Here is a 144179-nt window from a genome sequence, read left to right as displayed (position 1 = left end):
ATGTCTGCTCTCAAAGTGCCTGGCCGTGTATCCTCCCACAAATGCATTATGGCCTGCCTCTGCTCGCACAGCCGCTCCACCATGTGCAGGGTGGAGTTCCACCTTGTTGCAATGTCGATAATGAGGCGGTGGTTGGGAAGGTGGAGCAATCGCTGCAGCTTCTGCATACGAACGGAGTGTGCAGGCGACCGGCGGATGTGCGCGCACAGTTTTCGCACCTTCTGGAGCAGGGCTGTTAACTCTGGATAATTTTTGAGGAAGCACTGCACCACCAGGTTCAAGGTGTGAGCCAAGCAAGGTATGTGGCTGAGTTTTGAAAGGGCTATGGCTGCCACAAAATTACGGCCGTTATCACTAACTACCTTGCCTGCCTCAAGATGTACACTGCCCAGCCATGACTCAGTTTGTCGCTTCAAGTACTCGGCCAGCACCTCGGCGGTGTGTCTGTCGCCCAAACACATCATCTGCAACACAGCCTGCTGACGCTTTCCACTAGCTGCTCGATAGGGGGACACCTCATGTGCAACAGTGGCAGCTGCAGATGGAGTGCTCGTACGACTGCGCTCTGTGGACGAGCTTTCGCTTCTGGAGGAGGAGGAGGAGGGTCGAACGCCTACAGCCAACTGTTTCCTATACCGTGGGCTAGGCAGCACTGTCCCACCACCGCTGTCCCCTGTAGACCCTGCATCCACCACATTAACCCAGTGCGCAGTGATGGACACGTAACGGCCCTGGCCATGCCGACTGGACCATGCATCAGTTGTGAGGTGCACCTTTCCGCTCACTGACTACATGAGTGCATGGGCAATGCGGTCTTTCACATGATGGTGGAGGGCTGGGATGGCTTTGCGAGAGAAGAAGTGGCGACTGGGTAGGTCATAGCGTGGTACTGCATAGGCCATGAGTTCGCGGAAAGCTGTGCTTTCCACCAACCGAAAGGGCATCATCTCAAACGAGATTAGTTTGGCAATGTGGGCGTTCAAACCCAGTGTACGCGGATGAGAGACTGAGTACTTTCTTGACCTACTCATAGTGTCTGGGAGGGTGAGCTGGACTTGAGAGCTGCATATGGCGGAAGTAGCGGTGGACAGGGCGGACTGAGAGAGATTTGATGATGGTGATGGAGTAGGTGTTCTTTCTGATGGCCTAGAAGCAGTCTTTCGTTGATATAACAGTGGGATTCCCTGACTGCTGTGGCCTTGCAACGACACCTCAACATTTGCTGCTGTGCTAACCGGTGGGCTTACAGTGGGGGAAACGATGTAGCATTGCTGACTACTTTTGTTGTGATCAGTTGCACATGTTGCACCTGAGGTTTGGTGTTGTGTCCACGCTTGCAAGTGCATGCTGGTTAAATGTCTAAGCATGCAACTGGTATTCAAATTTTTCAGATTTTTCCCTCGCCTAAAGGTCTTTGCGCACTTCTTACAGATAACCTTGGCCTGATCATGAGGATTTTGTTCAAAAAAGTGCCACACTGCACTCTTCCTACTTTGGCAGACATTTTGCGGCCTAGCACGCTGTAATCTTTTGACCCTCTGGACAAGCTGTCCAGCAACTATTTTGATGTTTGGAACCTGTCTTTGGAGTGCTCCGGGCCTGCCAGATAACAGCTGTTGCGATGTCGATGTCTGCTGTGGATGCTCCTCATCTGAGCTATTGGAAGCAGCACCCTCTTCCCCCAATGGATGCCAATCTGGGTCAACAACTGAGTCATCCATCACCTCCTCTTCTATGTCATGTGCACCTTCCTCTGTGTCACCATGTATGGTGGTATAGTGTGCGGGAAGGGGCACCTGAGTCTCATCAGGGTCAGAATCTGGCTCTGTACACTGCGAGGACAATGTAGTGCTCTGAGTGAATGTACCAGCAGAATCATCCATCAGCGGCTGTGCATCAGTGCACTCCATGTCAGATTCATCTTGGCCTGGGTAATTCACCATTTGACTTGATAATCCAGGCATGGTATGTGAAAACAGCTCCATGGAGTAATCAGTAGTATGGCCTGCGTCATCCTTCAATCTTGGTTGGGGTGAAGGACACAAGGAAAGGTGTGGTTCATGAACATGAGCCTCCAATGACGACTCAGTGCTTTTACTTTTTACAACTGAAGAAGAGGAGGCGATAGAGCTGGAGGCTGAGTCAGCAATGTAAGACAAAACTTTTTCCTGATGCTCTGGCTTTAAAAGCGGTTTGCCAACTCCTAGAAAACTAAGCGTTCGAGGCCTTATGTAGCCAGACGATGACGCAGGCTCAACACCTCCTGCATTCGGTCCTATTTTGCTCTTGCCACTACCATCAGATCCACCACCAACACCATCATTACCAGCTGCCAACCCCCGCCCAATTCCACGGCCTCTTCCATCAGACTTCCTCATTTTTGGTAGAAATGTAGACAAAATCCAACAAACTATATAGTAATGTAAAACAAGGTACAAGGTGTCTATAGGACAGGGGAGATTTTGAATTTCTGCAGACACTTGTGGACACTGGACACTTTTGGATTGTGTGAGGCCCACTGAATATCTGAGTGCTCTGTCACAGGCTCGATGGCAGAGCTGTGACCAAAGTGACTAGAGGATAAGGGAGATTTTTAATTTCTGCACACACTTGTGGACACTGGACACTTATGGATTGTGTGAGGCCCACTGAATATCTGAGCGCTCTGTCACAGGCTCGATGGCAGAGCTGTGACCAAAGTGACTAGAGGATAAGGGAGATTTTGAATTTCTGCACACACTTGTGGACACTGGACACTTATGGATTGTGTGAGGCCCACTGAATATCTGAGCGCTCTGTCACAGGCTCGATGGCAGAGCTGTGACCAAAGTGACTAGAGGATAAGGGAGATTTTTAATTTCTGCACACACTTGTGGACACTGGACACTTATGGATTGTGTGAGGCCCACTGAATATCTGAGCGCTCTGTCACAGGCTCGATGGCAGAGCTGTGACCAAAGTGACTAGAGGATAAGGGAGATTTTTAATTTCTGCACACACTTGTGGACACTGGACACTTATGGATTGTGTGAGGCCCACTGAATATCTGAGCGCTCTGTCACAGGCTCGATGGCAGGGCTGTGACCAAAGTGACTAGAGGATAAGGGAGATTTTTAATTTCTCCACACACTTGTGGACACTGGACACTTATGGATTGTGTGAGGCCCACTGAATATCTGAGCGCTCTGTCACAGGCTCGATGGCAGAGCTGTGACCAAGGTGACTAGAGGATAAGGGAGATTTTTAATTTCTGCACACACTTGTGGACACTGGACACTTATGGATTGTGTGAGGTCCACTGAATATCTGAACGCTCTGTCACAGGCTCGATGGCAGAGCTGTGACCAAAGTGACTAGAGGATAAGGGAGATTTTTAATTTCTGCACACACTTGTGGACACTGGACACTTATGGATTGTGTGAGGCCCACTGAATATCTGAGCGCTCTGTCACAGGCTCGATGGCAGAGCTGTGACCAAAGTGACTAGAGGATAAGGGAGATTTTTAATTTCTGCACACACTTGTGGACACTGGACACTTATGGATTGTGTGAGGCCCACTGAATATCTGAGCGCTCTGTCACAGGCTCGATGGCAGAGCTGTGACCAAAGTGACTAGAGGATAAGGGAGATTTTGAATTTCTGCAGACACTTGTGGACACTGGACACTTATGGATTGTGTGAGGCCCACTGAATATCTGAGCGCTCTGTCACAGGCTCGATGGCAGAGCTGTGACCAAAGTGACTAGAGGATAAGGGAGATTTTTAATTTCTGCACACACTTGTGGACACTGGACACTTATGGATTGTGTGAGGCCCACTGAATATCTGAGCGCTCTGTCACAGGCTCGATGGCAGAGCTGTGACCAAAGTGACTAGAGGATAAGGGAGATTTTGAATTTCTGCACACACTTGTGGACACTGGACACTTATGGATTGTGTGAGGCCCACTGAATATCTGAACTCTCTGTCACAGGCTCGATGGCAGAGCTGTGACCAAAGTGACTAGAGGATAAGGGAGATTTTTAATTTCTGCACACGCTTGTGGACACTGGACACTTATGGATTGTGTGAGGCCCACTGAATATCTGAGCGCTCTGTCACAGGCTCGATGGCAGAGCTGTGACCAAGGTGACTAGAGGATAAGGGAGATTTTTAATTTCTGCACACACTTGTGGACACTGGACACTTATGGATTGTGTGAGGTCCACTGAATATCTGAACGCTCTGTCACAGGCTCGATGGCAGAGCTGTGACCAAAGTGACTAGAGGATAAGGGAGATTTTTAATTTCTGCACACACTTGTGGACACTGGACACTTATGGATTGTGTGAGGCCCACTGAATATCTGAGCGCTCTGTCACAGGCTCGATGGCAGAGCTGTGACCAAAGTGACTAGAGGATAAGGGAGATTTTTAATTTCTGCACACACTTGTGGACACTGGACACTTATGGATTGTGTGAGGCCCACTGAATATCTGAGCGCTCTGTCACAGGCTCGATGGCAGAGCTGTGACCAAAGTGACTAGAGGATAAGGGAGATTTTGAATTTCTGCACACACTTGTGGACACTGGACACTTATGGATTGTGTGAGGCCCACTGAATATCTGAACTCTCTGTCACAGGCTCGATGGCAGAGCTGTGACCAAAGTGACTAGAGGATAAGGGAGATTTTTAATTTCTGCACACGCTTGTGGACACTGGACACTTATGGATTGTGTGAGGCCCACTGAATATCTGAGCGCTCTGTCACAGGCTCGATGGCAGAGCTGTGACCAAGGTGACTAGAGGATAAGGGAGATTTTTAATTTCTGCACACACTTGTGGACACTGGACACTTATGGATTGTGTGAGGTCCACTGAATATCTGAACGCTCTGTCACAGGCTCGATGGCAGAGCTGTGACCAAAGTGACTAGAGGATAAGGGAGATTTTTAATTTCTGCACACACTTGTGGACACTGGACACTTATGGATTGTGTGAGGCCCACTGAATATCTGAGCGCTCTGTCACAGGCTCGATGGCAGAGCTGTGACCAAAGTGACTAGAGGATAAGGGAGATTTTTAATTTCTGCACACACTTGTGGACACTGGACACTTATGGATTGTGTGAGGCCCACTGAATATCTGAGCGCTCTGTCACAGGCTCGATGGCAGAGCTGTGACCAAAGTGACTAGAGGATAAGGGAGATTTTGAATTTCTGCAGACACTTGTGGACACTGGACACTTATGGATTGTGTGAGGCCCACTGAATATCTTAGCGCTATGTCACAGGCTCGATGGCAGAGCTGTGACCAAAGTGACTAGAGGATAAGGGAGATTTTTAATTTCTGCACACACTTGTGGACACTGGACACTTATGGATTGTGTGAGGCCCACTGAATATCTGAGCGCTCTGTCACAGGCTCGATGGCAGAGCTGTGACCAAAGTGACTAGAGGATAAGGGAGATTTTGAATTTCTGCACACACTTGTGGACACTGGACACTTATGGATTGTGTGAGGCCCACTGAATATCTGAACTCTCTGTCACAGGCTCGATGGCAGAGCTGTGACCAAAGTGACTAGAGGATAAGGGAGATTTTTAATTTCTGCACACGCTTGTGGACACTGGACACTTATGGATTGTGTGAGGCCCACTGAATATCTGAGCGCTCTGTCACAGGCTCGATGGCAGAGCTGTGACCAAAGTGACTAGAGGATAAGGGAGATTTTTAATTTCTGCACACACTTGTGGACACTGGACACTTATGGATTGTGTGAGGCCCACTGAATATCTGAGCGCTCTGTCACAGGCTCGATGGCAGAGCTGTGACCAAAGTGACTAGAGGATAAGGGAGATTTTGAATTTCTGCACACACTTGTGGACACTGGACACTTATGGATTGTGTGAGGCCCACTGAATATCTGAGCGCTATGTCACAGGCTCGATGGCAGAGCTGTGACCAAAGTGACTAGAGGATAAGGGAGATTTTTAATTTCTGCACACACTTGTGGACACTGGACACTTATGGATTGTGTGAGGCCCACTGAATATCTGAGCGCTCTGTCACAGGCTCGATGGCAGAGCTGTGACCAAAGTGACTAGAGGATAAGGGAGATTTTGAATTTCTGCACACACTTGTGGACACTGGAAACTTATGGATTGTGTGAGGCCCACTGAATATCTGAACTCTCTGTCACAGGCTCGATGGCAGAGCTGTGACCAAAGTGACTAGAGGATAAGGGAGATTTTTAATTTCTGCAGACACTTGTGGACACTGGACACTTATGGATTGTGTGAGGCCCACTGAATATCTGAGCGCTCTGTCACAGGCTCGATGGCAGAGCTGTGACCAAAGTGACTAGAGGATAAGGGAGATTTTTAATTTCTGCACACACTTGTGGACACTGGACACTTATGGATTGTGTGAGGCCCACTGAATATCTGAGCGCTCTGTCACAGGCTCGATGGCAGAGCTGTGACCAAAGTGACTAGAGGATAAGGGAGATTTTTAATTTCTGCACACACTTGTGGACACTGGACACTTATGGATTGTGTGAGGCCCACTGAATATCTGAGCGCTCTGTCACAGGCTCGATGGCAGAGCTGTGACCAAAGTGACTAGAGGATAAGGGAGATTTTTAATTTCTGCACACACTTGTGGACACTGGACACTTATGGATTGTGTGAGGCCCACTGAATATCTGAACTCTCTGTCACAGGCTCGATGGCAGAGCTGTGACCAAAGTGACTAGAGGATAAAGGAGATTTTTAATTTCTGCACACGCTTGTGGACACTGGACACTTATGGATTGTGTGAGGCCCACTGAATATCTGAACGCTCTGTCACAGGCTCGATGGCAGAGCTGTGACCAAAGTGACAAGAGGATAAGGGAGATTTTTAATTTCTGCACACACTTGTGGACACTGGACACTTATGGATTGTGTGAGGCCCACTGAATATCTGAGCGCTCTGTCACAGGCTCGATGGCAGAGCTGTGACCAAAGTGACTAGAGGATAAGGGAGATTTTTAATTTCTGCACACACTTGTGGACACTGGACACTTATGGATTGTGTGAGGCCCACTGAATATCTGAGCGCTCTGTCACAGGCTCGATGGCAGAGCTGTGACCAAAGTGACTAGAGGATAAGGGAGATTTTGAATTTCTGCAGACACTTGTGGACACTGGACACTTATGGATTGTGTGAGGCCCACTGAATATCTGAGCGCTATGTCACAGGCTCGATGGCAGAGCTGTGACCAAAGTGACTAGAGGATAAGGGAGATTTTTAATTTCTGCACACACTTGTGGACACTGGACACTTATGGATTGTGTGAGGCCCACTGAATGTCTGAGCGCTCTGTCACAGGCTCGATGGCAGAGCTGTGACCAAAGTGACTAGAGGATAAGGGAGATTTTTAATTTCTGCACACACTTGTGGACACTGGACACTTATGGATTGTGTGAGGCCCACTGAATATCTGAGCGCTCTGTCACAGGCTCGATGGCAGAGCTGTGACCAAAGTGACTAGAGGATAAGGGAGATTTTGAATTTCTGCACACACTTGTGGACACTGGACACTTATGGATTGTGTGAGGCCCACTGAATATCTGAGCGCTCTGTCACAGGCTCGATGGCAGAGCTGTGACCAAAGTGACTAGAGGATAAGGGAGATTTTTAATTTCTGCACACACTTGTGGACACTGGACACTTATGGATTGTGTGAGGCCCACTGAATATCTGAGCGCTCTGTCACAGGCTCGATGGCAGAGCTGTGACCAAAGTGACTAGAGGATAAGGGAGATTTTTAATTTCTCCACACACTTGTGGACACTGGACACTTATGGATTGTGTGAGGCCCACTGAATATCTGAGCGCTCTGTCACAGGCTCGATGGCAGAGCTGTGACCAAAGTGACTAGAGGATAAGGGAGATTTTTAATTTCTGCACACATTTGTGGACACTGGACACTTATGGATTGTGTGTGGCCCACTGAATATCTGAGCGCTCTGTCACAGGCTCGATGGCAGAGCTGTGACCAAAGTGACTAGATGATAAGGGAGATTTTTAAGTTCTGCACACACTTGTGAATACTGGACACTTATGGATTGTGTGAGGCCCACTGAATATCTGAGCGCTCTGTCACAGGATCGATGGCAGAGCTGTGACCAAAGTGACTGGAGGATAAGGGAGATTTTTAATTTCTGCACACACTTGTGGACACTGGACACTTATGGATTGTGTGAGGCCCACTGAATATCTGAACTCTCTGTCACAGGCTCGATGGCAGAGCTGTGACCAAAGTGACTAGAGGATAAGGGAGATTTTTAATTTCTGCACACACTTGTGGACACTGGACACTTATGGATTATGTGAGGCCCACTGAATATCTGAGCGCTCTGTCACAGGCTCGATGGCAGAGCTGTGACCAAAGTGACTAGAGGATAAGGGAGATTTTTAATTTCTGCACACACTTGTGGACACTGGACACTTATGGATTGTGTGAGGCCCACTGAATATCTGAGCGCTCTGTCACAGGCTCGATGGCAGAGTTGTGACCAAAGTGACTAGAGGATAAGGGAGATTTTTAATTTCTGCACACACTTGTGGACACTGGACACTTATGGATTGTGTGAGGCCCACTGAATATCTGAGCGCTCTGTCACAGGCTCGATGGCAGAGCTGTGACCAAAGTGACTAGAGGATAAGGGAGATTTTGAATTTCTGCAGACACTTGTGGACACTGGACACTTATGGATTGTGTGAGGCCCACTGAATATCTGAGCGCTATGTCACAGGCTCGATGGCAGAGCTGTGACCAAAGTGACTAGAGGATAAGGGAGATTTTTAATTTCTGCACACACTTGTGGACACTGGACACTTTTGGATTGTGAGAGGCCCACTGAATATCTGAGCGCTCTGTCACAGGCTCGATGGCAGAGCTGTGACCAAAGTGACTAGAGGATAAGGGAGATTTTTAATTTCTGCACACATTTGTGGACACTGGACACTTATGGATTGTGTGAGGCCCACTGAATATCTGAGCGCTCTGTCACAGGCTCGATGGCAGAGCTGTGACCAAAGTGACTAGATGATAAGGGAGATTTTTAAGTTCTGCACACACTTGTGAATACTGGACACTTATGGATTGTGTGAGGCCCACTGAATATCTGAGCGCTCTGTCACAGGATCGATGGCAGAGCTGTGACCAAAGTGACTGGAGGATAAGGGAGATTTTTAATTTCTGCACACACTTGTGGACACTGGACACTTATGGATTGTGTGAGGCCCACTGAATATCTGAACTCTCTGTCACAGGCTCGATGGCAGAGCTGTGACCAAAGTGACTAGAGGATAAGGGAGATTTTTAATTTCTGCACACACTTGTGGACACTGGACACTTATGGATTATGTGAGGCCCACTGAATATCTGAGCGCTCTGTCACAGGCTCGATGGCAGAGCTGTGACCAAAGTGACTAGAGGATAAGGGAGATTTTTAATTTCTGCACACACTTGTGGACACTGGACACTTATGGATTGTGTGAGGCCCACTGAATATCTGAGCGCTCTGTCACAGGCTCGATGGCAGAGTTGTGACCAAAGTGACTAGAGGATAAGGGAGATTTTTAATTTCTGCACACACTTGTGGACACTGGACACTTATGGATTGTGTGAGGCCCACTGAATATCTGAGCGCTCTGTCACAGGCTCGATGGCAGAGCTGTGACCAAAGTGACTAGAGGATAAGGGAGATTTTGAATTTCTGCAGACACTTGTGGACACTGGACACTTATGGATTGTGTGAGGCCCACTGAATATCTGAGCGCTATGTCACAGGCTCGATGGCAGAGCTGTGACCAAAGTGACTAGAGGATAAGGGAGATTTTTAATTTCTGCACATACTTGTGGACACTGGACACTTTTGGATTGTGAGAGGCCCACTGAATATCTGAGCGCTCTGTCACAGGCTCGATGGCAGAGCTGTGACCAAAGTGACTAGAGGATAAGGGAGATTTTTAATTTCTGCACACACTTGTGGACACTGGACACTTATGGATTGTGTGAGGCCCACTGAATATCTGAGCGCTCTGTCACAGGCTCGATGGCAGAGCTGTGACCAAAGTGACTAGAGGATAAGGGAGATTTTTAATTTCTGCACACACTTGTGGACACTGGACACTTATGGATTGTGTGAGGCCCACTGAATATCTGAGCGCTCTGTCACAGGCTCGATGGCAGAGCTGTGACCAAAGTGACTAGAGGATAAGGGAGATTTTTAATTTCTGCACACACTTGTGGACACTGGACACTTATGGATTGTGTGAGGCCCACTGAATATCTGAGCGCTCTGTCACAGGCTCGATGGCAGAGCTGTGACCAAAGTGACTAGAGGATAAGGGAGATTTTTAATTTCTGCATACACTTGTGGACAATGGACACTTATGGATTGTGTGAGGCCCACTGAATATCTGAGCGCTCTGTCACAGGCTCGATGGCAGAGCTGTGACCAAGGTGACTAGAGGATAAGGGAGATTTTTACTTTCTGCACACACTTGTGGACACTGGACACTTATGGATTGTGTGAGGCCCACTGAATAGCTGAGTGCTATGTCACTGGCTCGATGGCAGAGCTGTGACCAAAGTGACTAGAGGATAAGGGAGATTTTTAATTTCTGCATACACTTGTGGACACTGGACACTTATGGATTGTGTGAGGCCCACTGAATATCTGAGCGCTCTGTCACAGGCTCGATGGCAGAGCTGTGACCAAGGTGACTAGAGGATAAGGGAGATTTTTACTTTCTGCACACACTTGTGGACACTGGACACTTATGGATTGTGTGAGGCCCACTGAATATCTGAGTGCTATGTCCAGGCTCGATGGCAGAGCTGTGACCAAAGTGACTAGAGGATAAGGGAGATTTTTAATTTCTGCACACACTTGTGGACACTGGACACTTATGGATTGTGTGAGGCCCACTGAATATCTGAGCGCTATGTCACAGGCAGAAATTGGCTAGTGTATCACAAGCTACAAGGTGTATGTAGAATTGGGCAGAATAGGAATCTCCCTAGAGTGCAGGTCTGTAAGAACGGAACATGTCCTCGACTTATTCTCACAGAGTGACACACTGATAGCTTCACTGTGGCTGTGATAACAGCCGTTACACGGTACTGTGTGAGGAGCGTACACCGCTGTATGGTGTGAAAAAATGCACGCTCAGTACCTCAGCAGGACAAAAAAAAAAATTTGGGATTGTTTTTAAAAAAGCAGTTTGCGGAGCAGTGGGTAAACAGCAATGCAGGAATGTCAGGAAGCCTTAGAAGGCAGCCCAACAACCAACACCACTGATACACCACTATATAGCCTCTCCTTGCACTGCACAGTGACTGGTGTGTTGTACAGGCAAAATCGCTAGCAGCAGAAGCAGTTTTTTTTTCTTCTTCTCAGCAGGACAAAAAAAAAAATTGGGATTGCTTTTAAAAAAGCAGTTCGCGGAGCAGTGGGTAAACAGCAATGCAGGAATGTCAGGAAGCCTTAGAAGGCAGCCCAACAACCAACACCACTGATACACCACTATATAGCCTCCCCTTGCACTGCACAGTGACTGGTGTGTTGTACAGGCAAAATCACTAGCAGCAGAAGCAGTTTTTTTTTCTTCTTCTCAGCAGGAAAAAAAATAAAAATTGGGATTGCTTTTAAAAAAGCAGTTTGCGGAGCAGTGGGTAAACAGCAATGTAGGAATGTCAGGAAGCCTTAGAAGGCAGCCCAACAACCAACACCACTGATACACCACTATATAGCCTCCCCTTGCACTGCACAGTGACTGGTGTGTTGTACAGGCAAAATCACTAGCAGCAGAAGCAGTTTTTTTTTCTTCTTCTCAGCAGGAAAAAAAATAAAAATTGGGATTGCTTTTAAAAAAGCAGTTTGCGGAGCAGTGGGTAAACAGCAATGCAGGAATGTCAGGAAGCCTTAGAAGGCAGCCCAACAACCAACACCACTGATACACCACTATATAGCCTCCCCTTGCACTGCACAATGACTGGTGTGTTGTACAGGCAAAATCGCTAGCAGCAGAAGCAGTTTTTTTTTCTTCTTCTCAGCAGGACAAAAAAAAAAATTGGGATTGCTTTTAAAAAAGCAGTTTGCGGAGCAGTGGGTAAACAGCAATGCAGGAATGTCAGGAAGCCTTAGAAGGCAGCCCAACAACCAACACCACTGATACACCACTATATAGCCTCCCCTTGCACTGCACACACAGTGACTGGTGTGTTGTACAGGCAAAATCGCTAGCAGCAGAAGCAGTTTTTGGTGTCTTCTTCCCTGCCTAACGCTCTCCCTACAAAATCAGCAGCAGCAGCAGCTCTCTCTATTCTGAGATCAGCATGAGTAACATGGCGGTCGGCGTGCACGCCCTTTTATACCCCCTGTGACGCCCACCAAAGCAAGCCAATCACTTGCATGCCCTTCTGAAAGATGGTGGTGACCCGTGCCTATGTCATCACGTTGCCCACAGTGTCCGTGGATCCTGATTGGCTGAAAAAGAGCGCAAAACAAACTTTTGAAACGCGACTTTGGCGAGTAAGTCGCCGACCTCGTGGCCGACCTCATCCTAGGGTCGGGTTTCGTTTCATGAAACCCGACTTTGCCAAAAGTCGGTGACTTTTGAAATTTTTCGACTCGTTTCGCTCAACTCTAGTGACTAGGCAACCTTTTGTACTTGCTACGTGGGGACGACTTTTCTATTAAACTGGCCCTGATGTTGTTGCTTACATTTAAAGAGTATTTTTGGAGCTTTAGAAAAGGAAAGTGAATTAAATATCCTGATCATAAAATTACAACCACATTGCATTTTTCCTGAGGAATCAATGCTAGCTACTGCGATTAGCTATGTGCTGCCCTAGGCAATCCCTTCCTTTACTTGCGGCTACAGTCCCTACTGCTTCTAGGTAATAAATAAATGAGACACATGAGCTGTGAAACTAACACAGCCAGCCAGAAGGGTAAAATATTTGTCTCCATCTCCAAATGACCGGCAGCTTGAAAAGCTTATAACATCACACGTTACAATCTCTCCTTCAATTTTACATTAGAGGACTGTGAGCTGTATATTGAATAGGAAAATGCAATAAAGTTTAACATTCCTCCTTGCTTGTTACTTTTCAGTAATAAACTACTTTACTTACTATATTTTTACTGATCTTTTTTTTTTCTTTTTTTCTTTCTAAGTTTTACCTCCTGCTGATGTCATCAAGCAAACCAATTAATTTTCTGTAAATAGAGATTTCAGGGCCGTAAGAAAAAGGGAATTCATTCACAATTTGCTTCTTGGGGAGAGGGCGAGCTCGGCACATGAGTTATATGCTTGTTTTGAATGAGTTATTGTTTCATATGGCACAGATTCAATCAGAAGGAAAATATTGGAAAATGAAATAGTCCGAATTTATGCGAGAGCCGACTTAAAAAAAACTTCCATGGCCCACGAGACATTTGGGAGACTGCTCAGCAATTTCTGGTTTGTTGGACGGAGCATGTGTTTCATTTCAGGCTGCTTTGCTGCTGTTGGGTAGCGGTGCTGATTACTGATACACATACCTGCCATGAGATTTCTAATGAACCTCTATGGTGGACTCTGTTGGTTCCTGTGTGATATTTGGAATATGTTGAAAGTTGCTGTTATTTGTTAATGAGGTTTTCTCCAAAGAAAGTTAAATGGAGTATATTTGTTTCTTCCTAGAATAATAATGCAAAATTATACTTTTTATTACTGGATGGTTTACCTGTTCAATACAGGGAACTTTTGGGTGGAATTTTTTTGCTTTTGCATCTTCACATTCAGGAGACCATCCCTTTCCATGCATTTGTATAGGGAATGGATTTTTTTGGCATTGTGTGTTGTATTTTTCCAATCGGTGGTGCATATAACTAATTAACTTCTATTAAAACTTCAGTTATTTTATTTACACTCAATGTGCTTAATTCATTAAAGGGAATCTGTCAAGAGCACTCGTCCTCCTAAGCCGTCAATATGGATATGTAGATCAGGGAAAGTTGAATAAAATGATATCTTGTTACCTGTGATCTAACATAATTAGCAAGGCCAAAAAAAGCCATTTGTCCATCCCGTTCAGCCTATATTCCGTCAGAATAAATCCCCAGATCTAGGTCCTTCTAAAGAAACTAATAACTGTAAGATATAAAATTGTTACACTCCAGGAAGGCATTCAGGGCTCTCTTGAACCCCTCGACTGATTTCGCCATCACCACCTCCTAAGGCAAGAAATTCCAGATTCTCACTGCCCTAACAGTAAAGAATCCTTTTTTATGTTGGTGGAGAAACCTTCTCTCCTCCAGATGCAGAGAATGCCCCCTTGTGACCGTCAGATTCCTTGGTATAAACAGATCCTCGGAAAGATATTTGTATTGTCCCCTTATCTGATGTCTTACTCACAAGAAATCCACGTTTTTCTTAATGCATCACTCCAGCATTTTTTTGTTATTGCACCACTGGAGTGGTTCAACTAATATAAGGTCCCTGCACTTAGGTTGATACCTACCAGTCGACATCTTCATCTTTTATCAGCACTACTCTGGTCAGTCTCTAGCAGGGTGTAACTTGCCATATCACTCCAGTGTTTTCTGGGCGAGCCGTAGATCACCTAATGTAAGTCTATGAGAGCCAGAACAAGACTTGCATTGAGAGCTTGTGACTGTTACCGCTTACCTCTGGTCAGTTAGATGTTGTGGTCACAAGATAGCTGTGTGGGACCAGAGCAGCTGTGTGAAATGCTGAAGACAGCAGAAAGTAAGTATAAGACATGCAAGTATGAAATCTGCATACACACATGAATATTCACATTATACAAATACTGTATTTAAAAATGCCACATGCAGTATACAGTGGAGAAAAAAAGTATTTAGTCAGCAACCAATTTTGCAAGTTTTCCCACTTAAAAAGATGAGAGAGACCTGTAATTGACATTATAGGTAGACCACAACTATGAGAGTCAAAATGAGAAAACAAATCCAGAAAATCACCTTATCTGATTTGGTAAGATTTATTTTGCAAATTATGATGTAAAATAAGTATTTGGTCACCTAAAAACATGCAAGATTTCTGGCTCTCACAGATCTGTAACTTCTTCTTAAAGAGGCTCCTCTGTCCTCTACTCATTACCTGTAGTAATGGCACCTGTTTGAACTTGTTATCAGTATAAGAGACACCTGTCCACAACCTCAGTCACACTCCAAACTCCACTATGGTGAAGACCAAAGAGCTGTCAAAGGACACCAGAAACCACAACCATAACCCTAACCACAAACCTAACCCTAACACACCCCTAACCCTAATCCCAAACCTAAACCTAACTTTAGTCCCAACCCTAACTCTAACTTTAGCCCTAACCCTAACCCTAACTTTAAGGGTGTGTTGGGGTTAGGGTTGGAGTTATAATTGGGGGGTTTCCACTGTTTAGGCACATCAGGGGCTGTCCAAACGCGACATGTGTCTGATCTCATTTCCACCCAATTCTGCGTTGAAAAAGTTGAAGGTGCTCCTTCCCTTCCCTGCTCTGCCATGCACCCAAACAGTGGTTTACCCCGACATATGGGGTATCAGCATTCTCAGGACAAATTGCACAACTACTTTTGTGGTCCAATTTCTCCTGTTACCCTTGGGAAAATAAAACATTTGGGGCAAAAAAATCATTTTTGTGAAAAAAATATGATTTTTTATTTTTACTGCTATACATTATAAACTTCTGTGAAGCACTTGGGGGTTGTAAATGCTCACCACACATCTAGCTAAGTTCCTTAGGTGATCTACTTTCCAAAATGGTGTCACTTGTGGGGGTTTCCACTGTTTAGGCACATCAGGGGCTCTCCAAACGTGACATGGTGTCCCTTCTCAATTCCAGCTAATTTTGCAATGAAAAGTCAAACGGCGCTCCTTCCCTTCCGAGCTCTGCCATGCACCCAAACAGTGGTTTACCTGCATATATGGGGTGTCAGAATAATCAGAACAAATAGTACAACAACATTTGGGGTCCAGTTTATCATGTAACCCTTGGTAAAATAAAACAAATTGGATCTGAATTAAATTTTTTGGGAAAAAAGTTAAATGTTCATTTTTTTTAAACATTCCAAAACTTCCTGTGAATCATCTGAAGGGTTAATATACTTTTTGAATGTGGTTTTGAGCACCTTGAGGGGTGCAGGTTTTAGAATGGTGTAACCTTTTGGTATTTTCTATCATATAGACCCCTCAAAGTGACTTCAAATGTGATGTGGTCCCTAAAAAAAAGGTGTTTTAAAAATGAGAAATCTCTGTATAACTTCTGTATAACTTCCTAACAAAAAAAATTGGTTCCAAAATTGTGCTGATGTAAAGTAGACATGTGGGAAATGTTATTTACTAACTATTTTGTGTGACATATTTCTCTGTTTTAAGGGCATGAAAATTCAAATTTGGAAAACTGCAAAATTTTCTAAATTTTTGCCAAATTTCCATTATTTTCACAAATTAAAGCAAGTCATATCAAAGATATTTTACCACTGTCATGAAGTACAATATGTCCCGAGAAAACAGTGCTAGAATCACGGGGATCCATGGAAGCGTTCCAGAGTTACTGCCTCATAAATGGACAGTGGTCAGAATTTTAAAAATTGGCCTGGTTATTAACATGCAAACCACCCTTGGGGGTAAATGAGTTAATAGATCAGGAATAAATCAATTGTGTGTCGCTATCTGTGCAGCATCTACAGCAGGCTGCTTCTCTCATACACAGATACAGGAAAAACAGGAAATACAGTCACATGCTGTCCCTGTGTGAGCCTCTGGGAGTTTTTTTTTAACTTTATAAACAGCATACAAATATAGCAATTGAACACTCATAGACAGGAATGGAGTTGTTGCACCAAACATATTCCAACAGGATTACATATTCTTATTATGCTAGGATTTTCAGCATCTAATGCAAATATATGGGGAAAATCTGTACATGAAACTCAGTGTACTAAAAAGAGAAATAGACATGTTTCAGATTTGAAGCACGCATCGCAGTTCAGTTCAGGCTGTTAAAAAAAAAAAAAGCACGGTGGTCATGAGATTTCTATAAATCCATCCACTTTTCTGGAACTGTAAAGTATTGCGTTTTTGATGCAGCAAAAATAAGCAACATCAAAAGTTCAACAAAAACTCATCATGGGCACACAGCCTTAGGCTTCATTCAGACATCTGATGTTCTTGTACGAGTGGTATATGTGGTTTTCATGGATAACACTCCAAATTGGCAATGCAAGTCTATGGATCCATAAAAACATTGGACCGATTTTCTTGGATTGTAAGAAAGGAGAAGGTGGAGAAGCTTTTGTTTTCCTCTACAGGCAAGAAAAACTGATGACTTTCCGAATCAATCTCTGATCAAAATAATCAGTGCTTTTTTATTGTACATGAGAAAAACAGACTTTGGAATGAGGTCTTTGAGTAGTGATTGGTAGAGTTAAGAATCCTTTAAGTAGAATTTGTATCTATCAGACATTTATGGTGCACACTTTCGATGTGCCATAAATGTGAAATGTGAAAAACTGTAATATTCCTTTAAAGAGAATCTGTCCGCACAATTTTATAATGTAAATAAAAAATATGGCTGTAATGGCGCTGTAATTCTAATTACATTGAAAACTTTGGTGATGAAATCCGCTTTGTTATACTTCTGGTTCTCTTTCATTATTAGTGCGGCCTCCAGATTGGTTCAATATGACAAAACAGGCTGTGCACCCCTACTCTAAAGAGACCTAAAGAGTATATTATAAAATGGATTTTACAAAAAAAAATCTGTAATGAGGCATCAGCAAACAAAATTTTCAAACAAACAATTGCCTGTGGACAAAAAAATATACAATTTTTTAATAGAAGCAGTCAAAATAGACATTATACATACACCAACATGATCTTGCAAATGTGCGAAATTGACAGTAGCAACCAAAATTATTCTATATTACAAGCAATCAATGGAAAAATGCAATGCATTGTGTTGCAAAAAGAATTACAGATTAATGCCAAGCGCATGTCATTAACTATAAAATGTACATTCAGATCATGTCAATTTAAAAGCCAACCACCCATCCACTCCTAAAAAACATGGAGAATGCCACATGAGAAACAATGCACATATGGGTGTGTGTGCAAAATAAATATGTGATTAATCTTTCACATATTAGCCAATATATATATTTGTATATGACAATGGCACTTGCCCCTGTTATGAGGGCCCAAACGCTTATATCCATCCTCCAGTATGAAGCTCTGGCTGTCACGCTGGTCCTAACTCCGTTAACCTTTAAAAAGGACCGTTTACCAAATTTTTCATGTTGAATGGGACACACAGTGTAATAGTGGCTGCAGAGTGGAATAAAACTTTTTTTTTTAAATTAGTAATTTCTCTGCAACTGAAATGCCAAATCAATGTATTTGGGACCTAATAAGTTAACTTTTTTCAAATCCAAGTGGTGAATATATGTATATATATATATATATATATATATATATATACACATACAGTATGTGGATGTATAAATACACATATACGTATATACTCGCATAAAAGCCAAGATTTTCAGCCCATTTTTTGGGGCTGAAAGTCCCCCTCTCGGCTTATACGCAAGTCATATACCGGGGGTCGGCCGGGGAGGGGGAGCGGGGGTGTCAGAGATCATACTGACCCCCCTGGTGCAGTCTCTGCTGCCTCCCTACTTATCCATGTTCTATGCACCCCTGCTCTTCTTGCGTTCAGTGGTCACATTGTAACGCTCATTAAAGTCATGAATATGCACAAATGCATGACTTTAATGAGCGATACCATGTGACCGCTGAACGCAGGAAGAGCAGCGACGCCGAGAACATTGAACAAGCACGGGGGTGGCTGCAGAGACCTGCGCCAGGATGGGTGAGTATGACGGGGGAAGCCATATTCACCTGTCCCTGTTCCACCGCTGCGCGTCGCTCTGCTGACTTGTGTCCTCTGGCAGTGACGTTCAGGTCAGAGGGCGCGATGACGTAGTTAGTACGCACCCTCTGCCTGAACAGTCATTGCAGAGCTGGCAACGCTGATGAGCAGCAGGCAGCGACGGAGGTGAGTATATAGGTTTTTTGTGCTTTTGTTTTTATATTTGCAGCAGCAGCGGCAGCATATGGGGCATAATCTGTGGAACATCTTATGGGGGGCATTTTATAGGGGCATAATCTATGGGACAGCATATGGGGGCATAATCTATGGAGCATCACATGGGGGCATAATCTATGGGGGCATTTTATGGGGGCATAATCTATGGGGCATCGTATGGGGGCATAATCTATGGGGCATTTTATGGGGCATTATATGGAGGTATAATCTATGGGGCAAAATCTATGGAGCATCATATGGGGCATAATCTATGGAGCATCATATGGAGCATAATCTATGGAGCATCTTATAATGGGTATAATCTATGGAGCATAATATGGGGGCATAATCTATGGAGCATCATATGGGGGCATAATCTATGGAGCATTTTATGGGGCATAATCTATGGAACATCTTATAGGGGCATAATCTATGGAGTATCTTATAGGGGCATAATCTATGGAGCATTTTATGGGGGCATAATCTATGAAGCATCTTATGGGGCATTTTATGGGGGCATAGTCTATGGAGCATCTTATGGTGGCATAATCTATGGAGCATCTTATGGGGGCATAATCTATGGAGCATTTTATGGGTTCATAATCTATTTAGCATCTTATGGGGCATTTTATGGGGGCATAATCTATGGAGCATCTTATGGGGCATAATCTATGGAGCATTTTAAGGGGCAGCATATGGGGCATATTCTATGGAAATCTTATGGGGCCATAACCTTTATGGAGCAGCATATTCGGCATATTTTTTGTATGGAGCATCCTATGGGGTCATTAAGAACTGTATGGAGCATTATATTGGGCTCCTGATTCAATATGGATATTCAAAAACATTTAACCTACTGAGGTCTCAATTAATTTTACTTTTATTGGTATCTATTTTTATTTTTGAAATTTACCAGTTGCTGCTGCACCACACATGTGAAGAAAGGAAGCATGAGTGGTGGCGCGTGATATAAAGAGAAACTGGAGAGCAGCCTGTCTGATGGCAGTTTTGGAATGTGAAGGCATCTATTCACATCATACTAACTCCCCTGATGATCTGGATAACAGTGAAATGTGTCGGGAGACAGGAGATGTTTTGAGATGGAGGAATTCATTACCATTTGAATGGGTGAGATCCTCCCTGTGTGTATGCCACAATGCAAACTCTAGTCACTTGGAGGCTGGGTAAATTTTGATGTATGCCCGAATGGAAAGATAACATCTACTATAGAATGTGCCTCAGTCTGCTAGAGATGTCATTTGCATTGAAGATATATATTGCTGCTAGATTGCCTATGTCTTGGATGCCCTCCTTATAGAGATATAGAGAGGGTGATGTACCATTTTTATGCTTAAGTTAAGCTTTTGATTTATCATAGACAATTCTTCTATCCCATTCACCAATATCAATGAGAAATGGGATTGTTGACTGCAATGATTTTTTAATAAGGGAAAGCCTGGTTTTAGAGGGATTGCTTGAATTGCCCCTAAAGATAATTAAAGGGTTTTCATAATAGCAGTATGCTAATTTGGTGATCAGTGTGGCCATTTCTTGACTATTTCTGTAGGATTCTGGGACAGTCTATATGTGTTTGTCTGTTTTTGTCACGTGCACGTTTACTAGGATATTTCCTTTTTAATGGGTTCTATTAAAGTAGATTAGTTTTAATTTGTTGGTAGTTTATCGGTCCTAGCGTGCTGTTAGTCTATTCTATTTCCAGCTAGTGGATCACATCCTATTTTCTTGTGTCCTCTGGCAGTGACGTTCAGGTCAGAGGGCGCGATTATGTAGTTAGTATGCACCCTCTGCCTAATCAGTCATTGCAGAGCTGGGAACACTAATGAGCAGCAGGCAGTGACGGAGGTGAGTATATAGGTTTTTTTTGTTTTTGTTTTGTTTTTTTGCAGCAGCAGTATATGGGGCTTAATCTGTGGAACATCTTATGGGGGCATTTTATGGGGGCATAATCTATGGGACAGCATATAGGGGCATAATCTATGGAGCATCGTATGGGGGCATAATTTATGGGGGCATTTTATGGCGGCATAATCTATGGGGCATCGTATGGGGGCATAATCTATGGGGCATTTTATGGGGGTATAATCTATGGGGCAAAATCTATGGAGCATCATATGGGGCATAATCTATGGAGCATCTTATGGGGTATAATCTATGGAGCATCATATGGGGCATAATCTATGGAGCATCTTATGGGGGCATAATCTATGGAGCATCTTATGGGGACATAATTTATGGAGCATTTTATGGGGCATAATCTATGGAACATCTTATAGGGGCATAATCTATGGAGCATTTTATGGGGGCATAATCTATGGAGCATCTTATGGGGCATTTTATGGGGCATAGTCTATGGAGCATCTTATGGGGGCATAATCTATGGAGCATCTTATAGGGGCATAATCTATGGAGCATCTTATGGGGGCATAATCTATGGAGCATTTTATTGGAGCATAATCTATGGAGCATTTTATGGGGCTTAATCTATGGAGCATCATATGGGACATAATCTATGGAGCATCTTATGGGGCATTTTATGGGGGCATAATCTATAGAGCATTTTATGGGGCAGCATATGGGGCATAATCTATGGAACATCTTATGGGGCCATAACCTTTATGGAGCAGCATATTGGGCATATTATTCTATGGAGCATTTTATTGGGGCATAATCTATGGAGCATCTTATGGGGCATAATCTATGGAGCATCATATGGGACATAATCTATGGAGCATCTTATGGGGCATTTTATGGGGGCATAATCTATGGAGCATTTTATGGGGCAGCATATGGGGCATAATCTATGGAGCATCTTATGGGGCCATAACCTTTATGGAGCAGCATATTGGGCATATTATTCGATGGAGCATCTTATGGGGCCATTATTAACCTTTGTGCAGCATTATATGGGATGTATTTTGTATGGAACATCTTATGGAGCCCATCATGAACTGCATCAAGCATTATATGGGGCATATTTTTTGTATGGAGCATCCCATGAGGCCATCATGAACTGTGTGGAGCATTATATTGGGCTCCTAATTCAATATGGATATTCAAAAACATTTAACCTACTGATGTCTCAATTAATTTTACTTTTATTGGTATCTATTTTTATTTTTGAAATTTACCAGTTGCTGCTGCATATTCCACCCTAGGCTTATACATGAGTCAATAAGTTTTCCAGGTTTTTGTGGCAAAATTAGAGTGTCAGCTTATACTCGGGTCGGCTTATACATGAGTATATATGGTATCTTTATGATATATTTTTTATATAGAATATTATTCTGGTATCTCTGTTGCTTTAATTGAAATCAAAGTGGGTGTTATCAGACAGTTTTCACTGGAGGTGTGTGCTTCACCTCATCTAAAGGAAAAAAATCCCAAGTGACATTTTATTCTGATCTGCAGCCACTATTGCATTGCGTGACCATTTCACCATTAAACAAAAGTCCTCTATTTATCTTGTTCCAACAGGTCCAGAAAGGTAATGATTTAGTGAAGACCACCCATTTATATTTGGGGTTGTAAACTTTTAGTTAACCAAAAAAATGTTTATTTTTATATGCAGAAATGATTGGTTCTTTTAACTTGATGCAGGTAAAAGAAGTGACAATGGACTGAACATGTGCACAGCAATGTCATTTTAATATTGCTGTACATTATGTTCATTTTTTGCAGCATTTTGCTGCAATTTTTCAGGTGGATCCCAGGTGGAATCCGACTGAAAAATACATTGTCTGCACATATCGATAGTGCAGTTGGAGTAAGATCCATATCATAAAGGAAAACAGCACTCTGTCCTATCTGTACCAAAAATTAACATTTAATGTCACCTAAAACAAGCATGTAAAAAAAGCAAAAACATGTTTTTTTACATGCTTCTGTGTCTTTTAATTGTTACATGAAGAAAGATGAATTATTGGTGGAGAGAAGATGGAGTGTAAGTTTTCCTTTATATACCGTATTTTTTTTATATTGCGGATAGTAATTTTTAACACATATAATTATTTATACATTTTACATATTTTTTTCAATTAACTATATTATGTTTTTCTTTTTGTCATGTTAGGGGACATTAAAGGCAATCTTCTGGACACACTTATATAATATAGTACTCTAGTATTTTTTGATGTCTTTCATTGGCAAAAGCTTGCAGCTATGACAGGCCTGTGGGCTTTTTTTTTTTTTTTATTAGGCCCACATCTAGCTGCTAGTGAAGAGTGAACGTGCTCGGATAACTTCTTATCCTGGCATGCTCGGATGTTATCTGAGTATCTTGGGTGAGCTCGAATATTATCTTCTTTGCTCAAGTTCCCACCCAAAGCGGCTGCATGACTTGCGTCTGTTTGACAGCCTCAACACGTGGGGATTCCCTAACAGGCAATCCCTGCATGTGTTGTGTCTGTCTAATAGCTCCAAATCATACGAGCATGCCCAAGACACATGGATAACATCCGAGCATGCTCAGATAAGACATTATAAAAGCCTCTTTGCTCATCACTAGTGTTGAGCGATACCGTCCGATACTTAAAAGTATCGGATCGGAATGGATCGGCCGATCTAAAAAAAATATCGGGTATCGCCGATTCCAATACCGGAAGTCCCATTCAAATCTTTGGGACTTCCGATATCGGAATAAGAAAAACCCTATTTTTGCCTTGTACAGCCTCTCTGGGGTCTGTACGGGCCTTTCGGGGGGCTGTGCCGGCATGCCGGGGGGTCTGTGCAGGCTCCGATGGTCTGTACCGGCCTGCCGGTGGTCTGTGCAGGCTCCGGGGGTGTGTGCCGGCCTGCCGGGGAGCTGTGCCGGCCTGCCGGTGGTCTGTGCAGGCTTCGGTGGTCTGTGCCGGCCTGCTGGGGGGCTGTGCCGGCCTGCCGGTGGTCTGTGCAGGCATCGTCCGATGGGACTACAAGTCCCATCGGGCGATGCCTGCTACCATGACAGTGATTGACACATTAGCCAATGATGGGACAGTAGTAGTCCCATCATCCGGCTAATGTGTTGAATGTAAAAAAAAAAAAAAATTACATGCTACATACATACAACATGCATACTACATATATACTACATGTAACATACATACTACATATATACTACATGCAACTTACATGCTACATACATGCTACATACTACATACATGCTACATACATACTACATACATAATACATATATACTACATGCATGCAACATACATACAACATATATACTACATGCATGCAACATGCATACTACATATATACTATATATACTACATGTAACATACATACTACATATATACTACATGCTACATACATGCAACATACTACATACATGCTACATACTACATACATAATACATATATACTACATGCATGCAACATACATACAACACATATACTACATGCATGCAACATGCATACTACATATATACTATATATACTACATGTAACATACATACTACATATATAATACATGCTACATACATGTAACATACATACATAATACATATATACTACATGCATGCAACATACATACAACATATATACTACATGCATGCAACATGCATACTACATATATACTATATATACTACATGTAACATACATACTACATATATACTACATGCTACATACATGTAACATACATACATTATACATATATACTACATGCATGCAACATACATACAACATATATACTACATGCATGCAACATGCATACTAGATATATACTATATATACTACATGTAACATACATACTACATATATACTACATGCTACATACATGCAACATACACACTACATGCTACATACATGCAACATACATACTACATACATGCTACATACTACATGCATACTACATACATGCTACATACATACTACATACATACACTACATGCATGCAACATATATATATATACTACATACAATACATACATATAGACATACAATACATATAACATAGAGTACATACTCACCGTCACTTGTCACTTTGATCCCCGAAGCCATTGTCGCCTGAGGAATAAATATCAAAATAAAAAAACACCAATATACTTACCCCGATCCGCAGAAGTCCACGAGGGTCCCACGTCCATCTTGCGTGGAGAACAGCAGCATCAGCTGATGCTACCGTTCTCTGCCAGCTCCAGGAATACAATGACGGAAGGTATTCCTCCACCACTTTAAAAAAAATAAAAAGTCTCTAGTCTCACTTTATGCCATTGCTGCGTGGGAAATTCCCACGCAGCAATGGCATAAAGTGAGACTAGGGACTTTTTTTTTACAGTGGTGGAGGAATACAGTGCGGAAGGATACCTACCTTCCGTCATTGTATTCCTGGAGCTGGTAGAGAACGGTAGCATCAGCTGATGCTGCTGTTCTCCACGCAAGATGGACGTGGGACCCTCGTGGACTTCTGCGGATCGGGGTAAGTATATTGGTGTCTTTTTATTTTGATATTTATTCCTCAGGCGACAATGGCTTCGGGGATCAAAGTGACAAGTGACGGTGAGTATGTACTCTATGTTATATGTACTGTATGTCTACATGTATGTATTGTATGTAGTATATATGTATGTTGCATGCATGTAGTATATATGCAGTATATATGTAGTATGCATGTTGCATGCATGTGGTATATATGTAGTATGTATGTAGTATATATGCAGTATATATGTAGTATGCATGTTGCATGCATGTGGTATATATGTAGTATGTATGTTGCATGCATGTAGTGTATGTATGTAGTATGTATGTAGCATGTATGTAGTATGTATGTTGCATGTATGTAGCATGTAGTGTGTATGTTGCATGTATGTAGCATGTAGTATATATGTAGTATGCATGTTGCATGCATGTAGTATATATGTTGTATGTATGTTGCATGCATGTAGTATATATGTATGTATGTTGCATGTATGTAGCATGTAGTATATATGTAGTATGTATGTTACATGTAGTATATATAGTATATATGTAGTATGCATGTTTCATGAATGTAGTATATATGTTTTATGTATGTTGCATGCATGTAGTATATATGTATTATGTATGTAGTATATATGTAGCATGTATGTAGTATGTAGCATGTATGTAGCATGTAGCATGTATGTAGTATGCATGTAGTATGTAGTATATATGTAGTATGTATGTTACATGTAGTATATGTGTAGTATGCATGTTGTATGTATGTAGCATGTATGTAGCATGTAATTTTTTTTTTTTTTTTACATTCATCACATTAGCCGGATGATGGGACTACTACTGTTCCATCATTGGCTAATGTGTCAATCACTGTCATGGTAGCAGGCATCGCCTGATGGGACTTGTAGTCCCATCGGACGATGCCTGCACAGACCCCCGGAGCCTGCACAGACCCCCGGCAGGCCGGCACAGACCACCGGAGCCTGCACAGACCACCGGCAGGCCGGCACAGACCCCCGGAGCCTCACAGCCCCCCGGCAGGCCGGCACAGACCACCGGAGCCTGCACAGACCACCGGCAGGCCGGCACAGCCCCCCGGCAGGCCGGCACAGACCACCGGAGCCTGCACAGACCACCGGCAGGCCGGCACAGACCACTGGAGCCTGCACAGACCACCAGCAGGCCGGCACAGCCCCCGGCAGGCCGGCACAGACCACCGGAGCTTGCACAGACCACCGGCAGGCCGGCACAGCCCCCCGGCAGGCCGGCACAGACCACCGGAGCCTGCACAGACCACTGGCAGGCCGGTACAGACCCCCAGACAGTCGGCACATGCCCCCCGAAGGCCCGAACTGACGGCGCATCATGATGCGCACAGACAGCGCATCATGATGACGTCATTTTGGCAGCCAATCAGAGCCACAAAAGTGGCTCATTGCATTTTGGACTTCCGATTCCGGTATCCGATACGAAAAAAGTATCGGTACTCGGTATCGGAATTCCGATACGGCAAATATCGGCCGATATCCGATACTTGCGGTATCGGAAAGCTCAACACTACTCATCACTTCTAGCTACCATTGCAAATTATTAACACCCATCCTTTTTGGCCCTTGGCGCAAATGACAAATGGAACAACCTTCTTCTCTACAAAGAAATATATAATTGTTACTAATATGGGAAAGGTCCTATGCAACCATACCACTACTTCCACATGTAAAAACATGAGCAAGGTTCCTTTTAATGACCTAGATGCCACAGTTGTTCTGGATCGTGGTATCATGGAGGGGTCTTCATTTTGACCCCTGTTATGTACTTACAGTTATGAATATTCTATTAAAAAAACTTTTGATACCTCTCAGAAATTTCTCTTTTTCTTTATGGATGACAAATCAGAATTTATTCAGTTTCCCCTTTTAGAATGCAATGCAACTGAAATGACATGGAGGTACTCTTAACAGCCATATTGTCATCAGGAGATTAAAAGCAGTGCCACAACATTATATTATATTCAATGAGTTCTGTGCCTCTACTCTGAAGTGTAACCACCAAGATTTGTGCCCACTCTTGTATAACCATTATTCTTGTACAATTCACTGAAAGACTGTTTATCCACAATTAGTGAAGAGCAGATATTTAGTCTAATTCACTGACTACAACAAATTTTCCCCCCAAATTTGATTCATGGAGAATAAATGTACGCAAGTATCAATACTTAGTAGCTTCTTATTGCTCAGATAACACATGAGGAAGAAAGGAGAGACAAGAGAGGACCCTGCTGAGCATAAGAACTTACATTCTACAGATGAAAGAGTGGATCCCATTTACCATTAGAGCTTCCACTCTACAGGAGAGAGAGAGAGGAACCCACCGACCATAAGAACTAATGCTCTGTAGGTGAGAGAGAGAGCACATTACTGAGCAATGTGAGGCAATTACAGGCAACAGAAAGGACCCCATTGACTGTAAGAGCTTGCACTCTACAGGCAAGAGAGAGCGGACCTCGCCGACTATAAAAGCGTACACTCTACAGAGGAGAAATACTCTGCCATACAATAAGGGAACCAATGATCTCAGATAAACCAAGTTCAGACCACCACCATTCCATGTAAAATAATCTGTAAGATGTAATAACTGCAGTGAATTATGGGGAGGCCTGGGCATCAACACGAGATGATGCTAGCCTGCTTTCAGATGCTACAGAAGTATGGGAAATGGTGGCAGGCAAGTTTTCTTTTTTGCCAACCACGAATTGAATCTCAAAGTGTTTGAATTCACGTGAAGCAGGGAATTTAAAGAAGCTTGACTCAAGCTCAATCTTAGGCAGCTCGATTCACTAATATCTAATCACAATATTTGGTGGCCGTGATTATTTGCATCGAGTAAACCAATATGAGGTCAACTCTGCCATGTCTTTGTCAAAAAAGACCACAGAAACCAGCCTTAAATGAAATTCATATGATGCTGTTTCTATCCAAAAAACAGTACATTTGCTGTAAAAGACACAATCATTCTCCATATTTTGCTTCATTAACCAGTAAACAAGACCTGGTTTAGTTTTCATCTGTGTTCATTGTTATACATTCTACGAGGAATAAAGATACAGAAAACATTTACAAAAAGATTTCTTGATAATCATTATTATGAAATTGCTGTGGTACTTTTAATTTTATTGCACAACAGTTCATAGTACATGCAAAAATGACAATCTTAGAATCTTAGAAAACATAAACTCCCCATTCCTAGCCACAGAGAGGGGGGAATATTTCATAAAAACAAATAGACTGGATGAGCTCAACTTTTACACTTGCTGTTGAATTTCGAAACATCCCACATTTCCGCCATTTTTCAAGGCGGCCTTTATCAAACAAAATTCTTTCATATAAGCTATTCGACCAACAAGGTGGGAGTATTCTGTGCCGACAACTTTTTAGCTATTAATAATTTATCAATAGAAATCAGCTTAGTAACAAATATAGCTACACTATTATTGCAGTTCAACTCACTGATACAGTTGAGAATCTGCGTCAACATGTTGCAAGAAAGATGGTACGGGACTTCTTCTACAATACCTTTTGTCCCATTCGGAAACTTGTGTCAGCTCCCAGGAGGAGAAAACACCCAGATCCTTAACATTGAACTTGCTATTAGTACATGCCAGAGGATTTCCCTCATTCCTTTGATCCGTTACAAAGAACAATGCTAAAAAAAAACCTGTTACTGGTAACCTGCGTGATCTTTACAAAGATGGGACGGTTCCCAGCAGAAAACCAAATACAGTATGTGGTTGTGAATAATTTTTGTAATGCTAGATATCAATGCTAAACTATTTAGATTTGCTGCATCTACTATACGTAAATTTACAAAAATATCTGTTAGTAAATAATAATAAAAATCAATTTTTCATTTTTGTGCTTTCATCCCCCTTCTTCATTTGAAGTTCCATGACTTTTTTAGCTTTCCATCAATATAGCTGTATGAGGGCTTATTTTTTATGGGAGGAGTTGTAGTTTTGAATGACAATATTCATTTAACCGTATCATGTACTGAAAAAGAGAAAAAAAATCAAAGTGGGCTGAAATTGTTAAAAAACTGCAATTCTGTTATATTTTTCAGTCTTTGTTTTTGCGGAGATCATTGTGCAGTTAAGATGATCTAGATATATGCATCTCCAAGAAGGTAGAATTATGATGATACCAAAATTGTATATAGATTTTTTTTTATTTTAGTAATGAAAAACATTCTGAAATTTGTAAAAAAAAAAAAAATTCTATGACTTGTAACTTTTTTTGTCTATGGAGCTGTTTGAGGGCTTGTTTTTTTCGAACTGAGCTCTAGTTTTCTTGATACCATTTTGGTGTACATGAGATATATTGACTTTTAACTTATTTTTTTATGGGAACAGTGAAGGCTATAAAAAATGCAAAAAAAAATCTGTTTTTTTTGGTGTTCAACTTATGTTTTATAAAATAATAATATTTTAATAGACTGGACTTTTATAGACATAGCAATACTAATTATGTTTACATTTTTTTTAAAACTTAGAAAAGGGTGATAAACTAAACCTGTATTTAAAAAAAATATTTTTTTTTTAACCATTTTTTTGTCCTTTTCAGGAACTCTAACCTGCAATAATTTGATCATTTATGTTATGTACTGCAATACAGAGTGTTACCAAGAAGGTGTTGAGAGGGATGTTCATCAAGCCCTCGTATGCCAAAGTAACTACAGATTTTCCGTGACCGTGTCACGGAGGCCGGTGGGCATGGCCACCATCAGGGCATTACTGCCCTGACTGGCATATGGGGCCCAGTGGACAAAGGGGGACCGAATCGGGCCCAGTCTCCTCTGGTCACCGGGCCCCTACCGGTAGGTAAACCGGGCCCTCGGCGCTGCCGCAGCTAAACGCTATTGACCATGAGGGCCCGCCGGCCCGCCCGTCAATAGTTAACAGGAGCCAGCCAATAGGAGGCTGGCAGCTGACGTCAGCGCAGCGCGCACCTCACCGGCGTCAGACGTCACAGTCAGTCACTGGCTGGGACGTGCTGCAGTGTGGAGGGAGCACAAGCGGCCAGGTAAGAAGAACTTTTTTTTTAAATTTTTAAGAGCAGCAATCCGGGGGCTCGCCCGGGGGAGACTGAGACATGAGGGCAGAATGCTGGACATGGGCAGAATGCTGGACATGGGCAGAATGCTGAACGCTGGGGCAGATTGCTGGACATGGGGCAGAATGATGAACACTGGGACAGATTGCTAGACATGGGGCAGAATGCTGGGCACGATGGGGCAGATTGCTGGACACAATGGGGGCAGAATGCTGGGCACGATGGGGCAGATTGCTTGACATGATGGGGCAGATTGCTGGTCATGATAGGGGCAGAATGCTGGGCACGATGGGGCAGATTGCTGGACACGATGGGGCAGATTGCTGGTCATTATGGGGGCAGAATGCTGGGCATGCTGGGGCAGAATGCTGGGCATGATGGAGCAGATTGCTGGTCATGATAGGGGCAGAATGCTGGGCACGATGGGGCCGATTGCTGGACACGATGGGGCAGATTGCTGGACACGATGGGGCAGATTGCTGGACAAGATGGGGGCAGAATGCTGGACACGATGGGGGCAGAATGCTGGGCACGATGGGGCAGATTGCCTGACATGATGGGGCAGATTGCTGGTCATGATAGGGGCAGAATGCTGGGCACGATGGGGCAGATTGCTGGACACGATGGGGCAGATAGTTGGACATGATGGGGCAGATTGCTGGTAATGATGGGGGCAGAATGCTGGGCATGATGGGGCAGAATGCTGGGTATGATGGGGCAGATTGCTGGACACGATGGGGCAGATTGCTGGTCATGATAGGGGCAGAATGCTGGGCACGATGGGGCAGTTTGCTGAACACGATGGGGCAGATTGCTGGACACGATGGGGGCAGAATACTGGACACGATGGGGCAGAATGCTGGGCATAATGGGGCAGATTGCTTGACACGATGGGGCAGATTGCTGGTCATGATAGAGGCAGAATGCTGGGCACGATGGGGCAGATTGCTGGACACGATGGGGCAGATTGCTGGTCATGATGGGGGCAGAATGCTGGGCACGATGGGGCGGAATGCTGGGCATGAAGGGGCAGATTGCTGGACATGATGGGGCAGATTGCTGGTCCTGATAGGGGCAGAATGCTGGGCACGATGGGGGCAGAATACTGGACACGATGGGGCAGAATGCTGGGCATGAAGGGGCAGATTGCTGGACATGATGGGGCAGATTGCTGGTCATGATAGGGGCAGAATGCTGGGCACGATGGGGCAGTTTGCTGAACACGATGGGGCAGATTGCTGGACACGATGGGGGCAGAATACTGGACACGATGGGGCAGAATGCTGGGCATGATGGGGCAGATTGCTTGACACGATGGGGAAGATTGCTGGTCATGATAGAGGCAGAATGCTGGGCACGATGGGGCAGATTGCTGGACACGATGGGGCAGATTGCTGGTCATGATGGGGGCAGAATGCTGGGCACGATGGGGCGGAATGCTGGGCATGAAGGGGCAGATTGCTGGACATGATGGGGCAGATTGCTGGTCCTGATAGGGGCAGAATGCTGGGCACGATGGGGCAGATTGCTGGACACGATGGGGCAGATTGCTGGACACGATAGGGGCAGAATGCTGGACACGATGGGGCAGAATGTTGGGCACGATGGGGCAGATTGCTGGTCATGATAGGGGCAGAATGCTGGGCACAATGGGGCAGATTGCTGGACATGATGGGGCAAATTGCTGGACACGATGGGGCAGATTGCTGGACACGATGGGGCAGAATGCTGGACACGATGGGGCAGAATGCTGGTCATGATAGGGGCAGAATGCTGGGCACGATGGGGCAGAATGCTGGACACGATGGGGAAGATTGCTGGGCACGATGGGGCAGATTGCTGGAGACGATGGGGGCAGAATGTTGGACACGATGGGGCAGAATGCTGGACACGATAGGGGCAGAATGTGACAGTGAGACACTGGGGGGTGCTGAATGGACACGGGGGCAGAATGTGACAGTGAGACACAGGAAGGGGCAGAATGAGATATGGGGCATGATTGGAGATATGGGGCATGATTGGAGACACAGGGGGCAGGATCAAAGACATGGGGGCATGACTGGAGACACTGGAGGCAGGATTGGAGACAAATGGGGCAGGATTGTAGACAGATCATGCAGGATCATGGGGCAGGATGGATACGGTGGAGACAGATGGAGCAGGATGGGGAGATCATATGGGGCAGAATGGATACTTATGAGGGCAGGATGGGAGAACGGATGGCTGAAGCCAGGAATGAGACACACGGGGGCTAGGATGGGGGATATTATTACCACAGGGTCTAATTAAGAGATATTATTACTGCAGTGACGTATTTTATTTTTTTGAGTATACTGTTTTAAATGGGGGAGGGCGGTCCTGTTACTGTGTAGAGTGACACTATGTTGCCTTTTTTACTTCATGTGATGTAATGTAGAAGTTGGGAAAATTAAGTAATATGTTCTGCAAGTGGAGCTCTAGGTAACTGTTTTATTTCCTGCTGAGACGAGCCCTGGCTGGAAGACGTGATGGCGGTCTGTGCTGGATGAAAGATGAAAAGCAAAGATGAAGAACTTCACCTAGAGACGCCACTGGTGAGTTAGTGTGTCACCTATACACCGACACTATACACTGTATAGAGGCCTTGTGTATAATGTCATTGATCACTGTATTACCTCTACACAGACACTGCATACAAAGTACAGATCTCCTGTGTATAATGGCACTTATGGTGATAGTATCGTGTTTTTTTTTATTACTGATCAGTATTGTAGTATTCAGTCACTGTAGTGGTAATATGTGGTCTGGTTATGGTCTGGCGGTATTTGTTTCTTGTGTGTGGTATTATAGGTCACTATGTGGTCTGGACATGGTGCGGTGGTATTTTTCCCTTGTATGTGATATTATTGGTCATTTTAAAAATTGAAAAATTGAAAAAAAACGTAAATTGTATCACATATTTTAACAAATATTTAATAGGTTACAGTAGAATAGAGCATGGCCAAAAGAGTCTACCCTGTTATGGTAGCGGCTTAAAAAATCTTTTGGCCAAAACAAAAGCTGCCGGCTATATGTGTGATCTGGTGATGGGAACTGTTAATGTGTGATTGGTGAGAAGTGGAGTTTTTCCAAGAGAGAGCGGTGGGACTTTGGACAGTTTGAGGGGTGGAGGTGGGGCTGGGGTGGAGCCTGGGTGGAGTCTCAAGGGGGCCCCGAAAATTTTACCAGTATGGGGCCCCAAAATTCCTAGTGGCAGCCCTGCCGGTGGGCACTGAGATTGTGATATCTAAATGCTGATGTCAGTGATTAGCAGTTGTATTTAAATATTTAAACAGCAGCGATCTACAGTATCAGCAATTGCCACTGATATTGGCAGATGTTCTACCATGTATGGTAGAACTAAATCTACCATGTATGGACTGAGCACAGCTCCTGTGCCCTCTCCATACACGCGCATGCTAGCTGTGATGTACATGTACAGCAGGGTGTTTTAAAAAAAATTTCCATTTATTTCAACATCTGCATATCACTAGAATGTCTATCATCACATAATTGTCTGTACAACAATATATTTTTATTGCACGACAATTAGATAATTTAGAACAGCGATCAACCCACTGCAAGATTAAAGTTCTTTGATCCCTGTCATACCGGATGATCTTCATATAGACAGTTTATTCGCTATCACTTCTTGTTCTTATGCAAAGCAGGAATTGCCTTAGGCCATCCAGGAGCCTGTACAGGAAATAACCCTGCAATCAACAACAAAAAATGAAGTGCAGAAAAACCCAGATTTAATACACATGTTTGACCACTGTATATGAGACAGCTAACGAATGCCAATTACAGTTCTCTGCCATTTCCAGAAATTATAGACTGTAAATGGAGCTGAGGCTGAACATGTGCTTATCAGCTCCATTCAAAACAGGGATCTTCAGAGCCTGGTCCTAAAGTTCCAGAACCCTACTCACAGGGAGTCCCAACTGTTGACCCTCAGCAATAAGTAAGTTATACATTATCCTATGGATAGGAAATATTTTCATATGTATCTCCATGGGTGGGAATACATTAGGCTAAGGGTCTCCTATGTGATATATTTACATCATCCCCAGAGTCTCCTATGCGAAGTATTTACATCAGGCTCAGTGTCTCCTATGAATTGTACATACAGGAGTCTCAGAGTGTTGTATGTGTTGTATATACAGCAGTCTCGGAGTCTCCTATGTGATGTACTTAATATACAGCTGTCTCACTGTCTACTATGTAATGTACTTAATATACAGCAGTCTCCCAGTCTCCTATTTGATGTATTTACCCCAGGCTCAGTGTCTCCTATGTGGCATATACAGCAATCTTGGTGCCTTCTATGTGATGTGTATACAGCAGTCTCAATGTCTCCTATGTGATATATACAGCAGAATCTCAGTGCCTGCTTTTTGATGGAATAGCAGATGTGTGTAGCAACATTATTAATACCACCTAACATCATATGCCTCACCAAAGAGAAGCAGTCACAACCATCACAGTCTATGTTCACATGACCAGTAATCATCCACTAGAATGGATCTAGCAGCAATTTTTTTTATCCTTTCTTAAAAAAAACTGATTTGAGCTAGATCTGTTTCTTTAACATTGAAGTTAATAAAAAACGGATTCTCTAATTTCCAACTGTTGTTCTCCTATTTTTTTGCTAACTGGAGGTGGAAAAATAAATCTTTAACATATTACAACTAGATGTCATGATTCCAACCCTCTGTATGCCTGGGATGTGATTACTGACAGCTCAGCCTTCCAATCCACTGAATACTGAAGCTCTCAGTATTTAAATTGAGAGCTCAGTGTCGAGTCTGGTGTAGGGGCATGCTGAGGTGTTGGTGTTTTGATTGACAACCTTGCAGTTGCAATTTGAGACTGGGAGGTGCTCACTGTCTACAGGCGTTCATTGTACCTGGTGATTGCTCTGCTTCTTAGCTGAGCTGTTAAGCCCAGACCTCTGACAGACATAGGTTTCAGCTAAATGTGGTTGGTTTTCTCTGTATCTAGTGTATTGCTTGATGATCTTTCATTTCCTGACCTTGAACCTCATTCTGATCATCCTTCTGTTTAACCCTTTTGTTCTGATCCGCTATCTTTTTGGTATTTTGACTTCAGACCATTGCCTGACTATGCCTTTGTCTCTTCCCTCTGTTTATGATGTAGTCTCCTGGCTTTTGACCTCAGACTCCATGACTATCCCGACTCACATCTTGCCCGTGAGAAATAACTCAGCCTCACATGTGAACTTTCAAGTAATCATCAATTTGAAACTGATCCATTAAGCAAAATATGGATCCATTTCAAATAAGAGAACAATGCATGGCTAATTCATTTTCCATAGACTTCAATGTTAAAAAACGGATCCAGCTGAAATCATTTTTTTTAAAACTGACACAAATGCTGTGTTTGCACAGCTTTTTTCCCAACAGATTGCTACTTTATCCAATTTAATTGATTACTGGACATGTGAACATATACTTACTTAAATGTTTGACCACATATAGCAAGATAATTTTTACATTTATAATTTTATATGTCACACAAATTATGTTATAAATATCCAATTTGCCACAAAAGTAGTGCCCCACCTTTCCTTTAATCCTCTAATAATGGCATTAACTGGTGACTTAACATGAATGTAGTTAGACAAAGACATAATGAACTCTTGTTTAGAGATGTCATTGGAATCTTTACTTTGTTCTTGTAGTAATGTCATTGAGTAGCTAAAAGCCAGAATCCTCAAAACCTCATGTCCACAAAATATATGCATTTTTAGATTTCCCCCTTGGGCAATGAATATGATCATACAGATATAGATCCACCAGGTTCTGAGCTTTAATAGTTCATGTTAGAAATCCCGGGTTATTTTTTAATGAGGCTCTTGTGTCTAGTTCTCACTTTTAAAAGTTATATTGCTCTAATGGGAGCAGTGATGTCACCAATTATTAAAGGACATTAGAGCTTTCTGCTTACGTAAGACTTGGAAACAAAATCACAAGTCAGATTTCATAATAACAGCATTCTGACCATTTGGGTAATGTCATCATTATAAAATGATGTACTATTTCCAATGGTCATATAACGCTAATAGAAACAAAGAAAAATTGGACCAAAATAATTATTGCTGAACTGGCAATTAGGGTACATGATTAAATGACATGAACTACTGATATAAAGTAACTAGAAGAATTCGGTGTGAGTTGTAAATTGATGTATACAAAGGAACTTCTACACATTCTTATAAATCTGATATATAATATAATCACTTTGTCAAACTATGAAAGATGCAACATTATTTTATTGCCACACAACTGTTAAAATTTAAAGGGCACATATCATCTTACAACAAAAGTTGTGACGTGATATTTCCGAGAAATTAATGGGTGTTGATGGGGGTACTAGGTATCAGCTGATAACAGCTGATGGGGCACAATGGTTTCCTGAGAAATCCAGTCTTAAAACATTTATAATATCCCTGTTGGCTATGCTAATGAGAGCTTTGACTAGTTGATGGGGCATTAGTTGCCAGATGTACGCGTCCAGGCTTCAGAGGCGCACACTGCGCATGACCAGAAGCTTTTGTTCTAAACTTCCCAAAGGAGTGTGATAACATGGAAAGAGGGCTGACTAGTCTGGGGCAGCTAACGCCCCATTGACTAAACAAAGCCCTCATAGGTATAGGAAATATAAATGCTTTTTTTATACTTTGTTTTCACTCAATAATGTTATACAGGGTTGGTTAGGCAGGGAATTTGCTCATACATGGGTGAATGCTACTGGATTGGAGGGCATTGGGGACCTGAAAGGTTCCCTTTAACACCTAAAGCTCATTCATCAAAATATTTGGTATGTCATTGTTAGTTTAGCAAAATAATATAATGCACATAATATTAATTCTTAAAAATCTGTAATGACCACAATACTTCATGAACCTCACCCACATGGCAGACTTGTGTGCACACACAAACATTTGCATCAATACAATAACCCACCAAAACATAAAACTGAAAAACTATATTATTGATTTTAATCTATTATACCTGACTTTTTAGTACAGTTAAGCTGATAATTGCAAGAAAGGTTTTTAATAAGAATGTAAACATTTCTAGAGCAGTAGGATTTCTTTATGTGACTAGATAATAAATAGAGATAAGTGAATTAATTCACAGAAAATTGAGTTTGAGTTCAATTTCCTGAAATTCATGGTTTCGAACATTTTGACTTTCGTAAAGAAAAAAAACTTGCCCAACACCATTTCCCACACGGCTGAAGGATCAGAGAGTCGGCAAACAACATTTTGCATTGCCATGTAGGGAATGTGTGGTAGAGGGGCCTACTGAAGCCAATTTCGGCTTGACCGTGATGGATGGCTGGCCCACCAACGTCAGCTCCCGACTTCTGCAATGACATGACTAAGGACATTATTACAGGAAGAGGCCAGGTTGGGGGGGGTATTATCACAATAAGGGGCTAGAAAGGGTGACATTATTACAGGAAGGGACCATGACAGAGAACATTATTACATGGGAGGCGAAAAAGTATGTCATTATAGGATGAAAAATTCTACACATGTCCATACATCTGACCAGCATGCCAAGGTTCAAATATTACACCATGGACCATCAGAATCTAGTTGTGCCACTGTGCGGGCTTTCACATAATGCTCTGCAACTTTGAAATATTATGTATTATGACACCTTGTGTAGTGGTGGTCAATACCCAGGCCATCACACATCAGCAGCTCCCAGTAGAGCATAGTTTGTACATTTTCCATCTCCAATGTCACTGGGTAAGGCTGGAGTCACACATAGCGACTCACCAGCGATCCTGACAACAATATCAATGTGTCAGGATCACTGGTGAATCGCTATGTGATTGCTGGTGAGCTGTCAAACAGCGTCGCTGTGCACGTTAGTAACAAGCGCGCTGATGCAGGAAGCTGGTAACTAACGTACACATCGTGTATCCAAGGGACGTGTGTCCTAGATACAGTGGGGCAAAAAAGTATTTAGTCAGTCAGCAATAGTGCAAGTTCCACCACTTAAAAAGATGAGGGGCGTCTGTAATTTACATCATAGGTAGACCTCAACTATGGGAGACAAACTGAGAAAAAAAATCCAGAAAATCACATTGTTTTTTTTTTCATTTTATTTGCATATTATGGTGGAAAATAAGTATTTGGTCAGAAACAAGCAATCAAGATTTCTGGCTCTCACAGACCTGTAACTTCTTCTTTAAGAGTCTCCTCTTTCCTCCACTCATTACCTGTAGTAATGGCACCTGTTTAAACTTGTTATCAGTATAAAAAGACACCTGTGCACACCCTCAAACAGTCTGACTCCAAACTCCACTATGGTGAAGACCAAAGAGCTGTCAAAGGACACCAGAAACAAAATTGTAGCCCTGCACCTGGCTGGGAAGACTGAATCTGCAATAGCCAACCAGCTTGGAGTGAAGAAATCAACTGTGGGAGCAATAATTAGAAAATGGAAGACATACAAGGCCACTGATAATCTCCCTCGATCTGGTGCTCCACGCAAAATCCCACCCCGTGGGGTCAGAATGATCACAAGAACGGTGAGCAAAAATCCCAGAACCACGCGGGGGGACCTAGTGAATGAACTGCAGAGAGCTGGGACCAATGTAACAAGGCCTACCATAAGTAACACACTACGCCACCATGGACTCAGAACCTGCAGTGCCAGACGTGTCCCACTGCTTAAGCCTGTACATGTCCGGGCCCGTCTGAAGTTTGCTAGAGAGCATTTGGATGATCCAGAGGAGTTTTGGGAGAATGTCCTATGGTCTGATGAAACCAAACTGGAACTGTTTGGTAGAAACACAACTTGTCGTGTTTGGAGGAAAAAGAATACTGAGTTGCATCCATCAAACACCATACCTACTGTAAAGCATGGTGGTGGAAACATCATGCTTTGGGGCTGTTTCTCTGCAAAGGGGCCAGGACGACTGATCCGGGTACATGAAAGAATGAATGGGGCCATGTATCGTGAGATTTTGAGTGCAAACCTCCTTCCATCAGCAAGGGCATTGAAGATGAAACGTGGCTGGGTCTTTCAACATGACAATGATCCAAAGCACACCGCCAGGGCAACGAAGGAGTGGCTTCGTAAGAAGCATTTCAAGGTCCTGGAGTGGCCTAGCCAGTCTCCAGATCTCAACCCTATAGAAAACCTTTGGAGGGAGTTGAAAGTCCATGTTGCCAAGCGAAAAGCCAAAAACATCACTGCTCTAGAGGAGATCTGCATGGAGGAATGGGCCAACATACCAACAACAGTGTGTGGCAACCTTGTGAAGACTTACAGAAAACGTTTGACCTCTGTCATTGCCAACAAAGGATATATCACAAAGTATTGAGATGAAATTTTGTTTCTGACCAAATACTTATTTTCCACCATAATATGCAAATAAAATGAAAAAAAAACAGACAATGTGATTTTCTGGATTTTTTTTTCTCAGTTTGTCTCCCATAGTTGAGGTCTACCTATGATGTAAATTACAGACGCCTCTCATCTTTTTAAGTGGTGGAACTTGCACTATTGCTGACTGACTAAATACTTTTTTGCCCCACTGTACCTGATGTGTGCATTAGTTACCAGCTCCCTGCATCAGTGCGCTGGTAACTAACGTACACATCGGGTATCTAAGGGACGCACGTCCCTTGGATACCCGATGTGTACATTAGTTACCAGCAGATCGCTGGTTTCCCACCTGTCACACGCAGCGATGCATGGTGGCCAGCGGGAGACCAGCGGCCAAAAAAAAGTCCTTGCCTTTCCTGCAGCGATCAGCGATACTGGCAGGGAGGGCGGTCGCTGATCGCAGTCACACACAGTGATCTCGCTGGTGAGATCGCTGTTGTGTCACAAAAATTGTGACTCAGCAGCGATCTCGCTAGCGAGATCGCTATGTGTGACGGGACCTTAAGACTTTCTCCTGTAAAATGTAATCTCTTAAGGTCAGCAGGGTCGTTTCTCTCCTGTGGAGTATAAGCTCTTATGGTCAGCTGGGTCGTCTCTCTCCTGTAGAGTATAAGCTCTTATGGTCAGCTGGGTCGTCTCTCTCCTGTAGAGTATAAGCTCTTATGGTCAGTGTGGTCTTCTCTCTTGCCTATGAAGTTTAAACCCTTATCTTGAGATGGGTCTTCTCTCTCTCCTGTAAAGTGTATGTTCTTATGGTCAGCAGAGTCCTGGCTCTCTTTCACTTGTAATAAAGTGTAAGCTGTTATGGTTAGCTGGGTTCCCTCTCTCATTTTCTCCTCTCTTCCAAATTAATTTTACGAACAATTACAAACTATCCACTATTGAAATCTGCAGAAATGTATTCGCTGTCAAAGTCAAATTTCTAAGGAAACTTGGCAAAGATGGCGCATTCAAATTTAAACAAATCCAATCATTTCTGAAAATAATCAATTTATCTTCTAAGTCTTTGTGCTAAATGAAAAAATAAAGGTAAATACGCATAAAATCTTATGCATTGTATTTTAGTATAAGAGAAGGAACATTATTTGTAGTCAAGGCCTTGAATGGTAGGTATATGCAATGGTATGGTTATGCAATATTTGTCCAGCATTGTACCCTTTTATCCCAAATAACACACAGCTCAATATATTCATCAATCAATGCTCAACATGTGCCTACATAAGTTCAAGTTTAGCTTTGGTTTGATTTATATAAGTTAGTTTACTTGTTATGTGCTAGAATTGTTTTATAACTGTGTGTTTAAAGGCAATCTGTCAGTAGCATAGTATAGGGCATGATACCAGGGATGTGTCACTTATTAGGTTGTGTGTTGTAGTTTCATTGAAAACAGTATTTTATCACCAGGAGCTTAACATTGCCAGGCTACGGTTCACAGGACCAGCAGTCAGGCTAATCTGTGTAACCTCACCTCCACCTCTCAGTAGCAACTTGCTCACAATGCACAATGTACACAGAAAGCTATCAATGAGTGGTGGGGGGTGGATTATACATGGTTTAAAGGGGTTCTTTGAAATAAAAAAAAATATTTTAATGGTCATGCCTTCATGAACTATAAAATAGCATGAATAGTGCTGTTTCTAATGCTGACGGTACCTGCCATTCAGTGTAATGGTGGTTCTGACATCATGTCACAGATCAGAAGGTCTGGCTTGGCTTACTTCTCGCAGCCAGCCCCCTAATAACATCTCAGTTCATGCAGTCTGATATCAGGGGATGTAGTAGGAGTGTGACCAGCCCCTGCTAAGCAGTAGTAAGCCTATCTGTGCTCTGCCTGGAACTGGAGCATCCCAGAAGGGAGGAGGAGCAATGATCCACTGTCACACTGAATTGAAGGTACTGTTAGCATCAGAACATTAGACACAGGCATTGGGCTATAACCTTCTTTATAACAGTAGCGTTGATACAACATTCATCCTTGACACCGTCCGTATGTATTGATCGCACATCTCTTCTCTTCTTGAAAATAATTAAATACTGATTGCTTAAATATATGTATTGGTAACCGTCAATGATATGGGCAACACGTAGCCTCATTTTGCAGCATTTTGGACAGCAGCTTTTTCTACAATTAAGAGCAGTTACGGTACTCTTCTGACTATATATTTTTTTTAAATATACTCTTAAACACATTCATAGAGTTTATTATGTAATGAATATGCACATTGTATATAGGAGGATATCAAGTTGCTTTTTATCATGTACATCTACAATTTCCACAAAAACATAATAAGAATGAACTTAAAAAATGCTCTAATAAGGATCCTTGTATTTTTTGTTAATTAAAAGTTGACAATATAGATTAGACTAAATTTGGTCAAATTTCAGCCAACCCACTAACTATCTAAGACTACTTCACACATCAGGTTTTTTCCAACAGGCAGGATCCGGTTATTTGTTAAAAATGTATATCTGTGTGGGTAGTAGCCTAACAGGAAAAGTGCAATGAGCACAGGCAACAATTTCTTAATGGACTAGAAACTCAGATTTTTTTTGACACTGAAGATCATAAACTCACAGACTTTTTTGGCGAGATATTTTGGTGCTAAAGTCGTTGATGATTTCTGAGAGGTCTAGACTCTTCAAAAGCTCTTGTTCAATGCTCATTAAAGAGAGATGATTGAGTCTGTCTTGTCCCATTTGACTCCTCAACTCATTTTTAATTCGTTTAAGTTTTGAAAAGGATCTCTCACCTGTGCAGTTTGAAATCATCATGCATAAATACAGCTAGCTGAGCGCTGCGGTCCCCGTGCGGGAATTGACAGCCGTACGGACCGCAGCACTTGGTTTGCTGCCGGTCCGTACAGAAAACCCGCCACCATTCCGCCACGTGTGGACATGGCCTAAAAAGACGTTGCACATAAGCTGTAGGCCTACGGCCAATACGCACAAAATCGCCCAACGTGAACCTGGCCATATGGGACGTGATGTGAGGACCTGAATGGGTTACGTTACATAATGCGTGCAGTGCACTGCTCACTGGTCCGAGGCTGTTCCTAAAGTCTGGGCACCCGGCACCCCTCTTGACCAAGGCCCCCTCCTGCCCACCCCCCCATGCCCCCCACATCCACATAAAGTTGGTGAGAGAAAGATGTGGTAGGCAATTAAGGGCTAAAACACGTGTGCCGGTGATCAAGGATGGAGGCCCAGATGTTATGCGGTGTACTCTTAGAGGGTAATCATCAATAGGCAGGAAATGTACATTCAGTTTATAATATTTAATGAGCAATCAACATAGGGCTAAAATACATGTATAACAAAGAGTGTTTTTCACCACAACCACATGAGTCAGTCATGACATACCTCCGCCCCACCCTGCTGCGACTTACCCCCAAGTTCGGAGAGGTGAGGAACAGGCAGTGCTGCTGCTGCTGCAACACTGTCCACCAGGCACCAGAGAGTTCTTCTTCCTCCTGTGATACATGGCGTCGGCTGGGCTGTCAGTTGCCGGGCCCCGCTGTATCTATGGACACAAATGAAGGGGAGGGAACAGAGGAGCCGCTGCCAGAGTGTGAGTGGCCAGGCCAGCGTCACTCTGATGCAGCCACGTGATGCCAGTTGCTGGCCGGAATGAGCGCAGATGCTGTGGAGAGAGGGGAGGAGGATCAGGTGACTGAGCCAGCCATTCAGTGCAGCGCAGCCGCTGACAATTGCCGCGACACGTGACTATTGGGGAAGCCAAAATTTCGCTGCGGCGGCGGCTCCGGATTGGCCCCTGGGCCCCCAAAAAACCTTGGGCCCGGGGCAACCACCCCATCCGTCCCTATTAAGATCCGCCACTGTGACCAGCCACAGTCATCACTTCTGCTTCACTTCTGCACGTTCTCACTCTCTCCATATAAATGTGGAGTATATATATATATATGTCATATTCCATATACAGTATATTTACAGCTCTGGTAAGTCTTCAAACAGAGGCTGGACAGACATCTGTCTGGGATGATCTAGCAAATCCTGCTTTGAGCAGGGGTTGGACCAGAAGGCCCAGGAGGTCCCTTCTAACTCTACTATTCTATGATTATATGAAAAATTTAGAGACCACTGCACAGTTTTATAAAAATCAGCTTCTCTACATGTCAAACAGCCGTTCTATTCCAGTGTCAGTTGAATTCAAACCAGAGTACACCTCATTCTACTTAATGTGCTTCTGATTAGGTGATCACCTGAACCAAATCTTGTTTAACAAAGGAAAGTATAAAAAAACCCTGCTGTGGTGTTCACAATCCTCTTGCAACAGGACAAGCTGGATGGCAAAACAAGTGCTAGTAATATCCCAAAAATAATAGGAATGAAAAAATAACTTTAACTATGCCAAAGGAGTTGAAAAGAAAAGTATTGAGTGAGGAAAAGAAGGGCTCAATTCTGGCTTTACTAGCAGAGGGATACAGTGAGCATCATGTTGCTTCCATCCTTAAAATTTCTAAGATGACAGTCCAATACAACAAGGTCAAGCAGTAGACATTGGACACAACAATGACTCTCCACTGACCGGGATTATCGTCATCTTTTACGAATGTCACTGAGCAACCGCAGGATGACATCAAGTGACTTAAAAAAGGAATGGCAAATGGCAGCTGAGGTGAAGTGCACGGCAAGAACAGTTCGTTACAGGCTCCTAGAGGCAGGGTTCAAGTCATGAAAAGGTAGAAAAAGGTAGCCTTTCATCAATGAGAAGAAAAGGAGAGCCAGACTGAAGTTTGCCAAAGAGCTTAAGGATAGGACCATAGAGGACTGGAGTAAGGTAATCTTCTCTGATAAGTCTAATTTTCAGCTTTGTCCAACACCTGCTCATTTAATGGTTAGACGGAGACCTGGAGAGGTGTACAAGGCACAGTGTCTTGCACCCACTGTGGAATTTGGTGGAGGATCGGTGATGATCAGGGGATAATTCAGCAAGGCTGGAATTTGGCAGGTTAATCTTTGCGAAGGATGTATGAATCAAGCTGCATACAGGGTTATCCTGAAAAAACAGTTGACTCCTTCTGCTCAGGCAATGTTCCTCAACTCTGAGGACTGTTTTTTTCCAGCAGAACGACGCGCCATGCCACACAGCTAGGTCAATCAATGTGTGGATGAAGGACCACCACATCAAATCCCTGTCATGGCCAGCCCAATCTCTAGACCTGAACCCCATTGAAAACCTCTGGAATGTAATCAAGAGGAAGATGGATAGTCACAGCCATCAAACAAAGAAGAACTGCTTACATTTTTGTACCAGGAATGGCATAAGGTCACCCAAAAGCAGTGTGAAAGTCTGGTGGCAAGCATGCCAAGACGCATGAAAGCTGTGATTACAAATCATGGTTATTCCACAAAATATTGATTTCTGAACTCTTCCTGATTTAAAACATTAGTATTGTAGTTTCTAAATGATTATGAAGTTGTTTTCTTATTATTATTTGAGGTCTGCAAGCACTGCATTTTTTTGTTATTTTGACCATTTCTCATTTTCTGAAAATAAATACAAAATTTAGTGCTTGGAAATTCAAAGACATGTTGTCAGTAGTTTATAGAATAAAAGAGCAATTTACATTTTACTCACAAATATACCTATAAAGAGAAAAATCAGACAAACTGAAAATTTTACAGTGGTCTCTTAATTTTTGCCAGAGCTGTATATACTGTACATGCACACATATACACTCTATCTATATTTTTCTAGCATGCTGGCCACTACACAGTGAATAACATACTGGTGGTTATAGTATATGGGGGCTATTTGCCAAGTGTCTATCCTGGGAATGAAACTGCAAAACTTTTTTTTTCTTCTCCTAAATTCAAAGCATTTTGCTAACAGTGCCATAAGCTTTACTATGCAGAATTACAGGGGAGATAAAAGAGACCCCTTTTTGTGTGTGCAGTTTTGACCATTTCATAGCACAGACAATGTATCTTTAAAAAAAAAAAAAAGTCTGCATCTGCAAATCCCATTAGATGCGGATATAAGGTTACTGATGATTAATAGTAGCCCTGGTTTGCTTTGGTTGGAGGGATGCAATGTGTGTCGTTAACCCCTCCCTCGCCTCTCTCATATTTCACTTCACAAACTTGTCACTCTCTCTCCCTGCATAGTATTTAAACAGTGGATCTGCCCCCCTTTGGATATACAGTACAACACAGTTTTTAGGCACAATACTATACAGCCTGTCAGTCTGGCCAGCACACGTGTACAGAGAAGATGCTTGTGTCTTGTGAATGAAGAACTGCTCTCTGTAGATTTCAGCATCGGCAGCCAAGAAATTTAAAGTTCCTGAAAAAGAAACTTATCGGTGGAGCTGGACAATTATTGGTGACCTGGCGCAAGTGACCGACCCAACGCTTTTACGAATGGATCCATCGGCAAGTAGCTGTATGAGAAGCAGTCACTCCGGAGCTCCCCTCTGGGGCTGTATGCGGAATCCACAGGGAGATCTAAATTCAGCATCTCCCTTGCACCCCTACCAACAAGTGTCATTCTTCCATCAGAAGCCGGACTATGCGGCATACTCAGATTTCTCAGCGTCATGCCTAGCGACGACACCACACAGCTTTCCCCGAGAAGAGAGGTTGTATGCAGAACAGCATCACACATTTCATCACTCAGATTGGCACTTTCCAGCTGCAGAAGCCCGGAGGCGACTGAACCCCGAACTGGGCTTAAGCTCTGGAGAAATAGAAAGCAGCAGTCCGAATTTGGTTGACGGCTCCGGGTGCATCAATGAAGATTACGGGGTGTCAGGTGGAGAGTCTCAAGAGGCAGAGAAAAAGACTCAAAAGCGGAAAAAAGACATTGCAGGTAAGAATATAGACTTATGCTTAGAAGGTCAAGCAGGGCTGGATATATCATTGCAACCTGTGCAGCCGCATGGTGGCCCAAGAAGTAAGGGGTCAACCTATCACCTCCAAAGCAGGTGGAATTGTGCATTATGATGAGATATTGGATTTCAAAGGGCCCATATATTGCTCTTGTCCAAGGCGCCTCTCCTGACTGTGTCCATTCCTGGGGTCAAGTATTAATGTACCACATATTATGGGGAGAGAAGGCCCGAAAAGTAGATACTCATGCTCCTGATGTCCAAATTTACAAATATCAGGTTCCTACTTGAATATCAGACTTTGTCTTGTATAGTATTTCATGATTTTATGAATTTTTTTACCCTAGTTTTTTAATAATTTGAAAATATTATATTCTGACAATTAAAATTCATGTTTGACAACATAAGTGACAGCATTGCTACGTAGTGATATACCTGACCATAAGTCTGGGTTATACGGCTGCAGACCGGTTATGCATAGAAAGTGACATTTCCACTCATGGGAAATCTTAACTTTAGGGAACGGCATTTTGTGCAACTCAATAATTTCAGCTGGTAACAGATGTATTTTGGAAAACTGCGCGTAGTACAATTTCCTCAGTTCTGGAGATCTCACCTACAAAAAGACGCGATGCTGAGCTGAAAAAATAGTGATAGGACTCAAGCAGAAAACTTAGGCTGTGTAGCCTCTGGAGGAACAAGGGAAAGATGGGACAGGATTTAAATATGTCAAAAGTTTCAGCAGGGAAACGAAAACACAATCTGAAAGTAGTTGAAAGAATTTTCAGGAAATATTTTATTGAAAAAGAAGCAGATGCTAGCTATCGGTTTCATACACAAGTTTAAGGTCACCAAAGGTAACCTGCTTGCAGTGGTTAGATTACACTAGGAAAATGTATAAATACACAGAATAGTATTGAGGCTTCATCATAATGCATATACAAGCGGCATCACCTGTTGTCTGAGCGCCAGGAGGAACGGCAGAGTTCATACCTGGGTGACGCATTATCGCTTATGCAAATACCGGTACTTTAATTTTTATGTCTTGGAACTCCATGTAAATATTCTAATCAGATTTTATGGATAAGGCATGTAATATCTATTATATATAATGTTTTATTCTATATGGTATATAATAGCCCTATGAAGCCATAATTTGCCTGTGTACCTCATACAAGTTACTACTAGTATTATATACCCATATAGTAGTGATATATACTCGTATAGTAGTTATATATACCCATATAGTAGTTATATATACTAGTCCAGTAGTATTAGATACTCATATACTAGTGATATATACTAGTACAGTAGTATCTTATACCCATATAGTACTGATGTATACTAGTACATTAGTAATAATGATCTTTCTTTACATTGCACCAAAATATTATGCAGCACTTTACAATTTAACAGTTCATATACAACAGTCATAGCAAAGTTAACGATAATACAATAAGTAAAGCAAAAATAATGACGATCCTGCAGATAAGAGCTGACAATCTACAATATTATATACCCATATAGTACTGATGTATACTAGTACAGAAGTATATATCTAGATAGCAGTAATATATACTTGAACAGTAATATTATATAGTGGTATAGAAATGATATATGCTTATACAGTGATATTATATACTCATAGTGGCCATATCTACTAATATATTAGTATTGTATACACATATAGTGGTGATATATACTAGTAGTACAATAATATTGCATACTCATGCAATAGTGATATATACTAGTATAGTAACATTATGTACCCATATAGTAGTGATAGATACTTGTACAGTAAAGTTATTTACCCATACAGTAGTGATGTATACTAGAATAGTAGTATTATATTGTCATATAGTAGTGATATATACTCATACTAGTGATATATACTAGTATAGTAGCCTTGTATACTCATACAGTAGTGATATATACAGTACAGTGATATGATATACTATATAGTAGTAATATATATTCATGTAGTAGTATTATATACTCATAGTAGTGATGTATGCTAATATAGTACAGTAATATGATATACCCATTAAATAGTGATATATACAATAGCTGTATTCAGTTATACAGACTAGTTATATAATAATACAATAGAAATGTACACTCACACAGTTGGATATAATAATGTACTAATATCATGAGGTATTATGATGTCATACATAAGGCATCACATTATAAAATGCTGAATGAGTAAATCAATTTCATATATGATCGAGAGTAGATGACATTATTGTGGCCTGCATTTTTTTCAATCTCACTCTGCATTTTGTGTCCCTGATTATGCTACAATTAGTTTCCACCGAGAACTTAGATTGTGATACAATTATGGTAATTAGCTGTTATTGGCACATGTGTGGTGTTTAACAATCATCAATTATATGGAACAATGGAGAAATGATATTGTGATTTACAGAACAATTTACAAAGCATGAAGTACAAATATTACTGATATATAAGTGTACAATACTACTGTACGTGAAAATATCGCTACTATATGAGGATATAAGACTTCTGTAAAAGTATATATATATATCACAGCTAAATGAGTATATAATACTACTGTACTAGTATATATCACTCCTATATAAGTATGCAATGCTACTGTACGAGTATATATCACCAGTATGAGTATATAATGCTACTGAACGAGAAAATATCACTACTATAAGAGTATATAATACTACTCTACTAGTATATATCACCACTATGAATATATAATACTCCTGAACAAGTATATATCACTACTATATGAGTATATGATATTACTATACTAGTATATATCACAACTATGAGTATATAATACTACTGTATAAGTTTCTCGAATCACTACTATATGACTATACAATACTACTGTATCATATGGGTATATAAATAAATACTGTACGAGTATATATCACCACTATGAGCATATAATACTACTGAACGAGTATAAATCACTACTATATGGGTATATAATACTACTATACTAGTATATATCACCACTATGAGTATATAACACTACTGAATGAGTATATATCGCTACTATATGAGTGCACAATGCTACTGTACAAGTATATATCGCCACTATGAGTATATAACACTTCTGAATGAGTATATATCACTACTTTATGAGTATATAAGACTTCTGTTAAAGTTTACATCACTTCTATATGATTATATACTACTGTATCGGTTTATAGTACTACTATATTAGCACATAATGGTACTGTATATATCACTAATATATGATAAAATAATAACATTACATTAGTATATGCACTTCTATGTGAGTATATAAGACTTCTGCATAAGGATATATTACTACTGTACTATATATGGTACTCTATGAGTATATATCACTACCATATGATAATGCAACTACTATATTAGTATATGTCACTACTACTAGTATAAAATTCTATCGTCTGAGTATACAGTATATCACCATCACTACTAAAAGAGCATATAACCCTATTGTAAGATTATATATCACTATATAGCACTATTATATGGGTATATAATGCTATTGCATAAGTGTATATCACTACTATATGAATATATAATACTAGTGTTTGAGTATAGGTTACTTACTACTACATTATTATTTAACAACTCTGTATCAGGATATAATATTTTGCATGAGTAAATATTTCCCTGAATCAGAATTTATTCATAATTATATAAGTGCATCAATATATAATACTATTGACTGAGTGTATATCACTAATGTATCAATATTCAATATGATCAATTGTACGTAAAAGACATCAAATTATTGAGAACTCAGTGAAAATATCGAGATTGTGTTGCACATCTTTGGATGTCTGTAGTCTAAGTATCTGTATAATAAAAACCCTTGATGATATTCTGAACACTGATATATAATGTCCAGAGTTATAATTAATATACTCACTGCACATATGATGTGTCTGTGATTACTACCTCTGTAGCAAATCTTCAGCATCAGCCATATGATATCTTGCAGGTGTCACGTCAATCCCTTGGGCCCCAGTGCAGAACCTGTAACATCTCCCCCATCTACAACACATCATTGATAATACTGGCCTCATTAAATGGTGACAGAGGGACACTTTTGGCCCTACAGACTCTTAGATCCATGCACAACTACACCCCAATGATTGAACCCCTTGTTTTACAATAATAAGAAGACCTTATCAAAACCTTTCTATTTCAAAACTACAAAAGTGCCAAAATTAACTATTTACTTGGCTGCCTTTTGCCTATTGTTGTAGTACCCACAAATCTATGTCTGTCTACATCTATATTCCATATTGGTTAATCTTTTCCCTGATTATCTTAGTATTACACCAATGTCACGTCTACAATTACTTCTTCTTAAAAGGATTCTAAAGTGTTAAATGCTTATGAAAAAATATATAGTAGCTCGAGTGATACTATAAATTGGTAATCTCATATATGACATGTCGGGTTCATATGTAGACCACATTGTACATGGATATGGCCTATGATGGGTAACAAGGCCCTCATGTCATTGTCTCCAATATCAATGAACGTGGACATAAAATCCATGATTTAAGCTGTATTCTACATCCTGGGAATTGCAGTATAATGTATGTACCATTGTATATATTAGTGTAGATGGTGTCATCTGTGCAGAGGTTAATAGGAAATAAGCCGACCCTTAAAAAAACATTTTCTCTTCACAGTCAATTACATTCAAGTTGGCAAAAGCTGTTAGACAAATCTGTGAAGCCTTTAAATCACTAGTCTGGACACATCAAAGCTGACCCTATATCTACTGATACAGATGCTTCAGGAAGGCAACTGTTTCCATACTAGGAAATGTCTTACTTCCACCGTATGAGATGTCTACTGGTAATATACACTATGTGTTCATCTCTGGGGAAGAATTGCAATGTCCTGTCCAAGAATGACTCAAGAGTCGATTTTGGTAACAAAAGATGAAAAATGCCTTAAATTGGTGAAGTCCATCTGTTACAGAGCTACAACTAACAATATGCTGGAGTGGTAGCTCTGAAGATGATGGAGAACAACAGGTTGGAGACCACTACTATGAAGAGCTGTAGTTAATCACCAGGTTCTACTTGTCCCTAATAAAATTTTGTCTCAAGATTTAATTTTACAAGTTACAAGAGAAATGGACGTAGCTTAGCAGCCACACCACCCATACAGAGCAGGTACAATTGTAGATTGCAATAAATGTATATAATCTCTAGTAATATCAGAATTATATATCTTATTCATATCTCACTTCATTATGGCATTGGATCATATGGAGACTAGAATGTGGATTTCAGTCTTCTATGACAACAAGTATAACTACTGTTATTCCTCTATTTACTGCGCTGCTGCTAAATATTTTACTCATTCCGGCTCTTACATATATACATAGATACATAGTTTATGAGATTGAAAAATGGAACTTGTACAAAAAGGTTCAACCGAGAGAAGGGAAGGGTAAAAGGAAGGGTTATATATGTACAATCACAATGGTTCTTCTGTTCTGCCCCAGAAGAACTAATCTTCCCCACTGATCTTAATTGTCAATCCACTATACTGAGCACTCAGAAATGAATTTGACAAATTTAAATATGCATATATGTTATTTTCTTGTAAAAAAAAAAAAAGCATCTAAGCTTTTTTTCGAAACCAATGTTTCCCATTATGACTATTTCCTCAAGTAAGCGACTTCATAGATTAATAGTTCTTCCGGTAAAGAAGATGGGTCTCCTCTGGAGATTGAACCTGACTTTCAACAGACAGAGGGAGTGCCCGTTGTCTTTTGATGGGGTTTTACATGATGAAACAACTTTTTACTATACTCTATCTTTGGAAATGCAAGAAGCAATAAGATACCATACTAATTTAGCAATTTGCTAAAACATTACCATATATCCCACATGAGATTGGTAACTACTAATCTAATGAATTACTAAGGATACAATAGTCTATGTTTATGCGGCAGACTCCATATTGTGGTTTGTCAGAAACTAAACTCTGTAGACTATAAATTGCACAAAAGATCTAAGCTAATAAAAAGAACTACTATTACAGTCATGGCCAAAAGTGTTGGCAACCTTGAAATTTTTCCAGAAAATGAAGATTCTCTCCCTGAAAATTATTGCAATTACACATATTTTGTTATATAAATGTTTATTTCCTTTGTGTGTATTGGAACAACACAAACAAAACAGAGAACAAGAGGCAAATTGGATATAATTTAACAAAAAAAAACACAAAAATGAGCTGTTCAAAACTGTTGACACCTTTCTAAAATTGTGGGTAATCAATTTAGTTTCAAGCATGTGATGCTCATTCAAACTCACCTGTAGTAAGTAAAAGGTATGGGCAATATGAAAATCACACCTGAAACCTGATAAAAAGGGGCGAAGTTGACTTGATCTTTTAATTGTGTGTCTATATATGCCACACTAAGCATGGAGAACAGGAAGAGTAGAGAATTGTCTCAAGCCTTGAGAATCAAAATTGTTGAAGAACATCAACAATCACAAGGTACATCTTCAGAGATCTTGATGTTCCTTTGTTCATAGTGCGCAATATAAATAAGAAGTTTACAACCCATGGCACTGTAACTAATCTCCCTAGATGTGGATGGCAGAGAAAATTTAATGAAAGGTTGCAACGCAGGACAGTCCAGATGGTGGCTAAGCAGCCCCAATTGATCTGTTCTTCAGGCTCAGGGTGCATCAGTGTCAGAGCACACCATCCATCTACATTTGAAAGAAATGAAAAGCTATGGTAGGAGACCCTGGAGGACTCCAATGCTGACGCAGAGACAAAAGCAGAGAAAATAGCTACAAATAGCTATACTGCAGTTTACCAAAATGTACATTAGTAAATCAAAATCCTTCTGGGAAAGCATCTTGTCAATAGATGAGACCAAGATAGAGCTTTTAGTAAAGCACATCATTCTACTGTTTACCAATAATGAAATAAGGCCAGCAAAGGAAAGAACACAGTACCTACAGTCAAGGATGGTGGGGTTCAAAGATGTTTTGGTGTTGTTTTGCTATCTTGGGCACTTTGGTGCCTTGACTGTGCACAAGTCATCATGAAATCTGAAGATTGCCAAAAGGATTTTGGGTCACAATGTAATGCCCAGTGTCAGAAAGCTGGTCTTGTGTCCTAGGTCATTGGTCTTCCAGCAAAACAATGACCCCAAACATACTTTAAGAAGCACCCCTCAGAAATGTGTAAAAACTAAATGCTGGAAAGTTCTGAAGTGGCCAGCAAAAGTCTGGATCTAAATCCCATTAAACACCTGTGGAAAGATCTTAAAATTGCTTTTGGAAGAAGACACAATTCAAATAATGGAGACCTCACACCAGTTGAGATGTGTAAGAAGCGTGTTGGTGGTTATAGGAAGTGACTGAGTGCAGTTATTTATTCCAAAGGGTGTGCAACCAAATATCTAGTTGAGGATGCCAACAATTTTGACCATTATGCACAATTTGCCTTTTTTCTTCTCTGTATTTTTGTGTTGCTCCAGTACACATAAAGGAAATAAACATGTGTATAACAAAACGTGTAATTGCAATAATTGTCTGGGAAATATTTCATGTCATTTTCTGGAACAATTTCAAGGGCGCCAACACTCTCGTCCATGACTGCAGTTGTTGGCAATAAATGTCTGTAAATATTTGTGGAGTTTCTCACAAATGGAGAGATGTGAGATAAAGACATGATAATAGAAGCAGATATCTCTCAACACTTTTATCATCAGTTCTAACACAGTCAGCTTTGACAAAGGATAACCTGGCTGATAACAGGGAACAATCAATGACACTTTGATAAGCTAGGCTACCAATGTGTGACTGTAAAGGCCCTTTTACATTTAGCGATGCACCAGCGATCCGACCAGCGATCCCACCCGGTCAGGATCGCTGGTGCATCGCTAAATGATCGCTAGTGAGCTTTCATACAGAAAGACCTCACAGCGATTCAGCAGCGACGCAGCGCACGATACTTACCATTCACACACAGCGATCCTGGCGTCCTCCCGCCCGCCTCCAGCGTCGCTCGTCGTCACAGCAGGAAGTCTCAGCAGGAAGCAGACGACGAGAAATGGAGCCGGACATTCTCGCGCGATCAGCGATGGACAGCGGGGGAGCCGGTCGCTGGTAAGTATCACACATAGCGATATCGCTAGCAATATCGCTATAACGTCACAAAACCAGTATCGCTTAGTGTAAAACCCCCTTAAGTTTCCGAGGAACCTAAAAACAAACATAAATTCCAAGTCAGTTAAGGTCCAGTGGAATATCAGCTTCTTCATGGCAACCACTTAGACTTCCTAAAAAGAACAGACCTATGACACACTGTAACAGAGGAGGATCCTTGAAAATTAATTTACTTAATTCAGCTGTAACATTAGTAATAATAAAAAAATATTACTTGTATAATAGAATCTCCAGTAATAATAATATTTTTATATGGTTTTCCCCAACACAAGTGGATCTTTTCACATATACTACTGCCCGCCCCAACACACACATATCTGATATTGCTTGTACTAATATTCTTTCTGCCATGTTAATCAGTAAAGTTTACAATATCCTGTATTTTGTGCGTGTCCCCATATTATCGGCTAGACTCCCTCCCCAACCCCCTCTGCACTTGGTCCAATAAACTTCTCACAGCAGAGAAAGTGACATGACATTGGTTTAACCGAGAACAGACATAAGTTTCCCTGGATTTGCTTTATTGCACTTGGTAAATCACAGATTACCATTAACAGGCGGTGTGAGCTCTGAGTCACATATGGGTCTTAATGGGACTTAGTGACTGAAGCTCCATTAGTGGGGTAACGTGTATTTCCACTTCTCAGGCACTGTCAGTACACAGTATGTGACATGGAGATATAATGTACGTGCAGGCCGAAAACTTGAAACGTTACAGCTTATCTACAAAGGAAAAATATACCCGTTCCCTCCTAATATCTCAGCATTGGGGGGCATTTCTTTATTATGAGGATATGCCATGGAATGGAGCACAACATTGCATTCTGGATTTAGCACTTTTTATGGTGTTTCAAGTTGCCCAAGGAAAAAATACATTGTTACTGTTTTTATCCCTTATTACCCTATCGTCAGTATTGAAAAATGGCCATAAAACATTAAATATCAGTCTGATCACTTTTTTTTTTTTTTTTTATGAATCTTAATGACCACAGCTATGGTAACTGTTTCCCTCCTCCTCTATCAATCTACCCCATATCTATCTATCTATCTATCTATCTACCCCATATCTATCTATCTATCTATCTATCTACCTATCTATCTATCTATCTATCTATCTATCTATCCCATATCTATCTATCTATCTATCTATCTATCTGTCCCCTATCTATCTATCTATCTATCTATCTATCTATCTATCCCATATCTATCTATCTATCTATCTATCTATCTATCTATCCCATATATCTCTATATCTCTATCTATCTATCTATCTATCTATCTATCTATCTATCTGTCTATAGCTACAGTGGGGGAAATAAGTATTTGATCCCTTTCTGATTTTGTAAGTTTACTCACTGACAAAGACATGAATAGTGTATAATTTTTAGGGTAGGTTAATTTTAACATTGAGAGATAGAATATCAAAAATATAATCCAGAAAATCACATAGTATAAATTATATAAATGTATTTGCATTTTGCAGTGATAAATAAGTATTTGATCCCATACCAACCATTAAGATTTCTGGCTCCTACAGACCAGTTAGATGCTCCTAAATAAACTCGTTACCTGCATTAAAGACAGGTGTCTTGCATAATCACCTTTATAGAGGACCCCTGTCCACAGACTCAATTAATCAGTCAGACACTAAAGGGCCTGTCACACTAAGAGATATTGCTAGCGATATCGCTGTGTCTGATACTTACCTACGACCGGCTTCCCCGCTGGTTATCGCTGATCGCGCGTGAACGTCCAGGACTGTTTCTCGTCGTCAGCTTCCTGCGGCGCTTCCTGCTGTGATGACGAGCGATGCGTGGAGCCGGGCGGGAGGACGCAGGATCGCCTGGTGTGACAGGTAAGTAGTGACCCCCGACCCCTGCGATGTCGCTAGTGAGATCTGCCTGTGTGGCAGCTCACTAGCGACCACTTAGCAATGTACCAGCGATCCTGACTGCGTCATATCGCTGGTCGGGATCGCTGGTACATCGCAAAGAGCTTTATAAGGATGTCAGGGACATGATCATAGACCTGCACAAAGCTGGAATGGGCTACAAAACCATAAGTAAGACGCAGGGTGAGAAGGAAACAACTGTTGGTGCAATAGTAGGAAAATGGAATAAATATAAAATGATTGTCAATCAACATTGATCTTGGGCACCATGCTAAATCTCACCTCGTGGGGTATCCTTGATCATGTGGAAGGTGAGAGATCAGCCTAAAACTACATGGGGGGAACTTGTTTATGATCTCAAGGCAGCTGGGACCACAGTCACCAAGAAAACCATTGGTAACACATACCACCATAAAGGTTTAAAATTCTGCAGTGCCTGCATGGTCCTCCTGCTCAAGAAGGCACATGTGCAGGCCCTTCTGAAGTTTGCCAGTGAACACCTGGATGATTTTGTGAGTGAATGTGAGATGGTGCTGTGGTCACATGAGAAAAAAATTGAGCTCTTTGGCATTAACTCAACTTGCCGGGTTTGGAGGAAGAAAAATGCTGCCTATGACCCAAAGAAAACCGTCCCTACTGTCAAGCATGGAGGTGGCAACATTATGTTTTGGGGGTGTTTCTCTGCTAAGGGCACAGGACTACATCACCGCATCAATGGGAGAATAGATGGAACCATGTACCATAATATCCAGAGTGATAACTAGAGATAAGCGAATTTGATCAGGTCAGGGTTTATTTGGCAGGCTACAGCACTTACCTAATAAGCTGTAGAGGGAACCCGGCTTCCTGGATCACGCCAGCTGATCAGCGTTGCGGCTGTATGACAGTTGCAACACATGCAGCTGCGGAGCCGAACAGCTGATCAGATGAAACAATCCAAGACACCGGGTTCCCTCTGCAGCTTATTCGGTAAGCGCTATAGCTTGCTGAATTAGCCCTGACCAGTTCAAATTCGCTCATCTCTAGTGATAACCTCCTTCCCTCCACCACGACCTTAAAAATGGGTTGTAGCTGGATCTTCCAGCAAGACAATGACCCAAAATATTCAGCCAAGGCAACAAAACTGTGGCTCAAAAATAAGCACACTAAGGTCATGGAGTGGTGTAGCCAGTCTGCAGACCTTAATCCCATATAAAACTTATGGAGGGAGAAGAAGCTCTGAGTTGCCAAGCGACAGCCTCAAAATCTTAATGATTTAGAGATGATCTGCAAAGAGGAGTGGACCAAAATTCCTCCTGACATGTGCGCAAACCTCATCATCAACTACAAAAAACCTCTGACTATTGTGCTTGCCAACAAGGGTTTTGCCACCAAGTATTAAGTCTTGTTTGCCAAAGGGATCAAATACTTATTTCTCACAGCAAAATGCAAATACATTTATATAATTTATACAATGCGATTTTCTGGATTTTATTTTTGATATTCTATCTCTCAATGTTATAATTAACCTACCCTTTTGCTTTAATTATTGTATTGTTAGCGTTATTACTTATGACTTGTGTTTTGAAACTGTTAAACTGTAAAGCGCTGCGGAATATGTTGGCACTATATAAATAAAGATTATTATTATTATTATTATTACCCTTAAAATTATAGACTGTTCGTGTCTTTGTCAGTGGGCAAACTTACAAAGTCAGCAAGGGATCAAATAATTATTCCCTTCACTGTATCTATCTATCTATCTATCTATCTATCTATCTATCTATCTATCTACATAGAGAAAAATAAAGCAGCACAAGATACTGCCTCTTCTTATCTTTATCTATCTACAGTTAGGCCTTACTGATATATCCATTTTTCACAAACGTATTCTTAGGGTTCGTGCACATGACAAAAATTGGACAAGTGCTATCCATCTAGCAGTTGTCTCCATGTTAGCCTACGTGGCTGTTCACTGAGCTGGTTGGAGGAAAATATCACAGCGTACCCGAGTTGCCTCCGAATTTCAATGCACTTGGTCATTCCAGTCAGTTGAAAACATCAGACCACACGGATGACATCTGAGTGCAGCTTGATGTTCTTGGACACAGGAAAGGGAGAAGATGGAGACATTTTTCATTCACCACATCCAAGAAAATCAGATCACACTACGTCACACACTGATCGGAGTGTGATTAGCATATTTGGGCTGATTTTCTCGGATGAGAGAAAATATCGTCAAGCTTTGTAGGGTTTTTTAATAGTGAAAAATCATTGATGAAACTGGCAAAAACTGACACACAGACCAAACACTGACTAAACTTTGATCCAAAAGTGATGAATAACACTTTTTGTTTTTACGTATGAGAAATTTCACAAGTGTCTGAATGAGGCCTTAAGGTATGTGTGCGTGTTTTGTCTCTTTTTGTTTGTATTTGTTTTTGAGTTGAGTTTTCAATGTGTTTTTTTTTTTTACATTTATTAGAAGCATTACAATGAAACACTTCAAACTGCCCTGGATGAATTTGCACCCCCTATAAATAGAACACCACAACGCAGACGGCGACAACCCTGGCACACGGTGCAAACACGTTTCCTGCAGCGGTGCTCCAGGTGCGCCGAACGTCTGTGGAGAAAATCCAATCTGCACGAAGATTTCATCCATTTTAAGTTTATGCTTAGAACATACAACACTGCCCTTCACCTCTCCAAACAAACCTATTTCAACACCCTCATCATCTCACTGTCCAATAACCCGAAACGTCTCTTTGACACTTTTCATTCTCTACTCAATCCAAGAGTACAGGCCCCAACCACGGAGCTCCGAGCTGACGATCTGGCCAATTACTTCAAAGAAAACATTGACCAGATCCAACAGGAAATTATCTCCCAATCCCCTCATACCATGCACTGTCCTCCCTCCCCCACTGCATCTAACTCACTCTCTGATTTTGAACCAGTCACAGAAGAAGAAGTAAGCAGGCTCCTTGCATCTTCTCGCCCAACTACTTGCACCAGTGACCCATTTCCGTCACATCTCCTCCAGTCCCTTTCCCCTGCTGTCACCCCTCACCTAACTAAAATATTTAACCTCTCTCTCTCTTCTGGTATTTTTCCCTCCTCATTTAAGCATGCCATCATACATCCACTACTTAAAAAACCATCCCTCGACCAAAACTGTGCCGCTAACTATAGACCTGTCTCTAATCTTCCCTTCATCTCTAAACTCCTGGAACACCTGGTCCACTCCCGTCTTATCCGCTATCTCTCAGAAAACTCTGTTCTCGACCCTCTCCAATCCGGTTTCCGCTCTTTACACTCCACTGAAACTGCCCTCACTAAAGTCTCTAATGATCTGCTAACAGCTAAATCAAATGGTCATTACTCCATGCTAATTCTCTTGGATCTCTCTGCAGCATTCGACACTGTGGATCATCAGCTCCTCCTCACTATGCTCCATTCCATTGGCCTCAAGGACACCGTTCTCTCCTGGTTCTCCTCCTATCTCTCCGACCGCTCCTTTACTGTTTCTTTTGCCGGTTCCTCCTCCTCTCACCTTCCCCTTACTGTTGGGGTTCCTCAAGGATCGGTTCTAGGCCCCCTCCTCTTCTCCTTGTACACTGCCCCTATTGGTCAAACAATCAGTAGATTTGGTTTCCAGTACCATCTCTATGCTGATGACACCCAATTATACGCTTCTTCTCCTGACATCACGCCAGCCTTTCTAGAAAACACTGGCGATTGTCTAAACGCTGTGTCTAATATCATGTCCTCACTATATCTGAAACTGAACCTGTCAAAGACTGAACTCCTTGTGTTTCCTCCCGCTACTAATGTACCTACACCCGACATTGCCATTTCCGTCTGTGGTTCCACTATTACTCCCCAGCAACATGCCCGCTGTCTTGGGGTCATACTTGATTCCGAGCTTTCCTTTGCCCCCCACATTCGATCACTGGCTCGCTCTTGTCATCTGCACCTCAAAAACATTTCTAGAATTCGACCTTTTCTTACTTTTGACTCTGCAAAAACTCTTACTGTTTCTCTTATTCATTCTCGTCTCGACTATTCTAACTCTCTTCTAATCGGTCTCCCTCTTACAAAACTCTCCCCTCTCCAATCTGTCTTGAATGCTGCAGCCAGGATCATATTCCTCACCAATCGTTACACCGATGCCTCTACCTTGTGCCAGTCATTACACTGGCTACCCATCCACTCCAGAATTCAGTATAAACTTATTACCCTCACCCACAAAGCCCTCCATGGCTCAGCACCACCCTACATCTCCTCCCTTGTTTCAGTATACCACCCTACCCGCGCCCTCCGTTCTGCTGATGACCTGAGGTTAGTATCCTCAATAGTCAGAACCTCCCACTCCCGTCTCCAAGACTTTACACGTGCCGCGCCAATTCTTTGGAATGCACTTCCCAGGTCAATACGATTAGTCCCCAATCCCCACAATTTTAAGCGTGTCCTGAAAACGCATTTATTCAGACTGGCCTATCGCCTCAACACATTAACCTAACCTATCCCTGTGTGGCAGAGCCAAAAGTTTTACCATAACCAGGTTCCCAGCATCATGTTCCCACATGCTTTATTCATCCATTAGCCCTCTGTGTCTGTACTGTTACACACTTAACATTATGGCTGGTCCATATAATCAGGGCAACTGTTACCACCCACCTTTCGTGTCTACCTCTTTCCTCATAGACTGTAAGCTTGCGAGCAGGGCCCTCACTCCACTTGGTATTTGTTATAATCTACTGTATGTGATTATTGTTATGCTGTAATGTCTATTGTCTGTACAAATCCCCTCTGAAATGTAAAGTGCTGCGGAATATGTCGGCGCTATAAAAATAAAATTTATTATATTATTATATATTATTATTAGAAAAACGCTGAAAGACTTAACCTACTTCAGATCTGAAACGTCTTCAAACCTGCAAAAAATAAGCGAAATGTGCCTGAGGTTTCAGAAATCTCATCCACTTCGCTTGGACAGTGAAATGCTGCATTTTTCAGGGCAAAAATACAAAACTGTGAATATACCTTTACGCAGTTTATTATTGTAATATTAATAATAGTGATATGATCTTCTAAAATTACCTGTAAAGGTAAAAGTGTAAATAATGATTAATGATTGTATTTACTATTCTTAACATTCTCAATTTGTTGAAAATTCCATCACATTATAATGTAGCTTGCAGCATAAATGTTTAGGACCATTACCATATGCACTTTACCAGGTGCCACACTCGAGATTTATATGGTATATTAGACATTTACTGAATCTTTCAGTCAATGAGTTTCATAGGAGAAAAAAAAAAAGTTTATGAAGTAAATTTTATACAGTGAACATAAAAATTGATATAATACATGTGATTTCATCTGAGCCTAACCATAATCATACCACCCTAAGGCAGCTGTACAAGTGCCTCTTCTCCTGGCGGTCCTGGGACCCCGATACGTAAAGTTGTCACTATTTTTCTCTAAACGTGAAATTCTTAGCTTAAATATAAAATGCTAATTCTATATACCGCTTTCTCTATTTTTTTATATTTTATTATCTTTGTTTTAAGTTTTTTTTTCAAAAGTGAAAATCTTTAGAGTAATACGACTTACATATTAATTCAGCCTGTTTGCCATATTTGTAGTCGGAAAGGAATTTCCCCGTAATATGGGGCGATTGGCATCCGCTACATGAGGTTTTCACCTTCCACATGTTAGGATTATACGTTAAAATTGATGGACTTTTTTTTTTTTTTCAAGCTTAAAACTATGCAACTCTAAATGGTATAAAATAATGTAGAATACTGTATTATTTTACTTATTTTTATATTACTATTGCATTACTATGCACTGCCATGTTTAAAGCCCTATATGTATTAATTACCGGAATTGTGTTTTCTATAAATTTTTCTATTTTTCACCTATCACATTAAATTGATATGCCGTTATGCTTAACACTTTCATCACTAATACAATTCCTACCAACACGTGAAGTTCCGTGATGTCACGTTTTTGTATAATCAATCTGCAAAGCTCTTGGGTCCAGTTCACATTTTTTATATTGATTAATACATTTGGGTTGCAAAGACAGCGTTAACTTATGAGTCACGAGTGAACACCAATGGGAGTTGACATTTGCAATTCTGAAGATGTAAAATCACAGCTTTTATCCAAAAGAGCCAAAAGGCGAGTGCTTGTTTGGATAGTGAGGGAAAAACTCTAGGGGGACTGAGAATTGATATGTGGCAAGATGGGAGGAGGTGATAAAGTGTTGTTTTCACAGCTTACAAGGTGCTGGGAAAACAGGAGGTTGGATAATGGAGGAGGACAGAACCCTCTGCTCAGGGAAAGGTGTTTGCAGCCATTTCTGACATACATGATTTGCACCTAATTTCACACCAAATGGCTGTGTTGTCCTTGGGACCTTTGTGTAATTATTGTGAAAGTCTAGTAAAATCTGCATATACAACATATGGAAAAATATTTGTCATAGTCACAATTGTAGCAGAGATGCATTTTGTATTTAACTACTTGCACAACAGATAACGACTTGCGTTTTTGGTAGTTGTTTTTTATGGAGTATTACTTAAGGGTACCGTTACACTAAACGATGCACCAGCGATCCCGACAATGATATGGATCGCTGGTGCATCGCTAAGTGGTCGCTAGTGAGCTGCCACACAGGCAGATCTCACCAGCGACATCGCAGCGGTCAGGGGGTGCTACTTACCTGTCAGACGATCCTGACGTCCTCCCGCCCGCGTCCACACGTCGCTCGTCGGCGCCACAGGAAGCCCAGCAGGAAGCGCCCGACGTGAAATGATCCAGGACGTTCTCACGCGACCAGCGATGAGCAGCGGGGGAGCCGGTCGGAGGTAAGTATCAGACATAGCGATATCGCTGCTACGTTACAAAATCGGTCACGTTACAGCGATATTGCTAGCGATATCGCTATGTGTAATGGGGGCTTAAAAATCACAGAAATAATGTGCAAAAGCACAATTTGGTTTTATTCAAGTAACACCAAGGAAGGGAAGAGGAAATTGCGCTCACCTTATAGGGTTTCGGGTGCCACAACCACTTAAAAGACTTGTAGTCCAGATGCTGCAGCTTCCATAAGGTAGTGTCAGGAAAACAAAATTGTCTAGGCAATGGAAGTATTCTGCTCTTACTGGAAAAAGGACATCCACAATCGGGCATAAAATGATGGTTTATTGTCAACGCGTTTCCGAGTCACGCCCACTCTTTTTTCAGGACAACTGTACACAAACCATCTTTTTATGTATGGTTGTCTTTAAGAAGGAGTCAGTGTGACTCTGAAACTTTTTTTTTCCAGAAAGCGCAATGGTGTCAAGCATACTGTATATATTTATATATACATTTATTCCATGTATCGCTCTAATCTATCAAAGATAAATATACATATACGTATAATGGCATTGTACAAATAATGGACAAATGCGAATTACTGGGGGCTTGATGTGTTATAGGCAGCAGACTGTGTTTTACTGACATTTGTGTGGTCATTTTATATTACACTATACACACCAACACACCGATAGGAGCAAAGTTTAAGCCATATTCATACCCGTGACAATTATTAGGGTCACAGGATTTTACTGTTCGGCATATACCGTAGCCATTCACATACCATCCAAGGTTGTTATATTAGCTCTGTCCTTAATCCAACATTCCCCTATGTAAAAACATAATAGGCGGCAGTGCAAATACAGTTTATAAACACAGCATATTACTTCCAGAAGTACTTCACTTTGGTAGTGGTTAGGTGGAAATAGTATATTGTTTATTCAGAGCTGGAGTAATAAAAGGGCTATATTTATTCACTCAATGGAATTTGTCACCCCTTAAAATTAATATTAATATTGCACTATTAGGAAAAAGTCAGACCGCCGTATAACTCGAACGAGTATCGCAACCCAGTTCTCAGACTGGATGTCTGCTTTCTTGGTCCGAGCATGACAGCTGCATGGAAATACATGCTGTCACACTCAGGTTGGGAGAGGCAATGACAAGTCCGAGCGTTGCGTTGCGATCCTTGTCTGATTTATACTTCCATCTCACTCTTCCCTTACACCCAGGCTTGGACTGGCCTACAGGGTAACAGATGAATCCCCCGGTGGGCCCCTGTGCAGATCTGGGCCCCCAACCCCACTGTATGGGCAGTACTTGGCATAATTCACTTGATTCACTCTGTACAGAAAAAAAGCAGCATCTCATCATTCAGTAACCAAACTATTTTTTTTATACAGAGACATAGGTAAATGTGTGAACAAAAAAAGGGTAGTGTAATATTTGTATGCAGATGAAAAGTGGGGCATTCAAAAGTCAGCGTTACTGGTGGGCCCTTGGCACCCCAGTCCGACACTGCTTACACCCCCTCATTTTGCATGGCCTTCCCCACTTCTGATTCACAGAGTTCTCTTTCCAGACTGTATGTACTGATGTGTACTAACAGTGCCTAACCCCTGTCGTGCACACAGTGTCAGTGTTGGTGTGCACTGGCAGGTGTGGTCTTCTCCCTGGCTCCTCTCTACGGACATTGTTCGCTACACTTCCAGGTGCCTTAGTTTTGGCTGTTGTGTCCACAGAAAGGAGATAGAGAGGAGAAAGTGCACTCCCTCACTGTGTGCATGCCACCACTGGCACTAACACTGTGCATACGTGGCAGGGCTCAGACAGTGTTAGTCTGCATGGGGACTGAGTTTGTACAGTGCTTGATCTGGGAAGTGAGCAGTGTGAATCAGAAGCAAGGGAAGACCCGAAACATGCAAAACGAAGGCGGTATAACTGTGTACCAAACTATTAGCCATGCTTTGGTGCACCAAAGAATAATAATAATAATTTCATTTCTATAGCACCAACATATTCCGCAGCACTTTACATTTCAGAGGGGACTTGTACAGACGATAGACATTACAGCATAGCAATAATCACATAGATTATAACAGATACCAAGAGGAATGAGGGCCCTGCTTGCAAGCTTACAGTCTATGAGGAAAGAGGTAGACACGAAAGGTGGGTGGTAACAATTGCCCTGATTGTTTTTATTGTTTGGACCAGCCCTAGTGTAAGAATCGGGTGTTCACTTGCAAAAGAATCCACTTTTGCACGTGAATTAAAAGTATTTTCTCAGGTACTGCACCACTAACAGGTGCACTGTTAGTATGATTCTATAGGAGCTAAGTCCCCTATATGAGTGTATAGATTTTTAATATTGATTTTGGGGGTAACAGATTTCCTTTTATGGTCCAAACTAAATGAATAATCATTACAAGTTTTTTGTGTGATCTTCACCAGTCTCAATATTACCGAAAGGATTAGAGTAAATTGCTAGAAAAGATACGAGCATCCGTCAAGCCTCAGTGCTTTTGTATTACTATACTTCATCCACGAGGTTAACAAGTAACCATTGCAAACATAAAGTGGGCCCCACTCCACCATGATTATCTTTAGCAGCAAAATTGAATATATAAATTTTATGATTATTGCGGTTTCCGAAATGCATCTTGAAAATGCACACAGTGGGATAATACCCAGGGTTGTCCCGACAGAGGGATAGTGCAGACAGTAAAGTTACAGCACAGGGATGATACTGTAATGCCCCTTTACAAAGTTCATGATGATTATTAACTTCACCTTATTTATGAGTCGAGATGGGCTGCACTCCCTAACTTGTTGGGTCATATAGCAGGTGCTATTTTGGTAATTACACCCATGACCTCATTCTCTAATGGGGTTCTATCATACTCACTGGGATAGAAGACATTAAATTTGAGCTTAAAGGGAACCTGTTTTTAAACTCAAGCTACCCGAAACACAAGCAACTTGAATCAGGCACTGGATGTGCAAATGCAGCCAATATATTTTAATCTGAAATGCTGTGTATTGTGTGAAGCTGACGAAGGACTTTTTGTCATAGCTGACTAGCCATATTCTGTCTCTAGCTTCTCCTCACCTGACTCCAATTGACTGGCAAGTATCTTCCTACATGTGAGTATAGGGAGAGACCTGTTGGTCAAAGGGATTGAGGTGGGAAAAAGCAGCTGGGGACCTGCCTTGGCATAGTCATGTGAAACACATAGTCCCAGGCCAGCTTTGCAAAGAATGTTTTCTCTAAAATTCCGCAGGGTAAAACATACCTATCTGCTATTGCAATTGGTTTTGATTCATGGTGCTCGTAGTTTAGGCAGTATGAATCTGATAACAGGCTCCCTTTAAAATCAATAGAGAGTGATTCATAATTCTTATGCAAACCTTCTCTGAAAAAAAAGTAGAGATATGATGAGCTCTATGACACACTGACTTTTTATACATGAGGCCCTCACTGAGTTAACAAAGCAAACATCTCAAAGATTCATGAGCGCGCCTTCTATGAATTTGGTCTCCAAGTTTCTTCAAGAGGTTTATAAAGGAGTTGACAGGTTGTGGATTAATTGGCGTAGAATACCGAATAGCTGGAGAGTCCAATTGAAGCAGTTTCTACCACTGCTGTTAACAACCCAAAAGTCTAGAGAAAATGGGTGAAGGGTGCTTCATGAAAACTGAAATACGTCATGTACTTGAAGCCTCCCGCCATCTCATGGGCCTGCAGTGTTGAGGAGTGGGTTCTATTCAATATTTGTTAGCATTAATCATAGTACATAATGATTTGATAAACTCTTTAACAGTGAATTCTGACAATATGTTTACAGTATGTCAGGTTTATGTGATTTTAAGAGTGGTGTTAATTTGTGGCTTTTTAGGTGATTTTGCTTTGTTTCACAAAATGCAGCAAGCAATTAAGAGCATTTTTCTCCTATGACTCCCCAAGTCAAAAAATTGCACCAAAGACTACAACTCAACTCCCCATATGCTTGGTGTTGCTATTTTTGGAGCAGTTTTTAGCATTTTTGCTGTGTTTTATAATTTTTCTTGTAGACCAGCAAAGCTGTGTATAAAGTTAACGGGATACCGTAATTTTATTTTAAGTGTTTATTACATGTCCACAGCAAGCAGTATTCTAATTTTTACATGGAGAAACTCGCATCCAACCCTCCACTGAACTATGTATTGACTGTGGAAGGACCCAAACCTCCATGTAATTGAGAGTACCTAAGGTGGATCCAAGCTTATCAGGCATTTATGGTGTAACCCACAGAAATGCCATAAATGCTTACGATGGGAATACCAATTTAACACTGAAGGTCCCATACATTGCTACAATGTTGACTTCAATCTCTTATCCGATTGATTTTGGGTGAAAGTTTCTTACATTCAATTAGATTTTGAATATTTTTAAAAAGGCAATTCAGTGTGAGAAGTGGTTTTATTTAAGGAAGAATGACATACCAAAGCTATGTTAAAATACCCTCATTTAAACTCCCTGTTTTAACCTGGCGGAGGATATAGAGCACATTATATAGTTGGCAGACTCTTCTGACGCAGTTCCAACTGTTTGCACTGTGCTCTTTTCCCATTCCCCTATCCATCTCAAAAGCCTACGAGCCAACAGTACTAAAATTGTGCGCGACAAATACTGTCTGAATTTTTTTTTTGACAGACGGCACATGTTAATTAAAAAAAAAATCTAATGGAAGCCAAGTGTCCGAGGCTTTAATATTACAGTCATTTACAAATCTTATTGGCTGGAGTCTGGTATATAGCCTGGTCTAGTAGAAATGTGTAACACTTTAGTTGCGTTACACCCTCATTATGCCACAAGTGTGAAGGGTTTTATGTGACATTATATTATTTTTAGTAAGATGATTTCTGTTTTAGACTTTTAGTTCGCTGAAGTTTTGTCTAGAAAATTGAAGATCGATTTTTTTCATACTTTTTATAAGAAGTATATGAAACGTCCTAATATGAATTATACATCAAATCTTTCCAAATGAGAAAACAGCAAATGAAAGATGTAAAAAATGCAGAACTTTTCAATAATCACATTAAAGTTGGTTGTGTGCAGTTTCTACGGTTTACAACGGATCTAAATGATTTTTATTTAAAGTGGTTGTCTTAGATTTTTTAAAATGGCCAGAATTTTGGGGATTCTTTAAAATTACAATTCTCATAGAAAAATAACAATACTAGCTTGGCCCGTGCGAAATTTTTGCACATTAGTCGTCGGGGTTGCAGGCAATTTCAGAAAAAGCAAGCTGGTCAAATGTAAATGTATTTCATGAGCTGATGAACACAGACAGGTATTTATATATGTAGATTGGTAATACAATAAATTGGTTTGATAAGTAGAGGCCAAAAAATGTCTTCCGGTTGAGGTGCCACCTGCAGGTCATTGTGTCTTTCTGCAGGTTTATGAAAATTGTTTAAACTGTATTTAGTGACAAAATTGTGAATGTGTGGTTTGTTTGGCTGTTTTCTTGCTGAAGGGAGCAAGTTTACCTTTCAAATGGTGTATCATGTGTGTGTGTGGCGAAGTAATCAGTGAAAAATCAGTGCATGTTTACAAATAGGTTGGTACTGTGCTTTGGGGTACTGTGGTGCCACCTGCAGGTCATTTTTCCTTACTGCAGGTTTATGAAAATTAATGTTTAAACTGTATTTTGTGATCAAATCATGGATGTGTGGTTTGGTTGGCTATTTTCTTGCTGAAGGGGGCAAGTTTACCTGTCAAATGGTGTATCATTTGTGTGTGTGGGTGCAGTATGAACGGGGATACAAAGGAATCACCGAAAAACAGTGTTTAGAAATAATAGAATATATTCTCTTTAATCTGGGATCTGATAATCTGTTATGCTTTCAGCACTTAATTCAATACAAATTTGGATTTTACAGGACCATAACTGAGAAAATAAAAAATATGAGAATTTGGAGCTAGAGTGGCATATTAATATTCAGTAACCATTTTGTGTTCTTTAGGTCTCTCGATTGACAGTGTCACATTGCAACATTGCATTTAATGATTTCCTATGGTGTCACACTGGAATTTCCAGTGACTATGAAAAAGTCACAAACATTTCCAAAAGTGTTGGATTTCCTGTCGGTAGTCTCAAGTCACACAAGAAACAATTCATATGCGTCTATGACTTGCGTCCGTCTTATCTGTGATTTGGCCAGTTTTTATAGCAAAACAGCAAGTCACAGACAAGTTGCACAGATGTTTTTGGTATTGTGACTTGTCTGATAATTGCTGCCTTGCGACACAAGTTGCTATGTAGCCCCATCCTTAACTGGGCAGCTGTTATACGTAGTGAGGAGACATCTGTGAAATCCATCGTCTACAGTAAAACTTCTCTGAAAACACAGCAAATTGCAGTTTTTGTTTTTTTGTTTTTTTTTTAAATAGTCCTTCAAATTAAAAAATGTAAACACTATTTAAGGGTATTAAAAATGTAACACAAAGAATTCTGGCCTAGACAGGGGGTGCTCATCTTAAAAAAGTTGTCTTTAGAATGGTATCAACATACATACGGCCCCTTTCTGTATCAGAGTGACCTCAGACTTATCACTTTTGTCATATAAGGTCTGCTCTAAACAGATAATTCTACCAGCATTGCTTGACTCGCTTTGGTATATGAAGGAAAACAAATTATTTCCTTTAATTGTTCACACTTTTTGCTTGGTGCACTAGGCTAAAAACAAAGAGATATCCAAATCACTCCTGATAAGTCTACTTATTTTTATTAGTCTTTCTCAAATGCAGTTCAGTCATAAGATGAGTAGCCTACCAATGTCCAGTTACATGACGCAAAGTTGTGAGCTTAAGACTGAGCAAAAAATTCCAGGCTTTATTGGCGTGAGTTACAATAGTGATTACATCAGAAAAAATGCACTGACCAGGGAGTGGCACCTACTCGTTTCATGTAAGTGCTACTTGCTGATCAGTGCATTTTTAGTGGTGTTATTATCACTATTTTAGCGCACCTCAATAAAGTCTGGAATTTGTTCCTCTGTCTTGAGCTAGATCTCATATATATAAAAAGCAAAAAACTTCCTTCTCACTCCCAATGGGGGTGGTCTTTGTTGTCCTTTCTCATTCTCTTGTCCTCTTCCAGAGGCCTGGGAGTTTGAGAGTTCTGCGCAGGATCTTAGTTGTTCCCAGTATTGCGCTTTTCTGGACAGTAGTTCAGATGTTGCCCCTGGGATCTGTTGTAGCCATTTTCCCAACTTAGGGGTCACTGCTCCAAGTGCTCCTATCACCACTGGAGTCATTGTTGCCTTAACCGTTCACATCTTCTCCAGTTCTCCTATATATACGATATAAATTGTGCATGTGAGGTTTAAGTATTGATGCCTATGACCAAAGCTCATTGGATCCAATAAACTCACCTTTAAGATATCTTTTCATTAAAATATATGCCTCTTATTCAATTGGGCAAGCACCCATTTCCAAAGCCCTGAATTAGGAAAGTAAGGGAAAGGATCATACCAATCTGTGGCAATTCATCCTCTTGGAAATTGCTCAGAAAGTGACATCAGGCTTTTGGCAGATTAACTCAGACACATACTATTATTATTTCCCCTTGTTTTATTGGTCTATTAACCATACAAGATTTTATTTATTTGAACAATTTCCTTGCACTGGAGAGATATATAATTTCTTAATAGAATAAAATGCATTGCATCTAAAACCGCTGCACCACACAAATCCAGCCCGACTAGTCCTGGACCACAACCACCGCATATGTTCTGCATTATGACTTTAACCCACAGCTAATAGTGATATCAGATGTTCTTAAGCTAGAAGCAGAACGGGGTCTTCCGCCCCTCGCATTTGTAATGCAATAGTCAAAGTGTAAATTATGACAAACTGTGGATAGTAAATATTATCTTCGCTCATAAAATTTTCATCCTCCTAAAGCCTGGTCTACACATTTGTGACTTGTCGGTGATGTTTTAGTAGTAGAATTCTTTGAATTTACCAAACACTTATATATCATATATATCAGCGTGCTTAGTTACCCGCTATTTACCCTGGATACCAGCGTCCTCGCTGGTCCTGATCGCTGGTGAGTCTGCCTGTTTGACAGCTCCTCAGCGATCATGCAGCGACGCACCAGCGATCCTGACCAGGTCGTATCGTTATCGGGATCGCTGGTGCGTCGTTTAGTGTAACGGGACCCTAAGAGCTCTGAGAACCTCATCCTACCAGCAACATCTTCTACTCCTCTTCTGATTAGTAGGTCCAGTGCTACGTCATGCACACACCACAACAGTAATACCGCATCGGGCCTTCAAATCAGAATTTGCCAAGGGAATTACGGCAGATATGAGGAGTTTCACATGTCTTTGGATTACCAAGTGAATTTTTTAAAATCTCAAATTAATGGTTAAAGCCAACAAACTGGAATATAGACCAATTTATAGAAACACTGTTAATAGCGATGCCTTTTTCCAAATTTCCAAAAATGTTACTGAAGTCTGTTTCCCCTGCTGTAATGATTTATATCCTAAACATATTTATATTTAAGTCTAAGGAAATCCCTTAACAAATCTGTGCAACCTGAAGTTAATAAACCCAGCACACTACTGACTCTGATGGAGTTTTATTCTAGACAGATGATGTCACAGTCCACACTGTGAGGCGTGAGAGGCTGGTGAGGTCATAAATATCTCAAGTGACAAGCAGATGTATGTCACAGGTTTTTATTCATAGAAATAGTAACAAAAGCAATAGTAGAAATTACATTTGACTGCTTAGCAAGTCTCGAAATAGTGGTACATTTACAAGATTTTCAGATGTAAGACTTATTTACAGGCCTTTACTATAGCGGCTGCTGAAAATACTATTGGTGTACCTCCACACATCATATGGTGATGATGATCAAATCTGAAAGCTGTTTATTTCATCCACGTGATTTTTACAGTCCTCTGGAGCAATCAGATGTGCCAAGATGGCTTAAAGGAAGTTAAATAAACTATGACTAAGTGCAAGGAAGTTGATCAATACTCCATGGTTAAAATTTCTGCAGCTCGAGCGTCAATGCTCCTTGGATGCTGAAGTGTATTATTGCACAGGGACCCCCTGCACGGCAATACACGCTGCTGACAGATGACAGATGACATTGACGTGCTAGTCGCAGCGGTGTCATGCACTGTCCGTGCCAGCACACTGAAACTTGCTACAAAAGAAGATCATGCACATCATTGGAGCGGAAGAATGTAAGAATAATTTTTTTGTATTTAATGTATTGGAAAAGAACGGCAGAACATTATACCAGGACATTATATAAGGAAGGGACCAGAGATAGGGGGCATTATAAAAGGAAGGGGCCCAGGATGGCATGCCTTATACAAGGAAGGGGCCTAGGATGGGGAGCATTATACAAGGAAGGAGCCCAGGATGGGGTGCATCGTACAGCGAAGCATCTCAAGATGACGAGAATTATACAAGGAAGGTGCCCAGGATTGGGAGCATTATACATGGAGGGGCCCAGGTTAGGGTGCATTTTACAAGGAATGGGCCAGAGATACAGTAGGTTGCATTATACAAGGAAGTGGCCCAAGATGGGGGTCATTTTACAAGGAAGGAGTCCAGGATGGGTTGAGTTTTTTATGGAAGGGACCCAGGATGAAGAGCATTATACAAGGAAGGGGCTCATGATGGGGAACAATATACAGTGGGGCAAAAAAGTATTTAGTCAGTCAGCAATAGTGCAAGTTCCACCACTTAAAAAGATGAGAGGCGTCTGTAATTTACATCATAGGTAGACCTCAACTATGGGAGACAAACTGAGAAAAAAAAATCCAGAAAATCACATTGTCTGTTTTTTTTTCATTTTATTTGCATATTATGGTGGAAAATAAGTATTTGGTCAGAAACAAAATTTCATCTCAATACTTTGTGATATATCCTTTGTTGGCAATGACAGAGGTCAAACGTTTTCTGTAAGTCTTCACAAGGTTGCCACACACTGTTGTTGGTATGTTGGCCCATTCCTCCATGCAGATCTCCTCTAGAGCAGTGATGTTTTTGGCTTTTCGCTTGGCAACACGGACTTTCAACTCCCTCCAAAGGTTTTCTATAGGGATGAGATCTGGAGACTGGCTAGGCCACTCCAGGACCTTGAAATGCTTCTTACGAAGCCACTCCTTCGTTGCCCTGGCGGTGTGCTTTGGATCATTGTCATGTTGAAAGACCCAGCCACGTTTCATCATCAATGCCCTTGCTGATGGAAGGAGGTTTGCACTCAAAATCTCATGATACATGGCCCCATTCATTCTTTCATGTACCCGGATTAGTCGTCCTGGCCCTTTTGCAGAGAAACAGCCCCAAAGCATGATGTTTCCACCACCATGCTTTACAGTAGGTATGGTGTTTGATGGATGCAACTCAGTATTCTTTTTCCTCCAAACACGACAAGTTGTGTTTCTACCAAACAGTTCCAGTTTGGTTTCATCAGACCATAGGACATTCTCCCAAAACTCCTCTGGATCATCCAAATGCTCTCTAGCAAACTTCAGACGGGCCCGGACATGTACAGGCTTAAGCAGTGGGACACGTCTGGCACTGCAGGATCTGAGTCCATGGTGGCGTAGTGTGTTACTTATGGTAGGCCTTGTTACATTGGTCCCAGCTCTCTGCAGTTCATTCACTAGGTCCCCCCGCGTGGTTCTGGGATTTTTGCTCACCGTTCTTGTGATCATTCTGACCCCACGGGGTGGGATTTTGCGTGGAGCACCAGATCGAGGGAGATTATCAGTGGTCTTGTATGTCTTCCATTTTCTAATTATTGCTCCCACAGTTGATTTCTTCACTCCAAGCTGGTTGGCTATTGCAGATTCAGTCTTCCCAGCCTGGTGCAGGGCTACAATTTTGTTTCTGGTGTCCTTTGACAGCTCTTTGGTCTTCACCATAGTGGAGTTTGGAGTCAGACTGTTTGAGGGTGTGCACAGGTGTCTTTTTATACTGATAACAAGTTTAAACAGGTGCCATTACTACAGGTAATGAGTGGAGGAAAGAGGAGACTCTTAAAGAAGAAGTTACAGGTCTGTGAGAGCCAGAAATCTTGATTGCTTGTTTCTGACCAAATACTTATTTTCCACCATAATATGTAAATAAAATGAAAAAAAAAACAGACAATGTGATTTTCTGGATTTTTTTTTCTCAGTTTGTCTCCCATAGTTGAGGTCTACCTATGATGTAAATTACAGACGCCTCTCATCTTTTTAAGTGGTGGAACTTGCACTATTGCTGACTGACTAAATACTTTTTTGCCCCACTGTATATGGAAGGGGCTTAGGATGGGAGCCATTATACAAAGAAGGGGCCAGGATGGGAGGCATTATACCAGAATGAGGCCCAAGATGAGGGGCATTATACCAGTATGAAGGACATTAGACCAAGAAGGGGACCAGGATGGGAGACACTAGACTAGAATGGAGCTCAGGATGAGGGTCATTATACCAGAAAGAAGCCCAGGATGGAGGACATTATAACAGGAATGGGCTGAGGATAAAAGTCATTATACCAGAATAGGGCCCAGTAAGGAGAATATTACACCATGAAGGAGTAATTTATTCTGGAAGGGGCCCAGGATGAGAGACATTATTACAGGATGCAGGCCACTATGGGGAAGACTATTACATGGGATGAACACACATATCATTATAGAATCTAAAATGCTACAAGGGCCAAACATCTGACTCACATTCAGGTCGGGGGCCAAGGTTCAAGTTTTACATCAGGGCCCATTGGACTCTAGTATCGCTTCTGCTCATCTGCTATTTTTTTCCATAAAAAATAGCAGGGAAGGTAATAGGTTATATCGATTGTCCCATTTAATGTATTCTTTTTAATATTAAGAATGACATATTTATGCATTTATTTACTTCTATTCGATTACCTGACTTAAATCCTTTTAAACTGTTGTGCATTTCACAGATCTTAAAAAAAGAAATCTAGAAAATTAATAAATAGATCAGGATACAGATGATCTGGGTGAGGAGTCAGATTATCCAGGACTCTTTACAAATATTAATTTTATTTTTCTCAAAAGTATTTTATTAACATGGCGCTGAGATCATGTATTTAAGTCTAGTGGAAAGATCCCATGGCCACAAAGGGTTTTAAAGTTATTCCCTTGTTCGACATGGACCATTTAATTCCTGCCCCACATCTGATGCTGCGTTTAGAGGAATTTATACAGCAGTTATTAAAATGAAAGATTGAATTTTACGGATCTGATTGTTTTCCAAAACTTGAATTTTTCCACTAAAAGCTCCAGAGGAATTTTAGGAAACGTGTTCAACATATAAAGAAACTTTTAGCTTCCATTTAGATGTACTCTGAGGGATGTCAATTAAGCCTAGGAAATGGAAACTGTATGTGGATAATACCAGGGTTTATCATTTTTCATCCTCCATTTTGTATTACATTGTCTGCTGTCTTCTTACGGCCGTCTTCTGCCAAATGTCGTTTAATGTATTACTAAATCCAACATAACTTCACTTGATCTTTATTAATAAAAAGGAAAGCTCAGAGTAGGTATCTATATCAGTGCCGCTGACCTTCCCCCTAGGGACCGTGGGGTAGCAGCAGGAAAGCCGAGGTCAGGAATCACCCAGGACACCTGCATTCTAGGTTTTCATTCTTACTGGCTGGCTGCCAGTTTGTGTCAGCATCCAAAATATTCCCTCTCTCCTTTCTCAGCCTATAGGGAGTACACCGGAGTGAAAGTGATATGTATTAAAACAAGCAGAGTCCCTGAGATGTCACTCACTGGAGATTTTTTATTTTACTAGGACAATATTAGATAAGCCTCATACTTCATTTTGTGAAACTTAAATTCCTCAAAACATATTTAAAAATAATTAAAAAATAATATTGTAAACAGTTTTCATATAGAGGAATAGGAATCTATCAATTTTTGTCAGTGTTCATCTTAATGTTAGTGCCAATATTATATTCATAGCTATAGGAGGAAAGCCACCTCTTGATCCAGACACAGTAGGTTTCATCAATATTCCAATGAGGTTAGTGGGGGCTCATTTCAGTCCCAGTACTAATAGCTATTCTAATAGCATGTAGACTTCCATGTACATTTCTTTCTTTCTCTCTTTCTTTCTTTCTTTCTTTCTTTCTTTCTTTCTTTCTTTCTTTCTTTCTTCTTTCTTTCTTTCTTTCTTTCTTTCATTCTTTCTTTCTTTCTTTCTATAGCTTTTTCATTCCTTTCTCCTATTCTTTTTTTCTTCTTTCTCTTTCTTTTACACAGTAAACACATAGAGTAAAATATTGATATATGATACAAATCTATGTAAAGCAGTTAATACAAGAGAAGATAGTATTCTGCTACAGATGGATCTGGATAAGTTGGAAACTTGGGCCGAAAGGTGGCAGATGCGGTTTAACAATGATAAATGTAAGGTTATACACATGGGAAGAAGGAATCAATATCACCATTACACACTGAATAGGAAACCACTGGGTAAATCTGACAAGGAGAAGGACTTGGGGATCCTAGTTAATGATAAACTTACCTGGAGCAGCCAGTGCCAGGCAGCGACTGCCAAGGCAAACAGGATCATGGGGTGCATTAAAAGAGGTCTGGATACACATGATGAGAGCATTATACTACCTCTGTATAAATCCCTGGTTAGACCGAACATGGAGTACTGTGTACAGTTTTGGGCACCGGTTCTCAGGAAGGAAATAATGTAACTAGAGCGAGTATAAAGGAGGGCAACAAAATGAATAAAGGGGATGGGGGAATTGCGATACCCAAAGAGATTAGCAAAATTAGGATTATTTACTCTACAAAAAAGACGACTGAGGGACGATCTAATAACCATGTATAAGTATATAAGGGGACAATGCAAATATCTCTCCGAGGATCTGTTTATACCAAGGAAGGTGACGGTCACAAGGGGGCATTCTCTGCATCTGGAGGAGGGAAGGTTTTTCCACCAACATAGCAGAGAATTCTTTACTGTTAGGGCAGTGAGATTCTGGAATTCCTTGCCTGAGGAGGTGGTGATGGTGAACTCAGTCGAGGGGTTCAAGAGAGGCCTAGAGGTCTTCCTGGAGCGTAACAATATACAGAAGTATCTTACAGTTATTAGGTTCTTTAGAACTGGGTTCCCCAACTCCAGTTCTCAAGGCCCACCAACAGATCACGTTTTCAGGATTTCCTTAGTAATGCTCAGGTGACAATTGCATCACCTGTGCAAAACAAAGGAAATCCTGAAAACATGATCTGTTGGTGGGCCTTGAGGACTGGAGTTGGGGAACCCTGCTTTAGAAGGACGTAGATCAGGGGATTTATACTGATGGAATTTAGGCTGAACTGGATGGACAAATGTCTTTTTTTGGCCATGCTAATTATGTTACTATGTTCTTTCTTTCTCTCTCTGTTTTTCACTGCCCAATAATAATAATAATTTTATTTTCATAGCGCCAACATATTCCGCAGCACTTTACATTGTAGAGGGGACTTGTACAGACAATAAAAGACATTACAGATAACAATAAACACATAGATCAAAACAGATACCAAGAGGAAGTGAGGGACCTACTATCTATGAGGAGATAGGGGAGACACGAAAGGTGGATGGTAACAATTATAATAATAATAATAAATTTTATTTCTATAGCGCCGACATATTCCACAGCACTTTACATTTCAGAGGGGACATGTACAGACGATAGACATTACAGCATAACAATAATCACATAGATCATAACAGATACCAAGAGGAATGAGGGCCATGCTCACACGCTTACAATCTATGAGGAAAAAGGTAGACACGAAAGGTGGGTGGTAACAATTGCCCTGATTGTATGGACCAGCCATAATGTTAAGTGTGTAACAGTACAGACACAGAGGACTAATAGATGCATAAAGCATGTGGGAACATGATGCGGGGAACCTGGTTATGGTAAAACTTTTGGCTGTGCCACAGAAGGATAAATTAGGTTAATGTGTTGAGGCAGTAGGCCAGTCTGAATAAATGCGTTTTCAGGGCATGCTTAAAATTGTGGGGATTGGGGACTACTCGTATTGACCTGGGAAGTGCATTCCAAAGAATTGGTGCAGCACAAGTATAGTCTTGGAGATGGGAGTGGGAGGTTCTGATTATTGAGGATGCTAACCTCAGGTCATCAGCAGAATGGAGGACGTGGGTAGGGTGGTATACTGAAACAAGGGAGGCGATGTAGGGTGCAGATAACAAGAGCGAGCCAGTGATCGGATGTGGGGGGGAAAAGGAAAGCTCAGAGTCATGTACAACCCCAAGACAGCGGGCATGTTGCTGGGGAGTAATAGTGGAACCACACACGGAAATGGCAATGTCGGGTATAGGTACATTAGTAGCGGGAGGAAACACAAGGAGGTCAGTCTTTGACAGGTTCAGTTTCAGATATAGTGAGGACATGATGTTAGACACAGCATTTAGACAATCGCTGGTGTTTTCTAGAAAGGCAGGCATGATGTCAGGAGAAGAAACGTATAATTGGATGTCATCAGCATAGAGATGGTACTGGAAACCAAATCTACTGATTGTTTGACCAATGGGGCAGTGTGCAAGGAGAAGAGGAGGGGGCCTAGGACTGATCCTTGAGAAACCCCAACAGTAAGAGGAAGATAAGAGGAGGAGGAACCACCAAAAGATACAGTAAAGGAGCGGTCAGAGAGATAGGAGGAAAGCCAGGAGAGAATGGTGTCCTTGAGGCCAATGGAACGGAACATATTGAGGAGGAGCTGATGATCCACAGTGTCGAATGCTGCAGAGAGATCCATGAGAATTAGCATGGAACATTTGCTTGTATTGTACAGTTCAGAAATCAATATAATAAATAGGATGTTCATGTAATGAACTGGTCACCTATTGAGTGCATGTACGGTGTGTGAACATGTTAGGGTCGACGGAACGCACCAGATATAAATAATAGGAGGTGCGTTCGCCACCCGGGGTCCACCGTACGGTAGGTGACAAGACCGCTGCTGAGTAATGGCGGATGCACCAAAAGGTTAAGTACTGCGCTCGGGTTAACGTCACCCGAACGCTAAGAGCGGCTCTGTTCCCACACAGAGTCACTTAAACAACAGAGACGTATGAGGACGCTGGCCCTGTTCACTTCACAGGATACCCAGCGAGTGGCGTTGCAACCGCAGACACCAAGGAGGCTGCTACCGCAGCACGGCAATAACTATGGCCACTGAACGACGGCGCCGGAATGACCGAGCACCGTCGGACGCTAGTGTGCAGTGCAGGAGGCACAGCGGCGTGTAGCTTGCCACAATCTGGAGCTGACTACCCAACAATCTGTCACCATTCGTATTAACCGAGGGAAGGGGTTTCAAATAAGTCAGTCACCAGTCCATGCATCCATCACCATACACACACAGCATAATATGCGTACACTAGCCCATGGCCGAGCCGCCATGCGGGCTTTTTATAGCCATGCGCTTCTGGGACCTTCCAGTGCCCTGGAAAGAACCAATCAGATCCGACACAGGACCTGAACATGTGACCCCTGCTCTTCAGTGAGAGGTCACCTTGCGGGCATGCCCAGTAGCACAGCATGAGGACTTAGCCTCTAGAGTGGTTCCCTGCAAAGCAGGTTGCACCACCATTGCTGCACCAGAGGTGTCAGCAACATCCAGGCTGTCAGAACGAGACTGAGCAGCAGACCTGGCTCGCCGTGATTGCTGAGCAACACCCGGAGCGGTCGGAGGAAAATGGGAGACCGCTGGGTGTCTGGCTCTGGATTCCTGTTGTGCAGAGTCAGGAACCCGACGCCTAACATTACCCCCCCTCCTGAGGCCCCGCGATCAGGAGCGGTGCGTGATAGTTTTCCACCGGCTCCCAGGTCCGAGCCTCGGGACCATGACCCTTCCAGTCCACCAAATTTTTTGCCACGGACAAACCTGCGCCCCACGATGGCGTTAACCTCAAACTCGTCCGAGGATAAGTCTGATGACCCGGCAGATGGCTCGGAAAACCGGGCCATGTGAACAGGTTTGAGGAGGGACACATGGAACACGTCCGAGATGGCCAAATGTGGAGGAAAGGCCAGGCGGTAGACCACCAAGCTAAGTCGCTCAAGGACCTTGAATGGTCCAATGTATCGCGGCGCGAACTTGGGAGACTCGACCCGCAGTTTAATGTTTCGGGTGGAGAGCCATACCATGTCGCCAGGGGAGAAGCTTGGAGCAGGACGCCTGTGTGCATCAGCGGAGATCCTCATTCTCTCCTTGGAAGCTCGGATAGCATCCTGGGTGCGATCCCAAATGTCACGTGCCTCCACCGCCCAGTCTGCCACCCTGGAGTCGGTGGAAGACACGGGCATGGGCACAGGGACGCGCGGATGCTGGCCGTAATTTAGGAGGAATGGGGTTTGACCGGTGGAGTCGGCCACAGCATTGTTCAAAGCGAACTCTGCCCACGGCAGCAAGTATGCCCAGTCGTCCTGCCTGGCCGAGACAAAATGTTGAAGATATGTTATCAAGGTCTGGTTGGCTCTCTCTACCAACCCATTCGTCTCGGGATGATAGGCCGAGGAGAGATTCAGCTCAATGCTGAGTAGAGAACAGAGCTCTCTCCAAAACCGGGACGCAAACTGAGGGCCTCGGTCACTGACAATCTTGTCCGGCATGCCGTGCAGGCGGAAAACGTGCTTGATGAACAAAACTGCCAGGCCCCGCGCTGAAGGTAACCGGGAGAGAGGTACCAAGTGCACCATCTTAGAGAAATGGTCGGTGACAACCCAAATGACCGTGCTGCCGCTGGACTTGGGTAGCCCCACCACAAAGTCCATACCGACCATCTCCCAGGGCCTGTCTGCTATCGGCAGAGGAAAAAGAAGCACAGCGGGCCGCTGCCGAGAGGACCTATTCCGGGCGCAAGAGACGCACGCCTCAATATAGTCCTTGACGTCACGGGCCATATGTGGCCACCAGTACGTCCTCGCCAAAAGCTCAGAGGTCCGTTTAGTCCCAAAATGTCCACCCACTCTGGACGAGTGAGCCCAAGAGAGGACCTCCGGTCGCAGACGGGCAGGGACAAATGTCTTGCCCGGAGGTACTGACTCAAGGGCAACCGGAGCCACAGTCCTCAGGCTCTCGGATGGGACGATCAGCCGAGGCTCCTCCTCCTCTTCCTCCGATGACACCACGGAGCGGGAGAGAGCATCGGCCCGGACGTTCTTCTCCCCGGAGAGAAAGTGGAGGGTGAAATGGAACCGGGAAAAGAACAAAGACCATCTGGCCTGGCGAGAGTTTAGCTGCTGGGCTGTTTGTAAATACACCAAGTTTTTGTGGTCGGTGAACACCTAGAAAGGGTGGCGAGCCCCCTCCAGGAGGTGTCTCCACTCCGAGAAGGCCAACTTCATCGCTAGCAACTCCCTGTCCCCGATGGCATAATTCCTCTCCGCCAGTGTGAAGGTCTTGGAGAAAAAGAAGCATGGATGCTTCCGACCTTGCGTGTCCTTCTGGAACAGGACCGCTCCAGCACCGACGGAAGAGGCATCCACTTCCAGAATGAAGGGCTTGTCTACATCGGGGCGATGTAGAATGGGAGCGCTAGCGAAATGGGACTTAATGATGGAGAAGGCCTTGGAGACCGGTTCCGACCACAACTTGGGATTTGCACCCTTCTTGGTGAGGGCTACCAAGGGTGCTACCAAAGTCGAGAAGTGGGGAATGAATTGGCGATATTAATTTATGAACCCCATAAAGCGCTGCACCGCTTTGAGAGAATGAGGTTCCTGCCAATCCATCACTGCCTGTAGCTTGGCAGGATCCATGGCCAATCCCTGGGCGGAGATGATATAGCCCAGGAAAGGCAAGGACTCCTGCTCAAACACACACTTCTCCAACTTGGCATAGAGGGAGTTCGCCCGCAGGCGATCGAAAACTTTGCAAACCTCTCTCCGGTGGGAGTCAATATCTGGAGAGTAGATGAGAATATCATCCAGATAGACTACAACCGAGGTGGTAAGCATATCCCAAAAGATATCATTCACAAAGTCTTGGAAGACGGCCGGGGCATTACAGAGGCCGAAGGGCATCACCAGGTATTCATAGTGCCCGTCTCTGGTGTTAAATGCCGTCTTCCATTCATCCCCATCACGGATGCAAATCAGGTTGTAAGCCCCCCGCAGATCAAGTTTGGAAAATACCCTCGCTCCTCGTAGCCTATCAAACAGTTCTGATATCAGGGGCAGAGGATACTTATTCTTAATGGTGATGGCGTTAAGACCCCTGTAATCAATGCAAGGACGTAGTTCCCCACTCTTCTTCTGGACGAAGAAGAATCCCGCCCCCGCTGGTGACACTGACTTCCTAATGAATCCTCTTGCCAGATTCTCCCTGATGTATTGAGAGATGACCTCAGTCTCCGGGAGAGATAGGGGATAGACTCGACCCCGGGGAGGCTAAGCACCAGGCAAGAGGTCAATAGGACAGTCATAGGGGCGATGCGGTGGCAGGGTCTCCGCCGCCTTTTTCGAGAACACGTCTGCATACTGTCGATAGTGTTTGGGGAGCGAGGAGAGATCAGCGGGAACCTCGGTGGAGGCAACCTGAACGCACTCCCTCAGACATCTACCCTCACATGATTTACTCCACCCAATAATCCTCCCTGAGGACCACTCTATATGGGGGGAGTGATACCACAGCCAGGGAACCCCTAGAAGTACCTGGTCAATACCCTCGGGCATGACGAGGAGGGATATCATCTCCTGATGAGACGGAGCCACTGAGAGTACCAAGGGGACGGTCTGGTGAGTTATCTGTGAGGGTAGAGTGGCGCCGTTCACCACTCTGACGGTGACTGGTGTAGACATCATAACCAGGGGTATAGCGTGCCGTTGGGCGAAGGCTTACGACATAAAATTGCCCTCCGCCCCGGAATCCACGCAAACCTCCACCGCCAGAGTGGAAGAATCAAACCCAAGAGTCCCCTTAAAGGACAGCTTGGAGGAAAACGTCGCTGACTCTAGTGCGCCACCTCCTACGGCCACTAAGCGCGAGCGTTCTCGCTGCTGCTGTGGGCACCGGTTGGCAAGGTGACCGGACTGCCGACAAATATGACAGCTCACAGGAGCTCGAGCGGACCGGGGCCTGGATCCCTCACGGGAAGCCCCCTGACGCTCGGATGCCCGATCGGAAGATTCCAGAGGTTTAGAAAAACAAGGTGCCAACCTAAACCTCTGCCTACACTGGTCCCGCTCCAACCTTCGCTTGGTGAAGCGAAGATCTATTCGGGTGGAGACAGTGATAAGCTCCTCCAGTGTAGCGGGAATCTCCCTGGTGGCCAGAGCGTCCTTCACATGGCCAGCCAAACCTCTCCAGAATGCCGGAATGAGGACCTTATCTGGCCACTCTAATTCTGAGGCCAGCGGCCGGAACTGGATGGCGAAGTGACTGACCATGGAAGAGCCCTGTGACAATGCCAGCAGCCGGAGCGCGGTGTCATGGGTGACTCGTGGTCCCAGGAAGACCTGTTTCAGAGTGTCTAAGAACCGCGAGACACACTGCACCACATGATCACCACGCTCCCACAGCAGTGTGGCCCACTCCAAAGCCCTGCCCGACAGAAGGGAAATAATAAATCCCACTTTAGCCCGCTCAGAGGGGAATCAGGCGGCCAGCAGTTCCAGCTGTATAGAGCACTGGCTTACGAAACCCCTACAAGAAGCACTATCACCCGAGAACTTTTCGGGCAGCGGGAGGTGGGACAAAGTCGGGGCAGGGATGGCTGTGGTCACACGGGAGACAGCCTCTGTGGCTGCCTGAACAGCGACTGCAGTAACATCCGCAGCTGAGGCTGAACGCTCGAGAGCCGCCAACCTGCCCTGCAGCTGCCGGATGTACTGCAGCAGTCGCTGTTCATCCGCCATTACTAGCCAGACCCTGGCGCTAGTGTAGTGTTAGGGTCGACGGAACGCACCAGATATAAATAATAGGAGGTGCGTTCGCCGCCCGGGGTCCACCGTACGGTAGGTGACAAGACCGCTGCTGAGTAATGGCGGATGCACCAAAAGGTGAAGTACTGCGCTCGGGTTAACGTCACCCGAACGCTAAGAGCGGCTCTGTTCCCACACAGAGTCGCTTAAACAACAGAGACGTATGAGGACGCTGGCCCTGTTCACTTCACAGGATACCCAGCGAGTGGCGTTGCAACCGCAGACGCCAAGGAGGCTGCTACCGCAGCGCGGCAATAACTATGGCCGCTGAACGACGGCGCCGGAATGACCGAGCACCGTCGGACGCTAGTGTGCAGTGCAGGAGGCACAGCGGCGTGTAGCTTGCCACAATCTGGAGCTGACTACCCAACAATCTGTCACCATTCGTATTAACCGAGGGAAGGGGTTTCAAATAAGTCAGTCACCAGTCCATGCATCCATCACCATACACACACAGCATAATATGCTTACACTAGCGCATGGCCGAGCCGCCATGCGGGCTTTTTATAGCCATGCGCTTCCGGGACCTTCCAGTGCCCTGGAAAGAACCAATCAGATCTGACACAGGACCTGAACATGTGACCCCTGCTCTCCAGTGAGAGGTCACCTTGCGGGCATGCCCAGTAGCACGGCATGAGGACTTAGCCTCTAGAGTGGTTCCCTGCAAAGCAGGTTGCACCACCATTGCTGCACCAGAGGTGGCAGCAACATCCAGGCTGTCAGAACGAGACTGAGCAGCAGACCTGGCTTGCTGTGATTGCTGAGCAACACCCGGAGCGGTCCGGAGGAAAATGCGAGACCGCTGGATGTCTGGCTCTGGATTCCTGTTGTGCAGAGTCAGGAACCCGACGCCTAACAGAACAGATGATGCAAGGGTCCTTGCTTCTCGTTCTTTTTTCAATTCCTTCCAATCCATCCCCTGCACAACTTTTTTCCTTCCTTTCTTCATTTCATTATTTTCCTTCTTATTACCTTTTTTCATTCCCTGCTTCCTCATTCATACTATTTCTTTCTTCCCTTCTTTCTTTAATTTGTTCTTTCTTTCTCTCTGTTTTTAGCTGCCCCTTTTTATTCCTTCCAATACACTCCCTTTATAATTTTCTTTTTTCCTTTTTCAATTTCATTATTTCCCGTCGTACTGCTCCTTATTTCATTCCTTGCACCCTCTTCTTTCTGTCTTTTCTTTCTTTTCCTTTCTTCTTTCTTTCCTTCTCTTTTTCTTTCCTCCTCTTTCTCTTTCTTTCTTTACTTCTCTTTTTCTTCCTTCCTCCCTCCCTTCCTCCCTCTCTCTCTCTCATTTCTCTTTCCCGCATTAAACCAATAAACAAGAACACTTTCAAATAAAACCCCAAGATCAATGATCAGAGACTGAATTGTATAACAAACAATCTCTATTAAAAATGTAATTTTTCCTCAATATTGTGCCCACCCTTGGAAACATTGTGGTCTTATCTTCTTTTCCCTATCAGACATTATTTTATAACTTACTAGCTGAAGAGCCCGGCACTGCCCGGGCATAGTAACTAACTGTGGTTAGTTATAACAAATTATAATTATCCTCCATCCCATAGTCCCATGCCATATACCCATCATACATCTCCATGATCCCGTAGGCCCGTGCCCATATACCCATCATACATATCCTCCATCCCATAGTCGAGTGCCCATATACCCATCACACATCCTCCATCCCATAGTCCCATGCCCATATACCCATCACACATCCTCCATCCCATAGTCCCATGCCCATATACCCATCATACATATTCTCCATCCCATAGTCCAGTGCCCATATACCCATTACACATCCTCCATCCCATGGGAAACCATTATGACATCATAATGAGCGGCGGGGCTTGCAAACTATGATGACATCAGTGTCGCCATGGCAACCATTATGACATCATAATGAGGGGTGGGGTTTGATACGCACACACTGTTTCCCCATTATGTAGATAGGGGCATTATGACATCATAATGAGGGGCGGGGCTTGACGCGCACACACTTTTTCCCCAGTATGTAGATAGGGGCAAAATTGTTTGGTGAATTGGAACGCGCTGGGTTAAAATTTCGCCTCAGAACATAGCTTAGGATGCTCTCGGGGTCCAGACGTGTGACTGTGCCAAATTTTGTGGCTGTAGCTGCGACGGTGAGGATGCCAATCCCGGACATACACACACACACACACATACACACATACATACATACACACTTTGAGCTTTATATATTAGATTTAATACATTTATGACATGAAATATTTCAAATTCCTAAACACTGAAGTTTTGCATTAGTTGTAAGTCCTACCATCTAGTTAATGTATCCACCACCATAAGCTGTGTACAATGAAAGTTATCCATTGTCAGCACCCTGGTTTCTGAAATAATTGCCAATGCTCTTTTTGCTTTAGGTAATAGGCTGGTTCACTTGGAAATCAAGTCTCTCCCACAGGGTTTTATTGCTGTGCAGGCCATGTGTAATCTCTCTCCAGCCCATGAAAGCACAAGCGGCTAATTGTAGACTATGTGCAAATCCTGCCACCAAAACATGTGAGAGGGAACTGTATATGGCCTCAAACCTTTGACCCTTGCCACCCCTTTTACAAGGTGTTCCTTTGCCATATGGGCTATAAAGAGATGGCTAAAGAAACTGTTTTCATCACATGAAGAAGTAATTTTAAGAAAGACTTATTTTTAAGTTTATCAAATCTTTATATCTTACATATTATATGATTATCACTAAAACACAAACATTGCGGAATCTAAAACTATAACTATAAAATATTTTCAATTCTGGAGCATACTAAAGCCATGTAAAGAATGAAAAATTCTCATTTTCTAAATTATTCAGGATTGAGAGTCCTCAGTAGTTGATACCTTTTAATGGCTAACTGAAAAGATGGTAACACATTGCAAGCTTTCGAGACTACTCAGGTCCCTTCATCAGGCTAGACTAATACAAAATCTGAAGTCACATATTTATGCACAATACAGCCTAGAAAAAATGCAATAGATAAGACAAGTGACGTGAAGCAGAACTATCAATATGGGAGAGGGAGAAACATAAATATAAACATTGGACCAGTTCATAGATAAGGAGTCTGGATGTTTTATGGTCCTCTGATTGGGGTCTAGTTCTGTGTTGCCCCCGCAAGGTTTTAAAAGGAAATTCCTTAATTGATGTAAAAAGACATAAATCCATGCGACACATTCATTCCAGCACTGAGAGTGTCAAAGTTCGTCATAAATTTGTACTCCCAAACTCCGTCTCTCTCTCTGAGATGTGAAGTTACCTTTCAATACCAGTAATTTCATATCCATGCTGCTGTGATCAGGGATACAGAAATGTTTTGCCACAGGTAGATCCATTCTTTTTTCTCTTATAGTGTGACGATGAGCATTCATCCTTGTTCTAAGCTTTTGCCCTGTCTCCCCCACATACAGACCCCCAGTTGGACATTTAGTACAAATAATTAAGTACACCACATTAGATGTAATGCAGGTGAAAGTACCTGGGATCTTGTAGTCCTGATGTGAGTTGGGGATCTTTATCTTGTCCGTGGTCATTATAAATGGACAGGTTTTACATTTTTTCTGGTTGCAAGGAAAAGTTCCTGCAGCTGTTGGAGAGGACAGGGAGCTTCTGACAATGATGCTTCTTAAATTTGGGGGCTGCCTAAAACACAGCAGTGGGGGGTCTGGAAAAATGGATTGTAATCGGGCATCTTTTTGTAGTAAAGGTTGTAATTTCCGTGCAGCTCCCTTTAGCACCTCCAGATTTGGGTTGTAGGTGACTACTAGAGGCACTCGGTTATTTTCTTCTTTAGCTTTGTAATGTAGCAGGTGATTCCTTGACAATCTGGTGGCTCTTGTAATTTGGTTTTCAATTGTTCTTGGATGGTAACCCTGATTCAAAAAGGTCTTTTTGAGGCGACCAAGGTGTTTGTCTCTATCCATGGGGTTGGAACATATACGATTGTATCTGATGGCTTGGCTATAGATAATAGAGTTCTTTATGTGTTTTGGATGGAAACTGTCCCATTTAAGGTATGTTGGACGGTCGATTGGCTTCTGATACAGGGATGTCTCTATTTCATTGTTTTTTAGCTTAATGATGGTGTCCAAAAAATTAATCTCGGTACTGGAGTAGTTGAGTGTTAAATTGATGGTGGGATGAAATTGATTAAACTGTTCGTGGAACGTCTTTAGCTGTTGCTCAGACTCCGTCCAGATGATTAAAATATCACACCTTGATAAAATATAACACCTTGGTCGCCTCAAAAAGACCTTTTTGAATCAGGGTTACCATCCAAGAACAATTGAAAACCAAATTACAAGAGCCACCAGATTGTCAAGGAATCACCTGCTACATTACAAAGCTAAAGAAGAAAATAACCGAGTGCCTCTAGTAGTCACCTACAACCCAAATCTGGAGGTGCTAAGGGGAGCTGCACGGAAATTACAACCTTTACTACAAAAAGATGCCCGATTACAATCCATTTTTCCAGACCCCCCACTGCTGTGTTTTAGGCAGCCCCCAAATTTAAGAAGCATCATTGTCAGAAGCTCCCTGTCCTCTCCAACAGCTGCAGGAACCTTTCCTTGCAACCAGAAAAAATGTAAAACCTGTCCATCTATAATGACCACGGACAAGATAAAGATCCCCAATTCACATCAGGACTACAAGATCCCAGGTACTTTCACCTGCATTACATCTAATGTGGTGTACTTAGTTATTTGTACTAAATGTCCAACTGGGGGTCTGTATGTGGGGGAGACAGGGCAAAAGCTTAGAACAAGGATGAATGCTCATCGTCACACAATAAGAGAAAAAAGAATGGATCTACCTGTGGCAAAACATTTCTGTATCCCTGATCACAGCAGCGTGGATATGAAATTACTGGTATTGAAAGGTAACTTCACTTCTCAGAGAGAGAGAGAGAGAGAGAAGAGTCTGTGAGTATAAATTTATGACGAACTTTGACACTCTCAGTGCTGGAATGAATGTGTCACATGGATTTATGTCTTTTTACATCAATTAAGGAATTTCCTTTTAAAACCTTGCGGGGCAACACAGAACTAGACCCCAATCAGAGGACCATAAAACATCCAGACTCCTTATCTATGAACTGGTCCAATGTTTATATTTATGTTTCTCCCTCTCCCATATTGATAGTTCTGCTTCACGTCACTTATCTATTGCATTTTTTCTAGGCTGTATTGTGCATAAATATGTGACTTCAGATTTTGTATTAGTCTAGCCTGATGAAGAGACCTGAGTAGTCTCGAAAGCTTGCAATGTGTTACCATCTTTTCAGTTAGCCATTAAAAGGTATCAACTACTGAGGACTCTCAATCCTGAATATTTTTCTATCCACTGGCTAACACGGTACAAAGATATATATCTTTCCTGTATCATTTTCTAAGTTAGCTTCCATCAAATAACACAATGTGCGCAATAATATTGATATGAACAGAAATCACTATTTGCTACAAACAAATGTTAGTTTCTCAATGCATGCCTTCACCTCCATTGTGTTTTAAAGTGAACATGTCCTGTTCGGCAATGCTATTAACCTGCAGATATAGGATTACTCTGTAGATTAATAGTGTTATGAAAAGGCCTGGCCAAAGTACTGTAAGTGCGGCACCTGGGAGAAAAATGTACTTTATTTCTCTCGAAAGTTGACGGCTTTCAGTCATGCAGGCATGCCTAGAGTCACTACAGTCACTGCTCACAGTACTGAGAACAGTATACACTGGCACTGACTGATAGCCTGACAAATATAGAAAAATCCCCTTTCTCCAGAATTCAGATTTCATTTTTCTATAATGTGCTCTTCACAAATTCAGCAAATTTGGAGACAGCTGGGAACCTGCTGAACTATAGAGGGCTGGCAAAGGGTAAAAGAACCTAATTCCCCACCGTTCACCTCCTCAGACACCTCCGTTGTTCGATCTCCTCTATGTGGTCCTTGGAGCATCTTCTTACTTCCCATCACGTCCTGCATCTTTCTGCTAGGTCAAGACTTATGGCTGCAACTAAGTCTGGGACCACCCTGATTATGCCTGCCACTAGGCCCGGGAGTTGTCACAGTCTAGTGTGTGAGACTAGGTCTGGGACTTCTCTCAACATGCATGTTGGCACCACAACATGTGCAGAGTAGGAGGGTTTCTTAAAGAAAACCTACAGGTCTGTGAGAGACAGACTTCATGTTGGTTGGTAGGTGATCAAATACTTATTTCATGTAATAAAATGCAATTTAATTAATGTACGTAGAAATCATACAATGTGATTTTCTGGTTTTTGGTTTTAGATTCTGTCAGTCACAGTTGAACATTACTTACGATAAAGATTACAGACTTCTCCATTTTTTTGTAGGTGGGAATACTTGCAAAATCAGCAGTGTATCAAATACTTATTTTCCCCCCTGAAGTTCTATAACTAAATGTCTATTTTATATTTTCTGAATTAAGCAAAAATACATGCAACAGAAATTATTCAAAAAGCTAGAGATGTTGGGGTGGCCCCCTGTGATTTCCCATAATTGCATGACTTTTCCATCTTTGTATTGCAATTTAAATATTATTGTATTTGCAATATCAAGAAGGTAAATTTGTGGAATTATGGAAATGACAGGATTGATAGACATGTCAGTGATATGCAAATTAAAAATTGGAAAAAAATATCAAAACACATGCAGAAATGCACACACATTCGCATTCTGTCAGTGAAAAATGTTCTTCCTCACTGAATGCACTTGGGCAACCAAATCAAGATCCGCTGCAGGAATCTGCCAATTGTGAACTAATGACATCCCAGATGTGGTAGATAAATTTGGATACCCTGCAGGTCATGGAAGAACATCTAAGCCACGCAGGCTGCTCTCAGAAGCATAGGCAACATGTGTCCTGTTATTGTGATGTTAAAAAGTGGCTCCAAGGTTATTTTGGTGAAATGCTCCCTCACCAAAGCATTGCAACGCTACCATATATCATGCTGCTCCAGACCATAATTCTGGGAGTAGGAATGGTGGAACGATCCCTCGTGAAGGTGTCTTCATGACATTGCCCACAATGGGGTTGCGGTCCTACTGCAGAATTAATTTGGTGCCAGATGCCTCCCTGGTGTTATGGATAAGTATATCCAAAATATATTATATACAGGTGCTTCTCAGAAAATTAGAATATCATCAAAAGTTAATTTTTCTCAGTTCTTCAATAAAGTACATATTATATAGAGTTATTACAGAGTGATCTATTTCAAGTGTTTATTTCTGTTAATGTTGATGATTATGACTTACAGCCAATGAAAACCCAAAAGCCATTATCTCAGTAAATTAGAATACTTTATAACACCAATGGATTATATACGGCACTCATTAAGTCATTGGAATATATGCTCAAATAGGGTATCTACTATTGTCTATACAATGATGTCAACAAATTTTGATGTTCGTTGCCACCACTTTATTTTTATGTACTTGCACTTGTCACTTTTTTGACACATATTTCTTTTGTATATCTTCATAGTTGTTATTATTATTATTTATTATTATAGCGCCATTTAGTTCATGGTGCTTTACATGTGAGGAGGGGTATACAAAATAAATACAAGTACAGTAATCTTGAACAATACAAGTCACGACTGGTACAGGATGAGAGAGGACCCTGCCCGCGAGGGCTCACAATCTACAAGGGATGGGTGAGGATACAGTAGGTGAGGGTAGAGCTGGTCGTGCTGCGGTTTGGAGGATCGGTGGTTACTGCAGGTTGTAGGCTTGACGGAAGAGGTAGGTCTTAAGGTTATTTTTGAAGGTTTGCATGGTAGGCGAGAGTCTGATATGTTGTGGTAGAGAGTTCCAGAGTTGGGGGGATGCATGGGAGAAACCTTGCATGCGATTTCTGATGAAGTTTCTGATGAAGATCTATACCCAGACCGAAAACGTTTAATTGCTCACTGTATGCAAAATTAATTTGAACCTTTTTTTTCAACATGATACATTTTGAGTGCCATGTATGTTACTTATACTTTATAACATCAGCTCAAAAAATTATTTTAAAATCTGAAATGTTGGCCTACTGAAATGTATGTTCAGTAAATGCACTCAATACTTGGTCGGGGCTCCTTTTGCATCAATTACTGCATCAATGCGCTGTGGCATGGAGGCGATCAGCTTGTGGCACTGCTGAGATGTTATGGAAGCCCAGGTTGCTTTGATAGCAGCCTTCAGCTCATCTGCATTGTTGGGTCTGGTGTCTCTCATCTTCCTTTTGACAATATCTCCATGAATTAAGGTCAGGCAAGTTTGCTGGACAATCAAGCACAGTGATATCGTTGCTTATAAACAAGGTATTGGTACTGTTGGCAGTGTGGTCGGGTGCCAAGTACTGCTGGAGAATTACATTTCCATTTCCAAAAAGCTTGTCAGCAGAGGGAAGCATGAAGTGCTCTAAAATTTCCTGACTTTAGTCTTGATAAAACACAGTGGACCTACACCAACAGATGACATGGCTCCCCAAACCATCACTGATTCTGGAAACTTCACACTAGACCTCAAGCAGCTTGGATTGTGTGCCTCTCCACTCTTCCTTCAGACTCTGGGACCTTGATTTCCAAATAAAATGCAAAAATTTACTTTCATCTGAAAACAACACCTTGGACCATTGAGCAGCAGTCCAGTTCTTTTTCTTCTTGGTCCAGGTAAGATGCTTCTGGCATTGTGTATTGGTGATGACTGGCTTGACACAAGGAATGTGACACTTGTAGCCCATGTCCTGGATACATCTGTGTGTGGTGGCTCTTGAAGCAATGACTCCAGCAGCAGTCCACTCCTTGTGAATCTCCCCCAAATTTTTGAATGTCATGTTCTTAACAATCCTTTCAAGGCTGCGGCTATCCCGGTTGCTTGTGCACCTTTTTCTACCACACTTTTTTCTTCCACCCAACTTTCAACTGAACGGACATCTTCTTTAGCAATGACCTTTTGTGGCTTACCCTCCTCATGGTGTGTGTCAATGACTGCCTTCTAGACATCTGTCAAGTCAGCAGTCTTCCCCTTGATTGTGGAGCCTACTGAAACAGAGTAAGGGACCTTTTTAAATGGTTAGGAAGCCTTTGCAGGTAGTTTTTTGTTAATTATTCTAATTTACGGAGATAATGACTTTTGGGTTTTCTTTGGCTGTCAGCCATAATCATCAACATTAACAAAAATAAACATTTGAAATTGATCACATTGTTTGTAATGACTCTATATAATAAGAGTTTCACTTTTTGTATTGAAGAATTGAAATAAATTAACTTTTTGATGATATTCTAATTTTGTGAAAAGCACCTCTATGTAGTTAAAGCCTGAAGAAGTGTGTGTACTTAGAAACACGAAGATTAAAAAAACACATTTATTGAAACTCTCGGATTTGGATGTGTTGGATCTTCAATCTACTTATCTGCAGATTGAAATATCCACATTTTCTCTACCAAGTCCATTGCATTTGTTGGATGATCTGTGGTTCTGCAGCTGCTGCAGTTTAATATCTTTACTTTGTTGTGTGATCACAACTCTATCAGGTTAGCATAACCGATTATTTAATTTATTTTTTATTCCTGGTAAGATGCTAATGCGCTTTTCCGCTTCACAGCTCCTGTATATATCCCTGGTGTTATAGCATTATAGATAAGTATCTGCATGTATTTTTCATAATAGTGGACATCATTAATCGTGACCAAATTCTCAAATCTATTTGCTGAATTGCTGCCCCAAACTTGCAAGGAACCACCACTATACATTATTTTTGTGTGCATACTCATTATTGTACCTCTTTCCTGTCCATCAGCAAACAAACTGGTTTCTATTTTGGTCAAATACTGCACATATTGACACATCAGTCCAGAACACCTGACACCATTTTTGTGCACTCCAGTTCCTCTGTTTTCTTGCAAAGTTGCATCACTTGGCCTTATTTTCATCCCAAAGGTGTGTTTATTTGACTGACTTTAATTCTTCAATGACATACACTTCTATCCAGATTTCTTCTAACAGTAGATGGGTATAGCTTAGTTCCGCTGGTTGCTGCCAGTTCTGACCTGATGGCACTGCTGGACATATTCCCAAATTTGAAGAAAAGCATGAAGTGTCTTTCATCTGCTGCACTAAGTTCTCTTGGCTGACCATTGTGTCTATGGTTCTCAATATTACCCATTTCTTGGTGTTCTCAGTGATTATACAGTACATATAGAGACAGAGATAGAGAGAGAGATTGTTAATTTAGCTAGGTTCTAGTATTATACCATATGTTAATCCAGTAGAAGAAATATGAGCCTGTAGTCAACCAACACATCTGTCTCATCATTTTAGCTACCAGCGCTCCACACTGCAAGAGTTAGGCAAACAAATTGAATGTAATTTATTGTGGATGAATTGTCCGCATTTTATGGCCCTGATCCTAAATGGCTCATTGCCAATTTCATCTTTTAAAATGTCAACAAAACATAAATAACTGGAACTCACTTACTTAAAAAACATCTTCCATTTACACATGCTTTTATTTTTTTACATAGTAGTTTTGGCAGGAAAGACACATATTGCAAGTAACGCTTCATTTATCTGTTTCCATCAGCCCTGCTCTGGATCTGCAGTCAGCCAAGGCCACAAAATAATTTGGAATAATTTGTTGCTTTTCATAAAGAGCGTTTTATTTTGTTTTTGGACCCAAGAATGGTACTAGTTGAGTGCTTTAATATTAACAGTAGAACAGTAGTTAAAGCAATAAAAAAACTCTACATGCTGTATATATAGATTTACATATCATATATAATCTTGTCTTCAGTTGCTTAAAGTTGTAAAGGACTGAATAAAAGTCTATTTTATTTTGTATTTTTTTTTAAAAAACAAATAGTGCTACTCTTGCCCAGGATCTGTATCTGGTATTGCTGCTCAGTCCTGCTGAAATGAACAGAGGTGATATGCCATAGCTACTTCAACCCATTATCCAAATGCAGTTCAAAATAAGAGTATTTTTGTTGCATTTTTCAGCATTTTTTACTTGCGGTTTGAAAATGGTCATTTGTTCAGTTTTCACCATTAAGAGGTCACAATTACTGAAATCAAAAGCTTTCTTCTTCAAAAACATCTTAACATGTCAAGGTACATGTTAACATAGGACCCCTTCTTTGATGTCACCTTCAAATTCTAGCATCCATTGAACTTTTGAGTTTTTGGAGAATTTCTACTTTAATTTCTTTGTAGGATGTCAGAATAGCCTTCCAGAGCTGCTGCTGCTTTGATATGAACTGCCTAAAGGGAACTACCAGATTGGGCCCATAACATGACTCAGCCATCTCCTTGCTGACATCACAGCATTGTGGGGACAAGGTGACCATCCATCAACCATCCACTACTCCATCTGAACCATCCAGGGTTGCATTGCACTCAACAATAAACAAGACTGTTTTAAAATTAGTCTTCATGTATGTCTGATCCCACTGTAACTATTTCTGCTTGTGAGCACTGTTTAGAGGTGGCAGAATAGTAGGTTTATGCAGAACTGCAAGCTCCTGGAGGATCCTATGCCTTGATATTTGCTGGACTCCAGAGGCACCAGCAGCTTCAAATACCTGTTTGCTGCTTTGCAATGCTATTTTAGCAGCTGCTCTCTTAATCTAATGAATATATCTAGCAGAAACCTTCCTCATTATGCCTTTATCTGCACAAATCCAACCGTGCTCTGTATCAGCCACAAATCTCTTCACTGTATAATAATCATGCTTAAGATTTTGTGAAATATCTAATGTGTTCATACCTTGTCTGAGGCATTGCACTGTTTGACACTTTTCAGTAGCAGAGAAATATCTTTTTCTTTACATTTTGCTTGAAACCTGTGGCCTTCCTAATGATGCGGAATGCTCTTCTTAAATAGTTTTCCTTTAATTAGGCCTACCTGACAAACTAATTATAGCAGGTGTTTGACAATTATTCCAGTGATCCAAAGAGCCCTGAGACACAATACCATCCAAGAGTTTATTGAAAAACAAATAATTACATCTTTGAGAATTAAATACAATTTTCATAATAATTTGGAATGCATTTTATAGTAATGGAAGCATCGGCTAAACTGCATTTCTTCTTCCACGTTTATTGCTTACTTATTATATCTTGTGAGGGAGGCATACTGTCCAAGTTTGGATGCATTTATTAATCTTGAATGGCTCATTAAAGGCATTAATTCCTTAGATCCCAGCTCTCGTCTAAAGTTATGGAGCCAATAGAGCAGACACAGTCAGGTTACATGACACTCTGCTGGGGCTAGTATAGCACAATGATACATGCATTGCAATTAAAAAACAAGATCGAGGATGAAATATGCTTTAGGCTTTTCCAAATGGGTCCAGGAGAAGCTCACATTGAAATGACCTCTTGTGCCATCTTTGAAGTTACGACACCATGCTAGTAAATCCTAATCAGAAATAGCTTCTCTTTCTTCTTCATAATAAACATCCCTCATATTAATATGTGCGGGAAATGATTTAAGCTTTCCTGCATTTGTTACGTAACCACGAGAAGGAAAAAAGCGAGGAAAGACAATCCAAGCTCCATCTATATGCAGGAAATTCCACTTCATTCTCAAGTGTCTTTCTCACCAGCCCTGGACTATAAAGGCAGCTTGTGATGTAACTTACCAAAGTAGATCTGCTGTATGTAACGCATATGTGTGATTTGGGGAAATAATAGGATTTCAGATATATTGCTGTTGGTAGCTATATACAGTGCATCTTACCATATGTAGGAAAGGCAGCAGAAAAATCTCCCATTGCCTCAATATGAATTCTCGAATATATGGAGGTATAAAGAGCAGTGCACAGGGTGCCATTTCACAAGTCCATACATGGTTTACAGGGATGTAATATGGCAGTATACAATAGCCTCACGAATTGAAAGGTTGACTCTATGACTTATGGTAAAGGGAGAAGGACCAGTGCTGTACTGATGGCAGTATCAGCACATGCCATGTACAGAACATTGCAACCTTTAATTGTCCTTCTAGATGTTCTAAAATAGAAAATTTTCAGCCATATGGCCTAATGTTAGTAAAAGGTTCATGAGTCTGAAAGACTTGGAAATTCACGCAATGGTCCCTACCATCCACATGTGAAAAGTAAGAGTTTTTAAGCCCAAGTCTCTGATATGAACATGACTTCCTTTCCTTGGTAAAGAAGGCTTATATTACTAATATAATATTTGTTTCACTTACAGTACTTGTATAGGGCTATTAATTCCACTGGACTTTACAGACATCATAACTGTCGCTATTAGGCTCACAATATAAATTCCCTACCAGTGTGTCTTTGGAATATGGTAGGAAATCGGAGAACCCTGCAGGAAACCCTCCAAATGTTGTCTTTGGTGGGATTTAAACCCAGGACCACAGCGCTGATGGGCTGCAGTACTAATCACTGAGCCACCATGCAAAACTTGAGACAACAGAAATTGTCTCAACATTAGCATAATATTCTGTGGTCCCTTGTTCTATATTATTTATAAAAGTGTTGTTTATATTATTTATAAGAGTGTTTTTGTGTAGATTTTATTGCAGTAAATGCTTGTTTTCCCCACCAAAATCTGTGAGAAAAATGCCTAAAAGTTGATCCCTGTTGTCTTCATGGGAAAACAACATTGCTGTTCATTAAGCCACATTTTTTGAAAATTACTTTTGTAAGTTACATGTAACTTAGAGGTTTCCTGGTGGATTCGACCCAAAAATTATGGCAGAATGCATCATTCTGATTAACTATGGATGTAATAGAATTCTTGTCTTGGATTTCTTTCATAGAATTTGAAGCAAATACACATCGGAAAACTTTTTTGTAGCTATGAAGTCTTTCTCCAAGGCCTTATACATGAGTTGTATGGTGTTATAATATAGCACCTGTAGGAGTCCATAGCATCAGTCCTTACCGATTTCATAAGGAGATATTGTGGTGATGTTCTCCTATTGACTAATACAGTACCATAAGGAATGAGCAGTAGATAAAGTGCCGCCAAATTCAGTGCTTGCGCCATTGATATTCTGCTCCAAATAAAAGAATAGGCACACTAAGGCCATGTGCACACATGGAGTTTTTGGTGAGTTTTTTACCTCAGTATCTGTAAGCCAAAACCAGGAGTGGGTGATAAATACAGAAGTGGTGGCGTGTTTCTATTGTACTTTTCATCTGATTGTTCCACTCCTGGTTTTGGCTTACAAATATGTGGTAAAAAAAATACTCAACAAATACTCAGCATGTGTCTGCAGCTCAAATCAAGACTTGAAATGAGAGATACATGCAACTAAGAATGAAAATTTTGCTAAAACGATTTTTTCTAAACTTTACTGCTACATTTTTACATGCAAATATTTGTAGTGTTCAGTCTACAACTTGACTTAACTTGACTATAACTTTACTTGAATTATTACTTTTCATGGTCTGTTACATATGGTCATATTCATAGGTTTTTTAAAATCTTTTCCTGTCTGCTACACTGCCTGTGATCTGCTGAGTGTCACTGTGGAGAGAAGTCGGCTACCTACTAGAATTTGACACCTTCAGAGAGAACCACCTGGCTTATCCTTCTGAAGGGTCTAGCATGACATATCAGATTGTTGGCATCTCCTCCGCTGCTAATGATATACTCAACATCTTGAATCGCACGAACATGTGTTCTACATTAAGATGCTGTGCTTAAGTGTCATAATCATTGCAAGCCAAGTTACTAACTTGATACAGGTGCCAAAAGAGGGGCACAATCTCCTCAAATTTTATGCAGTGTGTGCCAGTGCTAAAGTATCAAATATATCACATACTGTTTTATATAAACTGGGCTGAGTGCTAAAAAAGAAAACATTAATATTCATTTTGTGTAATAGATTCCGAATAAATATCTTACAAGGTGATGCATTTTACAGTTATACCAGCTCTATGGTTCAGACACACATGAGCAGTACAACGCCATACTATCGACGCACCATAATGCGCTAGCAATACAAGTCTGTGAGCCAAGTCACCTCCTATTCCATAATGAGGCATACTGAGGTTTTCCCTTAAGATTCAAGGTGATATAAAAATAATCATGGCATGCTCTGAGGCCGCACAGAGATAGTCTCCCTAGAAGCATTGCCTTACATATAAAGCCTTAAAATTATATATATACAGCTCTGGCAAAAATTAAGAAACCACTTCCAAATGTTCAGTTTGTCTGATTTTTCTCTATAGGTATATTTTTGAGTAAAATGTAAATTGTTCTTTTAGTCTACAAACTTCTGACAACATGTCTCTGAATTTCCAAGCAATACATTTTGTTTGTTTTTTTCCTGAAAAGGAGAAATGGTCAAAAAAAAAAATGCAGTGCTTTCAGACCTCAAATAATGCAAAGAAAACAAGTTCATAATCATTTAGAAATTACAGTGCCAATGTTTTAACTCAGGAAGAGTTCAGAAATCAATATTTTGTGGATTAGCCATGATTTTTAAAAACAGTTTTCATGAGCCTTGGCATGCTTGCCCCCAGTCTTTCACACTGCTTCTGGTGCAAAAATGTAAGCAGTTCTTCTTTGTTTGATGGTTTGTGACTATATCCATCATCCTTTTGATTACATGAAGTTTTCAATGGGGTTCAGGTCAGGAGAATGGGCTGCTCATGACAGGGTTTTGATGTGGTGGTCTCTTAATTTTTCCAGAGCTGTACAGTATATGAAAGTCACTTTACAAATAACTTCTAGTGATGAATGAGTATACTTGTTGCTTGGGTTTCCCCGAGCATGCTCAGGTGGTCTCCAAGTAATTGGAAGTGCTCAGAGATTTAGTTTCTGTCACCGCAGCAGCATGATTTTGGCTACTTGACAGGCTGAATACATGTGAGGACTGCCTGCTATTTAGGGAATTCCCACATGTATTCAGGCTGTCAAGTAGCCGCAAATCATGCAGCTGCGGTAACAGAAACTAAATGTCCGAGCACTTCCAAATACTCGGAGATCACCCGAGCATGCTCGGGGAAACCCAAGCAACAAGTATACTCACGCATCACTAATAACTTCTCTTGACACACAGTGTCTTAACCTGAGTGGAACTGTACTTTGCTAATGCAGTGAGGTAGGGGGATGAGTCCGGTGCTGTAGCTGCCTAACATCTATCTTGTCGGAATAAATATGCTCCTGGCTGTTCTGACTGCTTCTATGATTACAGCAATCGCTTCTCTGGAAGAACTGGTCTATGCAGCTTGTCTGATTTCAGTCTGACAGGAGACTCTCTAGCACACACCTTATTCTTTGAGGTCCAGGACACAATAACAACTTTCTCAGTATTCCCTGAGGCTGAGCTAACCACTCCCTGTCTGATATAACCATTTTAACCTCTAAAGTTACTGGATGCTTCTAAATCAACAGTTCACTTTCCATCTGTCACATTATCAATTTGTAGAAGCCATCATCTTTTCAACTTCAGCTTTGTTTGCATCAAGAATTTGTTGAATCTTCATTGAATCCATATTTCATTCTACCCATGAAATGTTCCCTGTACCACTGACTGCAACACAACCCCAAAGCATAATTGATCCACCCCCATGATTAATGGTTGGCGAAATGTAGTTTTCCAGAAATTATGTGCCTTTTTTCTTTGATTATTGTTGCCAAAGAGTTCTACAGCTCTGACAAAAATTAAGAAGCCACTTTCAAATGTTCAGTTTGTCTGATTTTTCTCTTTATAGGTATATTTTTGAGTAAAATGTAAATTGTTCTTTTAGTCTATAAACTTCTGACAAGTCTCCGAATTTCCAAGCAATAAATTTTGTATTTTATTTTTCTGACAAAGAAAAATGGTCAAAATTTAAAAAAACAGTGCTTTCAGACGTCAAATAATGCAAAGAAAACAAGTTCATAATCATTTAGAAACAACAATACTAATGCTTTAACTCAGGAAGATTTCAGAAATCAATAATTTGTGGAATAACCATGATTTTTAAAACCAGCTTTCATGCATCTTGGCATGCTTACCACGAGTCTTTCACACTGCTTCTGACGCAAAAACTTAAGCAGTTCTTCTTTGATTGAAGGCTTTTGACTATCCATCATCCTCGTGACTACATTCCAGAGGTTTTCAATGGGGTTCAGGTCTGGAGAATGGGCTGCCCATGACAGGGTTTTGATGTGGTGGTCTCTTAATTTTTGCCAGAGCTGTATTTTAACCTCATCAATCCACAGGACTTGCTTACGAAATGCATCAGTCTTGTTTAAATATTCACTTGCATTCTTTTATGGTGAGAACACAGGAGAGGTTTTCTTATGATGACTCTTCCATAAAGGCCATATTTTTGCAGGTGTTCTGAATAGTAGAACAACAGTACCACAGCTCCAGAGTCTGCTAAATCTTTCTGAACGTCTTTTGCAGTCAAGTGGGGGTTCTGATTTGCCTCTCTAGCAACCCTACAAGCAGCTTTCACGGAAATTTTTCTTGGTCTTCCAGACCTTATCTTGACCTCCACTCTTCCTGTTAACTGTGATTTCTTAATAACATTTTGAATTGAGGAAAGGGCAATTTGAAAACGTTTTGCTATTTTCGTATAGCCTTCCCCTGCTTTATGAGCTTCCCCTATTTTCATTTTCAGAGAGCCAGGTAGCTACTTAGAAGAACCCATGGCTGCTTTTTTTGCAACAAGGATAGAGGAGGCTGGGATTTCTTAAAACTAGGAAATATGCATCACCTGGCCTTTCTTAACAATGATAGTGAACAAACCATAACCCTAACAGACTAATTATGGTATGAAACCGCAGTCAAAGTTATCTGAGCACACAAATCTCCAAGGGTGCTCAAACCTTTGCATTGCCCCATTTTCCTTTTAGTGATTTTTAAAATGTAAAATATATATTCAAAGGTAATGAGTCATTTTTAACTTTAGGCCTGTTAGAGATTATTTCATCTTCAATTTGCTTCAAATTACTGTTCACAATAACAGTAATATTGACCACTATGTGTGGCCGTAGCTTTAATGCAATATTCAGTACATACAGTCATATGTTAAAATTTGGGCACCCCTATTAATGTTAACCTTTTTTCTTTATAACAATTTTGTTTTTTGCAACAGCTATTTCAGTTTCATATATCTAATAACTGATGGACTCAGTTATATTTCTGGATTCAAATGAGGTTAATTGTACTAACAGAAAATGTGCAATCTGCATTTAAACAAAATTTGACCGGTGCAAAAGTATGGGCACCCTTATCATTTTCTTGATTTGAACACTCCTAACTACTTTTTACTGACTTCCTGAAGCACAAAATTGTTTTTGTAACCTCATTGAGCTTTGAACTTCATAGCCAGGTGTATCAAATCATGAGAAAAGGTATTTAAGGTGGCCACTTGCAAGTAGTTCTCCTATTTGATTCTCCTAGGAAGAGTGGCATCATGGGCTCCTCAAAACAACTCTCAAATGATCTGAAAACAAAGATTATTCAACATAGCTTTTCAGGGAAGGATACAAAAAGTTGTCTCAGAGATTTAACCTGTCAGTTTCCACTGTGAGGAACATAGTAAGGAAATGGAAGAACACAGGTACAGTTCTTGTTAAGCCCAGAAGTGGCAGGCCAAGAAAAATATCAGAAAGGCAGAGAAGAAGAATGGTGAGAACAGTCAAGGACAATCCACAGACCACCTCCAAAGACTTGCAGCATCATCTTGCTGCAGATGGTGTCACTGTGCATCGGTCAACAATACAGCGCACTTTGCACAAGGAGAAGCCGTATGGGAGAGTGATGCGAAAGAAGCCGTTTCTGCAAGCATGCCACAAACAGAGTCGCCTGAGGTATGAAAAAGCACATTTGGACAAGCCAGTTACATTTTGGAAGGAGGTCCTGTTGACTGATGAAACAAAGATTGAGTTGTTTGGTTGTGGGGAGGAGGACCCCCATACAGTGATTGGGCTAGAACCAGGGGGACCGCCATCAGGGTTGTTGAAGAAACCACATCAGGGGGATTACAAAGGGAGACATGCGACTGAAGTTGTCAGGGCAACAGGGGGCGGGGCGAGGGTAAAAGGAGCAGGGGACGCGCTGAGGTGGCAGTTGGCAGAGAGCCTGACAGGAGAGAGGAAGCCGTGCGGCAGAGAGAGGACTGTGGCAACTGACGGTGTGGAAAAGAGAGACAGGCAGGAGATTGAAAAAGGGAAATTTGAGACTTACCGAAGGTTGACGCGTAAGAGACTCTCCCCGGGAGTTTCCCCCCGCAAAGATTCAGATAAAGTGACGGCCGCTGATTCCCTCCGTGGTGTGACAGGACCGGGATCTCAGGCGACCGCTGCGACGACACAGCAATCCGGTACAGTGGCCAGGACACTGCCCCCCTGTCTTCTCCCACAGCCGCGGCCCCGTCATCACCGACCTCAGGGGACGTCACCTCGCTATAGGCGGCCGCAGAGCCCGTCCCGGTTACTGAGGGGACACTGAGCAGAATTTGTTAACGTTTATGTCTTTTTTGAAACTGCGTCATCACCTGGCTGGGGAACGAGCGCCTCTAAACGGACGCCTGGGAGATTGACCCCCTGAACAGTTTCTTCAGGGCCCGTTGTGCCCCACCGACCCCACTTCTTCAGGGCCTGTTGTGCCCCACCGTGCCAGCTTCTTCAGGGCCCGTTGTGCCCCACCGACCCCATTTCTTCAGGGCCTGTTGTGCCCCACCGTGCCAGCTTCTTCAGGGCCCGTTGTGCCCCACCGACCCCATTTCTTCAGGGCCCGTTGCGCCCCACCACCCAGTTTCTTCAGGGCCTGTTGTGCCCCATCGTTCCGGTTTCTTCAGGGCCTGTTGTGCCCCATCGTTCCGGTTACTACAGGGCCCGTTGCGCCCCACCGTCCAGTTTCTTAAGGGCCTGCTGCGCCCCATCGTTCTGGTCTCTTCGGGGCTGGACAAGCACAAGTCCTTCCGGGAAGTCGTGGATTACAAGGCAGCCACATCTGCAACCCCTGAGTGGTCGTGAACTCGAGCGACGCCCGGAAGGCTAAGTGTATTATAGAGAAAATAAGGACCCTTTTTGTTTTTTTTATGTTGTTTTACGAGTCCCTGCGAGGACAAATAAGTGTTTCCCCTTTTGTCTGCTTTAAGCAGTTTTAGCCCTTGCGGCTTTAAAACTTATAAAAGTTTATTTCACCCCACATTCAGTCTCGTGTCTCGTCACTGCATCCTGTGAGCCTGCTCGAACCCTACACTGTCATACAAAAAGGCGTTATGCATGGAGGCTAAAAAATACAGCATTCCAAGAAAAACACTTGCTACCCACAGTAAAATTTGGTGGAGGTTCCATCATGCTTTGGGGCTGTGTGGCCAATGCCAGCACCGGGAATCTTGTTAAAGTTGAGGGTCGCATGGATTCAACTCAGTATCAGCAGATTCTTGACATTAATGTGCAAGAATCAGTGACGAAGTTGAAATTAAGCAGGGGATGGATATTTCAGTAAGACAATGATCCAATACACCGCTCCAAATCTACTCAGGCATTCATGCACAGGAACAATTACAATGTTCTGGAATGGCCATCCCAGTCCCCAGACCTGAATATCATTGAACATCTGTGGGATGTGTGACATGCTCGGCGACCATCAAACTTAACTGAACTGGAATTGTTTTGTAAACAGGAATGGTCACAAATACCTTCATCCAGGATCCAGGAACTCATTAATAGCTACAGGAAGCGACTAGAGGCTGTTGTTTTTGCAAAAGGAGGATCTACGAAATATTAATGTCACTTTTATGTTGAGGTGCCCATCCTTTTGCACCGGTCAAATTTTGTTTAAATGCAGATTGCACATTTTCTGTTAGTACAATAAACCTCATTTGAATCCAGAAATATAACTGAGTCCATCAGTTATTAGATATATTAAACTGAAATAGCTGTTGCAAAAACCAAAATTGTTATAAAGAAAAAGGGTTAACATTAATAGGGGTGCCCAAGCTTTAACATATGACTGTAGCATTGTATCTTAATTAACCAGATGTCTATTTTCAGCAAGCCAAGAAGAATAGACTTACCTATATGTTGACATTTGAATTTATATGTTTCTTTCTGGGTAGTCAAGAAAACAGACTTGTACTGGTGTAAGCCTGTAATATTGACTTGTAAGTTGACAATTTGTTGTGACACATTGTGCTCTTCTCCTGGATGACTAGTGATGTTTGCTGATATGCCAATTAGACATTGTCAAGGCTAGCCAGTTTGTTGACTTGGAAAACAGTGGTGGAAAAACCATTCAAATAGATTACATAATCAAACAATGTGTGTTGGTCATATCAGCATTCTTCCCCTTTATTTGTGAATGCTGTATGAAGGACAGTTAAATATGAAAAAAAGTTATTTGCCTCTGTAACAGGAGAGAGACATCCAGACACTTCAGAAATCCAGAGATCCAAACAACCAGTGACTCTTTATAGGACAGAGCCAAGACATCATAGCTCCATCACAAGGGACACAGATTTGTCATTCTACAGGATGCCATCTTAGGGGACCTTTGTCCCGGATGAAAGAATACAGATCTGCTCCATTGACCATCTCAAATCCATGGATACATTTGGGGAAACCAGGTTGAGACCAACCAGTCACCTAGCACCATGAATAGGTTATGAGAAACAAGGTTGGGTCCATCCAGTCACCTGGCACCATGGATACATTTGGGGAAACCAGATTGGGGCCATTTGATCACCTAGCCACATACCTCAATGAACTGTCATCTTTGTAAGCTTGTTGTTACCTCCTCTCTGTATGTGTATGTCACAGGTGGGGTAGTCGGTCCTGGAAGCTCTAAAGTCACAGCTGCTCTTATCCCAGTGAGTCGGCAGAATTGAGAGACTCTGTAATATGCACCATCTTGGGTATTTTGCTGAGACTGTTATCGGCTTGTTTTGTGGTTCAAAAAAGCATTGCCACACTAGTAACGTTATGCCCATGGTGAAAGGAGTGTGGGTGTTCGGCTTGGCGATCCCTGGTTTATGCGGTTTTGGCTAACTGATTGAGTATGTAGGTTGTATGGGAAAGCATAAAGCCAATAGGACCAAAAGATTCGAGCCCAAAGGGTCCCCAATTTATGTACTAGATACGTTCAGTAGCTTTGTTTTCATCCTGGATATGAATGGTATGTAAGTTGGAAGAGGGTGGGGAAAAAGCAACTAAAATCTCAAACGCTGACTGTTCTGGCTGCCCAGTTGCTCTGTGACCACCATCTGGTCCTCTTCTCTTCTTTATTGGGCACACCATATCTCTGGCTTTTTCACTCTAGGCCATGTACAGGCCTTGGAGGTTACTGCACTTCTTAAGATCACAGCATTGTGGGCCTGGAAGGGTGGACGTCTTGGAGATGTGGCATGCAATGATCGAAATAAGAGGAATAGATGATGAACAGCAGGGCGGCTGGAGAGGTTTCATGTTCATTTTAACCAATACTCAGTTCGCTGACTTCTCCTCTTCTTTCTGTCGTCGAGTACGAGCCACATCTCTGGCCTCTTCAATATAGGCTACGACCATGTGCAAGCCGGAGTTTTCTGCATGTCATAAGGTTGCAATGATGACATGACCTTATGATACATAGAGAGCTCCTGTACTGACATGGCTGGGAGTCCTGGTCTATAGCAAGAGGCCAGAGATGCTGCACACAAAGGCGGAAATAATAGGATGGCTGCTAGAGTGGTCATTGGTGAGGTAAGTATATTAGTTTTCTTTTTTCAATATCTGATATTTGTAATGAGGGATTGTATGTCAGTCAAATATTAGGTCCTGGGGTATGCAGCATGACACAAGAATTCAAAGACCACCAAAAAGTTAAGTCTTACGTCTTGGTTCACTTACCTATGTCCAATCCTTAGCATAATGCAGTGTAATAGTGTAATCCTAAGAGCCTGAGTGGTAGATCCCTAAAATATTATTTTCTGTACCTAGAAAATGTAGGTAATTTTTAAAGAAATAATAAGCTGAATATTTTTGTAAAATAAAACCTTAGAAAATACATTTTAATGTCTGAAATTTTATAAGAAAATGGTATTAGAAAAAGAAAAAAACCTGAATGTTCATAAACTATGAAAGTGGCTTTCCCGTATATTGCTAGTCATAACGTCCATTAGTTTGAACTGTACTTTGGCCTGGCTACAACATTTTGTTGATCTTCATTTTTGCACACTTCAAAGTAATATTTTTCTTTCCACCTCGACAGAAGGTGCAATTTCATTACTGGTGCATGACTATCACAGGGTTTACGAGCAGCAAGAAGCAGCTTGAGGTGTGATCTCTGCTAGGCTTTACTGTGCAGAATCCAGATGCTGCCTCGTTTGTGATCCAATGTGTGAGCCTTTTCATGTGGAGCATGAGGAAAACACAGTGGAAAGAGTCTTGCACTTAAAACAATGTCTTAGAAGAAAAAACTTAAGATGAGAGAAAATATTCCATTAGGATGGCTGCAGTATGTCAAGGAGTTCCAAGGATAGTAATGTAGTAATGATATCATACGGCAAACGTCTGGGAGGCTGTCATTTGAGTACATTTGCAAAATCTGCTAACTTTCAATGTCATATTTTTATGTGGGGGCGCTGCTCTGCATTTCATGCATCTGAGTAATGATGTAGACATGCCTATAACATTCTTATTCTCTGTATGGCTTTATTGCATGTATTTTTTAAGTAAACCTACATTAATAATCTTGCAATTCTACTCAACGAGGTGCATAGGTGCATAATATATACAGGGGCACCCACAAAAAAAGTGATTACTTGTTAGGCCAGGGTCACACTAGCTTATAACATGGCAGAGTGCTATGCGATATAACATCACATAGTACTTTGCCCAATGTTGTGCTATGGGGCAGATCATATCTGCAATTATTTTCTCATGCCGATTTGGCAGTATGCAGAGATTGGCAGTGAATCTCGGCTCATTCGCACCTATACAAGTCTATGGGTGTGTGTGAAACATCGCACTGCACTCGGATGTTATCCCAGTGCAATCCGATATATGGCGAGTCAGGCAATGAAGGAAATGGAGAAATAACTTTCTCCGTCTCCTCCACAGCTGAGCTCCGATTCTCTGCTGCGAGAGGATCAGAGCACAGAGCACTGACACTCGGATCACACTCGCAGCAAAGCAGGAGCCGAGGGTCATTAGCATATCGCATCCGATGCCATACGCTAGTGTGTTTCCTGTCTTACTTGTACCCTCCACGTATTGCGTGTGCAGGAAATGAGAGTTTTGATTGGTTCTGATTTGTGATGAATGGTTATTTTGAAATTCGAATTTGTGTGATTCTCAACACTGGAACGCTTGTAATTGCTTGGAAAATATATGTAGGTGAGAGGAGAGATCCAAATCAAATCTCAAAGTATTCAAATTTGCAAGAAACTGCACATTGCAGGAAATTCGACTTGATTTTGATCTTTTTTAGATCAATCCGCTTATCGTTAATTCTAATACTTGAGGAGACAAGAAGTCTGCTTTGGTTCACACTGTCCATGGTGGTCAGGAGACGGGAGTAACTTGAGTTTGTGCCCAGTAAAACCTAAAAGTTGTTTTGACGCAGTATGAAAATTGCTGAAAATTTGCTGTAAGGTGGACACACCTCATTGAAGAAAGACAATTTAAATCTAGGTTATGACTATTTCATTTCAGCAGTGGATATCTCCAGAATTTAGAGCTTCTGTGATACAGACAATTGAGTATTTTGGCAGGCATAGTAACTACTGATGAGCGAGTATACTCATTGCTCGGGTTTCCCCGAGCATGCTCGAATGGCCTCTGAGTATTTTGGCGTGCTCGGAGATTTAGTTTTCGTCACCTCAGCTGCATGATTTACAGCTGCTAGCCAGCCTAAATACATGTGAGGAATGCCTGTTTGTTAGTGAATTCCCACATGTATTCAGCCTGTCTACAAGTCGCAAATCATGCAGATGAGACATGCAATCTATATCTCCGAGCACGCCAAAATACTCGAAGGACACCCGAGCATACTCGGGGACATCGGAGCAACAATGCTACTCGTTCATCACTAATAGTAACCAATAATATACAGAGACTGTTCAATAAAGAATATCCAAATGTTTGGGTTGGTAAATGGACAATGCCTGTCCATAGAAGTATTTAATTTTTGTGGATGTACAATAGTAGCTTTGATTACTGAAACTGCCCTAACTAAGGTCACCAATGACCTACTAGCCGCCAAGGCCAAGCGACACTACTTTAACCTCCTCCTCCTCGACCTGTCTTCTGCCTTTGACACAGTGGACCGTTCCCTATTTCTACAGATCCTCTCATCTCTTGGTATCACAGACTTGGCCCTATCTTGGATTGCGTCATACCTAGCAGACCGGACATTCAGCGTCTCCCATTCACACACCACCTCCTCACCGCGCCCCCTATCCGTCGGAGTCCCGCAAGGTTCAGTCCTAGGGCCCCTGCTCTTCTCCGTTTCCACCTTCGGCCTCGGACAGCTCATAGAATCTCATGGCTTTCAGTATCATCTCTATGCTGATGACACACAGATCTACATCTCTGGACCAGATATCACCTCCCTACTAAACAGAATCCCTCAATGTCTGTCTGCTATTTCATCCTTCTTCTCCACTAGATTTCTTAAACTTAATTTGGACAAAACAAAATTAATCACCTTTCGCCCATCTCACGTGACCCCCCAATGGACCTATCCATTAAAGTAAACGGTTGTCCACTCTCTCCAATCCCACAAGCTCGCTGCCTTGGGGTTATCCTTGACACTGATCTCTCTTTCAAACCACATATCCAAGCCCTTTCAACTTCCTGCTGACTTCAACTCAAAAATATTTCATGGATCCGTACATTCCTCAACCAAGAATCTGCAAAAACCCTAGTCCATGCCCTCATCATCTCCCGCCTTGACTACTGCAACCTCCTGCTCTGTGGTCTCCCCTCTAACACTCTCGCACCCCTCCAATCTATTCTTAACTCTGCTGCCTGACTAATCCACCTGTCCCCCCGCTATTCCCCGGCCTCTCCCCTCTGTCAATCCCTGCACTGGCTCCCCATTACCCAAAGACTCCAGTTCAAAACCCTAACCATGACATACAAAGCCATCCACAACCTGAGTCCTCCATACATCTGTGACCTAGTCACCCGGTAATTACCTGCACGAAACCTCCGATCCTCACAAGATCTCTTTCTGTACTCCCCTCTTATCTCCTCTTCCCACAGTCGCATGCAAGATTTCTCCCGCACATCCCCCTACTCTGGAACTCTCTACCATAGCATATCAGACTCTCGCCTACCATGGAAACCTTAAAAAAGAACTTGAAGACCTACCTCTTCCAACAAGCCTACAACTTGCAGTAACCACCGATCCACCAAACCGCTGCACGACCAGCTCTACCCTCGCCTACTGTATCCTCACCCATCCCGTTGTAGATTGTGAGCCCTCGCGGGCAGGGTCCTCTCTCATCCTGTACCAGTCGTGACTTGTATTGTTTAAGATTACTGTACTTGTATGTATTATGTATACCCCTCCTCACATGTAAAGCGCCATGGAATAAATGGTGCTATAATAGTAAATAATAATAATAATATCATCTTCTGACTGGCCCTTCTTACGTTGATAGGATGACCTTGTAGAGGGATATCCTGTCTGTCTACAAAAAAGTGGAAGGTCACATAGTTTTAGTAATGCAACATGTACATTAATCGTGATGAAGCATTTTTTACTTTATAGGTTTATTGTTTATTTTAAGCATTTTGTAGAAATTTCTCAGCTTCACATCTGGTTTGGTACACTGAAAGCCCAATTTGACAGTATAAACTAAGCACATAGCTTTGTAAAAGGTGTGGTCCCTATAAAAAATTGCACCTTTAGTGTTCTAACTGCTTCCTCCACTCTAAAGAAGCTGAAGATTAAACAAATATGCTAATTAGAGCACTTGGTGCACCTTTAGTGTGGCCAAGAGGCTCCATGCACCATTCTCCCTTTTAGTTTCCATGCCTCCCTCACTGGTGATTGCATTGGTTTTCATGAGCTTTCTATGCACACGGTGCTATTCAGGCAAGCCAGTGCTGTCAATTACCAGTGAAGGAGGCAGGTTATACAAAACTAGTTGCTGGAATGGTGCACTGAGCCTCTTCACCACACAAGGGTGCACCCAATGGTCTAATTACATTTTCTTTCTGCAGATCAGAGGCAGAAATTAGAACACTAAATATGCAATTTTATTATGGGCTATATCACATACAAGGTTATGTCTCTAGGATGTACTGTCATTTTGTAATGACAGACCCCCTTTAAAGCATAATCTAGCGCCCGATTTGAAAAGAACCTTTCATGCTCTCAAATGCTATTAACTTGCAAATAGAGGGTTAATATACAGGTTTATAGTGTTACAACGTTATCTGGCCACCTTACTGAAAGTGCAGCTACCAAGAGAAAATAAACTTGTTCCTCCTGAGAGATTCTGAGTGTCAATCATAGAGGTGCACCCAGAACAGCTATAGTCATTGCTCAGAGGACAGTGAGGGGCGACTGTAAGCACTTTGACTGACAGCTTACTCTGCAGCACATCCGTAAGAGAGATCTGTTAATCAAAGTGAAAGGGGCATGCTTGCATCTGCTGCTCATAATGTTGTGAGCTGTGACTGTGGCCACTCCAGGCTTTCAGTAAGGTGGTCGGACTGCATTGGAACACTGTTAAACTGCAGATTAACCCTCTATCTGAAGGTTAATAACTTTTGTGAACATGACAGTTTCCCATTAAATCTTTGATCTCTTGACCTTAGATTGGTTTATTAATGCAATGGTTTTTAGTGTAGACTAATCAGTCTACTGTATATCAGTTCCTTATATGCCTTTCTGTTTTTTCCTACACAGAAAATGGAGATACTGTCACCAAACCAGAAACAAACAGCAAAGCCAGAAAAGAGAGAACGGCCTTCACTAAAGAACAACTGAGGGAGCTAGAAGCTGAATTTGCCCATCATAATTACCTGACCCGGCTTCGAAGATACGAGATAGCTGTGAACCTTGACCTCACTGAAAGACAGGTAAATCTTATCTCATGTATTTTTAGATGGTGGAAAACTCTGTTGTCCATAGCAATGCCTTAAACACTCTCTTAAAACACTTACCGTTTATCACCTTTCAATACATTCTGATTGGTTCCAAGTAAATTTACTATAGGTCAATAGGAGCTGTATAATACTATATACAGATTCGAAATCTAGCTGATTCTATGGGCACTTTTTTGTGGAATATGTTAAATACAGAACAATAATATGTACCCTTTAAATAGGACTTGTCACTAGGTCAAAATTTGCCAGCTTTTCCTCTTATTTTATTCCTCCTGCTCCTCTGAGTATTCAAGTTGTTGTTGCCGTGCTTACTCTGCTCAGGGTGTCTTGGATGTGTTGACTGACAGCTCACTCATCCAATCTGGTGAAGGTGCATGACGAGACTTCAATATTTTGATGTACAGCTTAGCCATCTAATCTGAGTCTGGGAGGTGCTGAGCTTGTTACAGGTGTTCCCTGTTCAGGTGATTCCCCAGATACTTAGCTGTGCTGTCAGTCTAAGATCTCTGCCACACGTAGCATCTGCTCGGTGGGTTGCCTTGTATTTCTGTCCTCTGCTTATTGATCTGTTGCTGCCTTTCCTTGGACCTCATTCTGACAATTCGTTTGCCTAGCCCCTTTGCTCTGATTCTCTATTTTCCTGGTAGTCTTACTTCAGACCATGACGTGACCTTCACCTTTGTCGCTCCACTTTATTTTACTATGTGCTCCCTTGATATCTGACCCCAGAACGTTTAACTACCCTACCTCATTACTTGTCCATGAGTGGTGACTAGCATCACAGTTTATCTTTAAAATTCCGCCATATGGTTCTGGAAATGTTTTTTTTTTATTTAGTCCTCCCTTTAATTGCCTTTATCAAGGTCGGTGGTGCTCGCAGGGTGATAATACAGAACAGCATAAAGTCACGCCCCTAGACATTCCTGTGAACCACACCCCCTTATAAAAAAACATACAATTTAGCACTAAATAAAAAAGCACATATCTCTGGGAACCGTGTGGTGTAATTAAAAAAAAAAATAAAAATCTGAATAATTGGGAGTAGCAGTAATAAAATAAGGGCAAAAACTGGCTTATACTGACTAGATGGCAGGTCCTATTTAAGCCAAAGAATTCTGGTACTGAGTATTTTAAATCTCTGCTTCTGATTGGTTTCTTCCTCATATCATTTTCCATTACTATGAACACCATAATTTTGATCAGATTTTCAAGCTTAAACATCTTCATTAAAATTATTTACTAGGATTGGAGATCCTATTTAACCTGTTGCTGCACAGCACTGAAATACTATAGTACTGGTGGGAATAAGTGCCCTCACAACACCCAAATAATGTCAAACTTTCACTAGCTGGAGGGTAGCTAATAGTCATAGCTGCAATTCCATGCTATAGGTCTTTAGTCTACATGTTTAAAGGGAACCTATCACCCCCCAGGACATTTTTAAGTAAAAGAGCCACCTTCAGAAGCACTAAGGCTGCACTCTGTGATGGTGGCTCTTCCGTTTCTGATCCCCAGCAATGCCAAATATTAACTTTTATAAATAGGTCATCATACCTGTAATGCGTCCCATAGGTATGGTGTGTCCCCCTGAAGCAGCCACCTCCCCGCCATTAATCATGTCTCTGCAGCGTCTGGGCCCAGCCTCCCATAGACATCCATCATGCCCCTGCTCTGCCATCTGTGCCCCGCCTCCCGTAGCCGTCCTTCATGCCCCTGTGCCGCCGTCTGTGCCCCGCCTCCCATAGCCATTCATCATGCCCCTGCTCTGCCGTCTGTCCCCCGCCTCCCATAGCCATCCATCATACCCCTGCTCTGCCGTCTGTGCCCTGCCTCCCATAGCTGTCCATCATGCCCCTGCTCTGCCATCTGTGCCCCGCCTCCCATAGCCATCCATCATGCCCCTGCTCTGCTTCTGTACACGCCTCCTTCTGTCTCCTATGCCGGCACCTGCTCTGTGAAAACAGCAGGCGCATGCGCTGTGCGCGCTGCCTGTGATCTGACATCAGGTGATCACGCCTGCGTGTTGTGGAGACACCAGATCCTGCCCTGCAGTGTGAATACATCATAACCCACACACTGTAGGGCAGGATCTGGGGCCTCCACAGCATGCAGGCGTGATCGACTGATGTCCGTTCACGGGCAGCGCGCACTGCGTATGCCCGAGAACTGTTTCACAGAGCAGGCACCGGCATAGGAGGCAGAAGGAGGCGGGGCACAGACGGCAGCACAGGGGCATGATGGACGGCTATGGGAGGCGGGGCACAGAGGGCAGAGCAGGGGCATGATGGACGGCTATGGGAGGCAGGGCACAGATGGCAGCACAGGGGCATGATGGACGGCTATGGGAGGCGGGGCCCAGACTCTACAGAGACATGATTGATGGCGGGGAGGCGGCTGCTTCAGGGGGACACAACATACCTATCGGACGCATTACAGGTATGAGGACCTATTTATAAAAGTTAATATTTCGGCGTTAACGGGGGTCAGAAACGGAAGAGCCACCTTCACAGAGTGCAGACTAAGTGCTGCTGAAGGAGGCTCTTTTAGTTAAAAATGCCCGGGGGGGGTGACAGGTTCCCTTTAACCTCTTTTATGCTGTGCTCATAGAAAAGGTAGATAATGGAGGGAGATATCACTTTATGAGCATCAGAGAGATTCTTTGTGAAATGTTTTATCCATATAATGTATGGCCAGAAAGCTAATTTTCCATTGAAAGACCCTTGTGCTATTTATTACTGTAGCTAGTGGTAGGGCATACCTTCTTATGTTCCAGTAATTGTCTACTTATTAAACATATATATGTTTAATATGTATATGATAGCATACTACAAAGTTAAAAAAAAATCAATTTAGGGTTAGAGTTAGGGCCAGGGTTTGGGTTAGGTGTAAGGCTACATTTAGAGCTAGTGATGAGGCTAGGTTTATGGTTATTCATAGGGCTAGTGTACTAAAATACTCACATAAGAAGTGTGCAATTTTTTTTTAACAATTTACACATTTTTTTAATTTTGTGCAAAAAAGCAAAAACAAAAATAGAAGGTCAAAGGGCAAGCTATTACATCAGAATTTTCTTAAAATACAATACATGTGCTTGAGGGATAAGGGTCTCAATACTTACGGGTAAAAGGTATTCTGGTAGTGCTATTGCTCTATGAGTTAGAGGGCACATAACATTTGCCTTGCCACCAGTGCTGACAACCCATGATACTACACTGCCTATGACTACCTGTCATCCTAGGACTCCTGAATGTTGGTGGTGGTCTTAAATAGCCTAACATTGTGTCTTTGATGAAATTTTTTTTTGCTTTTGCAGGTTAAAGTTTGGTTCCAAAACCGAAGAATGAAGTGGAAACGTGTCAAAGGTGGACAACCAGTGTCACCAAATGATCAAGATGCAGATGATTTAGACTCTACAGCATCTCCCAGCTCTGAATAGCACAGTTCCAACATACTCCATGAACTTTACCATCTCATACTTTTACAAGAAAATACTCCAAGTCTTCCAACATTGATCATACTGGTTAATAGCTAGTATATTTTTTCCTTTGCAGATATATGTTTCTCATTCAAGGACATAATGGGTAGGATATTGGACCTCAGATAATGCATCATCAGACTATTCAGTTCATTGACTATCAAATTTTCATAATTTTCCGAAGTTGTAGTTGTAAGATATTAAGGTATCTTGAACATCTTTGTATACGGAAAAGGTATATTGTAATTTGTATTGTAATAATATTTTTTTTTACTAGTTTTCCACAAGGTTCCTTTATCCTGAGGATGAAGGCGCATAAAAATCCATATCATAATTTTCATGTATAAAGTATTCATCTCAGATTTTATAAGTATTCAAATGAATAAGATGCCAAAATAATTCCTTTTTTTGTTTTCCAAAATTTGAATGTTCTTGTGTTTTTCTACGTTGTTTTTTAATTGTATTAAATTGCAAAAATACTGTGCTAAGCTTTTATTACAAGTTTTTTTATTAATAAAATGTGCTGTTTGCAAATTAGTAGTAAGTGTTTTTTATATAAATATTGCAACAAAAAACATCTATTACTGACCTTTCAGTGGACTGATCTCTGCTGGACTATTTAAAAAATATTTCCTTGTATTCATTACTTTACACAATTTCCTTTCCCCTACTTGTAATTTACACTTCATGGTACAGGATACCCAACAAGTTAATAAATAAGGATACATTCAGCAGCATGAAAAAGTTTGGGAAACCGATGTCAAAATTATTGTTATTGTGAACATTTAAGCAAGTTGAAGATTAAATGATCTCTAAAAGGCCTAAAGTTAAAGATGACACATTCCCTTTGTATTTTCGGCAAAAAAAATATACAGGGTGGTTCAAAAGTAGGTGGACAGAAAATAATAAAATAACATTTACTTTGATTTATATATAAAATTATATTTAGTAACACAAGCTTAACATTGACAATTACATTTTATTCTAAACAATAATACAAAAGCCCTTAAATTTTATCAGCGCAGGTGCTCAAACTGTTTTCATCACAACTTGCACAGCTTTGAAGTCTACCTCTTACGCTTCGACAAACATTTTTGCACAAGTCTCTTTGGGTATTAATTTCTTGAAATGCATCTCTTATGTAATTTTTCAAATCACTGACACTTTTTGGTTTTCGACTATAAACTTTGACCTTGAGTACTCCCCAAAAGAAACAATCCATTGGGGTCAAGTCTGGTGAATGTGCCAGCCAACAACTGGGCCTCTTCGGCCAATCCATTTATTAGGAAATGTTTCATCAAGATACTCACAGACTTCTCTTGAATAATGTGGAGGGGCCCCATCTTGTTGGAAATAAAGGTCATTTGAATTAGGCTGTTGCTTTAAAGGGGGCTTCACACATAGCGATATCGCTAGCAATATCGCTAAAGCATTACCGATTTTGTGACTCAGCAGACTCACATTTTGTGACACTTACCTCCGACCGGCTCCCCCGCTGGCTATCGCTGATTGCGTGAGAACGTCCTGGGCCGTTTCTCGTCGGTGGCTTCCTGCTGGCGCTGACGAGCGACACGTAGATGCAGGTGGGAGGATGTCTTCATCACCGCATCTGACAGGTAAGTAACGACCACCGACCGCTGCTGCATCGCTGGTGAGATCTGCCTGTTTGGTAGCTCACTAGCGACCATTTAGCGATGCACCAACGATCCTGACCGGGTCGTATCGTTGTCGGGATCGCTGGTGCATCGCTAAATGTAACGGGACCTTTACTGGGGAACAACTTGATTCAATAGAATTTTGAGATACTTTTCTCCTGTGACTGCTCCTTAAAAAAAGGGTCCAAAAACACCAAAACTTGAAATACCACCCCAAACATTGCAACAGGCTCATTTAGTTGTTGCTCCAATGTTAAATGCATGTTCTCATTATACCAGTTAATACAATTATGTCTGTTAATATGTAATCAACCAATGTCCAATAACAATTACTGAGGGCACTTCACATAAGGATATACCACAATATCCCATACACCGGTATACAGGACAACGAAGAGATCCCAAATGTTATAAAACAATATTTTATTTCAAATTTGATTAAAAATACATATAATAAAAAGCAAAAATGCCATTTTAGGGGATGCCAGAGCACACCAAAATTCAACAATGCAACAATAGGGCATATACAATGATATTAGTCCAAAAAATTTTTATACAGCATAAATTGGGGCATATAAATGGTGCTACAATCCATAATTCCTTGATAGTAGTAAAAATAAATAGTGCTATAAGGCAGCAATAAAAAGATCCTGTGCAAGAATAAAGCGCACAATAATAATAGATGCTCTAATGAGCTATCAAATTCACACATAATTCCCAAAATTGGTGTATGATTGGGCGGCACAGTGGCTCAGTGGTTAGCGCTGCAGCCTTGCTGCGCTGAGGTCCTGGGTTCGAATCCCACCAAGGACAACATCTGCAAAGGAGTTTGTATGTTCTCCCCGTGTTTGCGTGGGTTTCCTCCGGGCACTCCGGTTTCCTCCCACATTCTAAAGACATACTGATAGGGAATTTAGATTGTGAGCCCCATCGGGGACAGTGATGAAAATGTGTGCAAACTGTAAAGCGCTGCTGAATATGTTAGCGCTATATAAAAATAAATATTATTATTATTATTAATATGCACATGCAAAAAATGCCTGCTGGTACATAGAATCAGGTGTGAATAGATTAGTAGCACAAGAAAGTGCCTCCATAAACAAAAATAGGACAACAGGTAACCTAAAGGCTGGCAATGAAAGTGAAAGTGAAAATAAAAGTAAAAAATATCTAAGTGTGAGGTAACACAGACAGGTCCTAAAGCAGGAAAGCAATTCCCAAATCCATTAAATATCCAAGCAAGAGGTATATGAACCTATACAATCATATTTACCAATAACAGATGCTGGTGCTCGTGGCGTTTGCTCACCCCGACGCACATTTTCCTGCAAGCTTCTTCCAAGGGACTTTAGGACCTGTCTGTGTTACCTCACAGGTCTTTTTTACTTTTATTTTCACTTTCATTGCCAACCTTTAGGTTACCGGTTGTCCTATTTTTGTTTATGGAGGCACTTTCTTGTGGTACTAATCTATTCTAACCCGATACAGCAGGCTTTTTTTGTATGTGCATATTAATCAAACAGCAATTTTGGGAAATATATGTGAATTTGATAGCTCATTAGAGCATCTATTATTATTGTGCACTTTTATTCTTGCACAGGGTCTTTGCATTGCTGCCTTATAGCACTTTTTATTTTTACTACTATCAAGGAATTATGGATTGTAGCACCATTTATATGCCCCAATTTATGCTGTATAAATAATTTTTGGACTAATATCATTGTATATGCCCTATTGTTGCCTTGTTGTAATTTGGTGTGCTCTGGCGTCCCCTAAAACGGCATTTTTGCTTTTTATTTTATGTATTTTTAATCAAATTTGAATTAAAATATTGGTTAATAACATTTGGGATCTCTTCGTTGTCCTGTATAGCGGTGTATGGGATTTTGTGGCATATGTCTGTTAATATGGCCAGATAATTTGAAAGAAGCTTCATCACTCCACATAATGCTATCTAAAATTACTGGATTTTCTTCTATTTTGTTAAGCATAATCTCACTAAATTGCAGCCGCCTGTCTGGATCATCCTCCAATAAACCATGAATTAGACGTGGACGATAAGCTTTCCACCCAATAGATTTCAGGTTTCGCATAATGGAAGCTCGTCAAATTCCAAGTTCTAAAGAGACTCTTCTGATGGACTTTTTTGGACTCTGAACAAATGTTTCAGCAACAAGTTCCACTTTACACCATGTTTGATAAATTTCCCCCTTCATAACCCTATTACACATACTGTCCACCTACTTTTGAACCTCCCTGTGTATACATTAATCTTTTGGAAATGTTTGGGCACCCTGCACGGTTAGCACCTAGTAGCCCCCCTTTTGAAAGTATCACATCTTGTAAATGCTTTTTGTAGTCAGCCAAGAGTCTATCAATTCTTGTTTGAGGGATTTTCTTCCATTGTTCCTTGGAAAATTCTTCCAGTTCTGTGAGATTCCTGGGTCATCTTACATGCAATGCTATTTTGAGGTCTTGCCACAGATTTTCAGTTATGCTCAGATTAGGGGACTGTGAGGGCCATTGTAAAATCTTCAGCTTGCACCTTTTGAAGTAGACTATTGTGGATTTTGACATGTGTTTAGGATCATTATCCATTTGTTGAAGCCCTCCTTTTTTCAACCTCAGCTTCTTAAACTGATGGTGTTATGTTCACATCAAGAATTTGTTGAAATTTCATTGAATCCATTCTTATCTCTACCCGTGAAATGTTCCCCGTGCAATTGGCTTCAACACAACACCAGATTCACTGATATGGGATAAAATTCAACTTTATTTAATCCAATTTAAAACTATATCCACAATTCTCCCTCTGAAGGTTATTTAGAGGCTGACTAATACAAGACATAAACATAAACCCAGGTGACAATCTATGCTCACTCTCCAAGACTCTCGTCTCTAGTCCTAACCATAGACAACTCATCAGGAGACCTTATTACCGGTATATATTGACCTACAGTTAGGTCCATATATATTTGGACAGAGACAACATTTTTCTAATTTTGGTTCTAGACATTACCACAATGAATTTTAAACAAAACAATTTAGATGCAGTTGAAGTTCAGACCTTCAGTTTTCATTTGAGGATATCCACATTAAAACCCTGCTGTTCTGTTCGTTTCCACTATACACTTGTACTGCTCCGGTCATTTTTGACCGGACCTATTAAAATGCTGTTTTAGCTACTTAAAAAAAAAATTTTGAATACCTGTTGCATTATTATACTGTATGTGAACATGGTTGGTCATTCTAAAAAAAAACTACGTAAAAAACTCAATTTTTTTATTTATTTTGTGTTTATAAAGGTTAAAAGGGCTTATTGAATTCTGCACAGAAATTACAAATTTGAGCTTAACTAACTAAAACAACTACTACTACTACTATAACAACTATAACTAAAATTAACTATAGTATAAAATGCGTGCAAACATTTTGAAAAAAAAGTAAAAATAATAAAAAAAATTAAAAAAAATCAGTTTTTTTCAGAGAATCTTCACATAATTCTATTGTTTACATTCAGGACAACAATAATACACAAGTTTATAAGCCTCATACCTGTACAGATTTGCATTCAAGGCTCAGATGTCTCCAGATCTTCTCTCCAACAAAACTGAGACTGAAATGGCTGACTAAACTGCTTACTTACTGATAAGATAAGAAAAGAGACACCAGACACCACCCCCTGGAATGCTGATATAGCAGAGAAGAAAGCAAACATTTGGCAGACATGACTCATTAGCTTTTCAGGTCTGCTTTGCACAGAGAACCAACACAAGGAAAATAAAAAAAAACCTCTTTTCTTTTACAATATGCAATGGTAACAACTGAATTTATTTATTTTTAGAGGAAAAGCAGGGTAAATAACATACAGAAAAAAAAAATTGAACAGAACTGTACTGAAAGCCAATGCATATGGTTTGTACTGAAAGCATGTGTAAATCTGCACCTAAAGCAACTGTTTACTTCATAAACAATAGTAGATGCAATAAGTAGTCTCAAAAGAAATTATAACTCATTTGTTTTACTAAAAAAATTGGTTGAAATTAGCATAAAATGCTATTCGGTCATTTTTGACCGGAACAGTACAAGTGTAGAAAAAAATGTGCCGCAAAAACTAAACCAAAAAAAAAAAAGTACACTTAGAAAGAACCCCTCAAATTAGGAAAATAGAAGTAACCACAAGTTTCAGAACCGCATAATGAATTTTTTTTTAAAATATCAAAGTTCAAAGACGGTCATTTTTGACCGAACATAACAGCACGGTTAAAATTGGATGAAGGGTTTAGGAGTTTCAGCTCTTTAACATGTGTCAGTGACACACACATCCTGTATATACATGTATTTATATTGCATAGAGAGATAGATAGAAGAGATGCCGGTAATTCATCCACCGGGTTCTGTAAAATCACAGCAGAAGCCTACAGGAGAGATGGATTCCATACAGTAAATACAAATAAAATAGGTAGATATAGATGTCAGTTACAAATACAATTAGTACAGTGTGTGCAAATTACTCGACATGTATTTAATTAATAAAAGAATATTTTGGGGAAAAAATGGCCTGGGCTCTCGCACAATTTTCGCAACCAGCAGAGGAAAAGCCGATGACTGGAGGCAGATGTTTATAGCCTGGGAAGGGAGTAATACTAAATTACCAGCTCTTTTAGCTCTTTTTCTTTCTGTCTATCTATATAATATAAATACATATATATTTGTGTGTCACTGACATCTATATAGTGTGTATATATATATATATATATATAGTAAGGTAGCGCTTATTATTCAGGTAGGGGGACACTCGCTAGGCAGCCAAATAACCAGGTCCGGCACGGGTTTCTCATATAATGCCAACAGTTCATGCGGTTTATTAAGCATCATAAACCATGAACAGCAACAGAAAGTTCATATCAGATCAGCATAGTGTCCATGACAGAGCTCCACTCTGTTTACCCTGTAGTCACACAGGTTATGCATTGTTCAATACGCAGGCTCTCTAGCCTCACAGTTATCTCATCCCTGTGGCCGGGTTACCTCATGGTTGCTTCACCACACTGCAGACGTCCATTCCCTCCCCTGGGAGCTCTCAGGCACTTGCAGCCATTAAACACAGAGTCCACACATGCTGTTAGGAAGACAGCCACATCTTCCTCATTCGGTCTCACGTCAGCCCAGACGAGACCTTTCTTACGGACCAACCGGGTCCAAGCATTCACTCATGTGACCTACCCTGGCGCACCTTATATAGTCCGTAGCCACGCCCACCAGATCACATAGCTATGACCTCATCACAGGTCCTTCAATCATTCACACACATATACGTTACTATGGCATTCTAGATACCCACCCCTAGGTGGGTTTGTAGGTAGCTGGTCCAGCCCGTCTCACCAGCTACCTGGAAAGTTCTCCCTGACACAGTGTAATGAAAGCTCAGCAGTACCTCTGCTGATCAACACACACATTCAAGCTTCCATCCCAAGGATACATAACGATCATTCAGCACCCTGCCACTCATCCTCTCTCCTGGGACAGCCACACAGTGCCCCCTAGCTGACACAGTGGTCACTACACCACAATATATACAGTATATATACACAGTATGTAATCTATGTTTATATATCTATTCTATTCTAACTAATCAGTCTGATTTTACTGTATGCAACGTACATGCAAACCGGACAGCACTCGCATGGTGCGAGTGCTGTGCATTTTTTTCTCGCATCCATTGACTTGCATTGGCGTGTCTCGTCTGAGATACGCAGCAAATCGCAGCATGCTGCGATTTTTTTCTCAGTCCGATTTCAGTTGAGAAAAAAAATCGCAGATGAGTTGTCACCTATTGAATAACATTGGTCAGAGTGCAATCCAATTTTTTAATTGGGGTCTCTATAGCTACCCCCCAGGAAAGTCTAAGCTGGTGGTTGAGCTTGCTCTGACACTCGGAAGCAATCAGCACGTGTGACTTAGGACACCCGGAGTCAGATGCTAAGCCAAGCAAGAGTTCCCATCCTACACAGCCTGCCTAGACTCACACTCACAGTGCTAGTAGTGGCACACGTGTACACAGGGTGGTAATGTATCCAACAACAAACCAAACAAAAATGATCCTAGCGCGCCAACGCGCGCTCCAGGGAACCTTTTATATGTTCTGTTTAAGTCCAGTCACACGGAACCTTGCTCGTGGACCAATCCGGACTTGCCACACCACCCGAGCAGCTGACGACTGACCACCAATGAGAGGTTGCCACTTCATGAGCAGGCTCAGTAGTGAGAAATCCGGACTTCGACTCTGGAACGTCTCTTCACCGCTGCCTGCTACTAGCTACTATAGCTTTGGCTGGAGAGACAGCAGTAACCAAGCACACAGCATGAGTCTGAGCAAGATGCTGAGACTAATGTCTTTACTGAGCAGCCTCCACTGTGGTCAGAGCAGAATGGGAGCAGGAGAATCTTGGCGCCTAACAAAGGGCATCATTAATTGTGATTTTGTTTTCCTGAAATATCTCTTCTTGCATGTGTAGCGGTGACATCAAGGACTACTTACAGCTTCTAACTCATAGAACACTGAAAATGGAGGCAATAGATGGAGACAGGGTCAGCACTTCTGGAGTGGATGCACAGTGAATTGAGTTCTGTAGTGAATGTGCAGATGCACCTAGGATCGGGACCCCGTGTTTGTCGACATTCGTTCTACGCAAAGTACTTACAAGGGATTAAGTAGCCCAATGGAAATCTGACAATTGGGCTAGTAGTCATTTTGTGTCTCATGTAAAACAATATTCTTTATTTAAAAAATCGATGCATATGTCGTAGCTGTTTTTGTTCTCACCCAGAGTCAGATATGCTAGATCACTAGTGAGGCCAAATTAGGAGTTTACGCCCTTAATTTACAAGCTGCTGGATTTTGCAGATCCAATCTCCCAGGAAACTCCCACAAAAAGGTTTGCCTTTTGAGCAATGAAATGTAAATGATTAATCTCTATCAAAGCATGTGCAAATGAGTGTTGATTGTATGGACGTGTCATATCCGTAATAACATCAGATTACAGACAAACTTTTTTTTATTGCTATTTGTATCTAACCACTTTAAGATCTTTGCTATATGTCATTCATTAGGTAACATCATTGCTTATTTCAGGTAGTTGAAAATTGGTCCTGATCTTGTGATGATGGTTATGGTACAATGCAATTGAAGAAAATCATCCATAGCGAATCCATGTACTGTCCATTTTTTACTGATTGGTTACTAGCAGAGATGAATTTGTTCAGATTTGGTTCTGAATATGATCGGAATCGAATATTGTTTTTGCAATATTCGGCAAACACAGCCAAATGACATTAGAGTCAATTGGAGTAGAAATTACCGAATATGTTCGGAACAAATCATAAGACATACATTCGGCACAAATATTGTTTGAATATGTCAAAATCAAATTCGGGGACAAAATCTGAACAAATTCGCTCATCTCTAGTTACTAGTAGAGATGAGCGAATTTGTTCAGATTCGGTTCCGAATACAATCGGAATCAAATATTGTTTTTGCAATATTTGTCGAACACAGCCGAACGTCATTAGAGTCAGTGGGAGTGGAAATTACCGAATATGTTCGGAACCGATCATAAGACAAACATTTGGCATGAATAGTGTTCGAATATGGCTCAAATATGTCAAAATCAGATTCGGGGGACAAAATCCAAATAAATTCGCACATCTCTAGTTACTAGTAGCTTGGAAGATTTTCATCAGTTTTTTTCTTCTTTGGATAAAAATGGATGAAACACAAATGGTAAAAATGGACACAAGTACAAAAAGAGAGCAAAAATGGATCCTGCACAAAGGTGAAAATAGGTCAATTTTTTTCTGTTAAAAAAACTATGAGTGAATATGATACCATCCTATTACACATCTACTTTCCATGATTCACCGGTTTTCTAATAAATTAGACTAAGGGTACTGTTACATGTAGCGACGCACCAACGATTCTGACAATGATACGATCTTGCTAAGATCGTTTGTGCATCGCTAGTAAGCAGTCATACAGGCCGATCTTCATAACGACGCATCAGCGATCAGCGATGTCACTGACGACCATGGCGATCGTTGGTGCCGTGTCACACACTGTCTATAATAGCGATTCAGACTTTGAATAGGCGTCCTTCAGCGCTATCTATATGAGTTCGGAGTCGCCAACGAGGTCGCTTGTCGTTGATAAGGGGCGTCAAACACAGCGATGCATGATGGTCAGCATGACGCCAGCGATCAAAAAATGATGCTGAACGTTCGCGCACGATCAGCGACATCGCAGCAGGGAGCCAGTCGTTTCCGCGTGTCACACTTAGCGAGATCGCTAGCGATGTCGCTGGCGCGTTACAAAATCGTTGTCGCTTCAGCGATATCGCTAGCGATCTCGCCGTGTGTAACGGGGGCTTAAGCTGAGAATTCTCTCAGCAACTTTAAAGGGATTATCCAGATATAGAGCTATTTTCTGCCAAAATGCCACACATTGTAACTGGTATTTCAGCTGAGATCTACTAAACTGCTAAGCTGCAATACATCAGATGACCGGTGAATATGTATGGCACTGTTTTTGGAAGAAAGTAGCCATGTTTTTCTAATCATGGACAGCCATTTAAATAAAATTACTCCCCATTACCTTGCGTACTCCCAACAATAAACAGGTTACGTGTATGAACATTTTAGTTACTCCATATGTCATTGACCTTGGCAGAGTAATGGGAAGCTTGGACAGTCTTGGGTTTAGTTCTAATGCGTCTTCTGAAACCTAATCCACCTGCTGCATTATTGTGTTCTGATAAATCCTACTTCAAAGTTCAAAACATTTATATTTTATTATCTAGTCAGAGGATTTTCTGCTAAGGACAAAACCAGATGCTGGGAGATAGTGGTCCCCCTGGGTACAATCGTTGTCTGGTATGATGTTACTTCTGCCTTTGATTAATGATTTTTATAGTATAAAGGGGATTACATGTTCATTGCAATAACACAATCATATCTGTACACACATGATAATGTAAAGTGTTCCAGCAATTAAGAAACAAAATATGTTAGCAATATTATATCTTGCTTAATCTCTGAGGCTAAATAAATCTGAAAATTAAGTGCTTTCTGCATCTAATCTTTTAACCTTGAATGTTAGCACATGATCCACATTTAATGACATTTTATATCAATTTATATTGTGTAGTAAGAGATGTAAACTGGAGAAAAGAAATGTTTGTTAATCAAAACCAGGGCAGGTTCAGAGCCACCAGGACACAATACGCAATTTTAGTATTTTGGTTTATATTCACAACTCAGAAGAGAGGTATTCCTATAGTAAAAAACATGGGTTTATATAAGACAGTAGTATTGGGTTTTGCCATCAAGGACAGAAGGACCTGCTGTTTGTTTCTGCCTCCTCACTCCTTTTAGGACCGTTGGGCCAATGTAATACCCTTTGCTTTCTAACTATACAGATCCTTTGGAGGTGTACAAACAAAAGAATACTGCAACCCCTGTAAGCGGTAAGCTGCATTCAAACATTGACTATGTGAAATTTTCACTGTATTATATGCTTTATGTATAGAATATACTTTTAAAAATGAAGCTATTTAGCGCATAAATTGGCCAATTCATGAGAGCCCATAGGCCACTGCAAGTGACTTTTCTTTGATTGAACCCTAAACCTAATATTTATCAAACATGCTTCTCCCTTGATATAAGCTTACAAATTTAAAGGGCAGGTTGGATCCAACACTAATTAAAAACAGCCAGGGGAGTAACTGTAATAGGCTTAGGGGTTGCAATCACATTTGGGCCCTGAAGCCTGCAGGGGCACACATAGTTTGTTTTGACCATGTGAAATGCCTGTTATTGCTACTACATACCTGTGATTATTAGGGTACCTGTTAGAGCTTTTGCATTGGGGCCTACAATGCTCAAGTTACACCACTTAAATTAAAATGACAAAAATCTTGGCACTCAATGTGTGAAATATTCAGATACTTTTTATTTCGTGCATCCAGACAGAAAGGGTTAAACATTTTTGGTCCACTCTAGGACCTTCATCAGAGCATTCTTGTTTACTGAAATATACATATAAAAGGAGAACAAAAACAAAATGTTAATTGCTGTCTGTATCATCACAGAAATACATACTAACAAAAGACATGACAAAATATATGTTCCAACTTCATCAACAAACTTCCAAGGAGAAAGAGACGGCTAGTAGAGGTACTATCCAAGGGTGCTTTACTGAGTCAGGCGATGGTAACTCCAAAAGTGCTGTGCTGGTCGTTAAGGAAGAGGGAGCCTATAAGTGAGTATGGTTAAGCATAGAGGACTACACAGACCGAATATTGGTGGTAATATAGTGCGACCTTGTGCTTCAAAGGATACAGGTATAGCGGTATATCATACATGTGCATTCTAGTGCTTCCAAGAAGGCTAGGAATAGAATTCAAGTCAGTACCTGAAACAGATAAATCCTTTAAATGCAAGCCAAAGAGGACAAAGTAGACAGTCTGAAAGCAAAATGGAGGCTCTAAGTGAAAATGTAAAATGCAAAAGACGTGACACAATGTATATGGCAGTCATATCGCAGCATAGTACCAAATAAGTGTGGTCATACAATGGGAGAATAACGAAGATGGGATACCTGGATAGCCTGTGACTGTGTTAAGAAGCTGGCATCTGGGAAGCGTATATTGACAGAACCGTCCAAATTTAGAGCAGGCAGCTGTGAAAATAGATGGCCAATAAAGAAGTGACAAACTGGTAAGAGGCAGGAAATGAGTTGAGGGGAAATAAATCTACCTGTCACCGTATGGCTTCAGAGAAGAGACCTCCAGGGTTACTGGTATAAGGAGTGGAGACAGCGCTGATAGCAGTGGGTATATAACCTCTCGAGTAGTATAGCGCTGAAGAAAAAAAAGGAAGGTACATGAAAGTGTTAAATGACAGGAGTCCGGCTTATCGCCTCATCTCCTGCTATAATTACTAAGTGATGTCCTGGTCTGTGGTCTGGCTGCCCATGTGGAGGACCCTGTGAGCAGTGAGCACTTCCTGGTTTAAATACAGCCCAGGAGTGCATCACAGCAGTCACATGATCAGGGAGCAATGGGAAGAGCAGTAAAGCAGGGAAATGAATTAAGCACCAGCTGTACCGCTGTGTGAGCTGCACGAGATGTAAACAAACAGTGCTATGTCCTGGGGCTGGACAACAGGGCCAGGGAAGGATCAGAGAAACAAAAGAAGCCACTGTGCGCAACACTGCCTAAGTCTATGCTAATAGGGAAGTTAAGTTCATACAATGGTGTGTGTGTGTGGACTATGCAGTCTAATGGAGTATATGCCAATTAAGAGTGGGTGTTCAACTGCATTGGGGTCCATCTGGGACCTGCAACACCATTACATGGTAAAGCCCAGAGCCTCAAGTATATTGGCTGAGACACCCCTCATTGATAGGGGCTGCTAACAATGCTAGTACTACTGACTGCAATTATTATACTCAAAAAGCTGCTTCACAATGAGCATATTGCTATTGACGAGTAATAATGCGGTAACTGCTTCCAACTGAACCATATACATTACCGTGTGTAGAGTCAAAGGTGTCCCGTGAGAGACGTGATGTGAAGATTATCGATTCTGAAAGAAAAATAGAGAGATTAGAGTGGTGGTCATGAATAAAAATCAGGTCACAGAGTCACATTATAAAAATGCAGAAACCTCATATTCCCTAGTAAATCCCTTTGGCTCTAGAGTCTGTAAAGTAAATATCCATAAGGCCTCCCACTTTTTGAGTAATTTAGACCTGTTTAGGCCCCTCCTACTGATGTCAATTTGTTCCAAAACCTGAAACCTGAGCTGCGATATATTGTGATTCTTGTCACGAAAATGTGATGGAAGGGGCAAATGAGTCTTTTTGCAACAGGATGGTGGATTTGTGCTGTGATATTCTGTCTCTAATTGTCTGAGTGGTTTCGCCCACATAAGTTAGTCCACAGGGGCATTTTATGATGTATATAACAAAGGACGACTCACATGTATAGAATCCCTTGATAGGAATCCCCTTTCCAGTCAGAGGGTGGAATACATTAGGGCCTATTTGAACGTTGTTGCACTGTAGACAGTTCAAACAGGGAAAAGTATCCTGTTTCTGAGTTTGAAGGAATGTCTGTCGTGGAAGTGTTACGGCGGAGCCAATATCTGCTTTTACCAACCTGTTTTTGAGATTCCTAGTCCTGTGGAAGCAGGGTAGAAATGGAGCCTGAAACTCCGGGATTTTGGTGTAGCTTTTAGACAGGATGTTCCAATGTCTATGAATGGTAGATTGGATTATTTTGGAGAGGGGGTGATATGTAGTTACAAAGGGAATCCTTTTTTGGGCATTAGAGTCCCTACTTGAAGACATGTAACATTTAGCTCGATTAAGTACCCCCTGGGTGTATCCCCTGTCCGAAAATTTGCTTTCCATTTCTGACATCCTGAGTGCCCTGGTATTGGTATTTGACACTATGCATTCCACCCTTTTAAATTGTGATCTGGGTATTGAATTTTTTATGGCTGGTGGATGACAACTGTCATAATGGAGGCGACTGTTCCTATCCATGGGCTTAGTGAATAAGTCAATAGATAATGCGCCTGTTCTATCAACATTGATCTTGGTATCCAAGAAGTTGATGCAATCAGTGTTATGCTGGGTGGAAAATTTAAGCTCAGGCCAAATGATGTTGATATAACCATCAAATTGCATTAGAGAGTCAACTGGGCCAACCCAGATACAGAATATGTCATCTATATAGCGGTGCCAAAGCATGGCATGACTGGTGAAGAGAGGGTGATCATAAACAAAATCTTCCTCAAATTTTGCCATGTATGCAATTGCATACGGGGGCGCGACGTGTGACCCCATGGCGGTGCCCTGCCACTGAACATAGAACCTATCTTCAAACATAAAATAATTCTCCTTGAGAACTAACTCAAGGGGATCAAAGCAAAATCGTCTGACTTGTGTATTGGCTCCTGTACCCACTAGGAGGCAATCTATAGCCCGCATACCTTTCTCGTGTGTGATGGAAGTATAGAGACTATTGACGTCCCATGTGACGAGTGTGGAGGATGCAGGGAGGGGCCCTAAGGCTTTTATGAGTTGCAAAAATTCATTGGTGTCTAATAAAAAGGACTTAGTACGCCTAATGAGGGGCGTGAGGATCTTTTCAAGCACTATTGCTAGTGGTGAAAGGATAGAGTCAGTCAGTGAAACGATGGGTCTACCCAGTGGTTTCTGTAGCCTCTTATGTATCTTCGGCAAGGTGTAGAACACGGGAGTTATGGGATCCGTTTTGATAAAAAATTCAAACTTTTTTTGTCAATCGTCCTCTCCTCCAAATGTTTATCCAAAATCACTTTGATCTTGGAGGTTATCTGTGTCAATGGATTACTTGGTATTTCCCTGTAAACCTCGGTGTCACTGAGCAGTTTGTAAATTTTCTCGAGATAGTCCATAATAACCGTGGCCCCTACCTTGTCAGCTGGTTTTATGATAAGGGTTTTGTCTGAGGATAATTGGTCTAAGGACAACATTTTTAAACCTCATGAAAGGCTAACAAAATAAATTAGCGTTTTAAAAATGGTGCTGATGTAAAGCAGACATGTGGGAAATGTTATTTATTAATGTTTTGTTGTGGTATGACTATCAGGATTAAAGGAATAATCATTCACAGTTTGAAAATTGCAATTTTTTTTTACATTTTTGTCAAGTTTCTGATATTTTTATAAACACAAAACGTATAAACCTAAATTTACCATTATCATAAATTATAATGTGCCACGAAAAAACAGTCTCAAAATCAAAGGGATTTGTTGAAGCATTCCAGAGTTATTACCACATAAAGTGACACTGGTCAGAATTTAAAAAATTGGCCCCGTCACTAAGGGGTTAATACACTTTGCTTTCTAACTATACAGATCCTTTGGAGGTGTACAAACAAAAGAATACTGAAACCTCTGTAAGCGCTAAGCTGAATGCAAACATTGACTATGTGAAATTTTCACTGTATTATATGCTTTTTGTATAGAATATACTTGTAAAAATGAAGCTATTTAGCACATAAAATGGCCAATTCATGAGAGCCCATAGGCCACTGCAAGTGACTTTTCTTTGATTGGACCCTAAACCTAATATTTATCAAACATGCTTCTCCCTTGATATAAGCTTACAAATTTAAAGGGCAGGATGGATCCAACACTAATTAAAAACAGTCAGGGGAGTAACTGTAATAGGCTTAGGGGTTGCAATCACATTTGGGCCCTGAAGTCTGAAGGGGCATAAATAGTTTGCTTTGACCATGTGAAATGCCTGTTATTACTACTACATACCTGTGATAATTAGGGTACCTGTTAGAGCTTTTGCATTGGGGCCTACAATGTTCAAGTTACACCACTGAAATTAGCCTTAGGGTTCTTTCAGATGTCAATGTGTCCTGTATGTGTGGTGACAGTTTTCACACGTACTGGAGACATTTACATACATTCAAGTCAATGGGTCTGTGCACATGTCATTATGTTTCCATGGCCTGTGTCCCAGGGCAAAATACACTGACATGTCTGTTTTTTTAACAGCAGCATGGGCCGCAGAATATCCCGACCATGTGCACCTTGATAACACAGGGATGACATCTGTGTGTCATCAGTGTGACATGTACCGGCACCTGGGATCAGCAGGATTGTTCGCGCTGTTCTCTGGCGCCGGGTGCTGAAGATTGCTCTCATCATTCTCTTCTGCTCTGACAGCAATCAGTGTGAGCAGGTGAGAATGTTGAGAGTTATATTCAACTTATAAAAGCGAGATCTGGGGGCAGCTGATGGAACTATTGCTCCCATCAGCCTACACCTGCTGCTGCTAATAACAGTGAGAGCAGGAAGCAGCTGATGGGAGTATTCTTCAGCCGCCGCCTGCGCTATAAATAAATACATTAATTAAAAAAATGGCATGGGTTCCCATGTATTTTTCAAAACCAGGCAGGCAAAACTCACAGCTGGGGGCTGCAGCCCTCAGCTGTAAGCTTCTGCAAGGCTGGTTATCAAGAATACAGGAGTCCCCATGCTTCTTTTTTAAAATGATTTAACTAAATAGTTAAAAATAATGACGTGGGGTCCACCCCAGTTTTGACCTCCAGCCTTGCTAAAGCAGACAGCTGGGGGCTGGCATTCTCAGGCTGGTAAGGGGCCATGGATATTGACCCCCCCAGCCTAAATATAGCATTCCGCAGCTGCCCAGAAAAGGCACAGCTATTAAATGCCCTAATTCTGGCGCTTTGCCAGGCTCTTCCCACTTGCATTGTAGCGGTGGCAAGTGGGGTAATATTTGTGGGGTTAATGTCACCTTTGCATTGTCTGGAGACATCAAGCCCATGGATTAATAATGGAGAGGCACTTTAAATAAATACATTTTAAAAAAGACGTGAGTTCCCCTCTATTCTTGATAACCAGCCATGCTGAAGCTAATAGCTAAGGGTTGCAGCATGCAGATGTCAGCTTTGCCTGGTTGGTTATCAAAAATACAGAGGAACCCATGCCGGTTTTTAAATTTATTTATAGTCCAGGCATCGGATGGTGAATACTCACATCAGTCACCACTTGCTCTCACTGTTATTAGCGGCAGCAGGTGTAGGCTGATGGGAGTAATCGTCCCATCAGCCGCTGCCTGCTCTTGCTATGATCAGTTTACTATGACTCTCAACATTCTCCACTGCTCACGCTGATCGCCGGCAGAGTAGGGTAGTGATGAGAGCGATCTTCAGCACCCGACGCAGGGGAACAGCACTAACTGTACTACTGCTTCCCAGGTGCTGGTAGGTGTGGTACTGATGCGGCACATGGTTGCCACAAGTATTACAAAAACAGACACTGATACTGGTTTTACCTAAACCGGAAATATCAGGATGTGAATTCAGTCTTAGGTTAATTGGATGAGTGGTCAGTCAGAAAAGAAGGCAGTTTAAAAAGGTTACCTTGTCGCGGCTGGTGGGCTCTCATGAATTTGCTGATATACAGCTCTGGCAAAAATTAAGAGACCACTGCACAGTTTTATAAAAATGAGCTTCTCTACATGTCTGACAGCCATTCCATTCCAGTGTCAGTTGAATTCCAACCAGAGCACACCTGATTCTACTTAATGTGCTTCTGAATAGGTGATCTCCTGAATCAAATCTTATTTAAAGAAGGAAAGTATAATAAAAATCCTGCTGTGGTGTTCACAGTCCTCTTACAATAAGACAAGCTGGATGGCAAAACAAGTGCCAGTAATATCCCAAAAGTAATTGAATGAAAAAATAACTTTTAAACATGCCAAAGGAGTTGAAAAGAAAAGACTTGAGTGATGAAAAGTAGGGTTCAATTCTGGCTTTACTAGCAGTAGAATACAGTGAGCGTCATGTTGCCTCCATCCTTAAAATTTCTAAGACGGCAGTCCATTACAACAAAGTCAAGCAGCAGATATTGGGGACAACAAAGCTACAGATGGGCAGAGGGTGAAAACAACCCTTCACTGACGGGGATGACCGTCATCTTATTCAAATGTGACTCAGCAACCGCAGGATGGCATCAAGTGGCCTACAAAAGGAATGGCAAGTGGCAGCTGGGGTGAAGTGCACGGCAAGAACAGTTCATAACAGGCTCCTAGAGGCAGGGCTCAAGTAAAGTAAAGCTATAAAAAAGCCTTTCATCAATGATAAGCAAAGGAGAGCCAGGTTGAAGTATGCAAAGGACCTTAAGGATTGAACCATAGAGGACTGGATTAAGAGAATCTTCATGATGAGTGTAATTTTCAGCTTTGCCCAACATCTGGTCGTTTAATGGTTAGACGGAGACCTGGAGAGGCGTACAAGCCACAGTGTCTTGCACCCACTGTGAAATTTATTGGAGGATTGGTGATGGTTTGGGGATGCTTCAGCAAGGCTGGAATTGGGTAGGTTAATCTTTGCGAAGGACGTATGAATCAAGCCCCATACAAGATAATCTAGGAAAAACAGTTGATTCCTTTTGCTCAGGCAATGTTCCCCTACTCTGAAGACTGTTTTTTTTCCAGCAGGACAATGCACCATGCCACACAGCTAGGTCAATCAATGTATGGATGAAGGACCACCACATCAAATCCCTGTCATGGCCAGCCCAATATCCAGACCTGAACCCCATCGAAAACCTCTGGAATGTAATCAAGAGTAGAGATGAGCGACTTTGCCTTTTTTCTGGTCGAGTCGGGTTTCATGAAACTCGACTTTCGCAAAAGTCGGGTCGAACGAAATCGGCCGATTATCGTGAAAAGTCGAAGGCCGACTGAAACACGAAACCCAATGCAACTCAATGGGGAAGCAAAGTCGGCAGGGAGTGGAGGACAGGAAACACACCTACAGTGCCCTTTTGAATGCCAAAAGCATCAATTCTGATTACTGAAGCTTTTCAACCTTAATTTACTTCATAATACTAGTTACGCACTGAAAAATTGGGGTTATTTGGCTAAATTTGTGGGGGGTAGGGCTGTCTCCAGGTTTTCATGTGCCCTGGGCCAAAGAGCGCCCCTTTAACACATACCACAACTCATGATGCTCCGATACCGCAGAGAAATAGCGGCATAGTACAATGAAAAATACTTCACTTTTTACATCTCATGACTGATATCCATTTTTAATAGCTCCAAAAACGGACAATATATTACTCCATACAGTATTATAGCCACCGCATAGTGCGCTATACAGAGTAATGAGGCCATATATTTCTCCATACAGAATCATTGGTCCCATATAATGTTTGAAACAGTATATGATGAGCTCCACATAATGCCACAGTATATGTTGGTCCCCATGGATGAAGCTACACTGCTTTATGGGCCCAAATAATGCTCCATACATAATGGGCCCCATTTCCAATGCTCTAGTGTATAATGTGCCCTGTAAATGCTGCTCCAGTGTCTGATGTCCACCGTTGGAATGCTCCAGTGTATGGTGGGCCCCATATATCATTCTCCAGAGTATAGTGCTCCCCAAAAATTGCTTTCCCAACATTGAAAACAATTAAATAAGTCTCCTCGCTATGGAATCCCTGTACTAGTCTGGACTCCTCATCGTCCCCATCGCCCATCTCACTGCACTTGGATGTTTAGGCAGAGGGCGTACAGATGTGATGTCATTGCGCTCTCTGATCAGACTATCACTGTCAGGAAACGCGGAAGACATCATGGCGGTGGAGCAGGGAGAGGTAAGTATTTCAACTTTGCAAGTGCTGTGATCCTGAGCAAACAGGGGGGGCCCACTCGTTGGCGACGACTCTGGCACAGGGCCCCTCTAATAGTACGGCGGTGTGTGGCGGTGTGTCTGATGGCGGGTGGGGGTGGGCACCGACAGAGACACTTTTGCGTACTATGAGGGGCCCTGTGCCAGTGCCGTCGCCCATGAGTATGCCCTCCCACCAGCTCAAGGAACCTGCACTTTCATCTGCACCTTCCTCTTTGTCACCGCGTAAGGTGGTAATAGTATGCGGGAAGGGGAACCTGAGTTTCCTCTGGGTCAAATTCTGGCTGTGTATAGTGTGAGGGGAATGGAGTGGTCTGGGTCAATGTACCAGCAGAATCATCTAGCAGTGGCTGGGCATCAGTGCACTTGTGGCGTCCCCAGGAGTACTGTCACCACAGTGGAATTACCTTCCTCCTAGGGAGTGTGATGTCATGCTTGGGAGCAACGAAGGATCTCTCTAGCAGTTAAACCAACACACAACACAGTTCCCACTCCAGGCCAGCAGGGAGAGCTCTGAACCTGACTGCTGAGGAGCTGCTCTCTGTGGTCAGAAGGAGGTAAGTTAGGCCATTTTGTGCAGGGAAGGGGAAGTGTGTGGACGTGAGAAGGGGAGCTGGAGGATGAGCAGAGTTAAGGCTCAGTCCTAGCTGGAGCGTATGGTCCGGATTCCGGTCTCCGAGTTTGTAGGGACACTGACGTTCCTGCAGCAGAATCCGGAGGAAGTAGCAGCTGTAAAAGCTCTGTACCCAACTGTGGCTCGGAGTCCCCAGCATCGACCGGTGTGAGCCAGAAGGAAAATGCTACGGCTGCCAGCCATACGAGAAAGTTCCAAAAGAGAATCAACAGGGGGAACTTCATTGAACTCAGCACTGCGAGTACCTCAGATAAGCGCTAGAATGGAGGCCACACTACCTATCTGCAGAAAGAGAATTCCAAATTGGCTTACAGGCTAACCAACTCCTTCTCCATCTGTACTCTGGGTCCTGGACAGCACCTACCAAGTACAGGTAAAGGAACTGCACGACTGTGTCTGTCATCTTTCTCCTGCGCCTGGAGCACGGCTCAGCTACATCCTGCACTGCACACCATCTCCCAACTCTTTCATCTGCCCTGCGACTAAGGCCCTACCTGTGCAGGTCTTCTACATCTTAGCTGCACCACAACATCTGTCCCACAGAAGCGACACTCCAGCACTGGTCAATCTAATCAGAAACCAGAGGTGGCGTCACGTATCATTCACCTATAAACGTAATTCACCCCTTTGCATGGATGCCCAGGGCCACGGAACGGGTCACCACCACTGTGACACATCCCTGTGAGACACCGGCCCGGTACCGATTAACCCCACTGCCCTGGCTGGCCACCCACACTCCATGTCAGATTCATCTTGGACCAGGGAATTCACGATTTGACTTGATAACCCAGGCATGGTATGATAGAAAGAGCTACATGGACTAATGTGAAGTGTGGCCTGCTGCCTCATTCAGTTTGGGTGGGGGTGCAGGACACAAGGAAAGGGGTTCTTCCTGACCAGGAGCCAGCACTTGACCACTCAGTGCTTGCATTTTTTTGAAACTTCAGAAGAGGCAGGCATATTTGATGGAGTCTGTTTCGGCAATGTAAGCCAAAACCAGTTCCTCATGCTCTGCCTTTAAAAGCGGTTAACCTACTCCCAGAAAAGGTATCATTCCAGGCATTCCGGAGCCAGACCATGACGCAGGCTCAACACCTCCTGCCTTAGCTGCTATTGTGCTTTTGCCACTACCAGCAGATGCACCACCACCATCATCACCAACTGGCTCCCCCGCACCCATGTCCGCGGCCTCTTCCACCAAACTTCAAAATTTTGCACAAAATAGACACAAAATAACATCAGATATATGGCACTGTATCAGAAATGTACATCTCTATTCAGTCAAAGGATAATTGTCAATCTCCATATATATTCCATCAGTCACACAGAGACGCTCACAGGCTCATTATGGATTAGACAAGAATATAAAAAGTAGACAAAGTGTACAGTATCATCAGATAGCAGGTATATATAGCATAGTTTAAACATTAACAATGTACGTCTATATATCAGGAGTAGCGTTGAGCCACCACGCTAGTGTTTTGGTTCGTCACACAGGAGGCAAGTTCGTCGAATGTTCGTCGAACCCCATTGAAAACAATGGCAGGCAAACACAAACACAAACAGACACATAGAAAACAATTACAAAACACCTTAAAAGGTGTCCCAAAGCAGAGAAAATGCTCAGAAGACAAAAATTACATATGGAAAAGGGCAATCGCATTTAGAAAGAGGTGGAGGAGTAAAAGGAGGAGGTGGAGGAGACACAGATATAGGCTTGTCATTCCCTTATGAAGTCAAGAACGGCTGGAATAAAAATGTAAAATACCAACCAAAAAAAAAAAAATCTGAAATCGAACATGATCATATACCGTTGGACTTCCCACCAATAAATTATGCCAACTGACGATCGGGCGGCGTTATTCCCACGAACCTCCAAACAGCGTCCATGAAGGCAAAGTGTTTGCTTTCCGGGGGCAGTATGATTGCAAAGCTGAACCTTAGAGGAATGTCCAAAAGGGCACCACCAGGAGTGGAGCCTGCGGCTTAATTGGACTCCACCCGGGAAACCACAACCATGCCACCTCAAGAAAAGATGCACATATTGAAAGCTTTGTCGATTGTGTGTGTGGTGTGGTATGTCCGTTTGTAGTTGTGCTAGCAATTTGTCAGCTTTATTCTGTTAACGAACGAGACTCTGGCATGTCCCCGCGGTACGCGTCAAGCTTACTAGAGGGATACGCGAGGCTCTGGCACTATCATCGTCTATCATGGCGTTACATGTCCGGGGCTGCATGCGCGCTACACTGAAAGGACCAGCTTTTGTCGCTTACAGGTGCAGATAACCAGCAGAACACCGTTAGTGATGGGGATCTGTGATTCCAATTATTCCCCGCGAATGATGATTTCCCAGTAAGTGCATGTCAACCGCAATTCCTGAATTAGGCCTAACCGGCATTCCTGAAAAAATGCAAAAAATTACGTGTTTAAACCACAGTTGCTGTAGCTTGCTTAACAGCTCGGCAGCCGTTCTCAGGCCCAGTATGGATTCTACAAGATTCTAGAAAATTGATAAAGGGTACAGTTTCACCGGGTAACACGTATATATGTAGCATATTTTACACATTAAAAACCTTTGTCTATATATCAGGAGACAGGCTCAGACGGTCTCAGGCCCAGTATGGATTAGCCATGATTGGACAAAGGTGAGAAAGGGTACCGTGTCACTGGATAACAGGTATGTATAGTATAGTTTACACATTAAAAACCTATGTCTATATAACAGGAGGCAGGCTCAGACGGTCTCAGGCCCTGTATGGATTAGACGTGATTGGACAAAGGCGAGAAAGAGTACCGTATCACAGGATAACAGGTATGTATAGCATAGTTTACACATTAAAAACCTATGTCTATAGATCAGGAGGCAGGCTCAGACGGTCTCAGGACCAGTATGGATTTGACCAGCTTGTACAAACTTGAGAAAGGGTACATTATCACTGGATAGCAGGTATATATAGCATAGTTTAAATATTTAAAATCTCCATGTTCTCAGTATGGATTAGACAACAATCTAAAAAGTAGAAAAAAGGAAATGCATTTGAAGCGTACACCAGAATACCCTTTTGGTGGTATTTTTAAATCTTCATATATATTTCTGTCTCAGTAAGACAGTCCAGACTCTCCGCAATAGGAAATGAGATGCATACAATTACTGACATAAATTCTAGTGATTGCAGAAATCTAGGAATTCCTATTCATGGCATAAACTTCCGTCACAATTCTCAGAGGCGATGCAGACCCTCAATTGATTAGTGTGTGGAGACAGTGAAAACCTTTCTTTGTGAAGAAAGTGTTGCTGTATTGCAGTACTGTTGATCCCATCGCCATTACTCATATCCATATAATTTTGATCACAGGGAGAGATGTAAACATGGTGCTCACTGCCTATCATGCTCTGTCACGTAACTTTGGAGTGCAAAAGACAGAAGCCACAGGCCGTAGGAGATTCATTTGGATTGGCATGAGAGGGCACATTTAAAAATGTGCGCTGGAATGTCACACGTCTGTGGGTAGGAAAACTGTGAAAGCTGATGAGAAACCACCACTGCATCTCATTGTGAGTCGACGTCCATAAGAAATGGAAGCCATTGATCATCTGAAGCTAGATCCCGGCCAGTGGGACAGGGCACAGTTACGTCTTAACCATCATCTTCTATCAGTTCACCAAATTTGTAGTGGCAGTCCCAGTGAAGGATTTGACAGCCCAGACTTCACAACGGAGGAGCAGGGAGAGGTAAACATTGCAAATGCTGGGGCCTTGACCAAGCAAGGGGGACCCACTCATGGGGGTCGGTACTGGCACTGGGGTCCTCATAGTACGGCGGTGTGTCTGACGGCGGGTGTGCACCCCCACGTCAGAGACACTTGATTGCACTATGAGGGACCCTGTGCCAGTGTCCGCGCCCAAGAGCCGGCCCACCCACCTGTCCAGGGCAATGGCACTTGCACGGTTTCATGCGCTAGGTGGTGACCCCGGCCATGGGGGGAGGAGGCAGCCCAGTTAGGGAGGTTTACAAAATGGCATATGTTGATGTGGGACATTCACCTGCTGCTAAAGGCAAAATTGGTCAAGTCCCAGGAAGAGGCGGACCAAAGAAAGCCATTTTTCTGTCAACCTATGTGTCATCAGGGTAAGGTGTGACAAAATCCTTGGAAACCCATGCATGGTTCATTTTAATGAAGGTTAGATAATCCATATTTTGGGTCGACAGACGGGTCCTTTTTTCTGTCAGGATTGATCCAGCAGCACTGAAGACTCTTTCCGATAGCACACTTGCAGCTGGGCAAGTGAGCTCCTGTAAGGCATATTGTGCCAATTGAGGCCAGGTGTCCAGTTTAGCTGCCCAATAGTCAAATGGGAATGACCTGTGAGGGAGAACATTGATATGGGAGGAAAAGTAGTTTGTAACCATAGTTGACAAGTTCTCTCTCCTGTCACTTTCAATTGATGCAGTATTACCGATCGTGTGAGCGGGACTTGAAAGATCAGTCCACAACATGGTCATGAAACCCCTGTCTCCAATGCCACTTCTGATGAGTGCACCACCAACACCTCTTCCAAGTTGCCCCCGGCCCCTACGGTTCCTGTGACAACCATCACCGCTGCTGTGTGCTGGGAATGGCTCAACCAACCGGTTTACCAGAGTTGCTTGTTTGTTAGCCAATATTAGGTCAAGGTTCTCCTGTGGCATGATGTTTTGGAATTTGCCTTTATAGCGTGGATCCAGGATGCGGGCCAACCAGTAGTCATCATCGTTCATCATTTTGGCAATGCGGCGGTCCCTTTTTAGGATCTGCAAGGCATAATCTGACATGTGGGCCAATGTTCCCGGTGTCAATGATGCACTGCGAGTGCTGGGTGTAGGAGCACTGTCAGTCAAATCCACATCCCTCCAGTCACGCACAAACCCAGTACCAGACCTTGCCACGCCAACATTTTCTCTTGCCCCACAAGAAGCATCCTCCTCCCCTAAATAATCATCCCCATCATCATCCTCCTCCTCCTCTTCTTCCTCCACCTCGTCCACGACAGTTCCCTGAACAGACAATGGCTGACTGTCATCAAGGCTTCCCTCCTCCTCTTCCTCATCATCCTCGGCTGCAGACGCTTGCTCCTTGATGTGTGTCAAAGTTTGCATGAGCAGACGCATAAGTGGGATGCTCATGCTTATGATGGCGTCGTCTGTGCTTACCAGCCGTGTGCATTCCTCAAAACATTGAAGGACTTTACGGAGGTCTTTCAGCTTCGGCCACTGCACACTTGTTAACTCCATGTCTGCCCTCAAAGTGCCTGCCCGTGTTTCCTCCCACAAATGCATTACGGCCTGCCTCTTTTCTTACAGCCGCTCAACCATGTGCAGGGTGGAGTTCCACCTTGTTGCAACGTCGATAACTAGGCGGTGCTTGGGAAGGTGGAGCAATCGCTGCAGCTTCTGCATACGACTGGAGTGTACCGGCGACCGGCGGATGTGCGAGCACAGTCTTCGAACCTTATGGAGCAGGCCTGTTAACTCCGGATAATTAGTGAGGAAGCACTGCACCACCAAGTTCAAGGTGCGAGCCAAGCAAGGTATGTGTCTGAGTTTTGAAAGGGCTATGGCTGCCACAAAATTCCGGCCGTTATCACTAACTACCTTGCCTGCCTCAAGATGTAGACTGCCCAGCCATGACTCAGTTTGTCGCTAAAAGTAGTCAGCCAGTACCTCCGCTGTGTGTCTGTCACCCAAACACATCATCTGCAACACAGCCTGCTGACGCTTTCCACAAGCTGATCGATAGTGGGACACATCGTGTGCACCACTGTCAGCTGCGGATGCAGTGCTCGTGCGACTGCGCTCTGTGGAAGAGCTTTCGCTTTTGGAGGAGGAGGAGGGTCGAATGCCTACCGCCAACTGTTTCCTATGCCATGGGCTAGGCAGCACTGTGCCATCACAGCTGTCCCCTGTGGACCCAGCATCCACCACATTAACCCAGTGCGCAGTGATGGACACGGAACGGCCCTGGCCATGCCTACTGGACCATGCATCAGTTGTGAGGTGCACCTTTCCACTCACTGATTGCTTGAGTGCATGGACAATGCGGTCTTTCACATGAAGGTAGAGGGCTGGAATGGCTTTGCGAGAAAAGAAGTGGCGACTGGGTAGGTCATAGCGTGGTACTGCGTAGGCCATGAGTTCGCGGAAAGCTGCGCTTTCAACCAATCGATAGGACATAATCTCTAACAAGATTAGTTTGGCAATGTGGGCGTTCAAACCCAGTGTACGCGGATGAGAGGATGAGTACTTTCTTGTCCTACTCATAGTCTCTGGTAGGGTGAGCTGGACTTGAGAGCTGCATATGGTGGAACTAGCGGTGGACATGGCGGACTGAGAGAGGGTTGATGATGGTGATGGAGTTGGTGTTCTTTCTGATGGCCTAGAATCAGTCTTTCGTTGATATAACAGTGGGATTCCCTGACTGCTGTGGCCTTGCAACGACACCTCAACATTTGCTGCTGTGCTAACCGGTGGACTTACAGTGGGGGAAACAATGTAGCATTGCTGACTACCTTCTTTGGGAGCAGTAGCACATGTGGTACGTGAGTTTTGGTAGTCTGTCCACGCTTGCAAGTGCATGGTGTTTAAATGTCTTAGCATGCAACTGGTATTCAAATTTCTCAGATTTTTCCCTCGGCTAAAGGTCTTTGCGCACTTCTTACAGATAACCTTTGCCTGATCATTAGTATTTTGTTCAAAAAAAGTGCCACAATGCACTCTTCCTACTATGGTAGACATTTTGAGGCCTTGCACGCTGTGCTATTTTGACCGTCTGGCCAAGCTGTCCTGCAACTCTTTTGGTTTTTGTAACCGTTTTTGGACTGCTCCGGGCCTGCCAGATAACAGCTGTTGCGATATCGATGCCCGCTGCGGATGCTCCTCCTCCTCTTCTGAGCTATTGGCAGTGGCACCCTCTAACCCCAATGGATGCCAATCTAAGTCAACATCTGGGTCATCCATCACCTCCTCTTCAATGTCATGTGCACCTTCCTCTGTGTCACCGTGTATGGTGGTATAGTATGCGGGAAGGGGCACCTGAGTTTCATCTGGGTCAGATTCTGGCTCAGTACACTGCGAGGACAATGTTGTGCTCTGAGTGCATGTA

General features: G+C 42.2%; 1 protein-coding gene across 1 annotated transcript; it reads left to right on the top strand.

The window, feature by feature from the left end:
* The first annotated feature begins 46264 nt into the window (after positions 1-46264).
* On the top strand, positions 46265-117000 carry MEOX1 (mesenchyme homeobox 1). The gene is made up of 3 exons (XM_073562901.1): positions 46265-46963; positions 112789-112961; positions 116302-117000. Exons 1-3 carry the CDS (start codon positions 46516-46518, stop codon positions 116422-116424), a joined length of 744 nt encoding a protein of 247 aa, XP_073419002.1. The 5' UTR covers positions 46265-46515; the 3' UTR covers positions 116425-117000.
* The last annotated feature ends 27179 nt before the right edge of the window (positions 117001-144179 follow it).

Source organism: Dendrobates tinctorius, unplaced genomic scaffold (assembly GCF_039654945.1).
Source record: "Dendrobates tinctorius isolate UK_male_01 unplaced genomic scaffold, ASM3965494v1 ptg000370l, whole genome shotgun sequence".
NCBI classification, from domain to species: domain Eukaryota; kingdom Metazoa; phylum Chordata; class Amphibia; order Anura; family Dendrobatidae; genus Dendrobates; species Dendrobates tinctorius.
This window is presented reverse-complemented; position numbering and strand designations above follow the sequence as displayed.

Coding starts and splice junctions, on each gene's coding strand:
- MEOX1 (XM_073562901.1), top strand. CDS start 46,516: ATGGATCCATCGGCAAGTAGCTGTATGAGAAGCAGTCACTCCGGAGCT. Junction 46,964..112,788: donor GCGGAAAAAAGACATTGCAG/GTAAGAATATAG, acceptor TTTCCTACACAG/AAAATGGAGATACTGTCACC. Junction 112,962..116,301: donor TTGACCTCACTGAAAGACAG/GTAAATCTTATC, acceptor TTGCTTTTGCAG/GTTAAAGTTTGGTTCCAAAA.